The sequence below is a fragment of the Heterodontus francisci genome, chromosome 10 (assembly GCF_036365525.1).
Source record: "Heterodontus francisci isolate sHetFra1 chromosome 10, sHetFra1.hap1, whole genome shotgun sequence".
Classification (NCBI taxonomy): Eukaryota; Metazoa; Chordata; class Chondrichthyes; order Heterodontiformes; family Heterodontidae; genus Heterodontus; species Heterodontus francisci.
This window is the reverse complement of record NC_090380.1, coordinates 18,451,861-18,596,039: the sequence shown is the minus strand read 5'-3', so window position 1 is coordinate 18,596,039 and position 144,179 is coordinate 18,451,861. Positions and strand designations below refer to the sequence as shown.

Genomic DNA, 144,179 nt, shown 5'->3' with positions numbered 1-144,179 from the left:
AGAGAGCTACCATTGAGCCAAGGCTGATCCGCGTGAGAGAGCTACCATTGAGCCAAGGCTGACACAGGTGAGATAACTACCACTGAGCCAAGGCTGATCCAGGTGAGAGAACTACCACTGAGCCAAGGCTGATCCAGGTCAGAAATCTACCACCGAGCCAAGGCTGATCAAGATGACAGAGCGACCATTGAGCCGTGACTGATTCGGTGAGAGAGCTACCACTGAGCCAAGGCTGATCCAGGTGAGAGAGCGACCATTGAGCCGTGACTGATCCAGGTGAGAGAGCTACCACTGAGCCAAGGCTGACACAGGTGAGAGAACTACCACTGAGCCAAGGCTGATCCAGGTGAGAGAACTACCAATGAGCCAAGGCTGACACAGGTGAGAGAGCTACCACTGAGCCAAGGCTGATCCAGGTGTGAGAACTACCAATGAGCCAAGGCTGACACAGGTGAGAGAACTACCACTGAGCCAAGGCTGATCCAGGTGAGTGAGCTACCACTGAGCGAAGGCTGACGCAAGTGAGAGAACTACCACTGAGCCAAGGCTGACGCAGGTGAGAGAACTACCACTGAGCCAAGGCTGACACAGGTGAGAGAGCTACCACTGAGCCAAGGCTCATCGAGGTGAGAGAATTATCACTGAGCCAAGGCTGATCCAGGTAAGAGAGCTACCATTGAGCCAAGGCTGACGCAGGTGAGAGAGCTAGCACTGCGCCAAGGCTGATCCAGGTGAGAGAACAACCACTGAGCCAAGGCTGACGCAGGTGAGAGAACTACCACTGACCCAAGGCTGACGCAGGTGAGAGAACTATCACTGAGCCAAGGCTGTTCCAGGTGAGAGAACTACCACTGAGCCCAGGCTGATCCAGGTGAGAGAACTACCACTGAGCCAAGGCTGATCCAGGTGAGAGAACTACCACTGAGCCAAGGCTGATCCAGGTGAGAGAGCTACCACTGAGCCAAGGCTGATCCAGGTGGGAGAGTTACCATTGAGCCAAGGCTGATCCAGGTGAGAGAGCTACCATTGAGCCAAGGCTGATCCAGGTGAGAGAGCTACCATTGAGCCAAGGCTGATCCAGGTAAGAGAGCTACCATTGAGCCAAGGCTGATCCAGGTAAGAGAGCTACCATTGAGCCAAGGCTGATCCAGGTGAGAGAACTACTACTGAGCCAAGGCTGATCCAGGTGAGAGAGCTGCCACTGAGCCAAGGCTGACACAGATGAGAGAAGTACCACTGAGCCAAGGCTGATCCAGGTGAGAGAGCTACCACTGAGCCAAGGCTGATCCATTTGAGAGAGCTGCCACTGAGCCAAGGCTGACACAGATGAGAGAACTACCACTGAGCCAAGGCTGATCCAGGTGAGAGAACGACCACTGAGCCAAGGCTGATCCAGGTGAGAGAGCTACCATTGAGCCAAGGCTGATCCAGGTGAGAGAGCTACCATTGAGCCAAGGCTGATCCAGGTGAGAGAACTGCCACTGAGCCAAGGCTGATCGAGGTGAGAGAGCTACCATTGAGCCAAGGCTGATCCAGGTGAGAGAACTACCACTGAGCCAAAGCTGACACAGGTGAAAGAGCTACCACTGAGCCAAGGCTGACACAGGTGAGAGAACTACCACTGAGCCACGGCTGATACAGGTGAGAGAACTACCACTGAGCCAAGGCTGATCCAGGTGAGTGAGCTACCACTGAGCCAAGGCTGATCCAGGTGAGAGAACTACCACTGAGCCATGGCTGATCCAGGTGAGAGAGCTACCATTGAGCCAAGGCTGATCCAGGTGAGAGAACTGCCACTGAGCCAAGGTTGATCCAGGTGACAGAACTACCACTGAGCCAAGGCTGATCCAGGTGAGAAAACTACCACTGAGCCAAGGCTGATCGAGATGAGAGAGCTGCGACTGAGCCAAGGCTGATCCAGGTAAGAGAGCTACCATTGAGCCAAGGCTGATCCAGGTGAGAGAGCTACCACTGAGCCAAGGCTGATCCAGGTGGGAGAGTTACCATTGAGCCAAGGCTGATCCAGGTGAGAGAGCTACCACTGAGCCAAGGCTGATCCAGGTGAGAGAGCTACCATTGAGCCAAGGCTGATCCAGGTAAGAGAGCTACCATTGAGCCAAGGCTGATCCAGGTAAGAGAGCTACCATTGAGCCAAGGCTGATCCAGGTGAGAGAACTACCACTGAGCCAAGGCTGATCCAGGTGAGAGAGCTGCCACTGAGCCAAGGCTGACACAGATGAGAGAACTACCACTGAGCCAAGGCTGATCCACGTGAGAGAACTACCACTGAGCCAAGGCTGATCCAGGTGAGAGAGCTACCATTGAGCCAAGGCTGATCCAGGTGAGAGAGCTACCACTGAGCCAAGGCTGATCCAGGTGAGAGAGCTACCATTGAGCCAAGGCTGACACAGGTGAGATAACTACCACTGAGCCAAGGCTGATCCAGGTGAGAGAACTACCACTGAGCCAAGGCTGATCCAGGTCAGAAATCTACCACCGAGCCAAGGCTGATCAAGATGACAGAGCGACCATTGAGCCGTGACTGATTCGGTGAGAGAGCTACCACTGAGCCAAGGCTGATCCAGGTGAGAGAGCGACCATTGAGCCGTGACTGATCCAGGTGAGAGAGCTACCACTGAGCCAAGGCTGACACAGGTGAGAGAACTACCACTGAGCCAAGGCTGATCCAGGTGAGAGAACTACCAATGAGCCAAGGCTGACACAGGTGAGAGAGCTACCACTGAGCCAAGGCTGATCCAGGTGTGAGAACTACCAATGAGCCAAGGCTGACACAGGTGAGAGAACTACCACTGAGCCAAGGCTGATCCAGGTGAGTGAGCTACCACTGAGCGAAGGCTGACGCAAGTGAGAGAACTACCACTGAGCCAAGGCTGACGCAGGTGAGAGAACTACCACTGAGCCAAGGCTGACACAGGTGAGAGAGCTACCACTGAGCCAAGGCTCATCGAGGTGAGAGAATTATCACTGAGCCAAGGCTGATCCAGGTAAGAGAGCTACCATTGAGCCAAGGCTGACGCAGGTGAGAGAGCTAGCACTGCGCCAAGGCTGATCCAGGTGAGAGAACAACCACTGAGCCAAGGCTGACGCAGGTGAGAGAACTACCACTGACCCAAGGCTGACGCAGGTGAGAGAACTATCACTGAGCCAAGGCTGTTCCAGGTGAGAGAACTACCACTGAGCCCAGGCTGATCCAGGTGAGAGAACTACCACTGAGCCAAGGCTGATCCAGGTGAGAGAACTACCACTGAGCCAAGGCTGATCCAGGTGAGAGAACTACCACTGAGCCAAGGCTGATCCAGGTGAGAGAGCTACCACTGAGCCAAGGCTGATCCAGGTGGGAGAGTTACCATTGAGCCAAGGCTGATCCAGGTGAGAGAGCTACCATTGAGCCAAGGCTGATCCAGGTGAGAGAGCTACCATTGAGCCAAGGCTGATCCAGGTAAGAGAGCTACCATTGAGCCAAGGCTGATCCAGGTAAGAGAGCTACCATTGAGCCAAGGCTGATCCAGGTGAGAGAACTACTACTGAGCCAAGGCTGATCCAGGTGAGAGAGCTGCCACTGAGCCAAGGCTGACACAGATGAGAGAAGTACCACTGAGCCAAGGCTGATCCAGGTGAGAGAGCTACCACTGAGCCAAGGCTGATCCATTTGAGAGAGCTGCCACTGAGCCAAGGCTGACACAGATGAGAGAACTACCACTGAGCCAAGGCTGATCCAGGTGAGAGAACGACCACTGAGCCAAGGCTGATCCAGGTGAGAGAGCTACCATTGAGCCAAGGCTGATCCAGGTGAGAGAGCTACCATTGAGCCAAGGCTGATCCAGGTGAGAGAACTGCCACTGAGCCAAGGCTGATCGAGGTGAGAGAGCTACCATTGAGCCAAGGCTGATACAGGTGAGAGAACTACCACTGAGCCAAGGCTGATCCAGGTGAGAGAACTACCACTGAGCCAAGGCTGATCCAGGTGAGAGAACTACCACTGAGACAAGGCTGATCCAGGTGAGAGAACTACCATTGAGCCGTTACTGATCCAGGTGAGAGAGCTACCACTGAGCCAAAGCTGACACAGGTGAAAGAGCTACCACTGAGCCAAGGCTGACGCAAGTGAGAGAACTACCACTGAGCCAAGGCTGATCCAGGTGAGAGAACTACCACTGAGCCAAGGTTGATCCAGGTGAGAGAACTACCACTGAGCCAAGGCTGATCCCGGTGAGAGAACTACCACTGAGCCAAGGTTGATCCAGGTGACAGAACTACCACTGAGCCAAGGCTGATCCAGGTGAGAGAACGACCACTGAGCCAAGGTTGATCCATTTGAGAGAGCTGCCACTGAGCCAAGGCTGACACAGATGAGAGAACTACCACTGAGCCAAGGCTGATCCAGGTGAGAGAGCTGCCACTGAGCCAAGGCTGACACAGATGAGAGAACTGCCACTGAGCCAAGGCTGATCCAGGTGAGAGAACGACCACTGAGCCAAGGCTGATCCACGTGAGAGAGCTACCATTGAGCCAAGGCTGATCCAGGTGAGAGAGCTACCATTGAGCCAAGGCTGATCCAGGTGAGAGAGCTACCACTGAGCCAAGGCTGATCCAGGTGAGAGAGCTACCATTGAGCCAAGGCTGATCCGGGTGAGAGAGCTACCATTGAGCCAAGGCTGATCCAGGTGAGAGAGCTACCACTGAGCCAAGGCTGATCCAGGTGAGAGAGCTAACACTGAGCCAAGGCTGATCGAGGTGAGAGAACTACCACTGAGCCAAGGCTGATCCAGGTAAGAGAGCTACCATTAAGCCAAGGCTGACGCATGTGCGAGAGCTAGCACTGAGCCAAGGCTGATCCAGGTGAAAGAACTACCACTGAGCCAAGGCTGACGCAGGTGAGAGAACTACCACTGAGCCAAGGCTGACGCAGGTGAGAGAACTATCACTGAGCCAAGGCTGTTCCAGGTGAGAGAACTGCCACTGAGCCAAGGCTGATCCAGGTAAGAGAGCTACCATTGAGCCAAGGCTGATACAGGTGAGAGAACTACCACTGAGCCAAGGCTGATCCAGGTGAGAGAACTACCACTGAGACAAGGCTGATCCAGGTGAGAGAACTACCATTGAGCCGTTACTGATCCAGGTGAGAGAGCTACCACTGAGCCAAGGCTGACACAGGTGAGAGAACTACCACTGAGCCAAGGCTGATCCAGGTGAGAGAACTACCACTGAGCCAAAGGTGACACAGGTGAAAGAGCTACCACTGAGCCAAGGCTGACACAGGTGAGAGAACTACCACTGAGCCAAGGCTGACGCAAGTGAGAGAACTACCACTGAGCCAAGGCTGATCCAGGTGAGAGAACTACCACTGAGCCAAGGTTGATCCAGGTGAGAGAACTACCACTGAGCCAAGGCTGATCCCGGTGAGAGAACTACCACTGAGCCAAGGTTGATCCAGGTGACAGAACTACCACTGAGCCAAGGCTGATCCAGGCGAGAGAACTACCACTGAGCCAAGGTTGATCCAGGTGAGAGAACTACCGCTGAGCCAAGGCTGACACAGGTTAGAGAACTACCACTGAGCCAAGGCTGACACAGGTGAGAGAGCTACCACTGAGCCAAGGCCGACACAGGTGAGAGAGCTACCACTGAGCCAAGGCTGATCCAGGTGAGAGAACTACCACTGGGCCAAGGCTGATCCAGGTGAGAGAACTAGCACTGAGCCAAGGCTGATCCAGGTCAGAAATCTATCACCGAGCCAAGGCTGATCGAGCTGACAGAGCGACCATTGAGCCGTGACTGATCCAGGTGAGAGAGCTACCACTGAGCCAAGGCTGACACAGGTGAGAGAACTACCACTGAGCCAAGGCTGACGCAGGTGAGAGAACTACCACTGAACCAAGGCTCATCCAGGTGAGAGAACTACCACTGAGCCAAGGCTGACTCAGGTGAGAGAACTACCACTGAGCCAAGGCTGACACAGGTGAGAGAGCTACCACTGAGCCAAGGCTGACGCAGGTGAGAGAACTAACACTGAGCCAAATCTGCGCAGGTGAGAGAACTAACACTGAGCCAAGGCTGCGCAGGTGAGAGAACTAACACTGAGCCAAGGCTGATCCAGGTGAGAGAACTAACACTGAGCCAAGGCTGACACAGGTGAGTGAGCTACCACTGAGCCAAGGTTGATCCAGGTGAGAGAGCTGCCACTGAGCCAAGGCTGATCCAGGTGAGAGAACTACCAATGAGCCAAGGTTGATCCAGGTGAGAAATCTACCACTGAGCCAAGGCTGATACAGGTGAGAGAACTGCCACTGAGCCAAGGTTGATCCAGGTGAGAGAACTACCACTGAGCCAAGGCTGATCGAGATGAGAGAGCTGCGACTGAGCCAAGGCTGATCCAGGTAAGAGAGCTGCCATTGAGCCAAGGCTGATCCAGGTGAGAGAGCTACCACTGAGCCAAGGCTGATCCAGGTGGGAGAGTTACCATTGAGCCAAGGCTGATCCAGGTGAGAGAGCTACCACTGAGCCAAGGCTGATCCAGGTGAGAGAGCTGCCACTGAGCCAAGGCTGACACAGATGAGAGAACTACCACTGAGCCAAGGCTGATCCAGGTGAGAGAGCTGCCACTGAGCCAAGGCTGACACAGATGAGAGAACTACCACTGAGCCAAGGCTGATCCACGTGAGAGAACTACCACTGAGCCAAGGCTGATCCAGGTGAGAGAGCTACCATTGAGCCAAGGCTGATCCAGGTGAGAGAGCTACCACTGAGCCAAGGCTGATCCAGGTGAGAGAGCTACCATTGAGCCAAGGCTGATCGAGGTGAGAGAGCTACCATTGAGCCAAGGCTGATCCGGGTGAGAGAGCTACCATTGAGCCAAGGCTGATCCAGGTGAGAGAGCTACCACTGAGCCAAGGCTGATCGAGGTGAGAGAATTACCACTGAGCCAAGGCTGATCCAGGTAAGAGAGCTACCATTAAGCTAAGGCTGACGCAAGTGCGAGAGCTAGCACTGAGCCAAGGCTGATCCAGATGAGATAACTACCACTGAGCCAAGGCTGACGCAGGTGAGAGAACTACCACTGAGCCAAGGCTGACGCAGGTGAGAGAACTATCACTGAGCCAAGGCTGTTCCAGGTGAGAGAACTACCACTGAGCCAAGGCTGATCCAGGTAAGAGAGCTACCATTGAGCCAAGGCTGATACAGGTGAGAGAACTACCACTGAGCCAAGGCTGACGCAGGTGAGAGAACTACCACTGAGCCAAGGCTGATCCAGGTGAGAGAGCGACCATTGAGCCAAGGCTGATCCAGGTGAGAGAGCTACCATTGAGCCAAGGCTGAACCAGGTGAGAGAGCTACCACCGAGCCAAGGCTGATCGAGATGACAGAGCGAACATTAACCCGTGACTGATTCGGTGAGAGAGCTACCACTGAGCCAAGGCTGATCCAGGTGAGAGAGCGACCATTGAGCCGTGACTGATCCAGGTGAGAGAGCTACCACTGAGCCAAGGCTGACACAGGTGAGAGAACTACCACTGAGCCAAGGCAGCTCCAGGTGAGAGAACTACCACTGAGCCAAGGCTGACACAGGTGAGAGAGCTACCACTGAGCTAAGGCTGACGCAGGTGAGAGAACTACCACTGAGCCAAGGCTGATCGAGGTGAGTGAGCTACCACTGAGCCAAGGCTGACACAGATGAGAGAACTACCATTGAGCCAAGGCTGATCCAGGTGAGAGAACTACCATTGAGCCAAGGCTGAACCTGGTGAGAGAGCTACCACCGAGCAAAGGCTGATCGAGATGACAGAGCGACCATTGAGCCGTGACTGATTCGGTGAGAGAGCTACCACTGAGCCAAGGCTGATCCAGGTGAGAGAGCGACCATTGAGCCGTGACTGATTCGGTGAGAGAGCTACCACTGAGCCAAGGCTGACACAGGTGAGAGAGCTACCACTGAGCTAAGGCTGACGCAGGTGAGAGAACTACCACTGAGCCAAGACTGACACAGGTGAAAGAGCTACCACTGAGCCAAGGCTGACACAGGTGAGAGAACTACCACTGAGCCAAGGCTGACACAGGTGAGAGAGCTACCACTGAGCCAAGGCTGACGCAGGTGAGAGAACAACCACTGAGCCAAGGCTGACACAGGTGTGGGAACTACCACTGAGCCAAGGCAACGCAGGTGAGAGAACTACCACTGAGCCAAGGCTGATCCAGGTGAGAGAACTACCACTGAGCCAAGGCTGATCCAGGTAAGAGAGCTACCATTGAGCCAAGGCTGACGCAGGTGAGAGAGCTCGCACTGAGCCAAGGCTGATCCAGGTGAGAGAACAACCACTGAGCCAAGGCTGACGCAGGTGAGAGAACTACCACTGAGCCAAGGCTGACGCAGGTGAGAGAACTATCACTGAGCCAAGGCTGTTCCAGGTGAGAGAACTAACACTGCGCCAAGGCTGATCCAGGTAAGAGAGCTACCATTGAGCTAAGGCTGATGCAGGTGAGAGAACTACCACTGAGCCAAGGCTGATCCAGGCGAGAGAGCTGCCATTGAGCCAAGGCTGATCGAAGTGAGAGAACTACCACTGAGCCAAGGCTGATCGAGGTGAGAGAACTACCACTGAGCCAAGGCTGATCCAGGTGAGTGAGCTACCACTGAGCCAAGGCTGATCCAGGTGAGAGAACTACCACTGAGCCAAGGCTGATCCAGGTGCGTGAGCTACCACTGAGCCAAGGCTGATCCAGGTGAGAGACCTACCACTGAGCCATGGCTGATCCAGGTGAGAGAACTACCACCGAGCCAAGGCTGATCGAGATGACAGAGCGACCATTGAGCCATGACTGATCCAGGTGAGAGAGCTAGCACTGAGCCAAGGCTGATCCAGGTGAGAGACCTACCACTGAGCCAAGGCTGACACAGGTGAGAGAACTACCACTGAGCCAAGGCTGATCCAGGTGAGAGAACTACCACTGAGCCAAGACTGACACAGGTGAAAGAGCTACCACTGAGCCAAGGCTGACGCAGGTGAGAGAACTACCACTGAGCCAAGGCTGACACAGGTGAGAGAACTACCACTGAGCCAAGGCTGACACAGGTGAGAGAGCTACCACTGAGCCAAGGCTGACACAGGTGAGAGAGCTACCACTGAGCCAAGGCTGATCCAGGTGAGAGAACTACCACTGTGCCAAGGCTGATCCAGGTGAGAGAACGACCACTGAGCCAAGGCTGATCCAGGTGAGAGAACTACCACTGAACCAAGGCTGACGCAGGTGAGAGAACTACCACTGAGCCAAGGCTGACACAGGTGAGAGAGCTACCACTGAGCCAAGGCTGACGCAGGTGAGAGAACTAACACTGAGCCAAGGCTGCGCAGGTGAGAGAACTACCACTGAGCCAAGGCTGACGCAGGTGAGAGAACTACCACTGAGCCAAGGCTGATCCAGGTGAGAGAACGAACAATGAGCCAAGGCTGACACAGGTGAGAGAACTACCAATGAGCCAAGGTTGATCCAGGTGAGAAATCTACCACTGAGCCAAGGCTGATACAGGTGAGAGAACTGCCACTGAGCCAAGGCTGATCCAGGTGAGAGAACTGCCACTGAGCCAAGGCTGATCGAGATGAGAGAGCTGCGACTGAGCCAAGGCTGATCCAGGTAAGAGAGCTACCACTGAGCCAAGGCTGATCCAGGTGAGAGAGTTACCATTGAGCCAAGGCTGATCCAGGTGAGAGAGCTACCATTGAGCCAAGGCTGATCCAGGTGAGAGAGCTACCATTGAGCCAAGGCTGATCCAGGTAAGAGAGCTACCATTGAGCCAAGGCTGATCCAAGTAAGAGAGCTACCATTGAGCCAAGGCTGATCCAGGTGAGAGAACTACCACTGAGCCAAGGCTGATCCAGGTGAGAGAGCTGCCACTGAGCCAAGGCTGACACAGATGAGAGAAGTACCACTGAGCCAAGGCTGATCCAGGTGAGAGAGCTGCCACTGAGCCAAGGCTGACACAGATGAGAGAACTACCACTGAGCCAAGGCTGATCCAGGTGAGAGAGCTGCCACTGAGCCAAGGCTGACACAGATGAGAGAACTACCATTGAGCCAAGGCTGATCCAGGTGAGAGAACTACCACTGAGCCAAGGCTGATCCAGGTGAGAGAGCTACCATTGAGCCAAGGCTTATCCAGGTGAGAGAGCTACCATTGAGCCAAGGCTGATCCAGGTGAGAGAGCTACCACTGAGCCAAGGCTGATCCAGGTGAGAGAACTACCACTGAGCCAAGGCTGACGCAGGTGAGAGAACAACCACTGAGCCAAGGTTGATCCAGGTGAGAGAACTACCACTGAGCCAAGGCTGACGCAGGTGAGAGAACAACCACTGAGCCAAGGCTGATCCAGGTGAGAGAACTACCACTGAGCCAAGGCTGATCCAGGTGAGTGAGCTACCACTGAGCCAAGGCTGACACAGGTGAGAGAACTACCACTGAGCCAAGGCTGACGCAGGTGAGAGAACTACCACTGAGCCAAGGCTGATCCAGGTGAGATAGCTACCATTGAGCCAAGGCTGAACCAGGTGAGAGAGCTACCATCGAGCCAAGGCTGATCGAGATGACAGAGCGACCATTGAGCCGTGACTGATTCGGTGAGAGAGCCACCACTGAGCCAAGGCTGATCCAGGTGAGAGAGCGACCATTGAGCCGTGACTGATCCAGGTGAGAGAGCTACCACTGAGCCAAGGCTGACACAGGTGAGAGAACTACCACTGAGCCAAGGCTGATCCAGGTGAGAGAACTACCACTGAGCCAAGGCTGATCCAGGTGAGAGAGCTGCCACTGAGCCAAGGCTGACACAGATGAGAGAACTACCACTGAGCCAAGGCTGATCCAGGTGAGAGAACTACCGCTGAGCCAAGGCTGATCCAGGTGAGAGAGCTACCATTGAGCCAAGGCTGATCCGGGTGAGAGAGCTACCACTGAGCCAAGGCTGATCCGGGTGTGAGAGCTACCACTGAGCCACGGCTGATCCAGGTGAGAGAGCTACCACTGAGCCACGGCTGATCCAGGTGAGAGAGCTACCACTGAGCCAAGGCTGATCCAGGTGAGAGAACTACCACTGAGCCAAGGCTGACGCAGGTGAGAGAACTACCACTGAGCCACGGCTGATCCAGGTGAGAGAACTACCACTGAGCCAAGGCTGATCCAGGTGAGAGAACTACCACTGAGCCAAGGCTGATCCAGGTGAGAGAACTACCACTGAGCCAAGGCTGATCAAGGTGAGTGAGCTACCACTGAGCCAAGGCTGATACAGGTGAGAGAACTACCACTGAGCCAAGGCTGACGCACGTGAGAGAACTACCACTGAACCAAGGCTGATCCAGGTGAGAGAGCTACCATTGAGCCAAGGCTGATCCAGGTGAGAGAGCTCCCATTGAGCCAAGGCTGAACCTGGTGAGAGAGCTACCACCGAGCAAAGGCTGATCGAGATGACAGAGCGACCATTGAGCCGTGACTGATTCGGTGAGAGAGCTACCACTGAGCCAAGGCTGATCCAGGTGAGAGAGCGACCATTGAGCCGTGACTGATCCAGGTGAGAGAGCTACCACTGAGCCAAGGCTGACACAGGTGAGAGAGCTACCACTGAGCTAAGGCTGACGCAGGTGAGAGAACTACCACTCAGCCAAGGCTGACACAGGTGAGAGAACTACCACTGAGCCAAGGCTGACACAGGTGAGAGAGCTACCACTGAGCCAAGGCTGACGCAGGTGAGAGAACAACCACTGAGCCAAGGCTGACACAGGTGTGGGAACTACCACTGAGCCAAGGCAACGCAGGTGAGAGAGCTACCATTGAGCCAAGGCTGACGCAGGTGAGAGAGCTCGCACTGAGCCAAGGCTGATCCAGGTGAGAGAACAACCACTGAGCCAAGGCTGACGCAGGTGAGAGAACTACCACTGAGCCAAGGCTGACGCAGGTGAGAGAACTATCACTGAGCCAAGGCTGTTCCAGGTGAGAGAACTAACACTGCGCCAAGGCTGATCCAGGTAAGAGAGCTACCATTGAGCTAAGGCTGATGCAGGTGAGAGAACTACCACTGAGCCAAGGCTGATCCAGGCGAGAGAGCTGCCATTGAGCCAAGGCTGATCCAGGTGAGAGAGCTACCACTGAGCCAAGGCTGATCGAGGTGAGAGAACTACCACTGAGCCAAGGCTGATCCAGGTGAGTGAGCTACCACTGAGCCAAGGCTGATACAGGTGAGAGAACTACCACTGAGCCAAGGCTGATCCAGGTGAGAGAACTACCACTGAGCCATGGCTGATCCAGGTGAGAGAACTACCACCGAGCCAAGGCTGATCGAGATGACAGAGCTACCACTGAGCCAAGGCTGATACAGGTGAGAGAACTACCACTGAGCCAAGGCTGATCCAGGTGAGAGAGCTACCACTGAGCCAGGGCTGACACAGGTGAGAGAGCGACCACTGAGCCAAGGCTGACACAGGTGAGAGAACTACCACTGAGCCAAGGCTGACACAGGTGAGAGAGCTACCACTGAGCCAAGGCTGACACAGGTGAGAGAGCTACCACTGAGCCAAGGCTGATCCAGGTGAGAGAACTACCACTGGGCCAAGGCTGATCCAGGTGAGAGAACGACCACTGAGCCAAGGCTGATCCAGGTGAGAGAACTACCACTGAACCAAGGCTGACGCAGGTGAGAGAACTACCACTGAGCCAAGGCTGACACAGGTGAGAGAGCTACCACTGAGCCAAGGCTGACGCAGGTGAGAGAACTAACACTGAGCCAAGGCTGCGCAGGTGAGAGAACTACCACTGAGCCAAGGCTGACGCAGGTGAGAGAACTAACACTGAGCCAAGGCTGATCCAGGTGAGAGAACGAACAATGAGCCAAGGCTGACACAGGTGAGTGAGCTCCCACTGAGCCAAGGTTGATCCAGGTGAGAGAGCTACAACTGAGCCAAGGCTGATCCAGGTGAGAGAACTACCAATGAGCCAAGGTTGATCCAGGTGAGAAATCTACCACTGAGCCAAGGCTGATACAGGTGAGAGAACTGCCACTGAGCCAAGTTTGATCCAGGTGAGAGAACTACCACTGAGCCAAGGCTGATCCAGGTGAGAGAACTGCCACTGAGCCAAGGCTGATCGAGATGAGAGAGCTGCGACTGAGCCAAGGCTGATCCAGGTAAGAGAGCTACCATTGAGCCAAGGCTGATCCAGGTGAGTGAGCTACCACTGAGCCAAGGCTGATCCAGGTGAGAGAGTTACCATTGAGCCAAGGCTGATCCAGGTGAGAGAGCTACCATTGAGCCAAGGCTGATCCAGGTGAGAGAGCTACCATTGAGCCAAGGCTGATCCAGGTAAGAGAGCTACCATTGAGCCAAGGCTGATCCAGGTAAGAGAGCTACCATTGAGCCAAGGCTGATCCAGGTGAGAGAACTACCACTGAGCCAAGGCTGATCCAGGTGAGAGAGCTGCCACTGAGCCAAGGCTGACACAGATGAGAGAAGTACCACTGAGCCAAGGCTGATCCAGGTGAGAGAGCTACCACTGAGCCAAGGCTGATCCAGGTGAGAGAACTACCACTGAGCCAAGGCTGATCCAGGTGAGAGAGCTGCCACTGAGCCAAGGCTGACACAGATGAGAGAACTACCATTGAGCCAAGGCTGATCCAGGTGAGAGAACTACCACTGAGCCAAGGCTGATCCAGGTGAGAGAGCTGCCACTGAGCCAAGGCTGACACAGGTGAGAGAACTACCACTGAGCCAAGGCTGATCCAGGTGAGAGAGCTGCCACTGAGCCAAGGCTGACACAGATGAGAGAACTACCATTGAGCCAAGGCTGATCCAGGTGAGAGAACTACCACTGAGCCAAGGCTGATCCAGGTGAGAGAGCTGCCACTGAGCCAAGGCTGACACAGATGAGAGAACTACCATTGAGCCAAGGCTGATCCAGGTGAGAGAACTACCACTGAGCCAAGGCTGATCCAGGTGAGAGAGCTACCATTGAGCCAAGGCTTATCCAGGTGAGAGAGCTACCACTGAGCCAAGGCTGACACAGATGAGAGAACTACCATTGAGCCAAGGCTGATCCAGGTGAGAGAACTACCACTGAGCCAAGGCTGATCCAGGTGAGAGAGCTACCACTGAGCCAAGGCTGATCGAGGTGAGGGAGCTAACAGTGAGCCAAGGCTATTCGAGGTGAGAGAACTACCACTGAGCCAAGGCTGATCCAGGTTCGAGAGCTACCATTAAGCCAAGGCTGACGCAAGTGCGAGAGCTAGCACTGAGCCAAGGCTGATCCAGGTGAGAGAACTACCACTGAGCCAAGGCTGACGCAGGTGAGAGAACAACCACTGAGCCAAGGCTGACGCAGGTGAGAGAACAACCACTGAGCCAAGGCTGACACAGGTGAGAGAACTACCACTGAGCCAAGGCTGATCCAGGTGAGAGAGCTGCCACTGAGCCAAGGCTGACGCAGGTGAGAGAACAACCACTGAGCCAAGGCTGACACAGGTGAGAGAACTACCACTGAGCCAAGGCTGATCCAGGTGAGAGAACTACCACTGAGCCAAGGCTGACGCAGGTGAGAGAACAACCACTGAGCCAAGGCTGACACAGGTGAGAGAACTACCACTGAGCCAAGGCTGATCCAGGTGAGAGAGCTGCCACTGAGCCAAGGCTGACACAGATGAGAGAACTACCACTGAGCCAAGGCTGATCCAGGTGAGAGAACTACCGCTGAGCCAAGGCTGATCCAGGTGAGAGAGCTACCATTGAGCCAAGGCTGATCCAGGTGAGAGAGCTACCACTGAGCCAAGGCTGATCCGGGTGAGAGAGCTACCATTGAGCCAAGGCTGATCCGGGTGAGAGAGCTACCATTGAGCCAAGGCTGATCCAGGTGAGAGAGCTACCACTGAGCCAAGGCTGATCCAGGTGAGAGAGCTACCACTGAGCCAAGGCTGATCCAGGTGAGAGAGCTAACACTGAGCCAAGGCTGATCGAGGTGAGAGAACTACCACTGAGCCAAGGCTGATCCAGGTAAGAGAGCTACCATTAAGCCAAGGCTGACGCAAGTGCGAGAGCTAGCACTGAGCCAAGGCTGATCCAGGTGAGAGAACTACCACTGAGCCAAGGCTGACGCAGGTGAGAGAACTACCACTGAGCCAAGGCTGACGCAGGTGAGAGAATTATCACTGAGCCAAGGCTGTTCCAGGTGAGAGAACTACCACTGAGCCAAGGCTGATCCAGGTAAGAGAGCTACCATTGAGCCAAGGCTGATACAGGTGAGAGAACTACCACTGAGCCAAGGCTGATCCAGGTGAGAGAACTACCACTGAGCCAAGGCTGATCCAGGTGAGAGAGCTGCCACTGAGCCAAGGCTGACACAGATGAGAGAACTACCACTGAGCCAAGGCTGATCCAGGTGAGAGAACTACCGCTGAGCCAAGGCTGATCCAGGTGAGAGAGCTACCATTGAGCCAAGGCTGATCCAGGTGAGAGAGCTACCACTGAGCCAAGGCTGATCCGGGTGAGAGAGCTACCATTGAGCCAAGGCTGATCCGGGTGAGAGAGCTACCATTGAGCCAAGGCTGATCCAGGTGAGAGAGCTACCACTGAGCCAAGGCTGATCCAGGTGAGAGAGCTACCACTGAGCCAAGGCTGATCCAGGTGAGAGAGCTAACACTGAGCCAAGGCTGATCGAGGTGAGAGAACTACCACTGAGCCAAGGCTGATCCAGGTAAGAGAGCTACCATTAAGCCAAGGCTGACGCAAGTGCGAGAGCTAGCACTGAGCCAAGGCTGATCCAGGTGAGAGAACTACCACTGAGCCAAGGCTGACGCAGGTGAGAGAACTACCACTGAGCCAAGGCTGATCCAGGTAAGAGAGCTACCATTGAGCCAAGGCTGATACAGGTGAGAGAACTACCACTGAGCCAAGGCTGATCCAGGTGAGAGAACTACCACTGAGCCAAGGCTGATCCAGGTGAGAGAACTACCACTGAGCCAAGGCTGATCAAGGTGAGTGAGCTACCACTGAGCCAAGGCTGATACAGGTGAGAGAACTACCACTGAGCCAAGGCTGACGCAGGTGAGAGAATTATCACTGAGCCAAGGCTGTTCCAGGTGAGAGAACTACCACTGAGCCAAGGCTGATCCAGGTAAGAGAGCTACCATTGAGCCAAGGCTGATACAGGTGAGAGAACTACCACTGAGCCAAGGCTGATCCAGGTGAGAGAACTACCACTGAGCCAAGGCTGATCAAGGTGAGTGAGCTACCACTGAGCCAAGGCTGATACAGGTGAGAGAACTACCACTGAGCCAAGGCTGACGCAGGTGAGAGAATTATCACTGAGCCAAGGCTGTTCCAGGTGAGAGAACTACCACTGAGCCAAGGCTGATCCAGGTGAGAGAACTACCACTGAGCCAAGGCTGATCAAGGTGAGTGAGCTACCACTGAGCCAAGGCTGATACAGGTGAGAGAACTACCACTGAGCCAAGGCTGACGCACGTGAGAGAACTACCACTGAGCCAAGGCTGATCCAGGTAAGAGAGCTACCATTAAGCCAAGGCTGACGCAAGTGCGAGAGCTAGCACTGAGCCAAGGCTGATCCAGGTGAGAGAACTACCACTGAGCCAAGGCTGACGCAGGTGAGAGAACTACCACTGAGCCAAGGCTGATCCAGGTAAGAGAGCTACCATTGAGCCAAGGCTGATACAGGTGAGAGAACTACCACTGAGCCAAGGCTGATCCAGGTGAGAGAACTACCACTGAGCCAAGGCTGATCCAGGTGAGAGAACTACCACTGAGCCAAGGCTGATCAAGGTGAGTGAGCTACCACTGAGCCAAGGCTGATACAGGTGAGAGAACTACCACTGAGCCAAGGCTGACGCAGGTGAGAGAATTATCACTGAGCCAAGGCTGTTCCAGGTGAGAGAACTACCACTGAGCCAAGGCTGATCCAGGTAAGAGAGCTACCATTGAGCCAAGGCTGATACAGGTGAGAGAACTACCACTGAGCCAAGGCTGATCCAGGTGAGAGAACTACCACTGAGCCAAGGCTGATCAAGGTGAGTGAGCTACCACTGAGCCAAGGCTGATACAGGTGAGAGAACTACCACTGAGCCAAGGCTGACGCAGGTGAGAGAATTATCACTGAGCCAAGGCTGTTCCAGGTGAGAGAACTACCACTGAGCCAAGGCTGATCCAGGTGAGAGAACTACCACTGAGCCAAGGCTGATCAAGGTGAGTGAGCTACCACTGAGCCAAGGCTGATACAGGTGAGAGAACTACCACTGAGCCAAGGCTGACGCACGTGAGAGAACTACCACTGAGCCAAGGCTGATCCAGGTGAGAGAGCTACCATTGAGCCAAGGCTGATCCAGGTAAGAGAGCTACCATTGAGCCAAGGCTGATACAGGTGAGAGAACTACCACTGAGCCAAGGCTGATCCAGGTGAGAGAACTACCACTGAGCCAAGGCTGATCAAGGTGAGTGAGCTACCACTGAGCCAAGGCTGATACAGGTGAGAGAACTACCACTGAGCCAAGGCTGACGCACGTGAGAGAACTACCACTGAGCCAAGGCTGATCCAGGTGAGAGAGCTACCATTGAGCCAAGGCTGATCCAGGTGAGAGAGCTCCCATTGAGCCAAGGCTGAACCTGGTGAGAGAGCTACCACCGAGCAAAGGCTGATCGAGATGACAGAGCGACCATTGAGCCGTGACTGATTCGGTGAGAGAGCTACCACTGAGCCAAGGCTGATCCAGGTGAGAGAGCGACCATTGAGCCGTGACTGATCCAGGTGAGAGAGCTACCACTGAGCCAAGGCTGACACAGGTGAGAGAGCTACCACTGAGCTAAGGCTGACGCAGGTGAGAGAACTACCACTGAGCCAAGGCTGACGCAGGTGAGAGAACTACCACTGAGCCAAGGCTGACGCAGGTGAGAGAACTACCACAGAGCCAAGGCTGATCCAGGTGTGAGAACTACCATTGAGCCAAGGCTGACGCAGGTGAGAGAACTACCACTGAGCCAAGGCTGTCGCAGGTGAGAGAACTACCACAGAGCCAAGGCTGATCCAGGTTCGAGAGCTACCATTAAGCCAAGGCTGACGCAAGTGCGAGAGCTAGCACTGAGCCAAGGCTGATCCAGGTGAGAGAACTACCACTGAGCCAAGGCTGACGCAGGTGAGAGAACTACCACTGAGCCAAGGCTGACGCAGGTGAGAGAACTACCACTGAGCCAAGGCTGATCCAGGTGAGAGAGCTGCCACTGAGCCAAGGCTGACACAGATGAGAGAACTACCACTGAGCCAAGGCTGACGCAGGTGAGAGAACTACCACTGAGCCAAGGCTGACGCAGGTGAGAGAACTACCACTGAGCCAAGGCTGACGCAGGTGAGAGAACTACCACAGAGCCAAGGCTGATCCAGGTGTGAGAACTACCATTGAGCCAAGGCTGATCCAGGTGAGAGAGCTACCACTGAGCCAAGGCTGATCCGGGTGAGAGAGCTACCATTGAGCCAAGGCTGATCCGGGTGAGAGAGCTACCATTGAGCCAAGGCTGATCCAGGTGAGAGAGCTACCACTGAGCCAAGGCTGATCCAGGTGAGAGAGCTACCACTGAGCCAAGGCTGATCCAGGTGAGAGAACTACCACTGAGCCAAGGCTGATCCAGGTAAGAGAGCTACCATTAAGCCAAGGCTGACGCAAGTACGAGAGCTAGCACTGAGCCAAGGCTGATCCAGGTGAGAGAACTACCACTGAGCCAAGGCTGACGCAGGTGAGAGAACTACCACTGAGCCAAGGCTGACGCAGGTGAGAGAATTATCACTGAGCCAAGGCTGTTCCAGGTGAGAGAACTACCACTGAGCCAAGGCTGATCCAGGTAAGAGAGCTACCATTGAGCCAAGGCTGATACAGGTGAGAGAACTACCACTGAGCCAAGGCTGATCCAGGTGAGAGAACTACCACTGAGCCAAGGCTGATCGAGATGAGAGAGCTGCGACTGAGCCAAGGCTGATCCAGGTAAGATAGCTACCATTGAGCCAAGGCTGATCCAGGTGAGAGAGCTACCACTGAGCCAAGGCTGATCCGGGTCAGAGAGCTACCATTGAGCCAAGGCTGATCCAGGTAAGAGAGCTGCCACTGAGCCAAGGCTGACACAGATGAGAGAACTACCACTGAGCCAAGGCTGATCCAGGTGAGAGAGCTGGCACTGAGCCAAGGCTGACACAGATGAGAGAACTACCACTGAGCCAAGGCTGATCCAGGTGAGAGAGCTACCATTGAGCCAAGGCTGATCCAGGTGAGAGAGCTACCATTGAGCCAAGGCTGATCCAGGTGAGAGAGCTACCACTGAGCCAAGGCTGATCCAGGTGAGAGAGCTACCATTGAGCCAAGGCTGATCCGGGTGAGAGAGCTACCATTGAGCCAAGGCTGATCCAGGTGAGAGAGCTACCATTGAGCCAAGGCTGATCCAGGTGAGAGAGCTACCACTGAGCCAAAGCTGATCCAGGTGAGAGAGCTAACATTGAGCCAAGGCAGATCCGGGTGAGAGAGCTACCATTGAGCCAAGGCTGACGCAGGTGAGAGAGCTAGCACTGAGCCAAGGCTGATCCAGGTGAGAGAACTACCACTGAGCCAAGGCTGATCCAGGTGAGAGAACTACCACTGAGCCAAGACTGATCCAGGTGAGAGAACTACCACTGAGCCAAGGCTGATCCAGGTGAGAGAACTACCACTGAGCCAAGACTGATCCAGGTGAGAGAACTACCACTGAGCCAAGGCTGATCCAGGTGAGAGAACTACCACTGAGCCAAGGCTGACACAGGTGAGAGAACTACCACTGAGCCAAGGCTGATCCAGGTGAGAGAACTACCACTGAGCCAAGACTGATCCAGGTGAGAGAACTACCACTGAGCCAAGGCTGATCCAGGTGAGAGAACTACCACTGAGCCAAGGCTGATCCAGGTGAGAGAACTACCACTGAGCCAAGGCTGACACAGGTGAGAGAACTACCACTGAGCCAAGGCTGATCCAGGTGAGAGAACTACCACTGAGCCAAGACTGATCCAGGTGAGAGAACTACCACTGAGCCAAGGCTGATCCAGGTGAGAGAACTACCACTGAGCCAAGGCTGACGCGGGTGAGAGAACTACCACTGAGCCAAGGCTGATATGTGCTTAATTTTGCTGAGCACCTGATGCAGCACTAATTGAGCATGTCCCTGTTCTGGTAATCTGAGAACGTCGTATTGGAAAGCAATTAAGAGTAGGGCGGAAATTGTGAAGGATCTGAATATAATTGTCCAATATCGCGTGTAAAGAAAAGTTTATGCTGGGGAACTGGAGTATTGCATATATGACTCCCCTTTTCCCAAGTAAAAGACAGGGTGAAGTTAGGAAATTTAGGCCAGCTATTTTTATAGCATACTAACTAATCAGAGCAAGTCAGCACAGATTTCTCAAAGGGAGGATGTGATTTATCAACCTAATAACATTTTCTGGAGAAGTAATTGATGTGGTTTCTGTGCAATTAACAAAAGCATTTGATATGGTATCAAATAAGAGACATATGGGAAAATAATGGCACAGAAACTAAGGGGAATGTGCCCACCTGGGTTGGGAGGCAGTCAGAGAACAGAAAGCAAAGAGTAAAAGGAATTTATTCGACTGGCAAGATGAGGTGAGTGACATTCTGCATGAATATGTGTTGGAGGCACTCTTATTTAATTTGTACAGATAAATGATCTGGACTAGGGAATTGAGGAAACATTATTGAAATGATGGCACCACATGAGGGGTCTGGCAAATGAAGATGTATAGAATAGAAGAGAAGTAGAATTAACGTTTCAGGTCAGTGAACCTTCATCAGAACTGGCAAATGTTAGAAATGTAATCGGTTTTAAGCAAATAAAGCAGTGGTGGGGCAAGAGATAACAAAAGGCAAGGTGTTGATAGGACAAGGTCACAGAGCATAACTGACCAGAAGGTCATGGAGCAAAGGCAAACGGTATGTTAATGGTGTGGTGAAAGACAAAGCGTTAGTACAGAGAGGGTGTTAATTGACAGAAAAATGAACAGCTCTGGCCCCAAGCACAAACATGAAAAAAAACAGTGGGTCGGAACATGGTAAAAAAAAAGAATGATGAAACAAGCTAAACTAAAATAAACAAAGGAAAAATAATATATATAAAAAAGAAAAAATAACTGAAAATAAAAAGAGGGGCCTGTCATGCTCTGAAATGATTGAACTCAATGTTCAGTCCAGCAGGTTGTAGCGTGCCTAATCGGTAAATGAGATGCTGTTCCTTGAGCTGGTGTTGATGTTCACTGGAACACTGCAGCAATCCCAGGACAGAGATGTGGGCATGAGAGCAGGGGGGAGTGTTGAAATGGCAAGTAGCTGGAAGCTTGGGGCTGGATTTGACGTAGGTCAGATGGGAGCTGGGCCAAAAACGTAAAAGACAGTGGCGAACCCACTTCCACCCGGCCCAGGAATCTGTCCCGCATTTTACGGATCCCTGGGCTTTAAAGTCCCAAGGCGGGACTTCTACCCACTTGAGGGAGGAAGTCCCGCCTCACTGAGCTGCCGGCCAATCATCGGGCCAGCAGTGCCACTGGGAATGGTGGCCACTGCTGGGACTGCAGCCCAGCCGAGGACATGGAGCTGGGACTGAAGGTAAATTGGGGTTTGCCTCGCCGTGGGAATCGGTTGCGACCTGGCGAGGCAAGGGTGGTCATTTGGGGGGCAAGGGGGGTGTCTCACATCCTGGGGGTGGTTGGGGAAGCGAAGGCAGCCCTCAATTGGGCACCCTGTGGGCAGCCTTTCAAATCTACTGGACGCCCGCTTGCCACGGGTAAAATAACCGTGGAGGCAGGCAAAGGCCCTTAAGATGTTGTTTAGTGGCCACTTAAGGGCCTTGATTGGCCTGGGGCAGGCGGCCCGTTTCCCAACCCCCCCACACCACCCCACCCCTCCTCCCCCCACCCCCCCCCCACACCCCCGCAGCCCACATAAAGTGGGGCGGAGGAGGGAGCGGGCAGGGAAGACCTCCCGAAGCCTCCCGCTCAATTTTAGGAATGGAGTCCTTACAGGAGGCAGGGTGTGAAGAAGTGTAGTCAAGGTAGCTGTGGGAGTCAGTAGGCTTATAATGGATATCAGTAGACAGCCTATCACCAGAGATGGAGACAGAGAAGTCGAGGAAGGGAAGGGAAGGGAAGTATCGGAGATGGACCATGTAAAGGTGAGAGAAGGGTGGAAATTGGAAGCAAAGTTGATAAACGTTTTCCAGTTCGGGGTGGGAGCAGGAAACGGCACCAATACAGTCATCAATGTACCAAGAAAAGAGTTGGCGGAGGGGGCCTGAGTAGGACTGGAACAAAGAATGCTCGACATATCCCACAAAAAGACAGGCATAACTACAACCCAAGTGGGTACCCATAGCAACACCTTTTACTTGAAGGAACTGCGTGGAGTTGAAGGAGAAGTTGTTCAATGTGAGAACAAGTTCAGCCAGGCGGAGGAGGGTGGTTGTGGATGGGGACTGGTTGGGCCTCTGTTCAGGGAAGAAGCAGAGAGCCCTCAAACCGTCCTGGTGGGGGATGGCAGTGTAGAGAGATTGGACGTCCATAGTGAAGAGGAGGCGGTTAGGGCCAGGAAACTGGAAATTGTCAAAATGACGTAGGATTTTAGAAGGATGTAGGTGGGAAGAGACTGGACCAGGGAAGAAAAGACAGAGTCAAGATGCCATTCCATTCTCCCAGTTTCTCCGTCTCTGACGTATCTGCTCTGATGATGCTACCTTCCATGACGGTGCTTCTGATATGTCTTCGTTTTTCCACAACCGAGGATTCCCCCCCCACTGTGGTTGACAGGTCCCTCAACCGTGTCCGGCCCATTTCCCGCACCTCTACCCTCACCCCTTCCCCTCCCTCCCAGAACTGTGACAGGGTTCCCCTTGTCCTCATTTTCCACCCCATCAGCCTCCATATCCAAAGGATCATCCTCCGCCATTTCCACCATCTCCAGCGTGATGCCACTACCAAAAGCATCTTCCCCTCCCTTCCCCTGTCAGCATTCCGAAGGGATCATTCCCTCCGTGACACCATGGACCGCTCCTCCATTACCCCCACCACCTTGTCCCCTTCCCACAGCACCTTCCCATGCAATCGCAGGAAGTGTAATACCTGTCCTTTTACCTCCTTTCTCCTCACGATCCAAGGCCCCAAACACTCCTTTCAGGTGAAGCAGCGATTTACTTGTACTTCTTTCAATGTAGTATACTGTATTTGCTGCTCACAATGCGGTCTGCTCTACATTGGGGAGACCAAACACAGATTGGGTGACTGCTTTGCGGAACATGACTCCAAGCTTCCAGCTGCTTGCCATTTCAATACACACCCCCTGCTCTTATGCCCACATCTCTGTCCTGGGATTGCTGCAGTGTTCCAGTGAACATCAACACAAGCTCGAGGAACAGCATCTCATTTACCTATTCGGCACGCTACAGCCTGTTGGACTGAACATTGAGTTCAATAATTTCAGAGCATGATGGGGCCCCCCTTTTTATTTTCAGTTATTTTTTTCTTTTTATATATATTTTTCATTTGTTTATTTTAGTTTGTTTCATTCTCTTTTTTACCACGTGCCTACCCACTTTTTTCATGTTTGTGCTTTGGGCCAGGGCTGTTCATTTTTCAGTCAATTAACACCCTCTCTGCACTAACACTTTGTCTTTCAGCAAACCATTAACATACCGTTTGCCTTTGCTCCATGACCTTCTGGTCAGTAATTCTCTGTGACCCTCTGTCCTATCAATTATCTCTTGCTCCACCCCCGCTTTATTTGCTTAAAACCTATTACATTTCTAACAATTCTGATGAAGGGTCACTGACCTGAAACGTTAACTCTGCTCCTCTCTTCACAGATGCTGCCAGACCTGCTGAGTATTTCCAGCATTTCTTGTTTTTATTTCAGATTTCCAGCATCTGCAATATTTTGCTTTTAATATAATGGAAAACCTAGGTAAGCTAGTTGGCTGACCTGATGCAATGCAGCTTTGAAAAATGTGAAGTATGCATTTTGGAAGTAAGAATAGGAGAAAGAAAATCACTTTAAATGGTAAGATTTTAAATGGAGTTGAGCAGCAGAGGGACCTCAGTGTACAGACAAACAGGTCATTAACAATGGCATTACAAGCAGATAAAGTTAATGGAATCCTTAGTTTTGTATGCAGAAGTGTGGAATACAAAAGCAAGGAGGTATTGTAACCTTGTACAAGACTTCAATCAGGCTACAGTTAAAGTATTGTGTATAATTTTGAATGCCCTTTTATAGAAAGGATACAAAAGCATCACTAGGATGTACCAGGGATGAACGATTTCAGTTAGGAAGAAAAACATGAAAAGTCAGAGGTTGTTTCAGTGGAGTTGAGAAGGTTAAGAGGTAACCTGATGACGATTATGAAGGGCTATATTAAGTTAAATTGTAATAAATTGTTTCTCCTGGTTGGGAAACTACTAATAAAAGGGCACAAATTAAAGATAATCACAAAATTAGAAAATTAATTTAAGGTTTGCAATTTAAGGTGGTGACAATGTGGAATTTTGTGTGACAAATCTTTGTTGAATCAGAGCCCAGGAATTGTACCAAAAAGAACTTAAGATAGTTACTTGAAAAGGCTAAATATTAAAGGGCATGGTGATTGCACAGGGGAAGGAGATTAGACCAAATGGCTCATTTACTGGCACAGACTTGATGGGCTGAATAGCCTCTTTCTGTTGTAATATTCTATAATTGGTAGTTTGAGCCTGTAGAAATCTGGTCTAAGTTTAATATCTGTCATTCCAAAATGAACATGGTAGTACAGTCCAAATATGTATTTAATCCGCTGAGAAGATTGTTGCAAGGAAGATAATTGTTAATTCTTGGGTGATGCAACTCTCCAAGAGCAGATTATTGAACAGGTGCAACTTCCAGATCATGGTGAGGGGGGGACAAGTTCTTCTTATTTGAAATGCTGTTGAATCATTGAGAGAAAGAGAATGTTTTGTTTTCTTTGGGAAGTTTATTCTATGTCTTTAAGACAGCAAAGGATCAGTACTGCTTTAGGAACAAGCCAGCCTAAGAAGTTAGCAAGGAAAGTGCATCTTGGTTGCCTGGATATAGCCACTCATAGACTGCGAATCGATTATACAATGTTGCAATTACATTTTGAACTGGCTTTTAGTGGAGTCAGACTGTTCTAACAGACAGATAGCTGGACCATCATGAATGGAACAGAGATTTCTGATAATTTAAACTGAAGGAAGGGAAGTTAGACTGTGACAATCTTCTGTCCCTCAAAAAAATTCGAAAGCCAAATTGATTCATTGAAATGTGTTTGCGAGTGGTTGATCTACAGTGGTCATCGCTGGACGAACGACGAGTTGAAGCTTCGGATGTCGGACTTTTTTTTATTCTCATCGGACGGCTGCGAGGACTTCAAGCAACCACATTGCAGGATTCCACTTCGGCAGGAGCATAAATCTGCATGGATTTTATTGTATTTACTTTTTTTAAAAATGTTGTTTACATCTTAGTAGTGTTTAAGAATTTAGTTTTTCTAATTAAACAGTTAATTTGTTGATCTAAAGACCTGGTTTGATTAGCCTCATTTGGGGGTTAATAGTTGGTTCAATTTGGTAGTGGTTTTCTTTCATTGGGAAAGTTTAAAGTGATATGTTAGGCGATCTATGGAGGGACAGGAATGAATCGACAGTGCGTTTCTCCCACCGCAATCAGAATCATATATTTTGATTGGGGGCTTTGTCTTGAGCGGTTGTTTGTCACAATAGTTCTATAAAGACCTGAAATTAGAATACCAGCTCAATACTGAGTGAGCTGTTCTTAGCGAGGGAAGAAGTGAGGTGCTACACTTGACTAGATAACGCCAGGGAGGAAAGGGAAGATAGCCTTCTTTTGCTGAACAGTGTGTATGTATGGACTTCCAGTGAGGGTAAATCAAGTTGTCTGTGATGCCTGCCTTGGTTAAACAGCTGCTGAACAGTCGAGGCTGGTTACTGGGCAAGTTCTGCTGGGGTGGGACTTCTCCTCACTCCTCTGAATATTGAGTAGTTGGGGGGGGGGGGTCCTTTACTTTTCTCAGTAAGCTCCCCACCGGATTACACCACCAAAACAAAACCTGCAGTGCGAAGAGGACATTCACAACTGTGCTGCAGTAGACCTGTTGCTACAGCAGCAGAAGAGATGTGAGTATTATTTAAAGAGGTTAATGAGCCCCAAAGGTTGCATCAAAGCTCTCATTCAGTGCAAGGTTGAGTCCAAGGCTTTAAACAGGCAAGTGCTGGGCCTTGAATTGGAAGGAAGGTTGCTGTTATATATTGTCATATCATTTGTAAGGAGCTAGGAACTAATTAGCTCAGAACTAATTGTTATGTGTAGTGTGTTCTAGGATGCTACATTCACTGCTGCACTGGAGTCATGTGACACGTAACAACGCTGGTCAAAGGCAGTTCCTACCAAGTAGCGTGGTGGGCTATATGAAATCAACAAAGAGCTCCAGCCTTTCCAATTCTAAAATGTGATTATTTCTAACTTATGGGAACCAGAAGACCTCAGTTGCTAACCTGGACCTACGCAAATCTTCCACATAACCTGGGATGGAAGGGAGCGGTCTAGTCCCCACCACCTATTGCCATTTGTATATGAGGCAGGCAGGGAAGGGGCAGCCTGCAGTCATCTCAACAGAAGAGCATGAGGGAGATTGAGCCTCAGCAAGCCTAGGTGGTAGTAGGGTTCATTGCCCAGTTTTTCTTTCATTCTCCATCACTATCCTATCGCATTTCAGGTGGGATTGTGGAGGAGAACCCAACCCTCACTATCTGCCTCACATGAAAAAAATGCACTTGGGGAAGGGCATTTATTACATATAGAGCTCCTATTCCAGCACCAGTCAACAGCTTCACAAGAGGAGAGACAGAACTGGAGAATTTTTAGGTTTCATGAAAAACATGGACTTAAGGAAGAAATAATGAAATTATGACAGCAGGTGCCTGGCTGCAGATTCATGTAAATGGGTATAAAGGTCCCTTCTGTAGAAGTCGGAGGGCAAACTGGAAGACATAACTTACTGAGTAGCGGAAGAAGTGGGTATGAATCTGCAGTCTTATGGAACCAGAGGGGGAAGAAACACACAGTGTAAACAGGAACTGCAGTGGCTGGCCTTGTTGTAAACTGGCATCACTCCAATGTTTGATCATAAAACAAGCTTGCAACATTTTATGTTTTTCTTCGAATGTTTCATTGGGCTTCTTTTATATTATGATATACAAGGGTACATGTTAAAACTTTACACAGTATTACAAGCATCAAATATTATTAGTCTTAAATTGGAATAAAGGTAGACTGGCATGAAGAATAGGAAAGGAAATCAGAGAATTTAGACAGCAAATAATAATTAATTGGAAAATATCTGATCCAGTAAATCCTACATAGGGGAATCTAATAATACCTATATACAGTGATCTAGTAATACCTACACAGGGGGATCTAGTAATTCCCATATAGGGGAATCTAGTGACACCTAAATGGGATCGAGTAATGACTACATAGGGGGATCTAGCAATGCTTACAGTAATCTAGTAATGCCTACATGGGGGGGGGTTGAGTAACACCTACATAGGGGGATATCGTAACATCTACATAGAGGGATCTATGGTGATCTAGTAATGCCTACACAGGGGTATCTAGTAGCACCTACATAGGGGAATCGAGAGATGCCTACATAGGGGGTTCAAGGGGCATGTACATTTGATCTAGTGGTGCCTGCGTAGGGGGGATCTAGCTCTGCCTACATGGGGGGGGGGGGGGGTGGGGGGGGATCCAGTGGTGCTTACATTGGAGGGGAGGCAATCCAGTGAAGTCTACATAGGCTGTTCCAGCAGCAACAACATAGGATGATGTAGTGGCACTTATATAGAGTCAATGTCTACAAATGGTGGTAAAGTAACATCTTCTTGGGTTAGTACAGTAATAGAATGATATAGTAATTCCTTCAGAGTAGTATGGTGGAAACCTACACTGTGGTATAGAAATATCTACATATAGTATAGTCATACCTATGCCTAGAGGTTTAGTAAAACATATATAGGTATAGGTTTTGAGCTTATTTTCATTACCTCTCTTTACCTCTGATTCTTGATGCATGTATCTTTGTTTTTCTGAGAGTATGGAAACTTCTACTTCCATTCTCTCATTTTCTTACTGGAAACTAGTTCAGACTAAGTTCACTTTATTGCATTCCCAAACATATCTCTCATTATTTCAGACTCATAAACCAAATGTTCTTTTTTGATAATCCCCATTCTGGTGAAGTGACAGGTGAGTAAAAATGTTATCTCTTTTTAAAATGGAGCAGGTGTCGGTTTCTTGTTTGTTTGTTTTTCTGATTGTAACTTGTGCTCAATGTTTATTTGTAGTAATTAAATACAGGCAGCACCACTTGTTCAAAGCAGCACCTGAAAGTTTCAGTTTTGGGGCTGGTAGCCAACTCCAAACAACATAAAACTTCAGTGATTATCAGAATGGAGAAGAAAATGTAACAGAATACTGTTTGAGAGATTACTGCTGCAGCAGACGATGGGTGTGTAGGTCTGATTAATTCTGCACACATAATTAAAAATCCTGGGCACAGATCCAAAAAAAAAAGCGAGGTTCTGGATGTATAATTTTGTTTGCGTATATGTGTTTAACTATGTAAAAACATGAATCAATTCCTAATTGTACATTTTCAGTAGAAACTAATCCATGTTTAATGTAAGGAGTATGGTCTGGATTAGATCAGTAGTGAAGGTATTCCTGCAATCAATTCCACACATTTATAAGCACAGTGCTTAAGATGAAGAGACTTCTGAAAGCAGACATTTCCTGCTGTGGTTTGAATACAATGACTTGCAAAATGTTACAAACTTCATCAGCAACTGCCTTTTTTTTTTCAAATCATACAAGCTTCCTAATTTACAGCAGTGGCAAATATTAAAATAATCTTTTTCATTCAAACACACAAATGACAACTTCTGTGACTGTGACAGTGGTGCCCTATCCCTCCTTGCCCTCCTTGAGCTCTCTGCAGCCTTTGACATGGTCAATCAACCCCACCATCCACTTCCAACAATCCTCCTCCGTTGTGCAGCCCAGTGGGACTTCTCTCACTTGGTTCCACTCTTACCCATCAAATCACAGCCACAACATCTCCAGCAATGGCTTCCCTTCCTCCTGCCACAATGTTCCCTCCGGTCCTCCAAGGATCTATCCTTAGCCCCCTCCTTTTCCTCATTTACACACTGCCCCTCAGCAGCAATATTCAGCAATGTGGAGTCAGCTTCCACCTGTATGTTGACAACACTGATCTCTATCTCTCGAACGCCTGTCTCACCCCCTCCACTGCCTGTTTGTTGTCAGACTGCTTATCCAGCATCCAGTCTTTGATGAGTTACAGTTTCACTGGGAAGGCTGTAGACATTGGGCTGAATTTTAATAGCTCGCTGCCGCTCTCAGTAGCGAGCTTGAAAAAGTGCACAGCGCACGCACCAGACGTGTGCTGCGGAGCCGCCATGATATTTCGCGCAGCGGCTCATTAGCTTGGTGGGGGCGGAAGGCCTGTCCGCCCCCCCCCCCACCCCCCGATGACATAGAGGGGGCGGGCGCTCCATCCCCAGTAACGGTATCCTGTGTCACCGCACAGACGCTGACACCATTTTTAAAGGAATTCAGGCCCTTCAATTTCATTTACATTTTTAAAGGTCCCATTGTAACAAAAATTGCACTAAAATTTTAATTAAGCTTTGAGTCCCCTCTTCCACCCCCCCTCCCCCCCCCCCCCCCCACTGAGTCCTCATTTAATAAATTGATATATCCCCCCACTAAAAAAACACATTTTGCTAGTCTGAACTTTCCCCCCAGGACATCAGCACCTTTGACACTCAACCCCTTCCCATCATCCCCACAACCAATAGGAATAGTATTCCTTCTCCCCCCCTGAGAAGTTCACCCCCCCCCCCGAGAAGTTCACGCCTCCCCCCCTCCCCACCAGTGTCAGTCCTCGGATCTCCAAACGGAGATCCGAAGGCACAGGGGTTCCAGCCACTAGCTGGAATATCAGCGTGGGATGTCCATCGCTAACAGATCAGTGTTTATTCATTAATTTTAATGTCATTAGCATATTTATATTAAGGCTCCGCCGCCAAGTGGCAGGGGAGTCATCCTGAGGCCTCGCCGTCGCCAATAAAATGCGGCAGAGCCTTCCCAGTGTCGAGGCCCATGGCGAGCCTCTCCCGAAGGATTTTCCTGGCCCCCCCACCACGATCCCCGACATCGGCGGGCTGGTAAATTTCAGCTCACTGACTTTGGCAGCTGCCACAAACTCCCCTAATCTTGTCAACCCTTCTATCCCCAGCCCCATCCCTTGGCTCAGGTTGAAGCACAAAAATCAAGGGCAACACTCCAACACAGTACTGAGGGAGTGCTGCACTGTCAGAGGTGCCGTCTTTCAGATGAGACATTAAACCGAGGCCCCATCTGCTTGCTCAGGTGGATGTAAAATATCCATGGCACTATTTTGAAGAAGAGCAGGGGAGTTATCCCCAGCATCCTAGCCAATATCTATCACTCAATCAACATCACAAAAACAGATTATCTGGCCATTATCACATTGCTTTTTGTGGGGAGTTTGCTGTGTGCAAATTAGCTGCTGCGTTCCCTACATTACAAAAGTGCCAAAAAATACTTGCGAACATAAGGACATACGAATTAGGAGCAGGAGTAGGCCACTCGGCCCCTCGAGCCTGCTCAGCCATTCAATAAGATTGTGGTTGATCTGATTGTCGCTTCGACTCCACATTCCCGCCAACCCCCGATAACCTTCCACCCCCTTGTTTATCAAGAATCTATCTACCTCTGCCTTAAAAATATTCAAACACTCTGCTTCTACTGCCTTTTGAGGAAGAGAATTCCAAAGACTCACGACCCTCTGAGAGAAAATTGTCTCCTCATCTCCGTCTTAAATAGGTGACCCCTTATTTTTAAACAGTGACCCCTAGTTCTAGATTCTCCGACAAGAGGAAAGATCCTTTCCACATCCACCCTGTCAAGACCCCTCAGGATCATATATGTTTCAGTCAAGTCACCTCTCACTCTTCTAAACTCCAGCCGATACAAGCCTAGCCTGTCCAACCTTTCCTCATAAGACAACCCACCCATTCCAGGTATTAGTCTAATAAACCTTCTCTGAACTGCTTCCAACACACTTACATCCTTCCTTAAATAAGGAGAGCAGAACTGTAAAGTGTTGATTGTAAAGTGCTTAGAGACGTCTGGTGGTCATGAAAGTCGCTATATAAATGCAAGTCTTTTCTTTTGACTGTTTACAGCCTTGGCATTCTATTTGAACACAAAGCTGAGCTATCGACCCCATTTCCTCTGCATCACAAAGACAGCCCACTTCCACCTTTGTAATATTTCCCACCTTCACACCTACCTAAGCCCATCCTGAAATCCTTATCCATGCCCTTGCTCCCAAACTCAATTATTACAATGCTGTCATGGTCAGTCTTTCATTCTCCTCTCGCCATGAACTTCAGTTCTTCCATAACCCTGCTGCCTGTATTCTGTCTCACATCAAGTCCTGTTCCCCCCATCCCTATTTTTGTACACTCCTCCGGCTTCTGTGAGCCTTGAAAATGCACTCCTGCTCTTCCTGGCCCCATGAAGGAAAGTTTTTGATTTATCTTAAGAGGGCTTCTTCTAGGTTAAATTGAATGTCAGGGGCTCCAGTCAGTGGGCTATTAAAATGCCACTGGGGCCATAACAGCAGCACAAGGCCCGCGATCTGAATGCATTCAATTAAAGTGGCAGCGAGCGAGGATTGAGCAGGAACAGGATCAGTAACCCGAGCCATTTTAACTGTCCGTCCCATTCCTGCTGGGTGAGGTGAGTTAAAATTCTCCCTATGAAAATTGGCATCCGGAAGAGCTCAGAACAGTTGAAAATTGAATTTTGTTGTTACTATTTAGTGAAATGGGCATCTCACTATCTGTGCTCATTTAAAAAATCAACCTTTAAAAAGAAATGAACTCATGTTTAAAAAACCTCATAACTTTGTTTAAATTCTAGGTGCTAATAAACTAAGTTGAGAGCTACATAGGAGAATTTTGGGCCATACAAGGTTCACTAGATTGTCCAGTTCTGATGAAAGGTCACAGACCTGAAATGTTAACTCTCTTTCTCCCTCCACAGATGATGCCAGACCTGCTGAGTATTTCCAGCACTTTCTGTTTTTATTTCAGATTTCCAGCATCCGCGGTATTTTGCTTTTATTTCACTTGATTGGTTCCTGGGATGAGAGGGTTTTTTTTTAGAATTAGAATTAGAACATTACAGCGCAGTACAGGCCCTTCGGCCCTCGATGTTGCGCCGACCTGTGAAACCATCTGACCTACACTATTCCATTTTCATCCATATGTCTATCCAATGACCATTTAAATGCCCTTAAAGTTGGCGAGTCTACTACTGTTGCAGGCAGGGCGTTCCACGCCCCTACTACTCTCTGAGTAAAGAAACTACCTCTCACATCTGTCCTATATCTATCACCCCTCAACTTAAAGCTATGTCCCCTCGTGTTTGCCATCACCATCCGAGGAAAAAGACTCTCACTATCCACCCTATCTAACCCTCTGATTATCTTATATGTCTCTATTAAGTCACCTCTCCTCCTCCTTCTCTCCAACGAAAACAACCTCAAGTCCCTCAGCCTTTCCTCGTAAGACCTTCCCTCCATACCAAGCAACATCCTAGTAAATCTCCTCTGCACCCTTTCCAAAGCTTCCACATCCTTCCTATAATGCGGTGACCAGAACTGCACGCAATACTCCAGGTGCGGCCTCACCAGAGTTTTGTACAGCTGCAGCATGACCTCATGGCTCCGAAACTCGATCCCCCTACTAATAAAAGCTAACACACCATATGCCTTCTTAACAGCCCTATTAACCTGGGTAGCAACTTTCAGGGATTTATGTACCTGGACACCAAGATCTCTTTGTTCATCGACACTACCAAGAATCTTCCCATTAGCCCAGTACTCTGCATTCCTGTTACTACTTCCAAAGTGAATCACCTCACACTTTTCCGCATTAAACTCCATTTGCCATCTCTCAGCCCAGCTCTGCAGACTATCTATGTCCCTCTGTACCCTACAACATCCTTTGGCACTATCCACAACTCCACCGACCTTCGTGTCATCTGCAAATTTACTAACGCACCCTTCTACACCCTCTTACAGGTCATTTATAAAAATGACAAACAGCAGTGGCCCCAAAACAGATCCTTGCGGTACACCACTAGTAACTAAACTCCAGGATGAACATTTGCCATCAACCACCACCCTCTGTCTTCTTTCAGCTAGCCAATTTCTGATCCAAAGCTCTAAATCACCTTCAACCCCATACTTCCGTATTTTCTGCAATAGCCTACCGTGGGGAACCTTATCAAACGCCTTACTGAAATCCATATACACCACATCCACTGCTTTACCCTCATCCACCTGTTTGGTCACCTTCTCGAAAGACTCAATAAGGTTTGTGAGGCACGACCTACCCTTCACAAAACCGTGCTGACTATTGCTAATGAACTTATTCTTTTCAAGATGATTATAAATCCTGTCTCTTATAACCTTTTCCAACATTTTACCCACAACCGAAGTAAGGCTCACAGGTCTATAATTACCAGGGCTGTCTCTACTCCCCTTCTTGAACAAGGGGACAACATTTGCTATCCTCCAGTCTTCCGGCACTATTCCTGTCGACAATGACGACATAAAGATCAAGGACAAAGGCTCTGCAATCTCCTCCCTGGCTTCCCAGAGAATCCTAGGATAAATCCCATCTGGCCCAGGGGACTTATCTATTTTCACACTTTCCAAAATTGCTAACACCTCCTCCTTGTGAACCTCAATCCCATCTAGCCTAGTAGTCTGAATCTCAGTATTCTCCTCGACAACATTTTCTTTCTCTACTGTAAATACTGACGAAAAATATTCATTTAACGCTTCCCCTATCTCCTCTGATTCCACACACAACTTCCCACTACTATCCTTGATTGGCCCTAATCTAACTCTAGTCATTCTTTTATTCCTGATATACCTATAGAAAGCCTTAGGGTTTTCCTTGATCCTATCCGCCAATTACTTCTCGTGTCCTCTCCTTGCTCTTCTTAGCTCTCCCTTTAGATCCTTCCTGGCTAGCTTGTAACTCTCAAGCGCCCTAACTGAGCCTTCACGTCTCATCCTAACATAAGCCTCTTCTTCCTCTTGACAAGCGCTTCAACTTCTTGAGTAAACCACGGCTCCCTCGCTCGACAACTTCCTCCCTGCCTGACAGGTACATACTTATCAATGACACGCAGTAGCTACTCCTTGAATAAGCTCCACATTTCGATCGTGCCCATCCCCTGCAGTTTCCTTCCCCATCCTACGCATCCTAAATCTTGCCTAATCGCATCATAATTTCCTTTCCCCCAGCTATAATTCTTGCCCTGCGGTATATACCTGTCCCTGCCCATCGCTAAGGTAAACCTAACCGAATTGTGATCACTATCACCAAAGTGCTCACCTACATCTAAATCTAACACCTGGCCGGGTTCATTACCCAGTACCAAATCCAATGTGGCATCGCCCCTGGTTGGCCTGTCTACATACTGTGTCAGAAAACCCTCCTGCACACACTGGACAAAAACGGACCCATCTAAAGTACTCGAACTATAGTATTTCCAGTCGATATTTGGAAAGTTAAAGTCCCCCATAACAACTACCCTGTTACTCTCGCTCCTGTCGAGAATCATCTTCGCTATCCTTTCCTCTACATCTCTGGAACTATTCGGAGGTCTATAGAAAACTCCCAACAGGGTGACCTCTCCTCTCCTGTTTCTAACCTCGGCCCAGACTACCTCAGTAGACGAGTCCTCAAACGTCCTTTCTGCCGCCGTAATACTCTTCTTGATTAACAATGCCACACCCCCCCCTCTTTTACCATCTTCTCTGTTCTTACTGAAACATCTAAATCCCGGAACCTGCAACATCCATTCCTGTCCCTGCTCTACCCATGTCTCCGAAATGGCCACAACATCGAGATCCCAGGTACCAACCCATGCTGCAAGCTCACCCACCTTATTCCGGATGCTCCTGGCATTGAAGTAGTTGTCCTATGACGATAGACTGTGTAACTTGGGCCTAATTAATAATAATCAATAATGCAGGTGCAGCAAATAATTAAGAAAGCAAATGGAATTTTGGACTTTATTACTAAGGGGTTGGAGTTTAAAAATAGGGAAGTCTTGCTACAACTGTACAGGGTGTTGGTGAGGCTGCACCTGGAGTAATGTGTACAGTTTTGGTCCCCGTATTTAAAAAAAGATATACTGACATTGGAGGCAGTTCAAAAGAGATTCACTCGGCTGATTCCTGGGATGAAGGGGTTGACTTATCAAGAACAGCTAAACAGGTTAGCCTTTATTCATTAGAGTTTAGAAGAATGAGGGGTGAACTTATTGAAATGTACAAGATTCTGAGGGGGCTTGAGAGGATCGATATTGAGAAGATGTTTCCACTAGTGGGGGAATCTCGAACTAGGGGACACAGTTACAGAATGATGGGACATTCATTTAAAACTGAGATGCGAAGGAATTTCTTCTCCCAGAGAGTAGTAAATGTCTGAAATTCCCTACCTCAGAGAATTGTGGAGGCTAGATCACTGAAAGTATTTGAAGAGGAGGTAGATAGATTTTTGAAATATTGGGGAGTTGAGGGCTATGAGGTGCTGGCTTGAAAGAGGAGTTGAGGTCTGGGGCAGATCAGCCATGAACTTATTGAATGGTGGGGCAGGCTTGAGGGGCCGAATGGCCTACTCCTCCTATTTCTTATGTTCTTATACTCTCTGGAGTTTAGAAGAATGAGTGGTGATCTCTTTGAAACATACAAGTTTCTGAAGGGGCGGGAAGGAAACTGGAGTTGAGACAGAAGATTAACCATGATAGTATTGTAACGGTGCAGGCTTGAGGTCTACTCCTGCTCCCATTTCCTATGTTCTCTCTCTCTCTCTCACTATATATATCAATATAACTATTTAGAGTCAATGAGGTGTTGACTGCTGATGTACAATCGCCTGCTTCCGCCAGAAACTATCACTGTTGATGTCAGGTCAGTTCTGTCACTGCTGGACGTCCCACTCCTCTCAACCCATTCTCTCAATGGAGTGCTCAGACTTGCTGACCACACAGAAACACAAAACTGAACAAGAATAAAAGGGTGTAAAATCAAATTTTAGCTATTTTGATTTCTGAAAGAGATTCATTCTTTTTAAGTACAGCCTTCATTTATAATGCATTTTATAAAATATTACATGCTACTGAGAAATTGTGGCACAAATTTAGTTATTTTCTTTGAACTTTTAAAATTCCTTAACTGAAAATAGTTACCCTTTCTCTCCCCCTGTTCCGCCCCCCACCCCACTCCCCACCCCCACCCCCATTTGTTAGTCCTAGATCCATGAATGAATTGCAGCTATCTCATTACTGTAATGTAGATTGCAGTCTGCTTTGTGTAGGGAGGACTCTAAGCAGACTGCATCAGACGTGCCCTTGTGAAAACACAGATACACCATCTGGCTTGACTTCATGATATTTATTATTGCACAACACCAGAGGGTTTACTGGTTGAAATTACTAGGTCAAAATACTTGTTTTGGCAAAACTATCTGTATTTGAAATAACTTGTGCTGTAAATTGGAGAAAACCTTTCCTCTTTCTCCCTCCCATTGCCTCACTACCACCACTCAACAAAAGTAAACGGAATCTTTTCCTTTCCAGAACCCAGGTTCAGGTTTTTAAAAGTGTTCAGCTCCTACAAATAATCCATACATAAATTATTTAGGTGTATGATATGTTTTTAGATGACTTGTGAAATTAGAACAGCGAGTTTATGAGTGCACAGCATAACTTGGGATAGGTTGAAAACACATTACAGAGCAGTAAGAAGAAATAAGGGAATTTTAAAAGCAACAAAAGATCCAAATGTTTTCACCTGCTTGTCTGAACATATTCTTTCCCTTTCCTACTGCTTAAGCAACTTTACTGAACTTAATCCTACAGTACAACAGTGACTACACTTCAAAAGTACCTCATGGGCTGGGAAGTGCTTTGGGATGTCCTGAGTTTGCGCAAGGTGTTCCATAAATGTAAGTTCTTTTCTTTCTGTTTGAATTCCACTGTTAAATTAACAGGATAAAATTCTGAATTGGAGAGAAGCAAGGCTTCAGTTGAACGGTTTCACCTACATTGAAAAGGCACCCTGCCAATCTTAGCACTCAGGTTCATTGAGCATGTTGCAAACATTGGCTGACTCACTGGCATAGAATTTGGTATTCAGGACTGCAGATATCTGGGTGTGTCGTTTATACTGTGCATTGAATAGGTCCTTTGACCAAGAAACTGTTTAGTAGCGATTCCCATATTTTAATTCAAAAGTTCACTGAATAAACTAAATGGAATCTCAGTAAATCTCAAGATTTCTAAATATTCTTTTTTACGATATTGTTCAGCGGAACTTCTATTTACTCCAGTATCTCTGGATTGGTTTTGTACTCATCAAGGTGAGGGATGTCAGTGCTGTGGAATGGAGTACTTGCACTGAGTCAATATTGTGCACTTCCAGCCCCGGTTTAGCCTTGGTTAAACCCCCTCTACACAGCCCAAAACATGCATTAACCCCACCAAGAGCCACTGCACCAGTGTGACATTTCCATTTCCCATGCCATCTGTCTTTGCAGCCTGTCTGACTGAATCTGCCCATTTGTGCTGAATTGGTTTAATTTTATTCCAAAGCTCCAGAAACTCATTTCATGTAAGTATTTAGCCGAGACCGATGGGATGAAGGTAGTGGAAGGGAATTGTGCTGACTTGTCATACTGCCCAGTTTGTGATTGGAATTTTTTTTACAATTTCAATACCATGCCTTGTTCATTGGAGGCGAAGCTCTAAGTGCCACTGACATCTTTCGTTTCTGATGGTTCACTACTTAAAAGCAAAAGAAAGCTTGGGCGTACTTTTAGTCAGAAATCACTCCGGCAGAAACTTTGTTTAAGTTGACCCTTCCCCTCCCATGCGGACCTGTTTTCTGCGAAGTTGTAACTTTTCAGTATTCACTTAATAGTTCACACTAATGATATCATGCGGTACTGCACAATCTAGCGCTATAGTTTATAATGGAAGATCATTTGATACATTAAAAGTTTCACCCTGTTACCATTTCTAACATGTAATTTGGTAGCCAGTTGAAATAAGAGTTGTCCTGCAGGGACAGACCACTCTGATAACTGAGGTTAATTAAGTTAATAAAAACTGACTGTACTACGACTCACAGGCTTGTGATCCACTGAGTCGCATAGACCTGGAAGGTCCATTGTTTAATACCCAAACTGTGATATGTTGGTTGATTTCAACCAGGGCAGTAGTGGGGAGCTAGGATTAGCTTCTGTGTTCATAGGCGAAAAGGAAAATTGGCTCAAATACTCATTTCAAATCTATTCCCAGTGATCCCAGCTGGGAAATTCTGATAGGGTCAGGTTGGTAAGAATTTCTCATGATTAAATAACCTGCCAATAATTGTCATTCAGGTTTGTGTATTTGAAGAGGTCACACAGATGGGAAAATAATGGGCTACTAGCATCCAGGGAGCAATAATAAGCCACTGATTTCAGGCTGGTAACATGGGTAAACTTTGGAGACAGGGCAAATAAATTGATTTTAATTTTCTATCCACTTACATTCATTCTGTGTTAATTGTTGCGGCGATCTAGTCCCCTCCATCCCTCAGCCCTCCGCCTCATCTCCCTCAGTATTCCCACCCCTTCCCTGACTGCCCATTGGCTTCAGTTCCTCCACCAGTTCTTCCAGACCACTAACCATCTGAATCTTTCCAGTCTCCAGTCCTCCCTTTCTTAATGTTACTATTTCCCCAACCACCACATCCCCCTCCCCTCCGCGCGCCCCCCCGCCCCCCCCCTCACCATCCAACTGATAGGCACAGAGTTCCTTGAGGAAGATTTCTTTGGCAGGTAATTGATGTGAGATCCTGCATCTTCCAGCAGCCAGAACAAGGAGTTTGAACGGGACATTAGTGTGACCAGCTGTCATCCCAGAACAAACACGACAAACTCTCTGAAAGTTTGCAAGTGGGAGGACCTGGTTTAAAAAAGTGTTTTATCTGCAGCTGGCCTTGACAAACTCAGTAAGTTTACTCTCTGGGTGGCACTGATTGTGAGGTCTGTATTTTGGCACCGCATGTAACAAGCAACTTTGGTTTGTTTGGGGAGGTGTGCAAGGAGTTCTCTAATGTTTGCATTTTGTGTTAATGTTGCTAGAATGTGTCCCTAATGTTCCTGGAATAACAATTGATTGGTTGTTGTATTTCCAAAGGAATACAAAAACTGGAAAACTAGTGGATCATTGAGGATTTGACCTTTCTGGCTTCATGTCTGATGTACATTTAGATGAATCAAACTCTTACCTTTCTATGTCATTTCAAGAGTTCGCCAGAAGTTTCTGGGATAAGAACCAATTATTTGCAAACTACTGCTTGTGCTGTTTAGTATTTGCCTATGTCTGTTAGTCATTGGCCCCTTTATAAATAAACTGGATTGGATATTTTAGTCTATGCAGAGTGAGTTCTGAGGTTCACATTTTCTGCTTCGTTGATTGATAGATGTAGAAATCTAGGGAAATTCCAAAGTGCTGTATTGCTACAACCAGGATGCAATTGACGACGGAGTTTTTGTTGCAGCACCTGAGCAATTTATTTTGTCTTTTTGTTTTGGTCTTCCCTTTTTCCCTCCCTGTCAGGCAAACATTCAAATAATTCCGATATCGGAAGCATGCAAAACACAACAACTGAGCGTCTCTTCACCGCCTTGGACAGTGGATTCTTTGTGTTTCAATTTCCCAAGCATCAGAAGCCTCAGTTTGCTACTAACAATTTTAACAGTGCCAGTTCTAATTTATTCTTTCACATTTACGTGGTAAACGTTCCAGTTAATACAGAGTGTAACAGTAGGACTGAGATGTTAAACTTGTTGATAATGGTCCTTATTCTTTCATCAGCCGCAGTCCAGTTGATGAATGCTGTTATATCATTAGTCTATGGGGCAAGGGCTCACAGCAGGTAGCACATCCAATCAGACCATATCCACAGAGTGATAGAGCCCAGCAATTCACATTCTAGATCTCCCCTTTATCAGAGTTGGCCTCAACTGTGCTGGGTAGTGGTATATACAGCAGGATGTAGAAGCACTTGGCATCGCAATATGATTCTGTGCCGATTGTTTACTGAAACGGATAAATGATCTCTTAAGAACCTCTTCAGAACCTCTCGACACGCATGAATGAATGAGTGCCTTTTAACATGAGCTAAACTCTCTTTTATATGTATAGACTCGTGGTAATATCAATAAATAAAAGCAAAATGCTGCGGGTGCTGGAAATCTGAAACAGAAACAGAAAATGCTGGAAATACTCCGCAGGTCTGGCAGCATCTGTGGGGAGAGAAGCAGAGTTAACGTTTCAGTTCTGGTGAAAGGTCACTGACCTGAAACGTTAACACTGCTTCTCTCTCCACAGATGCTGCCAGACCTGCTGAGTATTTCCAGCACTTTCTGGTGGTATAAATAAATATTTGATGACTCCATTAATGTGTTCAGATTGATATATTTGCATTTATTAGGCAGCAGAGTAACCTCTGGTATCTGGGATTGCTGCAGCTTAGGTATGAAGGTTTAACACTGCTGTGCTATATTCCTGTCTGCGCTGTTACTACACCAGTGCTAACTTGTCTAAAGGATGCATTATGTGCAGAACCTTTACTACCTTTTAAAGTTTGCCAGTTCTATTATTAGGAACATGTTCTGTTGCTTATAAAATCATTTTTTATCATTCCATTGTGTTCATTTTGTCTCTTCCCATTTGATAGAATTATTTTTGGGTTGGTTAAGTTTTAATCTGTGAAAAGCTCTACCATAGTTTTTAAAGGATGTCGCTAATCGATTTTTCTTTCCAAAGAATAATCAACTTTTAACATTATTTCTGTTCTTTTTGAAGTGAATCTTTTCTTTGTTTAACACAGAGTGCTGGTGACTTCAGTAAGGAGATGGGTTTAAAAGAGTTTGAACTGTCAAAGCAAGGAGAAAGCTTCATGTATTAATTCAATCACTGATGTGTAGTAGGTTTAGTGAGTGTGGGTGCAGTCATCCTGCTGGTGGGATTGTTAGAATATTGATCGACAAATCGGAACAGGAGCCTTAAATGTACCATGTGAGGGTCTGGTTTTTGAATGCTCACAGTGGAAGGTGGGAGCCTTCACTGCTCATATTGGAAATCACTGGGCTCCAGGCCATAATTTCCCATTTATAAAAATTACTGGATAGAATTTGTCAGGTGGCTAAGCCAATAGTCTGTCAATTTGCACAATCGGCTGTGTGGAGTCATGGAAACTACAGACCGATTGTGTCTCTGCTAGCTCTTCAACTCATTGTCTACTCTAATCAGATTTCCTTTTACAATCATCCTCATCAAATACTTCTCCAATTCCCTTTTAAATTCTGTTAGTTCGAGTCCTTGCCTCAATGTCCTCTTGTAGTAAAGCATTCCATGTTATAATAACTTCCTGTGTGCAAAACATTTCTTTTAATTTCCCCTTTCATTCTGCCGCTGATAATCATCCTTAGTCTATGGGCCCCTGTTACTTACTTGCCAACCACTGCAAACTTTTATTGTTAACCATCTCAACACCCCTCATCGTTTAAAAATCCTGTTAGATTCCTCTTTCTCCTTCTTGGTTCCAGCTTCTTCTCATAACTTTAACATTTCATTCCCAGCATTATCCTAGTGAATTTTTACAATATCCTACCAGTGGATCTAATATATTTCCCTTACAGGGTGACAACAACAACACACAACATTTCAACTGTGGCCTAACCAATGTCTTTTAGAAATTCAACATCCCCCGATTGCTTTTAAATTGAATGTCCCAGAATCCGATTTTCTCTTTTTTATCACTTTTTCCATTTGCACTTTCACCTTTTGTGTGGTGCATCCTCGATCTCTCGCTCCCTTCTTGTTAAGAATGTTAACATTTAAGACTTACCTCCTTTTTTTTTTAGATACAACTGAGGATGACTTGTTCCTTTCTATAAACTTCTCATAGAGGATCTCCAAACTGAAGTGTCAGTCTTCAGACTTTCTATTCTATTGTGTGTATTCTGCTCTTCATTTCATGGTCCACCACTTCCTCTTCCACTTGATCCTGTCCCTCAGACATGACTGCAGAGAGATCAAATGAGAGATCAAATCTGTTTTCAGAGTAACAACTGTTGGCGTAGAGTCTTGTCCATCGTAGGTGCCCGCCATTTCATAATATGCTCTGCTGGCATGCAAGGCTCACCAGTGTTCTCAGAAAATCAATCCTATGTTTTCAGATGAGTGACCAGTGTAGATATGAAAACATGATTCAGGAGATTTTGTTTTCTGTAAAAACACCATTGTAAGGTATTTTCCTCCAGAATCTGGGATGTGGATGAAAGTAGATAGTGATCAGTATATCTGTGCTATACAGTTAGTATTTTTGCATAATACGTAACACATTAGTGTGAAGCCAGAGACAACAATAACAAGTACTACTACCACATAAAATAGACCTATTGATCACTGGGACTGCAGAAACATTTGAAGAAATTGTGCATACATTTTCCACAGCCTACTGGATGCACCAACAACCCTAAATTAGCACGTGATGCTTAAATATCAATCTTGGTTCCAGATTTCCAGGTAAAGACACTGGGAAAGAGTTCCACAGGCAGGAGTGTTGTGCGAAGCTTGAATTTTGACTGTCTGAATTTTTTTTTCAGCGAGGTACCATATTGAGATGCAGTTAAAGAAGCTCATGCATTATCTAAGTGTCAGCAAGTCCTGTGCCACTCCAGGTCATAATCTTGCTATGGTTAGTCAGCTCAGCCTCATCCCTTTAATATTGGAGGAAGCAGACTGCCTTCATCTGTCTGCTAGACAGTGTGGCTTTGAACTGTAATAAGTCTATGACTGTATTCAACACCCAAAATACTACTGGATGCTGGAAATCTAAAGCAAAAACAGAAAAGTGGTGAAAAGTGACAAGTCAGTGTTTCAGGAACAAACCTGAAATATCATTCTCTGTACAAATGCTGTGCCTGATTTGCTGAATGTTTACAGCATTTCTTGTTGTTGCATTTACATTTCAACCTGTAGTATTGGTGCACAGTGATATTGCTTTGAGTTAATGCAGTTAAATATAAATCTAAAAAAGAAATCTTTAAATCTTGCAGTGACAATGTGGCCTTTATCTAGAGAGGGGCAATGTCAGAACCTGACATTGGAAGGAAACAAAATGAAACTTCCTGGAAGACGGAGTCTCACTCTGCTTCAGTTAGTTAGTACCTTTGTGTCAAAACTAGACTCTCATGTTCAGCATCCGTGCAAAACCGTTTTAGCTTTCACCAACAGTAAAATCGTGGAGTGCGAATCAAGAGTAACAAATGGGTTATCACCAGAAGCAGTACAGCGGGAAAGAAGGAGACTGAGTGAGACCAGCAGTGTTTAAAAAGAGCAGCGAAAGCGGGAAAGAAGGAGACTGAGTGAGACCAGCAGTGTTTAAAAAGAGCAGCGAAAGCGGGAAAGAAGGAGACTGAGTGAGACCAGTGGTGTTTAAAAAGAGCAGCGACAGCAGGAAAGAAGGAGACTGAGTGAGACCAGCGGTGTTTAAAAAGAGCAGCGACAGTGGGAAAGAAGGAGACTGAGTGAGACCAGCGGTGTTTAAAAAGAGCTTCTTTAAAAAGGCAAACAGTGACATCAGAGGAGAGCTGCAAGGTGATTGGTTGGTGAGCAGCAGCTGTTAGAAGACCTTAAAAAAAGGGAAAAGTTATTTTTTTTGTTGGAAAAAAATCTCTGGTGATAAGGTGAGTAATACTAAAGTGTTTTTTTTTTAAGGACTTTGGATTGAAGTGGGTAGAACAAGGCCCCTAGTGTAATTAGTATTTTTTAATTCAGGGAGTAACTAATTAACCTAAGGGTAAGTCATGGCAGGAGAGCTCAGACCCGTGATATGCTCCTCCTGCGCTATGTGGGAAATCAGGGACGCTTCCAGTGTCCCTGATGACCATGTGTGCAGGAAGTGTATCCAACTGCAGCTACTGGCTACCCGCATTACGGAGCTGAAGTTGCGGGTGGATTCACTGTGGAGCATCCGCGATGCTGAGGAAGTTGTGGATAGCACGTTTAGTGAGGTGGTCACACCGCAGGTAATGGCTGCACAGGCAGAAAAGAGATGGGTGACCACCAGTCGGACTAGTAGGCGTAGGCAGGTAGTGCAGGAGTCCCCTGTGGCCATCCCCTCTCAAACAGATATACCGCTTTGGATACTGTTGGGGGGGGATGACCTCCCAGGGGAAAGCAGCAACAGCCAAGTTCGTGGCACCACGGAGGGCTCTGCTGCACAACAGGGGAGGAAGAGGGTTGGAAGAGCTATAGTGATAGGGGATTCTATTGTAAGGGGTGCAGATAGTCGTTTCTGTGGCCACAAACGAGACTCCTGGATGGTATGTTGCCTCCCTGGTGCTACGGTCAAGGATGTCTCGGAGCGGCTGCAGGACATTCTGAAAGGGGAGGGTGAGCAGCCAGAGGTCGTGGTCCATATTGGTACAAACAACATAGGCAGGAAGAGAGATGAGGTCCTGCAAAGTGAATATAGGGAGTTAGGCAGGAGGTTAAAAAGCAGGACCTCTAGGGTTGTAATCTTAGGATTACTCCCTGTGCCACGTGCTATTGAAGGTAGGAATAGGAGGATTAGACAAATGAATGCATGGCTGAAGAGCTGGTGTAGGCGGGAGGGCTTCAGCTACTTGGATCATTGGGATCTCTTCTGGTGCAGAGGTGACCTGTACAAGAAGGACGGGTTGCATCTAAACTGGAGGGGACCAATATCCTTGCGGGGAGGTTTGCTTGTACTACTCGGGAGGGTTTAAACTTGTCTTGCAGGGGGGTAAGACCCAAAGTAGTCGTCTCTCAGATGAGATAGTTGAGGCAAATGTAGAGGTTAAAGCAAACAGGTCCAGTAGGCAGGCCGGGCAGGGGCAGGACAGGGAGCATGGAAGGTCTGGTAGGCTAAACTGCATTTGCTTTAATGCAAGAAGCCTTACAGATAAGGCAGATAAACTCAGAGCATGGATCAGTACATGGGATTGTGATATTATTGCTATTACGGAAACGTGGTTGAGGGATGAGCAGGACTGGCAGCTCAATGTTCCGGCCTGACAGAGGTGGAGGTAAGAGAGGAAGAGGAGTTGCACTATTGATTAGGGAGGACATCAAGGCAGTACTTAGAGAGGATATCCCGGGGGGAATGTCCAGCGAGGCCATATGGGTAGAACTTAGAAATAAGAAAGGGGTGATCAATTTGATGGGATTATACTATAGGCCCCCCAATAGTCAGAGGGAAGTGGAGGAGCATACATGTAGGGAAATCACAGATAGGTGTAGGAATTACAGGGTTGTAATAGTAGATGATTTTAACTTCCCTAATATTGACTGGGACTGCCTTAGTGCTAAGGGATCAGATGGGGAAGAATTTGTAAATGTGTCCAGGATAGTTTTCTGAAGCAGTGTGTGGATGGCCCTACTAGAGAAGGGGCTACACTCGACCTCCTCTTAGGAAATGAGGATGGGTTGGTGGTTGATGTGTCAGTGGGGGAGCACTTTGGGACCAGTGACCATAACTCTATTAGCTTCAAGATAGTTATGGAAAAGGATAGGACTGGTCCTCAGGTTGAAGTCCTAAATTGGGGGAAGGCTAATTTCAATTACATCAGACAGGAACTCTCAATAGTTGAATGGGAGAGGCTGTTTACAGGTAAAGGGACATCTGGCAAGTGGGAGGCTTTTAAAAGTGAGATAGGAAGAGTTCAGGGCCGGCATGTTTCTGTTAGATGGAAGGGCAAGGCTGGCAAGTTTAGGGAACCTTGGTTGACGAGGGATATTGAGGGTCTGGTCAGGACAAAGAAGGAGGCATATGTCAGGTATAGGCAGCTGGGATCGAGCAAGTCCCGCGAGGAGTATAGGGGATGTAGAAATACACTTAAGAAGGAAATTAGGAGGGCGAAAAAGGGCCATGAGATTTCCCTGGCAGATAAGATAAAGGAGAATCCTAAAAGATTCTATAAGTATATTAAGAGTAAAAGGGTAGCTAGGGAGAGAGTAGGTCCCCTTAAGGATCAGTGTGGCAATCTATGTGTGGAGGCGCGGGAAATGGGCAAGGTCTTAAATGAATATTTCTCGTCCGTATTTACCGTGGAGAAGGTCATGGAAGCGAGTGAGTTCAAGGGAGGGAACAGTGATATCCTGGAGCATATCAACATTACAAAGGAGGAGGTGTTGGAGGTTTTGAAGCGCATTAAGGTGGATAAATCCCCAGGGCCTGTCCAGGTGTTTCCTAGGATGCTATGGGAAGCAAGGGAGGAGATTGCTGGGGCCCTGGCAGAGATTTTTGTATCATCATTAGCCACAGGTGAGGTACTGGAAGACTGGAGGATAGCTAATGTTGTGCCTTTATTTAAGAAGGGCAGCAGGGATAAGCCAGGGAATTACAGGTCGGTGAGCCTTACATCAGTGGTGGGAAAGTTATTGGAAGGGATCCTGAGAGACAGGATTTATATGCATTTGGAAAGGCAAGGTCTGATTCGGGATAGTCAGCATAGCTTTGTGCGTGGGAAATCATGTCTCACGAATTTGATTGAGTTTTTCGAGGAGGTGACCAAGAGGATTGACAAGGGCAGGGCAATGGACGTTGTCTACATGGACTTTAGCAAGGCCTTTGACAAGGTCCCACATGGTAGGCTGGTCCAGAAGGTTCGAACACATGGGATCCAGGATGAGCTAGCAAATTGGATTCAAAATTGGCTTGGTGATAGGAGGCAGAGGGTGGTAGTGGAGGGTTGTTTTTCAGATTGGAGGCCGGTGACCAGTGGTGTGCCGCAGGGATCGCTGTTGGGCCCTCTGTTGTTTGTCATATATATTAATGACTTGGATGTGAATGTAAGGGGCATGATTAGTAAGTTTGCATTTGACACCAAAATTGGTGGTATAGTGGACAGTTCAGAATGTTGTCTAAGGTTACAACAGGATAAACTGGGAAAGTGGGCAAGGGAGTGGCAAATGGAATTTAATGCAGACAAGTGTGAAGTGATGCATTTTGGGATGTTAAACCAGGGCAGGACATATACAGTGAATGGCGGGGCCCTGGGGAGTGTTGTTGAGCAGAGAGACCTTGGGGTGCAAGTACATAGTTCCCTCAAAGTGGCAACACAGGTAGACAGGGTGGTGAAGAAGGCTTATGGCATGCTTGCCTTCATTGGCCAAGGCATTGAGTACAAGATTTGGGAGGTCATGTTACAGTTGTACATAATGTTGGTTAGGCCGCATTTGGAGTACTGTGTGCAGTTCTGGTGGCCGCACTACAGGAAAGATGTGATTAAGCTAGAGAGGGTGCAGAAAAGATTCACAAGGATGTTGCCTGGTTTGGAGGGCTTGAGTTATAAAGAGAGATTGGATAGGCTGGGTCTGTTTTCCCTGGAGCAAAGGAGGCTGAGAGGGGACATGATTGAGGTATATAAAATTATGAGAGGCATAGATAGGGTAGATAGCCAGAGTCTGTTTCCCATGGTAGGGGTGACTAAAACTAGAGGGCATAGATTTAAGGTGAGAGGGAGGAGGTTTAAAGGGGATCAAAGGGGTTCATTTTTCACACAAAGAATAGTGGGTATCTGGAATGAGCTGCCTGAGGAGGTGGTGGAGGCAGGAACAGTAGCAACATTTAAGAGGCATCTGGACAGGTACTTGAATGAGCAAGACATAGAGGGATATGGAATTAATGCAGGCAGGTGGGATTAGTATAGATAGGCATTATGGTCGGCATGGACGCGGTGGGCCGAAGGGCCTGTTTCTATGCGACCCTATGACTTGTAGACACATTGGCCCAGATTTTGCTGTAGCAGGGCATCTCACAACATCTACCACTAGTTAGACTTGTTTGTGCATGTGTAGGTATTTAGTTTTTTTATGTCGTAAGTTGCTGAAAATGTGACCTGGTATCATTGCAAATGAGGGAAATAGTGCATCTGAACCTGAGTGAACAGGGCAAGCAACAGTGCATCTCCTTAACTGATCAGATTGAAGGATTAGAGAAATAATCAGTGGAAGGATTGAGAAAGAAAGTGAATTAGAGTGAATGAATTCAACATCAAATCAGTTACCAAAAGAGAACCAGAGAGGGAAAGAAAGATTGAGACACAAAAATAGACAAAGGAAATGTAAAAAAATTCAAATCTTTCTTCAGATTTGGCATCTTAAAATCTCCAACAATTTATACCTGAAGGAATGAGGATCTGTGTCAGAGGTTGATTGGCAATAATTAATAATTATCGTACTGTTAAAAGGGTATTTACGCTTGTAATGACAAGACATAATTTTCTGTGGCAAGTTTAGTTCATATCTACCATGCAGAGACAGCAACTTTACATCTTTCAATGCATTTCAATGGTGAGGCCAACAGTAAAATGAGGTTTTATGAAGCTAATGGTGGACTGGCATATCTCAGACAGAATCTTTTGGATATTAGCGTTTAACTACACGTCTGTCCCTTGCCCAAAGTAGTTTTACCATTTACGCATAAAGAAAGGCGAGTGTCATTAGCCTCGCTATTATTTTCACAGAAAATTATGGCCCAATATATATCTGATGTACTCACTGGGTGAATCTAGAGTTTGTTTAGGTTTTTGACACATTTCTTTTTGACTGATAGAACATAGAACAGTACAGCACAGTACAGGCCCTTCGGCCCACGATGTTGTGCCGAACCTTTAACCTACTCTAAGATCAAACTACCTACATACCCTTCAGTCTACTATCATCCATGTACCTATCCAAGAGTCGCTTAAATGCCCCTAATGTATCTGCTTCTACTACCACCGCTGGCAGTGCATTCCACGCACCCACCACTCTCTGTGTAAAGAACCTACCTCTGACATCTCCCTGAAACCTTCCTCCAATCACCTTAAAATTATGCCCCCTGGTGAAAGTCTCTGGCTATCCACTCTATCTATGCCTCTCATCATCTTGTACCCCTCTATCAAGTCACCTCTCATCCTTCTTCGTTCCAATGAGAAAAGCCCTAGCACCCTCAACCTTTCTTCGTAGGACATGCCCTCCAGTCCAGGCAGCATCCTGGTAAATCTCCTCTGCACCCTCTCTAAAGCTTCCACATCCTTCCTATAATGAGGCGACCAGAACTGAACACAATATTCCAAGTGTGCTCTAACCAGGGCCTTATAGAGCTGCAGCATAACCTCGCGACTCTTAAACTCAATCCGTCTGTTAATGAAAGCCAACACACCATACGCCTTCTTAACAACCCTATCAACTTGGGTGGCAACTTTGAGCGATCTATGGACATGGACCCCAAGATCCCTCTGTTCCTCCACACTACCAAGAATCCTGTCTTTAAGCCTGTATTCCGCATTCAAATTCGACCTTCCAAAATGAATCACTTCACACTTTTCCAGGTTGAACTCCATCTGCCACTTCTCAGCCCAGCTCTGCATCCTGTCAATGTCCCGTTGCAACCAACAACAGCCTTCCACACTATCCACAACTCCAGCAACCTTCGTGTCATCAGCAAACTTGCTAACCCAGCCTTCCACTTCCTCATCCAAGTCATTTATAAAAATCACAAAAAGCAGAGGTCCCAGAACAGATCCCTGCGGAATACCACTGGTCACCGAGCTCCAGGCTGAATACTTGCCATCTACTACCCTCTGTCTTCTATGGGCCAGCCAATTTTGTATCCAGACAGCCAACTTTCCCTGTATCCCATGCCTCCTTACTTTCTGAATGAGCCTACCATGGGGTACCTTATCAAACGCCTTGCTAAAATCCATATACACCACATCCACTGCTCTTCCTTCATCCATGTGTTTTGTCACATCTTCAAAGAATTCAATAAGACTTGTGAGGCATGACCTGTCCCTCACAAAGCCATGCTGACTGTCTCTAATCAAACCATGCTTTTCCAAATAATCATAAATCCTGTCTCTCAGAATCCTCTCCAATAATTTGCCCACTACCGACGTAAGACTGACTGGTCTATAATTCCCAGGGTTATCCCTATTCCCTTTCTTGAACAAGGGAATAACATTTGCCACTCTCCAATCATCTGGTACTACTCCAGTGGACAGTGGGGACGCAAAGATCATCGCCAAAGGCGCAGCAATCTCTTCCCTCTTCCCTGAAGGACCTACTTTTGTAATGTTGCACAATAAGGCATTTTGTACAGTTTCACCACAATGGGTGCCTGGCTATTAATGTTACATGTTCCGATCCACAGCATCTTAACTGCGGGTGTCTTATTGCACATGTAATCATCACCTCACCACAGTAGTCACAGGTAAAGACCGAGGCAGAAATAGTGACACTTGGCTCCTGTGGCCACATAGTAATCAGGCCAGAAGAGGTGAGCAGAAAAAACATACCAGAAATAGCCAGATTCACCAACTCTAACTTGGCATCACGAGGCATTGGCATAGAGGTTGCCCATATTCAGTGCCAGTTTAAATCCTCTAAACCCGTATAGCTGGAGGGAGCCTGGAATGAAATGGCACAAATAAATGCACATGCTGGTGGTTGCACAGTAGATTTAATGATGTAAGATAAACCCAGAAGATTGCACTCAACCACCAACCAACAACAAACTGAGAGAAAGAAAGGCTGACAACAGTAGGCTGTTGGCCTACTCAAGTGGGAAACTTTGGAAGAGCTTCAAAAGGCTCTGATTCGCTGTAGAGTGTGTATTTTTCATCGCAGGTGGTATTGGCCAACCAGTAATGTTTTAATCCAACTCGTCACAGTGGAAGATGGCAGGTGTTACTTTTCATTTCATACAGCATTACCTTAGCAAGAAATGAACGAGTGGAACTTACTGTTGATGTGGTGATCCTGGACCATCTGTAGTTTTGTCAGTAACAGTGCAGCACACCACACTGCAAAACCAGCCAAGCAACCACAAACCACAGCACGACCATAGCAGGCACCAACTCATAAACTGAGGTACCTGCACCCACAGGTGGTACTAGGACATGCCACGCTTGGGAGGATGTGTTAACTCTACTGCTCAAGGGCAAATTCAAGAGACTGCTTATGGGTGTGATAGAATTGAATCCTATTGGCCAAGTACATTGTATTGCAGATCAAAGATTGGGAAGTGTAGCTGACAATGTCTTGGAGATCCATAGTATGACTCTAGACCACTATGGAGAAATTACATCCAATGTGTTAAAATTTATTGACATAAATCTTGGATAGTCGTAGAGAGATACAGCCCCAAAACAGGCCCTTCGGCCCACCAAGTCTGTGCCAACCATCAACCACCCATTTATACTAATCCCACATTACTCCCATTCTTCCCTCTCACATCCCCACCTTCCTTCAATTCTCCTACCACCTACCTACACTAGGGACAATTTTTTTACAATGGCCAATTAACCTATCAACCCACAAGTCTTTGGCTGTGGGAGGAAACCGGAGCACCCGGAGGAAACCCACACAGTCACAGAGAGAACTTGCAAACTCCACACAGGCAGTACCCAGAACCGAACCTGGGTCCCTGGAGCTGTGAGGCTGCGCCACTGTGCCACCCGATAGCAACCCCTTAATTTCCTGATATTCATGGGCAATGGGTAAGTCTCCCTGCCAGCAATACAAACTCAGAAAGTTACCCCTACAGTGTTCCATTGAGCATGACAATTTGTCAAAGGTATCTATAAACTAGCAGATCTCCCTTGGCATTACTCATGCAAGTCATACAAAGCCCTGTTTGCTATCCCATGAAAGGTACAGTGGATTATTCTGCTGCTAAAGTGGAGCTATGTCTCTTTAAGGCTGCAAAATCTAATTGTTGGTAAGCAAACGCAGCCTCAGGTCAATAGGAAATTGGTGAGGGAGCTGTGAATCACCAACCAGAGTTTAAGTACTCTTCAGGTTAGTACCAAGATGAAATGGGGCTGCCTTTTCTTCTCTTTTTCAGTGTGATAACTCCGCTTATTTTTAAGGCATGATTTACAGACTCTGACTGCTGCGCTGACAAGGTATTTTTCAGTTGGGGACTTTCATTGCATGTTCAAAATTATTGACTTTCATTTTTAGGAAGATTGTTAAACATAATTTGCATTTGTGTCAACCAACTACTAGAAATTTGCTGAGAACAAATTTGACTAGAATGAAACATGACAAAGCAATGTGACATGCCTGGCAGAATGACCACTGACTAGCACTGTGTTATGTCACCAGTAGTTCTCTTGTGGCATTGCTTTGCCTTTTCATTAATTGGTAGTTGTTGCTGGTTTCTTGTTTTTCATCTTTAGTTTTTTAAATTTCCTGATTATTCCTGCTTGTTCCTTATTCCCTACTTGCTCACTTGTGATTTTCTGTGGTTTCATTGAGATGAATTTTGGTGTAAGTGTGACACAAAAACAAATTCGCATCTAGACAGAACAAAGGTCAAGGTGTGGCAGACAGACATGTGTTGGATGTACTGTGGCATATGCATTGTCTGTATTCTAGGGGGATATTTCATGACCCAACAATTCTCACTTCAATCACATTTATTTACCTTCGATTTCACCAAAACTGAACTGATGTCATGGGCCCAGCTTTCAAGCCTTTCTGCACACCTTGTTTAAGACAGCTGCTCCCATTCCTGCCTGTTTTTGCAGATACCAAACTTGTATGTTTCAGGTAGAAATATGCTCTACCTAAAGCTTCTTGGCAAGTATCCTGAGGTGACTTGATGGATCTGCTTTCCAGAGAGAAAATCGTAAAGCGTTGCTTGAATTTCAATGTTTTAGTTGCTTGTGAGTTTCCATAACCAGTTTTGAAATATTGCTCTGTTTGAAGCTGTTCTGGGGTCCTAATAACTGGGGTGTTTATCCTCACAAAATCACAGAATTGGTACAGCACAAAAGGAGGCCATTCGGCCCATCATTTCTACACCGGCTCTCTGAAGAAGCAATTTACTGAGTGCAGCACCCGTCTTCTCCTTGTAGCTCTGCACATTCTTCCTTTTCAGATAACAATCCAATTCCGTCTTGAATGCCTCAACTGAACCTGCCTCCACCACACTCTCAGGCAGTGCATTCCAGATCTGAACCACTCACTGCGTGAAAAAGTTGTTCCTCATGTCGCTATTGCTTCTTTTGCCAAGTACGTTAAATCTGTGCCCTCTTATTCACGATCCCTCCACCAATGGGAAAAGTTTCTTTCTATCTACTCTGTCCAGACCCCTCATGATTTTGAATACCTCTATCAAATCACCTTTCAACTTTCTCCTCCAAAGAAAATAGTCTCAACTTTTCCAATCTGTTCACATAACTGAAGTTCCTCATCCCTGGAACCATTCTCGTGAATCTTTTCTGTACTCTCTCCAACGCCCTCACGTCTTTCCTAAAGTGTGGTGCCCAGAATTGGACACAATACTCCAGCTGAGGCCAAGCTAGTGTCTTATACAAGTTCAACATAACTTCCTTGCTCTTGTACTTTATGCCTCTATTAATAAAGCCCAGGATACTGTATTCTTCATTAACAACTCTCTCAACCTGTCCTGCTACCTTCAAAGATTTATGAACATATACACCCAGGTTCCTCTGCTCCTACACCTTCTTTAGAATTGCACCCTTTATTCTATATTGTCTCTCTGTGTTCTTCCTGCCAAAATGAATCACTTCACTATTCTCTGCATTAAATTTCATCTGCCACTTTTCTGGCCATTCCACCAACCTGTCTATGGCCTTTTGAAGTTCTACACTATCCTCCTCACAGTTCACAATGCTTCCAAGTTTTGTATCATCCCCAAATTTTGAAATTGTGCCCTGTACACCAAGGTCTAGTCATCAATATACATCCGAACACTGATCCCTGGGGACCTCCACTACAAACCTTCCACCAATCCGAAAAACATCCATTAACCACTAAACTCTCTTTCCTGTCACTCAGCCAATTTCGTATCCATGCTGCTACTGTCCCTTTTATTCCATCAGCTATAACTTTGCTCACGATACATTGTGTGGCACTACATCAAATGCTTTTTGAAAGTCCATGTACACCACAGCAACAGTATTGCCCTCATCAACCATCTCTGTTACCACTTCAAAAAACTTCAGCATGTTAGTTAAACACAATTTGTCCTTCACAAATCTGTGCTGGCTTTCCCTAATTAACCCGCATTTGCCGAAGTGACTATTAATTTTGTCCCAAATTATCATTTCTAGAAGCTTCCCCACCACCGAGGTTAAACTGACTGGCCTGTAGTTGCTGGGCTTATCTTTACATTCTATTTTCAACAAAGATGTAACAGTTGCAATTCTCCAGTCTTCTTGCACCACCCCTGAGTCTGAGGAAGACTGGAAAATTATGACCAGTGCTTCTGCAATTTCCACTCTCACTTCCCTCAATATCTTAGATGCATCTCATCTGATCCTGGTGCCTTATCAACTTTAAGTTCAGACAGCCTATCCAAAACATCCTCATCAATTTTAAGCCCTTCAAGTGTCTGAATTACCTCCTCTTTCACCATGACCTGTGTAGTATCTTCTTCCTCTGTAAATTCAGATGCAAAGTATTCATTTAATACTTCAGCTATGCCTCCTACCTCCATGCGTAAATTCCCTTTTTGGTCCCTAATCAGTCCCACTCCTCCTTTTACCAACCTTTTACTATTAAAATGCCCATAGAAGACATTTGGATTCCCTTTTATATTAACTATCAGTGTCATTGCATACTCTCTCTTTGCTTCTCTTATTTGATTTTTCACTTCCCCTCTGAATGTTTTATATTCAGCCTGCTTCTCGGCCGTATTATCCACCTGACATCTGTCATAAGCACACTTTTTCATCTTCATCTTAATCTCTATCACTTTCGTCATCCAGGGAGCTCTGGATTTTTTTTGCCCAACATTCCCCTTCGTGGAAATGTACCTTGGCTGTGCCCGACTCTCTCGTTTACAGGCAGCCGATTGTTCTGTTACCATTTTACCTGCCAACCTTTGATTCCAATTTATCTGTCCCAGCTCCATTCTTACCCCATTGAAGTTGGCTTACCCCAGTTCATTATTCTTACTCTGGATTATTCCTTGTCCTTTTCCATAGTTAGCCTAAACCTTATGCTACAATGATCACTATCCCCTATATGTTACCTTACTGACTTTAGATCCGCTTGGTCCACCTCATTGCCAAGAACCAGGTCTAGCAAAGTCTTCTTTCTCATTGGACTAGAAACATACTGCTGTAGAAAATTCTCCTGAACACACCCTAGAAACTCTTGCCCCTCTCTGCCCTTTACACTACTCCTATCCTAGTCTACATTCGGATAATTAAAGCCCCCCATTATAACTGCTTTATAATTCTTGCACCTCTCTGTAAATTCCTAAAGCTTGTAGGGCCAGGAAAGGGTGTTTTAGTGGCATATTGGTAGTCGGGCAGTCAGATTTTGGAGCACAACCCAGATTAGGCAGTGTTCAGTTCCTTTCTGGCACCATCAGAAGTCCCGTCACTATTGGAGGACAGCCCATAATACACCTTCCCACAAACAGAACAGCAATTACAGTGCAGTACACTTTATATGATAGAAATAGGTCACACAATATATTACATTGAGCATGAACATAAAACCCTATTATGAAATAGTCAATATAAAAGAGGGAGTGAAATGGTTACACGGCATGGTGAAATACTTGACTTGATTACAAGCACACTGAACTACTGGCCAAAGACATTGCTTAGCTCTTGTCTAGCTGGAAATTTAATGACCCTATTTAGCACAGAGATCTGTGCATGCCTCAATACACATGCGTGCAGAGATCTCGATAACTATTAATATACTGACAAAGGAGTGAATTTTCCCAGCCCCAAGGAGCGGGTTTGGGGAGGGGGGGCGGTTGCAGAGAAAATAGTGGAAACCTTGTCGGAACAGCTCCGCGACATGGTCCCGCTTCTGAGCAAGATTCCCAGGGGCGGGCTGCCATGGAGGTGGGTAGGCAATCAAGATAATTAAGGCCTCAAATAAGGGTCATTTTCTGAGAGTGATACGAGCTTGTTGAGGTTGCACAGGCCCCCCTGTGGTGTTGGGAGCCCGGCAACACTTCGGAGGCGGTGTTTCCTGAGAGGTTGGAGGCTGCTGCAAATGCGAATACCAGAGAGATGCACGGCGTAAAGGGGTGCAATTGTGACTGAAAGCATTCTTGTGGAAGGGTTCCTCCTCCACACTGAGGACACTCACAGTTCTGGGCCTTGTTTTATATTACTCCCATTGGACCTTTTCATGAATGCCTTCATTTTGAAGTGCTCCTTAGGTCTCCCTCTTCCTCAGCAATGCCCACCTCTCCCACTGGGACTGCTGGCCAGCCATTCCTTCAGGCCTCCTCCCATGGCCCTGCTCCGTATGACATCCTTATTTGGACTGAGAAGTGGAGGGGGCCAATTAAATTTGGAAATATATCGCCGTTTCTTCACTGTCGCTGGCTCAAACTCCTGGAACTTGCTCCCTCACAGCACTGTGGATGTACCTACACCATATGGACTGCAGCAGTTCAAGAAGGCCCTTCTCACCACCACCTTCTCGAGGACAATTCGGGATTAGGAATGAAGAGTGGCCTTGCCAGTGATGCCCACATCCCATGAACAAATAGAAATTAAAAAGTAGGCCACCTCCTGTAAACCTACGCCAGCGTGTACGCTGCCGAGAACCAGGGGCTTGGCACCCTGACGTTGGGTTCCTGATACCAGCGGAAAAATTCAGCCCCAAGAATCCGAGCTTTCTGAATGGGTAAAGGACAATGAAGTCCAGTGGACCCCTTGAATGTTTTGTAAACCAAGTTTGATAGCACACTGGATGCATTGTCAAACCAAAACCATGTGGAACTAGTTTCTCCAGAGTGTTCCCGTCTGCCAGAGGTAGCTCGAGCACTGGCTCATGAATTTACGCTGCAAGCTCAGTGTTGGTGTAAAGTGGGGACTGTTTCACATCAACACTAAACTTGCAGTGTAAACATGCAGTAGCTTTGCACAGGCCTTACACTGTAACATCTTGGGTAATAAAAACAAGAAATGCTGGAACCACTCAGCAGGTCTGGCAGCATCTGTGGAAAGAGAAGCAGAGTTAACGTTTCGGGTCAGTGACCCTTCTTCGGAACTAACATCTTGGGGGTCAGTTTCAAAGTGAATGGAAAAGAAATCAGCCGGGTCCATAATGGGCCACTGCTCCACATCTGCCAGTTTGCCACTCCCGGCAAAGTTGAACATGGACCACCCCTTGCTGTGTCCTCCCCACCAGTACATTGCCCATTTTTGCTCCCTGAAGTCAGAGGGTTGTTGAGCAAACCTGGTGCACAAACAGGTCCAGCATTGCCAGATCTAGCTTGTATAGACCGTGTACTAATGTGCCTCGATCTTCCACAGGATTATCCTGGAGGATAAGGATCATCTAATATCTGCTTTTCCTCATGACCGAACACCTCCTCATATTCCTTTCCTTCATCCTTACTTCAAATGTAAAGAGCTTGTGCACTCCCTTATCTCCGAGCTTGCCGTTGCCTCCTCTACTCTACCTGCAACAGCCCTGCCATTCTGAAATTTCTCTCCCATCATCCCACTGCCAAGAAAATCTTTTCCATGAAACCCACCTGCTGCTTAATTAATTTCCTCACCATGTAACTCCTGCCTCTCAACTATTCCTTTTGGCCTATGCTAGCTGGTATTATTAATGGATCTCTTTCCTCAAACACCTTCCTTTCCCTTTTAAAACTGCCATCATTCACTTTCAAAGAAAGTGCTGTGACTTCATTCAGTCCTGCCTAAGTACCGCCCAATCCCTATCCTCCCTTTCCTCTCTAATGTCCTTGAATGTGTAGTTGCCCACCAACCCCCCTCAACCCCCATGCCAAGCTCCATGCTCATTGCTCCTTAAATTCCCTGTTCAAATTCATGCAGTGTGCTTTCCTACTAACGCCGAAACTGGCTAAGGACATGAATATCATCCTCTGTGGCTGTTGCATCATCCCTCTGTTTCCTCCTTCACATTTCCATAGCATTTGATACAGCTGCCCATGCTATTCTCCTCTTACTGCTGTCCTTCATGGTGCAGTTATATGCAGCCCTTGCATGATTCCTGCGAATGTGAACAGCCAGCGTGCCCCAGCAATACCTTTTCTTGTTGCCCCTCTGCAGCCCCTCCATGCATCTACTCTAGGTGCCATCTTCTTCCTCTTGCTTCTGCTTGGTGACATCTCCTGCACGCGCAGAGTCAGCGCTTCAATCTCTTCACTCAACTACCTCCATGCTGTCAGACTGCCTATGTGATACCAAGGTACAAGTGGCTCAAAACTTATTCCAACTAAACATTGGGAAGACTGAAGCCATTGTCTTTGTGGCCCATGCATTGAACTTCCCTTAATATTGGTTTCATCCCTAACTCCCTGGCTAAGTCAGACCGTGTAAAACTGTGACATCCTGCACAACTGAGAACTCCATAATCATGCCCATTAACAAGACTGCCATCTTGCACCTCCTTAACAGTGCCTACTTTGCTGCTGAAATTTAGATGAATGCTTCTGTCACCTCCAGACTCCATTTCTCTGATGTTCTGCTGTCAATATCCACTCACCATTGACTCACAACTTCTGTAAAGTTCATATCCTGCCCCAACTAGGCTCTGCTCTCCTATAACCCTGTTCCCACTGACCTGTACTGTCCTGCTGTCACTGAAGCACTCAATTTAAAGTCTTTGTGCTCATCTACAAATCTTTCTGTGGCCTCACTCTATCTCAACTATGCAGTTTCAGCCAACTTTGCATCAGTCTTCTGATTATATCCCTCCCTGTGCCCCACTCTCCTGAATATCCTCTCCAACCCCCTCTCCCTATGCTCCACCATTGGTGATGAGTATTCACCCTAACTGTCTGGAGCTCTGTCTAAAACATGCCCCCCCGCCCCCCACTCGGCCCTCCCACCTTTCTCTCCTGCTTTAAAAACCTGATCAAAACCCAACTTTTTGACCTAGCCTTCAGCTTCCCCTCCTAAATTATGTGTCACCATTAATTCCTTCTAACCATATTTTTCTAAAATGCTTTGGGGTGTTTACTATATTAAAGTCGCTATTTAAAGATGGGCTGTTGCTCCCACAGTCTAGCAATGCCTTAAAGAAACAGGCCAAGTCGACATTGACGTCACAGAGCCTCTCTAGACTAATAGTGAGCAATGTCACAGGACATCTACAAAGCAAAAATTCACATTGTTTCTGTAACTGTGCATCAAAATCTGAAATTGTTCCAATAGCTATTTACAGAGAGCTGAATTTCTGCCTATAGAATCATGCAGCACAGAAGGAGGCCATTCGGTCCATCGTGCCTGTGCCACCTCCCCCAGTTAGACCCATTTCCCTGCTATTTCCCCATAATTAAAATTTTTCCCTTTCAAGGGTATATCAAATTATCTTTTGAAAGTTCTTTTTAAATTTGCTACCATCACCCTTTCAGGCAGTGCATTCCACTGTGTTAAAAAAGTCCTTCTCATCCTCCCCCTCCCAATTACCTTTAATCTGCGTCCTCCAGTTACTCCAGTCCTCCATCCTGCTACTGTAAACAGTTTTGCCCTATCTACTCTATCAAAACACGTCACAATTTTGAACACCTCTTTTAAATCTCCCCATAACCTTCTCTGCTCTAAGTAGAACAATCCAGCTTCTCCAGTCTCTCCACGTAACTGAATTCCCTCATCCCTGGTGCCATTCGAGTAAATCTCTTCTGCACACTCTCCAAATCCATGCTGTTGACGTTGTGAGCTCATTAGGCAACACTCAGCTCTGGTTGAAAATAGTGAAAAGCAAATTTTTAATATCCAACACAAAACTCTTTATAAGTTTGTTGCTATCATTTCTGTTCCACATTTATTGTTAGTTCAGAGGTGTGAGCTGCTCATAAAACAGTGATGTGCGAGAGTCCATTTAGCTACTTGTTGACTATATTTTGTATCATTTCTGTTAGAGTGTCATGGAATGATACAGCACAGCAGCAGGCCATTCAGCCCATTGTGCTTGTTCTGGCTTTGGCAGAATGCTGGTCTTTCCCTTTTAGAAGTTACTATTGAATCTACTTCCACCACCCTCAGGCAATGCATTCCAGATCATCATGACTTGGTGTGTAAAAGAAATTCACCTCATGTTGCCTCCAGTTCTTTTATCAATCACCTTAAATCTGTATCCTCTGGTTACCGACCCTTCTGCTACGCCTTCACCTTCTTTAGTATATCAAAACCATTCATTATTTTGAACACCTATGAAATCTCCTCTTAACCTTCTCTGAATTAAAGAAAACCATGCCAGCTTCTCCAGTCTCTCCACATAACTGAGGTTCCTCATCCCTGGTACCATTCTCAAAAATATCTTCTGTACCTTCACCAAGGATACAATGGGAAAGGAGGGAATGTTGAAACGACTGCAACAAAAGAGCTGGGATAGAACACTGTAAAATTAGAAGGCTTAGTTAGTTATAGTAACTGTGGACAGCGAGGCCATATTATTACAATAATTCATGTTTAGCTGGAAGTGTGTACAACAGAGTTGGATTACATAGCGACCAAGTGGGAAGTGAAAGCCAATGGTTACGGTAACTGGATGCACGAGCTTGTAACCATTAATCAGTCAGCTCAAACAACCACAGTAGCTGCATAAAGTGAAAGCTGGGAAACTTACAGTAAATAGTGGCTTATTTACTGTAAATGTGTAAAAACTATATTTAACAGTTGCAGTAACAGGTGGAACTAATAAGATACTATGTATAGCAAGAACTGTAAGAGTAACTCAGTGGGAAATAATTTGATATAGTCAGTACCATCAGTGGAATGAGGAGGTGTGCGCCAATGGATAAGACCACATTTATTACCAATCCCTAGTTTCCTTGAGAAGGTAGTTATCGTCCTCTTAATCTGCAGCAGTTTTATAAAATGCAGTGGCTTGCCAAGCCACTTTGGAGGGCAGTTAAACAATCAACCACAACGGTGTGAGACTGGAGTCACATATAGGCAGGACTAAGTAGCTTTCCCGAAAGGAAATACAGTTATCAAAGAGACTTATTGATGAAAATGGGGCATGAACTAAACATAGACAACATTCTTAGAAGTAATCACTAGAAATGACAGCTATGACAGCAGGTTCCACAGATGCACTAAATGACTATCAATTGCAGGAAGATCCTGTTACAAGTTGAAAGGACCCTATACGAAGGAACTCCCAGGACTGTCAAGTTTACAACATTTACAAAGGTGTTAATGGTCATCAGTGAAAACAGGGAGGGCCCATTGGATTGGAAAGAAGCCATAGTAATAGCCATTTTCAAAAGAAATGATACAACATACCTCAATAAGTACAGAACCATTAATTTTTTTTGATAACTGAAATAATACTGGAACAGATTAGGTCATCGGCTATCCCTTGATTCAAGGATGACTGACTCACGGTTGTGGTTTTCTGCCACGGGTCTTCACATGACAAAGCAGGCCAGTTTTTGACCTGTAGATCTTTGGGCACATGAGGCAGGTCATCCCACGAGGTAGTGGGATCTGGAGTGCAGGATTTGCTTCCTTTTCTGTTGCTCTGCCTCATCATTAAAGGTGTTGGGATTCGAAATGTGATGCAGTTTGGTGGACAAGTTGTCACCTTCCAGGAGAGTTTCAGAGTGTCTTTGAAGCTTTTACTTTGTCCTCCCCTGGAACGTTGGTCATTTGAGAGTTGTGAGAACAGGACCTGGTGGGGGAGACAATTTGCAGCCATTTACGGTGTCCAGTTCATCTGAGTTTTTTTTGCAGGAGTTTTGCCTGATTGCTTGTGGAGCTGGCTTCAAGGACACTAGCATTTGTTTGATGGTCCTCTAATTGAATCCGGAGAATGAAGCGGAGGTATTGCTGATGGAATTTCTCTAGCGCTCTTATGTGTCGCTGATACGCTGTCCAACTCTCAATGCAGCACAGGAGTGTGGCGACAACAACTGCTGTGTTCACTAAGACTTTTGTTGATTTGCAGAGGTCTTTGTTGTCAAACACTCACTGCTGTAGTTTGTAGAAGGCTGAACTGGCGCAGCTGATGTGGTATTGGTTCTTGTCACTGGTGGTCTTTTGAGAGGTAACTGCCAAGGTATGAGAAGTGCTCGCCTTCAACATATATCGGAGGTGGAAGTTTTGCCTGACTAGGTGTGGAGTGATTATGGGTTTTGTTTTGGCAACATTCATGGACCAGCCAAGTTTCTTAGATACAGAATTGAAGAGATCAGGAGTGGCTTGCAAATCTGGTGCAGAGTGGGCAATGACACTGCAGTCATCCACAAATTGTAGCTCGTGTATGTCTATAGTGGTCAGTTTAGTTTTGGTATGGAGGAAACCGATGTTAAAGAGCTTTCTATTGAGAGTTGTGAGAACAGGACCTGGCGGGGGAGACAATTTTCAGCCACGTGGACACAGTGGCTAGTCCATCGGAGTTGATTTTGCAGAGGTTTTGCCTGCATGCTTGTGGAGTTGACTTCAAGAAGGACACCAGAGGGCTGCTGATCTTTGATGAGGTGAATAGTCACTGTTAGGTATATTACACATAGCATGGGGACTATCACATAGCCTTGCTTGACCCCAATCCAGATTTTGAAGGGGTCTGGCAGATTAGATATACTAATGAGGATTATCTATATAAATAGAAACCAGTAGATAGATGGCAGCCAGCCTGATTTAAGAAAGGGAAAATTATGCCTCAACAACCTTTTCGGGAAGTGACACCTGAAGTAGATGCTGTGAACCCCCATACTGTTGTGTACCTGGATTTTCACAAAATTGTCAATAGTGTCTAAGTGCAAATCTCCTAACATGAGCTTGAGTCACTGGGGATGCTAGGTACAGCTTGGGAGTGGGTAAGTTTTAGAGAGGAAATAGACGTTTTAGTTAGGGAAGTGATGTTAGCTGGGAGATGTGCTGAGTAGGAACCTCCCAGGGACTGGTGTTGAGTCACCAGTCTCTGATCTACCCAAATGGTCTGGATTCACAAATTCAATGCAAAATGGCATTGGTATCTTGGTATACTAAATTGAGGGTGGGGGCTGTTGAGTCTAATGAAGCACCCACAGAGCTGCAGAAAGATGCAAATAAAATTTGACATGGCTGGAAGTTTGTTTGCAAAATTCAATAGAGTGTAAAATGTAATACATTGGAAAAAAAGAGGGGGGCATAGTTGGTGAATGGTGTCAGATTAGATAGTGGTGAGGATGAGAGATCCAGAAGTGATAACAGATTCTATAATAATCACAGCCAATGTTCACCATTATTTGAGTGGCCATAGCTGAGGCTATGGTCAGCAGCAGGGCTCAGACCATTGAAGATGACGGTATCCTCATACCTAATCCTCCTCCTCACATCCCATCTTCTCCTCAGCTTACAATTGCTTCTGATTTACAAGTTGCAAATGGTCCAAGAATGTACCTCCTGCTTCCCCACCCCTCCCCTCCCCACAACCCTATCCTTGTGCCTTTTCACTTTCATATACCGAGGAACTGCTACCTGGTCAGGAAGTGGTGGAATTGCAACAGAAGGAAAAGCAAAATGACAGCAAAGGTGAACACATACCAGCACTCGCTCTCACACTCAAAGCCACCAGCATTTAGTTTTCCCAATATAGAGGGGACTGCATTGTGAGCAGTGAATACAGTATACTAAATTGAAAGTTTATGTAAATTGCTGTTCCACTTCAGTGTTTAGAACCTTGGACAGTGAAAAGAGAGGAGGTAAAAAGGCAGGTGCTGCATCACCTGCACTTGAATGAAGTGCCACTGTGGGACTTACACCAGCCATGCTACAACTAATGGGATAACACTGTGTAGGAACACTTTGGCAGGCAAAGGCACAAGGTTGATCAGTTAACATTTATTTGGAAAAAAAATCTATAATTTTTTATTATCCTTTCATAGGATATGAGCATAACTGGTCAGGCCAGCATTTGTTGCCCATCCCTAATTGCCCTTGGGAAGGTGATGAGCAGCTGCCTTGAACTGCTGCAGTCCATCTGTGTAGGTACACCCACAGTGCTGTTAGGAAGGGATCTTGCTGCATTTGGACAGGGACTGCTTCAGTCTCTGAACATTATGCAATCGTCAGTGAACATCCCCACTTCTGACCTTATGATGGAGGGTAGGTTCCTCCAGATCAGTCCAGGCAGAAGTGTTGTTTCAACATGCCAATGGTCTGCTTCATCACATTTTGTGTTGCAGCATGGCTTTCATTGTATGCATGATGCCCACGTGTGCATAGGTTGTGCACTGGAGTCATTAGCCATGTCGCCACACTTTGGTTTGTTATGGTGGCTCAAATGCAGATGGCACAGCAGACTCTCAGATTGAAGGCATTGTCACCTACACAGCCACTGATAATGTGGTCCTCACCCTGCTCTGATGTTGCAGTTGTGGTTAGAACGGCTGGCATATTTCAGTGAGGACGTCCTTATTGAAGCATTAACGTTTCACACACGGTTGCTCAGAGGTTGAGGTAGGAGACATGCTCCCTGAAGACTCTGGGTGAATGTGGCCTCATTCTGAGAGCCTTTCTTCCGCTTTCAACAACTTACCCTGCTCTGCATGCCTTCTGCTCCTTCTCCTAGTCATGCTATATTCCTAGGGGAATACCTATTACAACACTCATGGCTGGAGGCAACTGGTTAGTGCAGAAGCCTCGAGGTCAGGACCAAGTTCTTCAGTACCTGCTACCCAATTCCTGTAGACAACTGAAGAAAATACAGAACACTTCTACAATCGTAGCAACAGCCAGTAGAAACGCATCAGCAACTAACCTAAAAGTCATTGATGATCCCTTTAAATAGCACTAATGAAGGTGATTCTTCCAAATGCTGAATAGGTGTTCAACAGTATGAGATTAAAGAGAGCTTAGCTGAAGCTCCAAAATGGCAGCGCTGGTGTTAAACCAGCACCGTACTGATTGGCATCATGATCTGCCTATTCTGCTTACTTCTGGTGGATGCTCACTGCATGTGCGCTAACCCTCTCACCAATATGGCATCCAGCGTATCTTGCACCATAAGTGTGTGCATATGTGCTGCTGTTGCCGTTTGACCTCTAAGATCACTGATAGCGTCCATATAAACAGGCACTATGTATTTAAATATTGCGCCAAAAGTGTGGAGTGCTGCTTTCATCTCAAAAACTGAAGGAACTCAGTGGTTTTCTTCCATCTTTAGTCCAACTTTGACCTTTCCGCACCCATAGTGCATGTCTGAGCAGCCACGTCCTGTATCAACGGACAGATAGATCTCCTGTGGAAAAAGCAACTTGAAATCTTTTATCATCCCCAGGTTTGGGATTTGGTTTCCTTTCTGTAATTTATCCTCTTCGGCCACCTCATAAGATGCCTCTGTAACCAGAAGGATGGCCACAGTCTTACGTTGAATCTGCTCTGTTGTCAGCTACTAGGACCTGCTCAGGCTCGACTCTTCTCCCTTAACCTTCACTCTAGTAGTCAATGGAAAATGATGTGGTGGTGCCACCCAAATTAATGACAAATGCAGGTGTGAGTGCATTTTATCAGTTGCAAGAGAAAGTTTTTGCTTAAAGCATAAAGAGATAGTTGAAACTGGCTGATTCTACCAGCATAGATTTAGGAAGGTCTACAGACATATGTAGCCCGAAATATTTAAAAACTTTTCTAAAAAATGAATACAAACATATAAAAAGCACACAAATTCAGTTACAAAAAATGCTCCTCTAAAACACGGATATGACTTTTTGTGGTTGTAATTGATAATAAAGCCACTGTTAGCTAATTTTAACAGACTATCTCCACCAAACTTGGATTCAGCAGAATTTGCACTTTCCAATGTTTAAACTGAAGGTCTGGGTTTGTGTTTCATCCTACATACAGGCTAGCAAGTTGTTAATCCTAAACTTTGGTCACTGCTGCTGTTTGACATAATCAGCAGTCAATTCACTGTTCATGTTGTGGTCTGCTCTACATTGGGGAGACCAAGTGCAGATTGGGTGAGTGCTACACGGAACACTTCTGTTCAGTCCACAAGTGTGACCCCCGACCTTCTGGTCACCTGTCCTTTTAATTCTCCACCTTGTTCTCAGCCTCCTACAGTGTTTCAGTGAAGCTCAAAACAAGCTTGAGGAACAACACCTCATCTTTCGATTAGGCACTTTATAGCCTTCCCGACTCAACAATGAATTCAACAATTTCAGACTGTAATATCTGCTCCTATTTTGTTTCCTCCTTCTTTGCAGGTTTCAGTTTTACTCTAGTTTTGTTTTTACTTTTGGACAGCAGCTGTTCAACATTCTGCCATTCACACCTCCTCTCGACGCATCTTTTGTTTCTTTACTTGTCCCATTACCACTCCCTTTGGCCTTGCACAACTAACCCTTTTATCATTTAATTTCTGTTGTCTTCCACCCAATCATAGACCTTCCCTTTTGTTCTTTTTCCCACCCTCCTTTCACCTGCTTGAATCTTATTACATTTTCTAATATTTTTCAAGTTCGAATGAAAGGTCATCAACCTGAAACGTTAACTCTCTCCACAGATGCTGCCAGATCTGAGTATTTCCAACAATTTGTTTTTATTTCAGATTTCTACCATCCGCAGTATTTTGCTTCTGCAGCAGTCAACTAGATTTCTGTTCAAAATCGTTTTAGAACTTTTTTCCTCTCCTAATCTTAAATGTCACAAGTAAAATATTATATTGGGCTGCACAAGCACCTTGTTTCATAAAAGAGAAAGCTGATTTGGTAGAGATGTAACTAAGCAACAGCAGCAATAAAGTACATGTTCAACATGGTGATCTGAAAAAAGTAGCCTCCAAAAAAAAAAATCAGATTCTGTTGTGAATGACAGTAAGACTGCAAACACTGCAGTGTAATTCTTTACAGCTCCACAGCAGTATGTTCTCAACAGCAACTGCACTGTACACGCATATATCGAGATAAAATGTTTTTGATGGTATGCATCATTCAAGTCAAATCCTGCCCAACCTACAACTTGAGAACAAAGTAGATTGGGGGGTGGGGGGGGGGTTGCATATAGTCATCAGATCAAAAGCTGGAGCAACTGCAGAACCCATTTACTGGCTTAACACATTCAACTGAGCACAACACCTTAAGTCCATCTCATGTCAATGGACAGTCTGTGAAAAGCCAAGCCTGCAAAAAGGTTGAGCACAAAACTACAATCATCTTAGCTCCACCCATGAAAAACTAGCAGCCTTGTGAGGGCATCAAAAGTGCTGCTACTCTTTAAATGAAAACAACTTATTGATGACAGGATTACAATAACAGCAATTCTACCAGCATTCAGCAATTTAGCTCCTTTTAATTTGCCTTCATTGAAGAAACTATGCCAGCCTGCACAATTTTGGCCTCAAGTTTTTTTCCTTTCAGCAATAAAACAAAATTTTATTTGCCAGTTGGTGGTACCCTGAAGAGTACCAGCCACCACACTAGGTACCCTATCACAATTGTCTAGATTCAGATGTATGGATGGTGATGAATGTCAAAAATATGTTCCTGCAAATAACATTTCCTGCAAATAACATTTCTTTCAAACAATATTAACTCATATTTTACTGCCGTTCCTAATAAAAATCACTGTGGAGACATAGACAATTCAATTAACAGCCTATTATTTACCAACATGAGTTTATTGAAAGTTTCGAAGTTGTGCAGCAGTTGTGTATAACTGAATGTGTTACAACTGTTTCAGAACATGCACCAGAACATAAGCAACACTATTACTGTTAATGTGAAATCCATAGCAGAAATCAGAGCTTCTAACAGAAGTTTTCAGGTCTGGAGTGCTTAATTGTCAAACCACACTCTTTGTTGGTGTTACCAATACTGTACTACTGGTGAGTACAATTTTGTTGTAGGTATTCAACAGCTAGCTAGAAGCAGCAAATATACCCAAGCTGGATGAATCCATTGGTCCTGGATCCTACAGCAATCTAACCAGACCATTACAGTATAGATTTGACAGACCAATGGGCTACTGAACCAACAGCTAAGGTCTATGAAGCAATGAGAATCAATTCCACTGGAACCCAAAGATTCTCATCTCTCAGTACTTCCTCTGACCGAGAGACCACTTTCTATCAGTGCATCTAATGTGTAGCATCTGCCGTTGCTTAGCTTTGATAGATACAAGAAATGGGACCAGTGGACCACTTACTTTCTATTACCACCAGTCATGTACCATTAACTTACAAAAAAAAATCTTCCAGCCCTGCCATGTCTTAGGACAGCATAATTGTTCATGAATGCCATTTCTGTTCAACAGCATAAAAAATGTCCAAATGCAATTGGATCAGTGAAACAGCAAGATTTCAATCTGTACAACCTAATAGTTACAGCTCTATATTACACAATACTTACACTACGTACACAATATACATTAGATGAACAACCTTTTGGATTGCCCTATATCTTTAGAGTCACATCTAACTTGAAAAAAATCTACATCTCTCCACCTCCTGGAAAAGCAGTGTAAACAAAGCAAACATCAATTTAAGGTCCAAGGTGACAGTTCTATAGTTCAAGTTAAATACTGTTCAGCTTTGCCTTCATATTCCCGTTTTGTCTTCATAACTCATTTATAAATCAAAGTGGTCTTTAGCAGTTTAAAGGAGGGCACGGACCTGTCAGACCCTCCAGTCAGTATCTGATTGCCTTTGATCCACTTCTTCCTCAACCTTGTCAGGAAGCAGTCATAGTGGTGCACACATACATAGACACGCATGCACACACAGACATAGGCGTGCTGAATGAAATAAAACTGTGCACGCATTTTCACAGCATGAGCAATGATCGGTAACCAGCACTCAGATCTGCATGGCTGCTTTTCTTCTTTTGTGCATACAACCACTCTCTTTGAGAGAACAAGGTTTCTTTCCACACCCTCAAAGCAAACTCCTTTAGCCAAAGACGACTGTCTTAACACTGAAGAGAGTTTCTTTCTGAATTTATACAACTCTAGTTCCCATAACCAATTTGGAATTGTTGGTGTGCGATGAAATATTACATGATGATTGATATGACAGTTTATTTCTCTTCTCTGCAAAGCCTGATGACCCCAATGGATTGTACAGCCGGGATTTTAAGCTGATGATCCCCCGTTAGGTGGTGTGGGTTGAGTAGTTTGTCCTGATTGAGACACTGGTGGGGAACAGCCAGTTGTCTGGAGCTGTGCCTGGAACTGTGCTAACTGCTCAGGGCTAGCTAGAGTCTTCAGTAGGTTGTTTTCCTGTTCCAACTGAGAGTTTCTCTCTACCAGTTCTTTGATCTGTTCCTTAAGGACCTCTACCTCCTCTCTCACTGCATACATCAAGTGACTCTTCACCAGATCCTGCAAAACAATGAACCACATTAAAGATACTCACATCTCACAACACTGAACCACATCTTAAAAAACTTTTTTGTTAATTTAAACAAAAGCACAGTTTATTAAAGTATTCCGCTGGCCCTTTCCTCTTCATCAGATATTTTGTTCAGATTTTGTTAAATTAATATAACCCCACTGTATAAAAGCCATCTCTGTGGGGTACCACAGATCTTATGTTTTTTCCATTCGTACTGGACCCTCCATGAAAGGCAGCAAAGTTAATTCTCTCTTGCTTTGTGCACCTTCACTTTGCATAATTCAGCAACAAAAAAATATCTTACCAATTGAACAGTTACTGTTGCATAAAGTGAAGGAGAGACAGGTGAACTTAGGAGGCGCAAGTCTGTTCTACACTTTTGTTATTTAAAAGTGGGTGCAGTCTGATTCCAGGTTTGACCTTGGATTCCAAAATAGTCATGACACTGGAATGAGTGCCATCTGTATAGGAAAATATTGGTAGTACATTCTACATCCCTCATTTAACCACTGTTGTTAATGAATTCAAATTTCTCAATCATTAATTGTAATGGTTTTAAGTCAATCTCTGATATGATGCAATGTGATATACCTGCCTAAATGAAAGCCTGAATGTGAAGAGACTTTAAAGCTTTATAAGTTTACCACCTATACTCTTTGGCAACCTGCAATTCGTGCAAAGTACTTTGAAACAAATCTCTGTAGAGTACCTTATACACTGTGCTAGCCCTGAACTTGAATCTTTTGGTTTCTCTATTTCCCCTCATGCCCTCTCCAAGCTCAACCAAGATGCATCTCCTGCTCCCTCAACCTTATTTCCACAAAACTGGTGGCCACCCAATTTCCTTTCCTGACCCAAGCTAATGTTAACTGTCCCCTTCCTTGGGTCAGTTCCCCCTCCACTACAAATCTGCTACTATTACTCCCTTCACAAAACCCACCCTTGATCACTACTATCCTTGCAAACTACTGCCCCATTCCAACCTGCCTTCCCTCTCAAGTCCTTCAGCGTGTTGACACCTCTCAAATCTGTGCCAATCTTTCCTGCAACTTTGTGTCTGAACCCATCCAGTCAGGTTGGGGCCCCACCAGTGAAACAGCTCTCATCAAAGCCACAAATTACATCCTATGTGACTATGGTGACTGTAAACTTCTCAACCTGTCTGTAGCCTTTGACACAGCTGACCTCCAACACCTCTCAATCGTCATCCAGGTGAGTGGGACTGCACTCAGCTGGTTCCTTTTCTTATCTATCTAATCGTAGCCACAGAATCATCCACAATGGCTTCTCTTCCTGCTCCTGCACTGATAATTCTGCAGTGCTCCAGGGATCTATCCTCAGTCCCCTCCCATTTCTTATCCACATGCTGCCTGTTGGTGACAGGTTCCATATATATGCTGTTGACATTGGAGCTCTACCTCACCAGCACCTCACTCGATGCCTCCCCTGCCTCTGATCTGTCACACTGCTTGGCCAAGATCCATTATTGGATGAGCAGAAATTTCCGCCAATTCAGTCCCTGCCACAATCTCTGTCCTTTAGCCACCAACTCCATCCCATTCCCTGGCAATCTGAGGCTGAACCAGACCGTTCACAACCGAAGATGAGCTTCCGAATCCATATTCTCTCCATCACCAAGACCCCCTATTTCTACCTCTATCACCCATCACTTAGTGCCTCAGCTCACCTGCTGCTGAAACCTACCTCTAGACCTGACTACTCCAAATCGCCCCTGGCTGGTCTCCCACATTTCACACTTGGTAAACTGTAGCTCATCCAAAATTATGCTCAGTTTCTAACTCGCACACCCATCACCCCTCTACTTAGCAGACTTACACTGGCTCCCGATTCAGAAATGTCTCAATTTTAATATTCTCATTCTTGTTTTCAAATCCCTCATGGCTTCGTCCCCTCTGTGTCTTTGTAACCTCTTCTAGCCCCATAACCCTCTGGGATCCCTATGCTCCTCCAATTTTAGCTTTGTGCTGGATTGTTATCACTCCAGCAGCTAGGTTCTGGAATTAGAACCATAGAAAAATTACGGCACAGAAGGAGGCCAATCAGCCCATCATGTATGGGCCAGCCAAAAAATTTAGCCACCCAATCTAATCTCCCCTTCCAGCACCTGGTCCGTAGCCTTGCAGGTTACAGCACTTCAGGTGAATGTCCAGGTACCATTTAAATGAGTTGAGGGTTTCTGCCTCTACCACCATTCCTGGCAGTGAATTCCAGAAACCCACCACCCTCTGGGTGAAAAAGTTTTTCCTTCTGTCCTCTCCAATCCTTCAACCAATCACCTTGAATCTGTGCCCCCTGGTAATTAACTTCTCTGCCAGGGGAAACAGGTCCTTCCTGTCTACTCTGTCTAGGCCCCGCAAAATGTTGTACACCTCAATTAAGTCACCCCTCAGCCTCCTCTGTTTTAAGGAAAACAACCCTAGCTTATCCAATCTTTCCTCATAGATGCAACTTTCAAGCTCTGGCAACATTCTTGTAAATCTCCTCTGTACCATTGTTTTTTTTTTTAATACAGTTCCAGCATTACATCCCTGCTTTTGTATTCTATGCCTCGGCCAATAAAGGAAAGCATTCCATATGCCTTTTTCACCATTCTATCTACCTGTCCTGCCACCTTCAGGGACCTGTGGACGTGCACTTCAAGGTGTCTCACTTCTTCTACCCCTCTCAATATCCTCCCGTTTATTGTGTATTCCCTCGCTTTGTTTGCCCTCCCCAAATGCATTACCTCACACTTCTCCGGATTGAATTCCCTTTGCTACTTTTCTGCCCACTCAACCAAACCATTGATAGCATTCTGGAGTGTACAGCTATCCTCTTCATTAATTACATGACCAATCTTTGTGTTATCAGCAAATTTCCCAATTATGCCTCCCACATTTAAGTCCAATTCATTAATATATATCACATATATAAAGCAAGGGTCCCAACACTGAGCCCTGGAAACCGCTTTCCATTTGGAAAAACATCTGTTGACTAATACCCTTTGTTTCCTGTCACTGAGCCAATTTTGGATCCACCTTGCCACATTCCCCTGTATCCCATGGGTTTTCATTTTACTGACCAGTCTGCCATGCGGGTCCTTGTCAAATGCCTTACTAAACTCCATGTAGACATTATCCACTGCACTACCCTCATCAATTTTCCTTGTTACTTCCTCAAAAAACTCAATCAAGTTAGTAAGACATGACCTTCCCTTAACAAATCCATGCTGACTATCCCTGATTAATCTGTGCCTTTCTAAGTGGCAGTTTATCCTGTCCAGCAGAATAGATTCTAATAATTTACCCACCACTGAGGTCAGACTGAACAGCCTATAATTATTTGGCCTAACCCTCGCACCCTTTTCAAACAATGGTATAACGTTCGCAGACCTCCAATCCACTGGCACTTCCCCCGTATCCACTGAGGATTTGAAGATGATCCTCAGCGCACCCGCTATTTCCTTCCTGGCTTCCTTTAACAACCTGGGATGCAATCCATCCGACCCTGACGATTTATCCACTTTCAAGGATGTCAGAGATCCTCCAGTACTTAATCTCCCATTAAGCTTATCGTATCTAAATATTTCACACTCCTCTTTAACTACAATGTCTACATCATCCCTCTTCTTTGTGAAGGCAGAAACAAAAAACTCATTAAGAACCCTACCCACATCTTCTGCATTATGCACAGGTTTCCTTGTACATCTCTGATAGGCCCTTCCCTTTCCTTAGTTATCCTCTTACTCTTAATGTACTAAGAAAACATCTTCGGGTTTTCCTTGATTTTACCTGCCAATAATTTTTCATGTCCTCTCTTTGCTTTTCTGGTTTCCTTTTTTACTTCACCCCTGAAGTTTCTATACTCCTCTAGGCTTTCTAAAGTATTAAGTTTTATGTGATTGTGGAATTCCCTCCCTAAACCTCTACTACCACTCTCTCCTACTTTAAGAAATTGCTTCAAACCGACCTCTTTAATCAAGATTTAGTCATCTTCTAATATCTCACGAGGCACAGTGTAAAATTTTGTTTGCTATCACTCCTGTTGAGTACCTAGGGTGCGTTGCACTATGTTAAAAATACAAGTTATTGTTGGAGAAACACTCGGTTATTCACTTTACTGGTCAACCAGCGTTAAACGCTCCAGAAACAAAGCAATACGATTTTCATGTGAGCATTACCATAATTTTAAAGACACTAGAAGCCTGAGACCCACAGCTCCCAGTCATTGCCTTTCAATTCCTGTAATGTGATGTCAAATGTGCGAACTACCTGTTTCCCCCTCAGCAGGGCGATGCTGCCTGATTGCCACTGCTGACCATGGTCAGTGAGACAGGCTGGAAACTGCTTCCTATTTCACTCTGTACACTCGCTCCCTCCAATGCTGACCATGGTCAGTGAGACAGGCTGGAAACTGCTTCCTATTTCACTCTGTACACTCGCTCCCTCCAATGCTGACCATGGTCAGTGAGACAGGCTGGAAACTGCTTCCTATTTCACTCTGTACACTCGCTCCCTCCACTGCTGACCATGGTCAGTGAGACAGGCTGGAAACTGCTTCCTATTTCACTCTGTACACTCGCTCCCTCCACTGCTGACCATGGTCAGTGAGACAGGCTGGAAACTGCTTCCTATTTCACTCTGTACACTCGCTCCCTCCAATGCTGACCATGGTCAGTGAGATAGGCTGGAAACTGCTTCCTATTTCACTCTGTACACTCGCTCCCTCCACTGCTGACCATGGTCAGTGAGACAGGCTGGAAACTGCTTCCTATTTCACTCTGTACACTCGCTCCCTCCACTGCTGACCATGGTCAGTGAGACAGGCTGGAAACTGCTTCCTATTTCACTCTGTACACTCGCTCCTCCACTGCTGACCATGGTCAGTGAGACAGGCTGGAAACTGCTTCCTATTTCACTCTGTACACTCGCTCCCTCCACTGCTGACCATGGTCAGTGAGACAGGCTGGAAACTGCTTCCTATTTCACTCTGTACACTCGCTCCCTCCAATGCTGACCATGGTCAGTGAGACAGGCTGGAAACTGCTTCCTATTTCACTCTGTACACTCGCTCCCTCCACTGCTGACCATGGTCAGTGAGACAGGCTGGAAACTGCTTCCTATTTCACTCTGTACACTCGCTCCTCCACTGCTGACCATGGTCAGTGAGACAGGCTGGAAACTGCTTCCTATTTCACTCTGTACACTCGCTCCTCCACTGCTGACCATGGTCAGTGAGACAGGCTGGAAACTGCTTCCTATTTCACTCTGTACACTCGCTCCTCCACTGCTGACCATGGTCAGTGAGACAGGCTGGAAACTGCTTCCTATTTCACTCTGTACACTCGCTCCCTCCACTGCTGACCATGGTCAGTGAGACAGGCTGGAAACTGCTTCCTATTTCACTCTGTACACTCGCTCCTCCACTGCTGACCATGGTCAGTGAGACAGGCTGGAAACTGCTTCCTATTTCACTCTGTACACTCGCTCCCTCCAATGCTGATCATGGTCAGTGAGACAGGCTGGAAACTGCTTCCTATTTCACTCTGTACACTCGCTCCCTCCAATGCTGATCATGGTCAGTGAGACAGGCTGGAAACTGCTTCCTATTTCACTCTGTACACTCGCTCCCTCCACTGCTGACCATGGTCAGTGAGACAGGCTGGAAACTGCTTCCTATTTCACTCTGTACACTCGCTCCCTCCAATGCTGATCATGGTCAGTGAGACAGGCTGGAAACTGCTTCCTATTTCACTCTGTACACTCGCTCCCTCCACTGCTGACCATGGTCAGTGAGACAGGCTGGAAACTGCTTCCTATTTCACTCTGTACACTCGCTCCCTCCAATGCTGATCATGGTCAGTGAGACAGGCTGGAAACTGCTTCCTATTTCACTCTGTACACTCGCTCCCTCCAATGCTGATCATGGTCAGTGAGACAGGCTGGAAACTGCTTCCTATTTCACTCTGTACACTCGCTCCCTCCACTGCTGACCATGGTCAGTGAGACAGGCTGGAAACTGCTTCCTATTTCACTCTGTACACTCGCTCCCTCCACTGCTGACCATGGTCAGTGAGACAGTCTGGAAACTGCTTCCTATTTCACTCTGTACACTCGCTCCCTCCACTGCTGACCATGGTCAGTGAGACAGGCTGGAAACTGCTTCCTATTTCACTCTGTACACTCGCTCCCTCCACTGCTGACCATGGTCAGTGAGACAGGCTGGAAACTGCTTCCTATTTCACTCTGTACACTCGCTCCCTCCACTGCTGACCATGGTCAGTGAGACAGGCTGGAAACTGCTTCCTATTTCACTCTGTACACTCGCTCCCTCCAATGCTGACCATGGTCAGTGAGACAGGCTAGAAACTGCTTCCTATTTCACTCTGTACACTCGCTCCCTCCACTGCTGACCATGGTCAGTGAGACAGGCTGGAAACTGCTTCCTATTTCACTCTGTACACTCGCTCCCTCCAATGCTGATCATGGTCAGTGAGACAGGCTGGAAACTGCTTCCTATTTCACTCTGTACACTCGCTCCCTCCACTGCTGACCATGGTCAGTGAGACAGGCTGGAAACTGCTTCCTATTTCACTCTGTACACTCGCTCCCTCCAATGCTGATCATGGTCAGTGAGACAGGCTGGAAACTGCTTCCTATTTCACTCTGTACACTCGCTCCCTCCAATGCTGATCATGGTCAGTGAGACAGGCTGGAAACTGCTTCCTATTTCACTCTGTACACTCGCTCCCTCCACTGCTGACCATGGTCAGTGAGACAGGCTGGAAACTGCTTCCTATTTCACTCTGTACACTCGCTCCCTCCACTGCTGACCATGGTCAGTGAGACAGTCTGGAAACTGCTTCCTATTTCACTCTGTACACTCGCTCCCTCCACTGCTGACCATGGTCAGTGAGACAGGCTGGAAACTGCTTCCTATTTCACTCTGTACACTCGCTCCCTCCACTGCTGACCATGGTCAGTGAGACAGGCTGGAAACTGCTTCCTATTTCACTCTGTACACTCGCTCCCTCCAATGCTGATCATGGTCAGTGAGACAGGCTGGAAACTGCTTCCTATTTCACTCTGTACACTCGCTCCCTCCACTGCTGACCATGGTCAGTGAGACAGGCTGGAAACTGCTTCCTATTTCACTCTGTACACTCGCTCCCTCCAATGCTGATCATGGTCAGTGAGACAGGCTGGAAACTGCTTCCTATTTCACTCTGTACACTCGCTCCCTCCACTGCTGACCATGGTCAGTGAGACAGGCTGGAAACTGCTTCCTATTTCACTCTGTACACTCGCTCCCTCCACTGCTGACCATGGTCAGTGAGACAGGCTGGAAACTGCTTCCTATTTCACTCTGTACACTCGCTCCCTCCACTGCTGACCATGGTCAGTGAGACAGGCTGGAAACTGCTTCCTATTTCACTCTGTACACTCGCTCCCTCCAATGCTGACCATGGTCAGTGAGACAGGCTGGAAACTGCTTCCTATTTCACTCTGTACACTCGCTCCCTCCACTGCTGACCATGGTCAGTGAGACAGGCTGGAAACTGCTTCCTATTTCACTCTGTACACTCGCTCCCTCCACTGCTGACCATGGTCAGTGAGACAGGCTGGAAACTGCTTCCTATTTCACTCTGTACACTCGCTCCCTCCACTGCTGACCATGGTCAGTGAGACAGGCTGGAAACTGCTTCCTATTTCACTCTGTACACTCGCTCCCTCCAATGCTGATCATGGTCAGTGAGACAGGCTGGAAACTGCTTCCTATTTCACTCTGTACACTCGCTCCCTCCAATGCTGACCATGGACAGTGAGACAGGCTGGAAACTGCTTCCTATTTCACTCTGTTCACTCGCCCCCGCCCTGCCCTAACAACTGCTGACGTCACCTAAACCGCAGGCCGCGCCACGTCACCGGCAGCCAACCAATCGGTGCCCGAGTTATTTATAGCCCACGGTTTAAGGTTCTGAGCTCCCCTGGCAACAGCCGGAAGATGCTGCGAAGCCGCTGCCGAGAGCAGCCGCAGCGGAGCGGAGCCCGGGCAGACGGGCACCGCGGCTGCAGCTCCCACACCCGAGTGCCAAACAACTGCATCACCACAGGAGGGGTGGGGGCCACAGTGAGTCCACCGGGGGGGCCACGGTGAGTCCACCGGGTGGGCACGGGGGGGGGGGGGGGCACGGAGAGTCCACCGGGGGGGGAGGTGGGCACGGAGAGTCCACCGGGGGGGGGAGGTGGGCACGGAGAGTCCACCGGGGGGGGGAGGTGGGCACGGAGAGTCCACCGGGGGGGGGAGGTGGGCACGGAGAGTCCACCGGGGGGGGGAGGTGGGCACGGAGAGTCCACCGGGGGGGGGAGGTGGGCACGGAGAGTCCACCGGGGGGGGGAGGTGGGCACGGAGAGTCCACCGGGGGGGAGGTGGGCACGGAGAGTCCACCGGGGGGGGGGGGGGGGGGGAGAGGAGGTGGGCACGGAGAGTCCACCGGGGGGGGAGGTGGGCACGGAGAGTCCACCGGGGGGGAGGTGGGCACGGAGAGTCCACCGGGGGGGGGGGGGGGGGGGGGAGAGGAGGTGGGCACGGAGAGTCCACCGGGGGGGGAGGTGGGCACGGAGAGTCCACCGGGGGGGGAGGTGGGCACGGAGAGTCCACGGGGGGAGGGGGAGGGGGGTGTGGGCAGGGGGCACGGAGATGCTATACACTGAGCACATGGCGGGGGAGCGGGGTGTACATTGAGCACTTGGCGGGGGGGGCAGGGGCACGGTGTACATTGAGCACTTGGCGGGGGGCAGGGGCACGGTGTACATTGAGCACTTGGCGGGGGGCAGGGGCACGGTGTGCATTGAGCACTTGGCTTGGGGCAGGTTGTACACAGTACTTGGCGGGTGAGAGGGGTGTACATTGAGCACGGCGGGGAGCAGGGGCTGGGTGTACATTGAGCACTTGACCGTGGGGGGCAGGGGCACGGTGTACATTGAGCACTTGATGGGGGGGCAGGGGCATGGTGTACATTGAGCACTTGGCGGGGGGCAGGGGCACGGTGTACATTGAGCACTTGGCGGGGGGCAGGGGCACGGTGTACATTGAGCACTTGGCGGGGGAGCGGGGGCAGGGTGTACATTGAGCACTGGGGGAGGGGGGTCTGGGTGTACATTGAGCACTGGGGGAGGGGGGTCTGGGTGTACATTGAGCATTGGGGGCTGAGGTCCATGTATTAAGTCTTAAAGTGACAGGTTGGACTTTAATCAATCTGCGCACACACCTGTTCTTAAATGGGAAAGGCGAGTATTCAGCCTGCACCCAAGAGATAATAGACACAGGAAGTCTCCTTACAGCAGGCTTGAATTAAAATCCAACACATACATTTTACTTGAAAAGGCTATGATTCAGCCCAAACATATAGAAAATATTACCATGTAAGGCTCAGACACCCTCCCTTCTCGTACAGCAAGAATATAGAAGGCCTCAAAACAATTCCTCACCTCAGCTCTATCCTGACAGCCATAAACAGATAGACTCCCCCAGAGATATGGGAAGGGTTTACTGCACAACACATCTCTCTGATCAACAATATTCAAGCCAAAAAATAGCTGGTCAGTCTATATCCTATGCCATAAGCAACTACATCAGCGTTAACATAAATGAACTGCCTACTTTGGGGCTAGCACTGCAAAAAGGTTTATTGTGAGAGATGAGTGCAAGGTATTGCACAAGCAAGAAAAACAACATTCAATCTATTAGTGTCCCAGCAGCATGACCATTGCATCAAATAAGATTAAGTTACTTCAAATTACAGACACAAAAATGTATCTTTGTTTTTCATAAGTGGATAAGGATTCACAGCAGTGGGCTAGTGACTAGGTCAGGACGTAGAAGTCTGATGCACACGAAAAGGTGTCCCAGATTCACCTTGAGCATCCATGCAATGATTTCCCAGTGTATGAACAATAAGTAACTGCCCCTCTACAGAGGGCGAGCACTGGAATACTAGCACACACTGTACAGTGGATGTCCAAGCTGCATTGTTACACCTGTGATTTCTCAATCATTTTTCTTTCCAGTCCTGCTTCCTTGGCAAGATCCCACATAAGTGCCTCCCCTCTCTTTCCTCCTCCCCTTCAACCCCCAAGAGGCTTTTGAAATCCTCTGAATTGGTTTCTCCTCCCTGATATTACAGCACGATCAATATCCTTTTTCTTCATCACCATTCTCTACACAAATACTTGACTCGACTTACCATGGCTTGCTCGATTTTGTTGTCTATGGCTACCACACTGGCACCAGAAGAACTGTAAAGAAACAAACAAAAACAAGATTAAAGCAACAATCCTGATTGAAAATGAAAAAAGCGAATGGAAGGCAAATCAAGCAGTCCCTCCTGCCAAGATCCAATGTACACTTGTAACCCGATAATAGCCTTGTTTTTGTGTTAACTGATGCATTTTATTTACCCCCGGGCGCAGCAAACAGCGAGCAGCTTGCAGGCGATGCAACATGCAGCATATTTTGCTGCAATATTATTTACATTTTACTCAATGTTTGCATTTTGGTCAATGTGTAGGATTGAGGCTTAAACAAAAAAGCCATATCTTCACTTTTTGCTGACTGTAGGGTAGATGCCCCCGCTGTAATGCGGCAAAATAACAAGGCTGAGACACGACGCCAGCCATTTTTCCCTGCATTGATCTCCACCAATATTTCCATAGGCACACATCGAGCAGGAGCTCCGGGATCCATACACACTTGAAAATTCATTTCCAAATATGTATGATCCCCACAAAGAGCCGTAGATTTAGAAGAAGCTGTCACCGCTTTTAGCACCGTAGACTGTTGTAATGCAAGTGGCATTTGCTATACTGTATATGTCTACCTCAAATCCAGAAACATAACCGACCTTAACACTGCAAAAAATACAACAACCGACATTTACCTACTGTCTAATTTTACGGAGGCGTTTTCTGTTCCAAGCAAAGATGAGAGGAATGAAATCGAGAAATTTCTCAGCTGGTAAACCCCAAGCTCCATCGCCAGTGACTTATAATATTCAGCATTCATGCTATTCCAAAGGAAAATTAATTGAGAAACGGAGCTTTGCTGCCTTTAACTACCCGTTCGTCGCAAAGGGAGCGATAAGGGTGACGGTTAGAGATTGGGATTTTGACTGAAATTGCATGTAAACGGGGAAAGCCACCTCCACGGCTCCACAAAGAAACCCTCTGATGGTAACTAACAGCTCCTTGCCGCTGCTTCTCTTCACAAAACCCTCCAGCACCCTCATCAACATAATACATGCAAAGATCGGCACCAAGTGCACCGCAATAGGCTCAGCTGATCCTTATTAGCATAATATATACAAACTGAAAGCCACAGTCGCCGAAACTCAGAAGGTCTCATTTTCATAATTTCCACGCATAAATTATAGATTCAGGAACGCCCACCAATGCAATGTCCAAGCTCAGGTAGGGCACAGGTTGTATTTACGTTAAAGACACCGCCTTCTTCATTTGTCAGAACGCATTTCCATATACTTATATGACGTGGCATTTACGTACATATTTCTCTCACAAGCCCAGCAGATAATCGCTTTCTAAAGACAAACAACCATGGCAGGAATATTTGTTCACAGTGTTATTTTTTTATATCCTATTTACTAGAGCTGTATTTATTCTAACAGACTGAATCTATTTCTGAGAGCCATAAAGTGAGGAATGGTGAACTTCTCAGTCCTTTGAGAATATTTTAATTTGCTCACTTAATATTTTGATTGATTTCACAGATCTAGGTTGAGGGGAAATGCTGACAGGTTAGGCGAATTTCTGGTAACAGCAAGCCTGTGTGGAAATAAGAAACAAACTCCTGCAAAAATTGATGCATTTTGTGGAGTTAGATTTTCATTTTACACAAAGAATATTGAAATAAATGGCAAGGTATGCAAGAATAGGCAATTCAACCCATGGTCTATTTTGCCATTTCACCAGCTCTGTTTAACCTCAACTCCCTAACTAGTTCCAACTTCATTATGTTTTGCTGTTCTGAATTTCCCTACCATAGTGAAGAGTCATTCCCCTACCTAACTTGTCAAGTCCCCTTTATTATTGTAAACAATGAAACTAGATCATTCTTAAATCTTATCTTCAGGGCATTTAACATACAAGTTTACCAAGTCTCTCCATGTAACTAAGACCTATCATTACCACCATCCAGCATGTGAGTGGACTTTTCCAAGACCAATACATCCAGCCAAAAGGTATGCCCGAGACTTCCATGATAAGTCAGATCACTATATAACAATCAGCACTTACATAACTTGCATTTATAGAGCAACTTTAATGTAGTTAAGCGTCCCAAGGCACTTCACAGAAGCGTTCTCAAACGAAACTTGACAGCCACCTACATAAGGAGATATAAGGATAGGTGACCAAAAGTTTGGTCAGAGATAGGTTTTAATGAGTGTCTTAAAAGGGGAAAGGTAGCTGAAAGCACAGCCACTAATGGTGGTGCAATGAAAGTTGGGGATGCACAAGAGGCCAGAATTGGAGGAGCGCAGAGGTATTATGCTTTAACAAAATATAAATGTCCCAAGGAGCTGAGATGGGTGACTGTATTAGAGGAGCCACAAGGTGAAAAAAGGCATGGCTCAACAGACAGGTCACACAGTCCTCAATATATAATGAGTACATTTGCTTGCAATTAAAACCATTAACCATAAAGTATGGAAATTGGACCTAAAGGAATCCACTTCACCAAAAATAAAATCTGTAATGGACCATTTCAAAAAATAACCTGAGCCCTGGCTTAAGATGATCGGGTTTTCTACTGGAAACTTGATTTGTCATATAGCCAACCTCCACTTTTTGCCAAACAGAAAAATAAACTGCGGGATCATTACAAGTCTATGGCTATACACACGACTCAAATACGACTTGTGTACCTATCTTAACATGGGAGATTCTCAATATGCTATGGCCTTAGTGCATATTTTCTGTATATTATTGGGTTTAACATTAATCGCTGCCAAATTCAATCACCAGTCCCTATAGTATAGACATACTGCCACCTACAGTTCAGCTTTGGAAATAATAGGCACCAAATGTTACATAACTGGCGCTACCAGAACAAATGACCATTAAATCTGAAAACACTGGTGAAGGCTATTAACAGTCTAATTCTCTGCAACCCATGTCTCACCGTGCATAGTTACAATGACACACAGTGATGGAATCCAGTTTCAGAATTTCAGATCTGAAGGAATGAATGGTCTTTACACTCCCAGCAGGGAGAAAGGCAGAAATCAACTCTCTTTGTGTATTCACAACAGCCTGCATTTATATAGTGTTTTTAATGTAACAAAACATTCCAAGGCACTTAAGAGCGTTATCAACGAAAACATTTTTGACACTAAGCCACAGGAGGAGATATCAGGACAGATGATCAAAAATTTGGTCAAAGAGGTAGATTTTAAGGAGCATCTTAAAGGAAGAGAGGTAGGGAATTCCGAGCTGAGGGTCTAGGTAGCTGAAAGCAAGGCCGCCAATGGTGGTGTGATTAAAGTCAGGGATGTGAATTCACATATCTGCAAGAGCAGTTCATTAATTTAGAAAATGGAAACCAAAGCAGATGGCACTGGCAGAGAATGTAGTAAGTGCTGGGAATTTGGTTACAAATCTGTAATCGGCTTACACTTGAAATTCATTCTCGAGACCTCAGCGTTTCTGGCAAGGTATTGCCCATCCCTAGTTGCCTTAAGGAGGTAGTGGTGAGATTTCTTCTTGAACCACTGCAGTACACAAGGGGAAGATGCTCCCACAATGCTGTTAGGTAGGGAGTTTCAGGATTTTGACCAAACGACAAAGTTGTTCTTCATCATGGTTTGATGCAACTGAGTGGCTTGCTACTGAGAGGGCTGCTAAGAGTTGACATTTGGCCAGATTGAGTCAGGATGACAGGTATCCTTCCCATTAATGAACCAGTTAAGTTTTTATGACAATCTGACTGCTTCATGGACACTTTTACTGATATTTTAAATTTCCAACTTTTTAAAAAAACTGAATTGAAATTCTTACCTGCCATTTTGCTAGCCACATTAGCATCATAGAGTTTTACAGCACAGAAACAGGCCCTTCGGCCCAACGCGCCTGCACTAACCATCAAGCACCCATCCTAACTAATCCCATTTCCCCGCACTTGGCCCGTAGCCTTGTATATTATGGCGTTTCAAGTGTTCAGCTAAATACTTCTTGAATGTCGTGAGTGTTCCTGCCTCTACCACTTCTTCAGGCAGTGTGTTCCAGATTCCAACCACCCTCTGGGTGAAAATAATTCTCAACTCCCCTCTAAACCTTTTGCCTCTTACCTTAAATCTATTCCTTGTAGTTACTGACCTCTCCGCGAAGGGAAAAAGTTTCTTCTTATCTATCCTATCACTGGCCCTCATAAATTTGTATACCTCAATCAGGTCCCCCCTCAGCCCTCTCCTCTCCAAGGAAAACAACCGCAGCCTATCCAGTCTGCCTTCATAACTGAAATGCTCCAGCCCAGGCAACATCCTGGTGAATCTCCTCTGCATCCTCTCCATTGCAATCACATCCTTCCTATAGTGTGGTGACCAGAACTGTACATTCTCTGGATTAATACTAGCTTAGTAACAACCATTGCACTGCTGTACCACCATTTAGATTAATCAAATCAATCGGAATGTATGACATTTGGAATTGTCATTTTGTGCTTTTTGTGACTTCAGATAGAAAATAATCATTGGATTCGTTTCCAATACAAAAAACTGCACATTCAACTTTCTACCAGTCCATAAGCACAGCTATACCATTCAGCCCCAGGAAGAGACTGGAAATTATTACATTACTGCAAACAAACGTTGGGTAATAATTCCAGAAATGTATGGATTTTTCCATCAAATGTTGTTGCTATTGTTAAATTTTGGATTAAAATGAAACAGATATGCATGATTTAAACAAAAATACAAATACTGAAGATCTGAAACAAAAGCAGAAAATGGACAGCCCATTTGTCAGTATCGGAGAAAAAGATGGATGAATAGCAATCACATTGGTGCAGCTAGAGCTTTCCGTCTTTATTCAAGCTACGAGAGACTGGCATCTACACTGGCAGACAGACATTCAAAATGACATCCGACTGCTTTCGAAAGGACTTGCCCATGAAGTTGCATTTTTTAAAAATTAATTCATGGGATGTTGGCGTCGCTGGCTAGGCCAGCATTTATTGCTCATCACCACTTGAGAAAGTGGTGGTGAGCTGTCTTCTTTAACCGCTGCAGTCCTTGGGGTGTAGGTACACCCACAGTGCTGTTAGGAAGGGAGTTCCAGAATTTTGACCCAGCGAGTGAAGGAACGGTGATATAGTTCCAAGTCGGAATGGTGTGTGGCTTGGAGGGGAACTTGCAGGTGGTGGTATTCCCCTGCATCTGCTGCCCTTGCCCTTCTAGGTGGTAGAGGTCGTGGGTTTGGAAGGTGCTGTCAAAGGAGTCTTGGTGAGTTGCTGCAGTGCATCTTGTAGATGGTTAGACACTGTTGCCACTGTGCGTCGGTGAATGGGGTACCAAACAAGCGGGTTGCTTTGTCCTGGATGGTGTCGAATTGTTCACAATCTATATAAATGATTTGGATGTGGGGACCAAATGTAATATTTCCAAACTTGCTGATGACACAAAACTAGGTGGGAATGTAAGTTGTGAGGAGGATGCAAGGAGGCTTCAAGCGGATTTGGACAGACTAAGTGAATGGGCAAGAACATGGCAGATGGACTATGTGAATAGGTGTGAGTGATCCACTTTGGTAGAAAAAACAGAAAGACAGAGTATTTCTTAAATGGTGAGAGATTGAGAAGTGTTGATGTCCAAAGGGACCTGGGTACCCTTGTTCATGAGTCATTAAAAGCTAGTATACAGGTGCAGCAAGCAATTTGGAAGGCAAATAGTATGCTGGCCTTCACTGCAAGGGGATTTGAGCATCGGAGTAAAGATGTATTGCTTCAATTGTATAAAGCATTGGTGAGACCGCACCTGGAGTATTGTGTAGAGTTTTGGTCTCCTTATCTAAGGAAGGATATACTTGACATCGAGGGAGTGCAAAAGAGGTTCTCCAGACTAATCTCTAGGATAGTGGGATTGTCTTACGAGTAGAGATTGGGGAAACTAGGCCTCTATTCTCTAGAGTTTCGAAGAATGAGAGGTGATCTCATTGAAACTTACAAAATTCTTACAGGGCATGACAGGGTGGTTGTAGATAGGATGTTTCCCCTGGCTGGTGAGTCTAGAGCCGGGGACATGGTCTCAGAATAAGGGGTAGGCCATTTAAGACTGATATAAGGAGGAATTTCTTTATTCAGAGGATGGTGAAACGGTGAATCTTTGGAATTCTCTACCCCAGAGGGCTGTGGAAGCTCAATCATTGAGCATGTTCAAGACAGAAGTCGACAGATTTCTGGATACTAATGACATCAAGGGAAATGGGGATATAACGGGAAAGTGGCATTGAGGTAGATGTTTAGCCATGATCTAATAGAATGGCAGAGCAGGCCTGATGGGCTGAATGGTCTACTCTTGCTCCTATGTTCCTTATGAGATGATCAATTTTGACAGCTTGGCAGTCAAAGTGCGTCAGTGAGGACATGGGTGACGGGCAAGTGGGAATTGGTGCAGAGTAGAAATGGGCAGTTTTGATGAGCTGAAGTTTATAGAGGGTGGGGAAATGGGAGCTTGGCCAGGAGATCACAGAGTAAATCTGGTCTGGCTGTGGCAGAAGCATGGATGAAGGGTTTCAGCTGCAGATGGGCTGAACTAGGGCAGAAATGGATGATGCTATAAAGGTGAACTAGGTAGGCTTAATGAAGAAGTGGATGTGTGAGTCGAAGCACAACTTGGGGTTAATCAGAACAGTTGAGGTTGCTAACAGTTTTGTCCAGCCTGAGGTAATAGCTGGCGAAGGGGACAAAGTTGATGGTTTAAGAAAATGGCCTGAGTCTTCCCCCTGCTTATGATGTATAATGTGTTGGGCATGTCGCCTTCATCAGAACTGAAACAAAAAGATAAGGAAGCATTTTACTAAGGTTCAAAAAAGACAGCATAGAGGGAGAAAGAAAAGAATGCTCCAATGACAGATAGGAAATTGAGTAACCTACAAGCCGGTGAATAGAAAACAGTTCCATGATAGAAACGATCATTTCAGTAATGCAATGGAAAGACAGTTTGAAAAAACAAAAGATTGTTGCATCAAGAAGGGAGAGGCCCATTCAAATGAAATCGGAGAAAACAGAAAACTGTTAATGCAGCAGGTCTGAGATGGAAGCTGAAAAAGCTGGTAAAACAGTGTGAAGAGGAGGAGGAAGGCCAATATCAAGGGTACAGGAGCCTCCCATCCCACCCCTGCCAGCACTGTGTTCTGACAAAACATCAACTTGCTTCCCCTTCCCCTCGAGATTGACAGATGCACCTCACATTGCCAGCACCCTCCTGTTGGACGGTTAACTTAGGTTAGAAAGTACTAACGTCAGTGTTCAGGCGAAGGGGCTGCAGCATATCCAAGAAAAATGGTAAGATACTTTTACTGAAGCTTGTCCCAAGTCTGGTTGTAAAAGTGTAGGTCAAAGTGGAAATAGGAGAGGACTCCACAGCAATCTACAAAGAAGGAACACTACTACTGTCTTTAATGTACTAAAATATCACATCCCAAGGTGGAGGCAGCATTAAACAATATTTGACACCAAGTCACATGAACTTTTAAGACACATAACCAAAAGCTCGGTCAAAGGGATAGGTTTAAGGAGCGTTCAAGAGGAGGAGAGAGGGGTAAAGAGCCAGGGCGGTCTAGGGAGGAAATTTCAGAGCTTAGGTGGAGCGATTAAAATCAGGGATGCTCAAGAGGCCAGAATTAGATAAGCACAGCGTGTTGTGGGCCAGGAGGAGATTGCAGAGATATGGAGGGGCCAGGCTGTGGAGGGATTTGAAAACAAAGATGAGAATTTTAAAATTGAGGCATTGCTTAAACAGAAGTCAATGTAGGTCAGCAAGAACAGGGTGAGAGGTAAACAGGACTTGGAGCGAGTTCAGACACAGGCAGTAAGAGTTTAGGATGACTTCAAGTTTACAGAGGGTAGAACATGGGAGGTCGGCCAGGAGTGCAATAGTCAAATCTAGAAGTAATAAAAGCGTGGATGTGGGTTTCAGCAGATAAGCTTAGACGGGGCAGAGTTGGATGATATTATGGAGATGGAAATAGGCGGTCTTAGTGATGGCGTGGATATGTGATCAGAAGTCATCTTGGGGTCAAATATAGGACAGGGATGCAGTCAGTGGCTAGCGAACAGAAGTAGTGGCAGGGACTGAAGACAATGGCTTCAGCCTTCCCAATATTTAGTTGGAGGAAATTTCTGCTCACCCAGTACTGGATGTCAGACAAGCAGTTTAACAATTCAGAGACAGTGGAGGGGCTGAAAGAGGTGGTGATGAGGAACAGCTGGATGCCATCAGAATACATGTCAAAACTGAATGTTGAGGGGCAGCATGTAGATGAGAAATAAGAGGACAAAGATAGATCCCTGGGGGACACCAGAGGTAACAGGACAGGAGTGGGGAGAGAAGCCATTGCAGTAATGGATTAGAGTGAATACATGCCAATTGCTGTCTCACATGCAATGAATGTGTGCAACCTTGGGCAATGGCATTAGAGGAAATAAATGGACAGACATTGTACAGGAAGGTGGCAGGGAAAGGACTGCTGGAAATAGGTATGATGGCACAATGAACAGGAAAACAAATGATATGATGTGTTTTGACAGTGGAAAATGCTGTTCCTGGCAGGAACAATGGAAGACAATCTGGTGATTCCAGAGGCTGGTGAGGTTGGTGGGGTAGGGGGTGGGGTTGTGGATGGCGCTGAGAAAAGACCTAGGAAATGGGGCAAGTAGAGTCAAGGAATCTAACAACCAGTGTAATAGGGAAATCTTGCTCGAGGGAAAAGGTCTTTCAGAACCTTGGGCATGGAAATTGGGAGTCATCAATACAAATGAACCGGAGATACTGAGAAAGGGAGGGAGGTGGGAAAAGGTATAATTAGGGTCACTGTGGGAATCTTTAGGCTTGAATAAATATTTGTAGAAATTGATAAAGAGAAATCCAGGAAGAAAAGGAAAGGATCAGAGATTGACGAGATAAAGGTGAAGGATGGGTGGAAATTGGAAGCATAGTTAATGAAGTGCTCAAGATCAGAACCACAGAAGAAAACAGCACCAACACAGTCATCAATGTAACAGAGGAAGAGATCAGGGAGGGGCCAGAGTAAGATTGGAACAACTGGAGCAAAACTGGTCGACACATTCTGCGAAAGGACAGACAAAGCTGGGATCTATGCAGAATCCCATAGTCACATCTTTAATCTGGAAGAAGTGAGTAGAATTAAAATAGAAGTTACTTGAAGTGAGACAAGCTAAACTAGGTGAAAGATGGGGACTGGTTAGGCAGCTGTTGAAGGATAAAGTAGAGGTCTAGGAAACTATTTGGTGATTCAGGAAGGAACATGGACTGTATACCCATGTTGAAAAGGAGACAGTGGAGGCCACAGAATCTGAAATTGTTAAAGGAGTCTCAGACGTAGGTGGGTAGAGACTGGACAAGGGGAAAAAAGAATCAAGATGATAGGAAACAATTTCAGTGTGAGAAAAGACAACTAAAACAATTGGTATTCCGTGACAGTGCAGTCTGTGTACCTTAGTAGAAGGTAGAAATGGACAGACCCCAGGCTTGGGAATAATAATGTTTGATGTTGGGGAAAGAGAGAAGTAATTGTTCCAGAACAGATGAACTCAGTAACAGCATGGAAACGCTGACTTGATGTTAAGAAGTGGGGTCACAGTCTACAGGTAGACAGCTGTAGTCAGACAGTTTGCATTCACAGCCACTGCCAGGTAGAGGTGATATGTGTCAGAATGGAGAGCTACAAGTGCTTCGGAAGATAGATTGGAGTCGGTGAGGGGAATGCAGAAACTGAGACAGCCAATATCATGACAGAAGTTTTCAATGAAAAGATAGAGTACACAAGAGGCAAAAGAGGAGAGTTCCAGATGTGTTGCCCCTCTCCCTCTTCCTTATTGCAACCTTACTAAAATGCTAGTTTAGGTTCAATTCTAATTAACTGAAACCAAACTTTTCTTTTTTACAGATGCTGACTGACCTGCTGTATTTTTTCTGTTTTTATTTAAAGGGTGTTAACCATTGAGAAGTTAAAGATTTGCAAATGGTATTGAGCAACTCAATAGTGGCTTTATAAGATCCATACATTTGCAAATGCTTCCAGTGAATAAATGCTTTGCAAGAGTAAATAACCATCTTCATTGGCATTAAACAGTTACTGGAAATGTCACTGCAAGATGAGATGATAACAGCTCCTTGTCTGTTGGTGTTAAATTGTTTAAAAAAAAAGTTAAGATAGGAAGGGGTCTATATTCAGTGCGCACGTGCACACACACACACAAAAAAAAATCTATAAGTATTGCTTACCAGACAGCTCACAGAATAATTCGCCCTGTTAATACAAAGCTAATTTTACACTAAAGCACATTTCGTTTGGATTCTGGTAGACCAGTGCTCATGAGCAGCTCCCAGAGTTAGCACTATTAATTTTCGGCCCTCTTCCCAGCATGAGAATTGTAGACCCACAAAAGACTGGAGCAGTTTTCTGTAAGTGCCTACACCATTGGTGCTTAGTTTACTCAGTTTACATTTCAGGGCAGATTTGGCAACAGAACTAGTTATTGCAATGTTGGATTTTCATCATTCTGGTGGTAGACCTCCCCTGATCTATACAGGGAAGATCTATACAATCCAGCAATGTCAAATACTGTTTTAAGTACTTAGTCTGGAACTAAAATGGTGGACACAACACAAGCTCCTTTGCCATGAGAAGCAGTTGGTGAAACTACCTCATGCGACTGCACCACCTACTTCATGCTGAAGGGGTTATTTATTGAATGCTAACTTTTGTTGACAGCTCCAATTTCAAGGCAAATGAGTGGTCTCTACGTTACTGCTCAGCTGTTAAGGTTTAATGAGGGAACTCTACTATGCTGCTCTGGTAGTTCTCCATCCTGCCTGGAGGTACCTATGTGGCCAATCACTTTGCCTGGTCCCAGGAAGCCAACTGCTTGATTTTCCCATAAAGCCGAACCATGCAGTTTTTTTACCCTCTGCACTGGGTAAGGTCCACAATCAAATGAAAGTTGCAATTGGGATTTTCAAACAACTGGATGTGCATTACAGGAGGTAATGCTGGACTCTGGTACTGAGATATTCTGATAACACTGATATCAGCCGCAGGAGTTTAAGGTAAATAAGGGCAAGGTATTCCATGGAAAGAGAGAGAAAAATGAAGCAGAAATTACCCTTGTCCACCCACAGACTCCTCTTGGATGATCCAAGTGGGATTGTAAAGACCTGGTGTTACGTTGTAACAATACATTTCTCAAAGTTGCACAGTTTGATGGAGGTTTTGTTTTTAAAAAGCACAAAGTATACATTTATATAAAAAGTACGGCCAGTTTTCAAACAGCATAAGCCAGTACTTATCAGTCAAACCACTGAGACACAGTGACTGAGTTTGAAAAGACAAGTGACAACTATTAACTAAGCAGCAGCATAATCTGTCACTTGTTTCTCTGGTTGAGGGGATGAAAGTTGGACAGCGAGCCCAGCTTTTGGCTCCGTTCATTGTGATTGAGCATTTCCGCGCGTCCTTTTTAAAACTGCTGATGGCCAAGGAGGGGCTTCAAACATTCAGCTCCAAATTAAATAGGTTTTGCATCCTTTCACCTCTAGAATATGTGCTTGGTTAAGTTTAGTTTGGACTGAAAGTCACCTCTCGACCGGGTGTGAGAATCCTGCTCAAAATGAATTTATGCAGAACCAAGCTCCCAGTTGGAACAGCTCCACAGGTGGGGGAAATAAAGCTAACCACAATTTGGCACTAAATTAGTAATCTTACTCAGAGAGGTTAGGAGAAGGGCTGGAATGGGAAATGGCAAAACAAATCATAGTGGTTGCTATGGTTCAGCTTTTCGAAAAGTTCTGTTTTACTGTCCAACAGTTTCACAGAGCTTCCTGCAGGAGAACCTGGTCCCTCAACACAGAAGCTTTGCACTGGTTCAGCAGTTATTGTGTGATCTCTCCGCTACATTAAAAACTAAACCAACTCCTTACTGCATTATACAACTCGCATTTATATAGCAGAGTTAGAGAGATTGAGAGAGGTGACTGAGATCTTCATTGTAAAACTGGACTTTAAGCAAGCTTTTAAAGCAGAAAAAAGAATAAGAGGGGAAGAGGGGTTTAGTGAGGTAATTCCAGACAGTAGGGCTGACGTAGCTGCAGATTCGGTTACCAATGCTGGGTGGGATACACAGAGGCCAGAGTCAGAAAGAAGGACGTGGGAATGGATGTAAGATTGGAGGTGGTTATGGAGGCACAGTGAGGCAAGGTCATGAGGAATTTGGAAAAGGAGAATGAAAATTTTGAATTAAATGTATTGAGGAACAAAGACATTGCACGTAGGTCGATGGAGAGGAACGAGGAACAAACGGTAAATATGCAGGTGGCTGTATTCTGGACAAATTAGAATATATGGAGATGGAGGATAGAAGGCTAGCATGGAGAAGAGTGTTTAGTCAATGGCAATTAGCAAACACAACCAAAGGCATGCAAACTAAAATTAGAAGTTAGATTAATAAATAGCTAAAGCACAACTGTAAATAACCTTTATCACAAGTGTTAGGGTTACCCTCACATTCTATTGACATAGAACTTGGGAAACAAATTTTTGCTGGTTGAAGAGTGTAACAAGCACTCCTCCAGAAATATCTTTCAGCTTGAGATTTTCCCTTGTGCTGCTACACTAGTGGACCTGCAGTTTATTGCCAGATTTAAATTCAATCTCTCTACCAAGCGGATTTCCACATGAACCTTAATGCCATTGTTTACACTGGTTGCACTGAAAGCTAATTTTTGAGGTTGTTTATCAGACAAAGCTCATACAATGTCATTACAAATATTTAATACAAAAGAGCAAATTCAAAAGACAATGACTTGAAAAGGTTGAATTAAATTAATCTTTTGCAATACAAAAATACCTGGAGCAATAAAAGATAATTGCTGGAAGACAGATGTCACACGTTGCTGACATTGATCACCTTGAGGATGATACAAGTTCACCAAAATATAAAAGGGGAGGGGAGGGGAAGAGGCAAAATTATGTATTTTTTCCTCAAACAAGCTTCCAAGACATGGGATGGGATTTAATGTGGTCCCACCTACTGGCTGGAAAGTTGGGTACGAGCCCGCCTCCGCCAGCCCTGGAAGCCAATGCAATTTTGCGTGGCTCTAGAAATTGGTTGCATGAAGTCGTGGCTGTCGCCCTCTGAGGCATGATGGTCCCCCCACAAGAGCTGCCGCCCAATCAGACGGCTGGTAACCCATCAGTCCCAGCAGCACCATCGGGAGCAGTGGCCACTGCTGGAATTGCACCCGGCCCTGGACCCAGTTAGCAATGTGCATCCAGTGTTCAGTACAGTGGAGTCGGCTTGCTGGGGCCAATCAGGCAGGCCTCGGCGAAAGCGGGGCTGTGGGCGGGGCCTCCATGGGGCACAGGGTGCATGAGTAGAAGCGACCCCTCCCCTGTCGCCCGAGCCCACAGTCAGGCCATCAGAGTATACCTGGCGGTCTCAACACATGATGTGGGCAACCCCGCTGCTGATAAAATACCAACGGTGGCAGGAAGAAGCCCTTAAGTAGCCATTAATCACCAGCCTGTTCCTGGGGGGGGGGGGGGGGGGGGGGTGGGTGGGTGGCGTAGTAAAATTCCAGCCATGGGCTGGGCACAATTTAACTGAAGTAAAATCCTGATGCTCTGGAACAATCAACTAGATTGGAAAATTATGAGCAGCAGCTCTCAGATTTCTGAGGCTTGCTGTTAAGGACAGATGGAGTATTATCCCTCAGGTAAGTGGCTCTAGTTTAAACTAGTGTAAACCTTAACACAAAAAATATAGTGCATTCAAAAAGTGATAAGCAGCATTTCTTTACTTTTACTCAATCTCTTTTTTTCTAATGTAACAAGAATATTTGGTAATACAGGATTCACCTTATCTATGACTGAATAATCCTCCCTGCTAAAACTGTACTGCATAATTCATATACTGGGGTTCTCAATCAAAATTCCTTCAGCCCCTTTGTTCTCTGCTTATTCCACTGAATAGTTGCCACTTGATATCGGGCTGTCTCACCTGATTTTCCACCTAACCAATTGAGACAGCTCGGTATTCAGTGATAGCTTTATGTTTAGTAATGTAATGATTCAGTGACTGATCAGAATAAAACAAATTTAAAAGCTGTCATCCAGTTAAGACATAAAAGCATAAGGTTTTCATTGTACTGTAAAATATCCCATACACTTAACTATTTCAAATGTTGAGAGTGGGGGTTGTTTAGTATACTATAATGAACCACCATTGTTAACTCCACCTTGGGATACAACTATAATTCTAATTCACACTTTCTGATGGGAATTAACTGTGTGAAGGAGGGGCACAGGAAGATATTGGGACATGTCATGACCATCCACACTGATATGTTCCAAAAAAAATTCAAGTGCAAAATTAGGTTCCGGGGGAAAGTAAGGCCAATGTTTTCTGCTACTTTGCTCTTTATAGGGTATAATGCAACACAAATGGAAAACAGGCATGTAGTACTAAAATAGTTTTCGCTAACATTCCCACAAGGTGCAATTCTGAAGCCGGTGCCGGAACAGAGAGATCTGATGGGATAAGTGCACAAATCATTGAAAGTAGTAAGGCAGGTTGAAAAAGTGGTTAAAAAGGCATATGGCATTCTGGGCTTTATAAACAGAGGCAGAGAATACAAAGCAAGGAAGTTATAAACATTTATAAAATACTGGTTTGGCCTCAACTGGAGAATTTTGTCCAATTCAGGGCACCACATTTTAGGGAGGATGTGAAAGCTTTAGAGAGGGTGCAGAAGAGTAGACAGGGAGAAATTGTTCCCACTGACGGAACGGTCGAGAATCAGAGGACACAGATATATGGCGAACGGCCAAAGGAACGGTGACATGAGGAAAAATTTTTTTTTTTTTTTACACTGAGAGTGGTTAGGATCTGGAATGTATTGCCTGAATGTGTGGTCAAGGAAGATTCAATCGTGGCTTTCAAAAGGAAATTGGTAAGCACCTGAAAAGAAAACAAATGCAGGGCTACAGGGAAAGTGCAGGGGAGTGGGACTAGCTGAGTTGCTCGCAGAGAGCCGGCACAGACACCAGTCTGAATGACCTCCTGCTATGCTGTAATCACTCTACAATTCCTTAAAAAAAAACCCAGGTGACTCAAGGTCATTAAAAAAGTCATTTGGGAGACAATGTAACAGATCTTAGATCCTGTTTATTCCTGGAAGCCGACAATAAGCTATTTTACAAGCCAATTAAATAATTGGACTAAAGAGTACTAAAGCAGGAGCCTTAAAAGTATAGTCATCAGCCTTCCTAAAGCGCTTACTTCCTTTACCCTGATCCCATGCCCTTTTTAATGCCCAATATTTAGCCTGAATGAATGGCTAATTTTACAAAATTCTTAGCTCACTGAGCAATACATAAAGCTGTACAGTTTTTGTACAGTGCTGTGATTCCACTATCATCCTGCATTAGGGCACTATTCATTCCCAGAACTATCGAGTAATATTAGCAATTTCATAACATTTAATAGCTTTTGTTTAAAAAATGTTTTAACTTGATTACTGAGAATTCCATACCCACTATTCTGTTCAGATGTAGTGCCACACTGTTGGAATTCAAGAAGTTTCATAACATGTGGATTCACACCAGCTACATTGCTGATAATAATGCATCCACTGTTGCAATCACAAATTAATTCAGTAGATAGATCCAAGAGAAGGCAACTATTGGCCCACTGCAACTCATCCCTCCACAAAGAACCTGCAGCTGTATTAAACAATTACAGGCTATTTGCCTCCACAATCCTACCCAGCACATAATTATCACTTCTTGTGATAACACTTCCCAAAATGTTGTTTCAAATCAATTTATTAGATTAGATTTTTCAGAGAACTGTAGGTGTTCCTTAAAACCATGGTATACTTCTTTTGAAGTTGCTGGTTGTCAAAATCCTTTCACCAATCTGCAGCATTGGGAATTCAGACTGATTTTTACATCATGAAGTAATGTTGTGCTGAATGGAGAGTAACAGTGAAAGGCTTTGAACTACACCACCATGCCAGTATGGAGACAAGATGTGAGACACGGAAAAAATGGCAACATCAGGGAGATCAACAGGAGGACCCCCTCCTCCCGCTCCAACGTGGCTGTGAAGTTTGTGGTAGACGATGTTGAGGCCTGCAGAGTTATCAATGCTCCCATCTATCATGAACTTATACTCCCTTTTTTGTTGGAAGTCATCATTTACAAGGGACGTACACTACTATTATAATGAATACTTACTTAGTCTTCACATGTGTAATATGTTGATCATGTATCCAAATGATAATCTCTTAGCACACTGACCATTAGACTGTATTTAATCATAATAGATTCCACCCAACCCCGTCAGTATTTTGATTCAAGTTTTATGATATCAAAACTGTTATTTTAACCCACATCCTACACCTAAGATTTTGAAACAGTTCTTCCATTTTCTTTCAATGCCATTCTCACTCCCTTTCTTAATCAGACAGACCGATATCCACTCAAGCCAGTTAATAAGAAACACATGCAGAAAGCAAACAGAAATACAACAGAATGAGAAATGACTGAGGTGCCAATAGCATTACTCTAGGAAACTCCTTACAATGTGCACAAGTGACATTTCCAGGGTTCCAACTGGATGGAAACTGGTGCTTCTTCTATAATTTATTCTTAAACATTTCCAATCACAGAATTGCCTGCACATTAGTAAAGTTCCTTCTTATAAGGTATTGATGAACAAAGCTGTTGCAATTTGGGTCCTTCCACGCGAGTTTTTACTCTTTTTATTCACTTCAAGGGATATAGGTGTTGCTGGCAAGGCCAGCATTTATTGCCCATCCCTAATTGCCTTTGAGAAGGTGGTGGTGAGCTGTGCTACGACCAAGGCAGGAGGAGTACACGGTCTTTCTCTAGTGCCACTTCACCACAGGTCACAACATATATTTAAATGTTTACCCAGTTACCGATACGGCCAATTATATACTCTTATTTTTATTTCAGAATAAAATCCACCAACCAGGTTTCTTTAATAAACAAAAGTATCAAATTATAAAACAAAACTTAGTCAATAAAGATGCAAGGCTTTAACACACAGTTTGAAATAGGTCAGTAAATATATATATTCCCTTCTAAATACCCAACACACACACTGGTTAAAGAAAAAATAAAGATGCTTTGGCCAAAGTACTTGTTGATTCTTGAAAAAGGATAAGATGTGTTATGTTCCACATGGCCTATAATCTGGCATCCGAGTACACATAGATGGGTCACTGGGATCTTTTCAGAAGCATTTCGTTAGAGAACGTCGAGAGGAAGTCTTCCGAAAGCTTCTCAGGAGAAATGCGGGCTCAGGCGTTACAGCTATCACACACTTATTACACACAGGATTTTTTGCAGCGTTTCTCGGAGGCGGAGAAAAGACGAGCTGGATTTTTCTTTCAGCGGGCTACAAACTCAACTGACTCAAAACAGTATTCAAAAATGAAACTCACTCTTGAGCACCATAAATCTTGACAAATCACTTCCCTTGTAAACAACTCCCATAGTCAGAAGGCAACTGTTGTTTACTTAGCTGAAGACATGTGACCTCCAGTAAATGTTAAACAAAGTCCTTCCAGTGACCCTTTAAAAACACATCCATGGAATCCCTTCAGTCTCAAATGAATCCATCTCAACAATTCTAAAACACAAGTCCTCAAACAATATTAAAAAATGGAAGCACTTTCATAACAGCTGCAGTCCATCCGGTGTGGGTACACCCACAATGCTGTTGTGCAGGGAGTTCCAGGATTTTGACCCAGTGACAGTGAAGGAACGGCGACATATTTCCAAGTCGAGATGGGGGGTGTGTGACTTGGAGGGGAACTTGCAGGTGGTGGTGTTCCCATGCATCAGCTGTCCTTGTCCTTCTAGGTGGAAGAGGTTGCAGGTTTGGAAGGTGCTGTCGAAGGAGGTGTGATGAGTTGCTGCAGTGCATTTTGTAGAAGGTACACACTGCTGCCACTGTGCATCGATGGCGGAGGGAGTGAATGTTTAAGGTGGTGGACGGGGTGAAAATCAAGCGTGCTGCTTTGTCCTGGATGGTGTTGAGCTTCTTGAGTGTTGTTGGAGCTGCACTCATCCAGGCAAGTGCAGAGTATTCCATCACACTCCTGACTTGTGCCTTGTGGATTGGCTTTGGCGAGTCAGAAGATGGGTTACTCGCTGTAGAATTCCCAGTCTCTGACCTGCTCTTGCAGCCACAGTGTTTATGTGGTGGCTCCAGTTCAGTTTCTGGTCAATGGTGACCCCCAGGCTGTTGACAGTGGGAGATTAAGCGATAGTAATGCCATTCAATGCCATGGGGAGATGGCTAGATTCTCTTTTATTAGAGTTCATCATTCCCTGGCACTTAAGTGGCAAGTAACATTTAGGCCACAAAGCAACCCAAACCTGAATGTTGTCCCAGTCTTGCTGCATATTGACACGGACTGCTTCAGTATCTGGGGAGTTGTGAATGTACGATGTTCAGTACCAATCATCAGTGAACATCCACACTTCTGACGTTATGATGGAGGGAAGGTCATTGATGAAGCAGCTGAAGATGGTTGGGCCCAACTCACTAGCCTGAGGAACTCCTGCAGCCATGTCCTGGAGCTGAGATGATTGGAAGCCAACAACCACAACCATCTTCCTTTGTGCTAGGGATGACTCCAACCAGTGGAGAGTTTTCTCCTCGATTCCTATTGACTTCAGTTTGGCTAGGGCTTCTTGAAGCCACACTCAGTCAAATGCTGCCTTAATATCTAAGGCAATCACTCTCACTCATCTCGAGTCCATGTTTGGACCAAGGCTGTAATGAGGTCAAGAGCCGAGTGGCCCTGGCAGAACCCAAACTGAACATCGATGAGCAGGTTACTACTGTTTAAGTGGCGCTTGCTAGCACCATTGACGACACCTTTCATCACTTTGCTGATGATTGAGAGTAGCTTGATGGGGTGGTAATTGGTCAGATTGGATTTGTCCTGCTTTTTGTGGATAGGACATGCCTGGGCAATTTGGAATCTGGAATGCACTGTCTGAGTGTGTGGTGGAGGCAGGTTCAATTGAAGCATTCAAAAGGGAATTAGACTCTTCTATGAAAAGGAAGAATGTACAGGGTTATAGGGAGAAGGCAAGGCATTGCCACCAGGTGAAATGCTCATTAGAAGAGCCGGTGCAGACACGATGGGCCGAATGGCCTCCTTCTGTGCTGTATCAATTCTGTGATTTTCCACATTGTTAGGTAGATGCCAGTGTTGTAGTGATACCACAATAGCTTGGCGAGGGGCACGGCTAGTTCTGCAGCACAATTCATCAGAACTACAGCCAGGATGTTGTCAGGACCCATAGCCTTTGCAGTATTCAGTGCCTTCAGCCATTTCCGATATCATGTGGAGTGAATCGGATTGGCTGAAGACTGGCATCTGTGATGCTGGGGACCTCAGGCGGAGAATGAGATGGATCATCCACTTAGCATTTCTGGCTGAAGATGGTTGCGAATGTTAATGAAAGGGCTTTCATTAGCAGAGCAAATTTCCTATAAACCAAAACCTGCAACCTTTATATGAGTGGGAAAACATGTTTCAGGATGAAGGATCCTGTGGTTATGTTTCACCAGATACCCGGGATGCCCATCATCTCCTGTCTACTCGAAGGCAATAAAGACCACACTGTCAGTCTATGTCGTTTAGGTTAAAACTAAACTTTTTTTTAGTAATTATAGGGCAGCCAAAAGACAGACAAAGATTCTCATGCTGCAAAAACTGATGGATTTAATTTGTTCACAAGAGTTAACATATTTCAAGGGCTTATTTCTTGCACAGTACGATAATGTGAGAGTGTTCACTGAAAATGGTCTTTAATAAACTTGCTTATGCAATGGCTGTATGTGGTTGAGGTGATGCTTTTGCCTGATGCATGGAGTCTAGTTGTTAATTTAGATACAACTAAAACTGAACTAAATACACTGAATAATGTTTGCAGCAAATATCCCAGACGAAAATGGCTTTCAAATCAGAGCTATCAATCATGTTCAAATGCATAAACTTAGCGCAGCATGTAAATAGAAATGGATGAAAAACAAAATGTTGCAGATGCTGGAAATCTAAAACAAAAAAAGTGCTGGAAATACTCTACATGTCAAGTAGCATTTGCACAGGAGACAGCTGGTGTTTCAGGTCTAAAACTTTCCCTCAGAACCAAAGGATATTACAGGTAAACAGCATTTAGGAAGAAACAGAACAAGGGAAATGGGGGAAAAGCACACAGTTACAAACACTACAGACAGGCAAGCTGCTCAGGTGGCAATCAGGAAATGGTTACAGGACAGAAGTGATGCACACAGGAGACATGAAAGAAATCAAAAGAGAAAAGACATTTACAAGACGAGAGCATGTGAAGAGCTAAAGAGGGAATGGTAAGCAGAGTGGTAAGTGTGAAAAGCTGGCTAAGTGGCCCAAGAATCTGGTGGAAGAAAAAAAGTCAAGGGTTCAGACCACCCTGCCAGCATTGTTCCAACTGAGAAAGGAGTGCGAGCTGGGAGACCCCAACCCAACCAGCACCAACCTGTTAGCCACCCCATTCTTGGAAAGAGCTGGAGTGAAAATGGAAACTATAGTTAAGGTCTGAAGTCGTTAAAGACAATATTAAGTCCACTGGGTTGCAAAATGCCCAGCAAAAAGATGAGATGCTGTTTCTTAAGCTTCATTGAAACAGTGCAGTGGGTCAAAGACAGGGAGCTCAGAGTGGGTATGGAATGCAGAATCTTTAGTTCTCTTGTCTTGTGCACATCTTTTGTTTCCTCTTATTATGCTTCTTTTATCTGTGTATATTACATCTGCCTTTTAATCACTTCCTGATCCCCACCGTAGCATTTTATAGGCCAGTCTATGTCTGCAAGCGTGTGTTCACAACCAACCCCATCTTCCCTAGATTCGTTCCTTCTTAAATACTGTTTATCTTTAATATCTTTCATTTCTGAGGGAAGGTTTGATACCTGAAATGCCAACTGCTTTCCCTGTATACCTGTCATGTAAAAAGAAAAATATGATGCAGAAATGTTTCTAGATTTAATCCCTAAGCTTTGGAATTCCCCCTCTGTTCTAATATCTCTGTGGCTTGGTGCCAAATTTTGTTTGACAATGCTCAAGTGAAGCACTTCGGGTCATTTTACTCTGTCAACTTTGCTATATAAATTCATGTTGTTGTTAATCCACCATGAAAACTGCACTTTATTGATACAAGTATTAACCACTCTTCATATTGTTATGAAAGTACTTCCATTTTTTAATATTTTGTGAGGACTCGTGATTTAAAATTGTGGAAATGGATTCTTTTGGAGGACTGAAGTGATTATAGAGATGCTGGACTTTGTTTTTAAAAAAAAAATCACAAAGGACTTTGAGACTAGGTTTAGAAACACACTTATGGAAGTCACATGCCTTCAGCTAGGTAAACAGCAGGAGCCTTGATTGACTATGGGGGAGTTGTTTACACAGAAGTGACATGTCAAGATTTATGGTTGGTTTCGTTTTGTATATTGTTTTGAGTTAGTTGGAGGTCAGCCTGCAAAAAAAAAAGACACCAGTTCATTCTTTCTCCACTTCTCTGAGAAACCCTGAGAATCCAGTGTGATAGCTGAAACCCCCGATGCCGCATTTCTCCTGGAAAGCCTGCAATACTAATCCGCGATGTTGCTTGAACAGAACTGCTCCAAAAGATCCCAGTGATAGCTGTCTACGCGTATTTGGGGCACCAAAACAAAAGGACAACTGATATTATTCCATATCCTCTCCTTTTTCTTCAACAATTAACAGGTATTTGGCCAAAGTTTTTTTATTGTCTTTTTTTTGTAAAGAGATCACTGCAAAGAAAACTTTTATTTTTTCTATAACCGGGGTGTGCGCGCGCGTTGGGCTAATTTAGAAGGGAATTTTCATATTTCAGTCTGTGTGTTAATGCTTTGCATCTTTATTGAATATGTCTTGTTTTATAATAAATTTGTTGTTTATTAAAGAAACCTGGTTGGTGGATTTTATTCTGAAACTAAAATAGATATAAGTACATCATTGGCTGTATCAGTAACAGGGTAAACATTTAAATATATGTTGCGACCCGTGGAGGAGCGGAACTAGAGAAAGACAGTGCACTCCTCCTGCCTCGGTAGTAACAATATTTACTCCTCTGTTGGGGGCAGGGAGAGAAAGAAGGTTCTATTTCGTGATTCATTTACCTATCAGTAGTCCTATGCAACACGCTAATCACAATTTATTTTGAACAAAATGTTAGAACAGATGATCCTGTTTGCAACAAATCTCCCACGCCCAGCTATAATGCCTAAATTTGAACTAACGGACAGTGCAACATAACTATGGAAATATTGCATTCATATAAAAATGACCCACTTACAATGATCAAATTATCTTTGCGATCCTGGAACTTCCCCATTGCACAACCAGAATGTGATTTTTCTGGTCTAATACAACAGATTTGTGAAGTTTCACCTTTAACAGGCACAGTGATATTGGTGCCTTGATCGGTATCTCCTCTGCCAGTTTAGTTTGCAGTATTCAGAAATGGGGGAAGGTAGCATCTTCAGGGACAACAAAAGTGAGTGGTAAATATTTGCATTTAATACAATCAATCTACATTGTACAAATATCTACATACAAAGAAAATGTTGTGTTGCTAAACAGTGTTTGTTATTTGTGGGTTTGATTAGTCAGCTTGGCTCAGTTGGTGGCACTCTTACTTCCGAAATACTTTGCTTGTTCAAATCCCATTCCCGGACTTGAGCACACAATCTAGGCTGACATCTCAGTGCAGTACTGAGGGAGTGCTCTTCTTTGGTGTGATGTTCAGTCATTGCCCCATCTGCCTATTCAAGTGATGTGAAAGATGTTGGGCCATAGTTCTAGTACATAGATCTTCAGCACTACAGACAGGATATTGCCAGGGTCCACAACTTTTGCTGTGTACTTAGTTGTTTCTTGATGTAACTCAACAGTGTAATGCGCTTAGCGGCTATGACAGGTTCCAGCTCTTCAAAGTGAGATTGAAACCAGTCTGCATTCTGCTTCTCACGTTTGCCATAGGTGGTCATTGTTCAGCCATAGATGGCATCTCTGATGTGGGCCCACTTGGTCTCTGCATCCCCTGTAGAAATGTTTTAAAGGGCTTTTTCAAGTGAATTTAGAAACTTATGTAACAGCTGTGGATACGAAATTCTATTAGTGTTGATGCGCGGGCAGCCCTTCTGCTTGGAGTGATGTAACTTCTTTGGTTTGAGTCTAACTTTGCTGCACACCAGGGAGTGGTCGGTGTCGCAGTCCGCACTGTGGAAGCTGTGTGAGATTTGGACACTCTTTATAGAGGCTCGCCTTGTGATGATGAGGTCCAGCTGATGCCAACGACGTGATCTTGGGTGCCTCCATGAAACCTGGTGACAGGGTTTAGTATGAAAGAACGAGTTGGTGATGCAGAGGTTGTGATAGGTATACAACGCCAGCAGTCTCTGCCCATTCTCATTCATCCTTCCAATGCCATAGCACCCAAGGCAGGAGGGCCATGAGTCATGGTCGGCCCCAGCCCTGGCATTAAAGTCCCCCAGCAGGAACAAATGTTCGGTATTGGGAATGCTACTAATGATATTATGCAGTTCTTCGTAGAACTGGTCTTTAACTTCAGGTGGGGAGCAGAGTGGTGGAGCATTGATGCTGAGTAGGCGCACTGGACCAGAGGTGGTGAGCAGTCAGATGGACAGTATGCATTCCGAGCCATCTGAGGGTGGCTCTATCATGCTGAGCAAAGAGTCTCTGATGGCGAAGCCCACTCCATGCTGTCTTGGTTCTTCAGGATCCCTACCCTGCCAGAAGGTGGTGTAGTCTTGCTCTCTTAGAGATCCGCTGGCAGGGAGGCGTGTCTCCTGAAGTGCTGCAATGTCCACATCGAGTCTACTGAGCTCGTTGTTGATGGTGGTCTTCCGAGAATCGTTGATTTGTGCAAGGTCTTCCGACAGGCTTCTTTCCTTTTTTTGTCGTGCTGTTTGGTGCGGTGTTCTCGTACCCACACTGTTTGGGATCTTCTTCCTGCTGCTCTCACATGTGTTCAAGTCTTCAGAAGAAGGAATTTTCCTCCACACAAGATCAGATGGCAGGTTGTTCAACCTTGCCCATCTAAGAGCAAAGACCAAAGTACAGAAGGTCCTCATCAGGGAACTCCTCTTTGCTGACGATGCTGCATTAACATCCTACACAGAGGAGACTCATCGACAGGATTGCGGCTGCCTGCAACGAATTTGACCTAACCATCAGCCTCAAGAAAACGAACATCATGGGACAGGATGTCAGAAATGCTCCATCCATCAATATCGGCGACCACACTCTGGAAGTGGTTCAAGAGTTCACCTACCTAGGCTCAACTATCACCAGTAACCTGTCTCTAGATGCAGAAATCAACAAGCACATGGGAAAGGCTTCCAACTGCTATGTCCAGACTGGCCAAGAGAGTGTGGGAAATTGGCACACTGACATGGAACACAAAAGTCCGAGTGTATCAAGCCTGTGTCCTCAGTACCTGGCTCTACGGCAGCAAGGCCTGGACAACGTATGTCAGCCAAGAGCGATGTCTCAATTCATTCCATCTTCGCTGCCTCCGGAGAATCCTTGGCATCAGGTGGCAGGACCGTATCTCCAATGCAGAAGTCCTTGAGGCGGCCAACATCCCTAGCATATACACCCTACTGAGCCAGCTTGAGATGGCTTGGCCATGTGAGCCGCATGGAAGATGGCAAGATCCCCCAAGGGCACATTATACAGCGAGCTTGTCACTGGTATCAGACCCACCGGTCGTCCATGTCACCGCTTTAAGGACGTCTGCAAATGCGACATGAAGTCCTGTGACATTGATCACAAGTCGTGGGAGTCAGTTGCCAGTGATTGCCAGAGCTGGCGGACAGCCATAAAGGCGGGACTAAAGAGTGGCGCGTCGAAGAGACTTAGCTGTTGGCAGGAAAAAAGACAGAAGTGCAAGGAGAGATCCAACTGTTTAACAGCCCCGACAACCAATTTTATCTGCAGCGCCTGCGGAAGAGTCACTCCAGAATTGGCCTTTATAGCCACTCCAGGCGCTGCTTCACAAACCACTTACCACCTCTAGGCACTTACCCATTGTCTCTCGAGACAAGGAGGTCAAAGAAGATGATGATGATGTAACTCAGTAGTTAGAGATAAGTATTTCGCACAATGGTCTCATCCTTTATTTCCACTACTGGACCCTCACTTATTATGTGTATATTTCACACACAAACAATTCATTGAAGCCGTGAAGTTAACAAGACAGAAATGAGGCTATTTAGCCCATCGTGTTTGTGTGAGTTCTTTGTCTAAGTAATCCACTGTCACTCTCTTCCCCCTGTATCCTCCTCTGATTTTCCATAGCTATGTTGCACTCAATGGATTAAGTTCAAATTTATGCATTACAGCTGGAAAGGATGGGAGATTTGTTGTAAACAGGGTCATTTCTAACATTTTATTGAATGTAAATTGTGACTGAAGTGCTGATTGGCAAGTAAATCAAACAAGTAGAAAGTAAATGAGGTAGAGACCATTCTACTTTTTACTAAATGTTGCAATGGTATCTGCTCAACTACTTCTCATGGCAAAGCATTTCACAGAACCATAAACGTTCACCGTACAGTAGAAGCCATTCCTTCTGCCATGTGGGAGTTTATGACTTGGGAAGAAAGCAAACTCAGATATTCAAAAATTGTTCCATATTGCTCAGATTTATATGTGGTGTGTTTTCTAATATTCTTCTAGTCTTTGGTACAGGTGAAGACGCATATCTAGAATTATAGAAGCTAATGAACAATTGGCCAATTCACTAGATAATAAGGAAAGCCATTTGTCTCATCTTACTTCAATCGCCCAGAAAGACTTTACACTCCATCCCCCCATTTAACTCTAACTGATTCTGGGTTATGACTTTATCTCTGAGGACATGCCATGTATTTATTATTGGGTGCAAAGAAGAACTTGTTGATTGCAATGTAAAATTTACCTTTGACAAGTTTGAACCTGTATCCCTTTATCATACCCCCACAATTTAAAGTAACAGTTAGGAATAATATTTTCCATACCATTACAAGATCACTTCTTCAGTTTTTCTTCAAAACTTAAGTCCATTAAACTCAGGATCAACCACATGGTTCATATTTGCAGCAAACAACGGAGACATTCAAACACTAGAGGCAGAGCAACAAGAATCGGACACAATGCTTACTATGATTTGACGAGAACATTTTAATTTTGGAAATCTAAGTACACCATATTGTAGCATTTTCAAGTGCGTTTGGGTTGTCACTTCTTCAAAGTAGTTAAGCAGGTTGATCAAGCAAGGACCGCCCTTTCAGAATCCACATGCACTGTTAAATTACTGTTGTACAAATAATTCTTCAACTAGCCACGGCTTCTTTGACAGCACCTCCCAAACCAGTGCCCTCTACCGTCTAGAAGGCCTAGGGCAGCAGATGCATGGAAACACCACTACCTTCAAGCTCCCCTCCAAGTCACACTATCCCAATTGGGGCACATATCACAGTCCCTTCATCGTCGTGGGGTCAAAATCCTGGAAGTCCCCACCAAACCATCATTGTGCGAGTACCTTCACCCACACAGACTGCAATGGTTCAGAAAGGCGGCACACCACCATCTTCTCAAGACCAACTAGTACTGGAAAATAAATGCCAGCCTTGACAGTGACATGCTGAAAATGATTTTTTTTTTGATAGAGCAATTTATGTTGGCTTCATAGATAATTGGGATTGTTGTGGGGTTAGGGAGGAATTAAGATGGGTTCGAAAGGATAGGTTTCTGCAGAATAGGATAGAATCTGAAAAAGTAACTATGAACAAAATAGAAGGAATTGAGACTGGATATCTGAACTATGAAACAGAATGGTTTGCTAATCATAGCAAATAATCACTTTCGCTTTTCAGTATATTTGAACCATTTTTTCACAAAGGATTGAGAGAGTTACATTTAAGAGCTGTGCTCCAAAGAACAGTACATTCACTTTTTTAAAAAAAGGCATTAAGGTGGCTAAAATGACTTTCTCTAAATACTGTAAATATGAAATTTGTTAGCTCGTCTCAGTAATCCATAAACATTCACACCTGCTGTTTTGGGAGGTTCCTGGTTTTGTGAGCTGACCAGAGGTTGTTTGACAGAACTTTCTCTCAGCTTGCCAACACAGATAAGAGACACACACAGGCAGTCAGATGTAAACAAAAATCTGCAAGGGCAAACTTTCAGTAGGATCTGAAGAAGAATGCAGTAAGATAGTTAAGTTATTTTGTTTTTACCAAGCAATGCACTGATGAGGAAAATGTGTCTGATTATTAACAGTTGCTCAGTATGTTCATGGGCTGTGAAATAAAACAGCTCAAATGATTTTTTTTATCTGGCCACACCTTATCAGGTGTTGTCCACCTTCCAAAAGATTAGAGGATGAGCAAAAGGCACAAATATCTGGTTCAAATCATGGGGGCAGGGGTACTATTATATATCCCAAGGGTGGGACAACATAAGAGGATATTTGCAAATCTGTGCCAGCATGTTAGGATTGTAGGATCGACTACACTAGCAACTGACGCCACTGAAATTGAGAACGTGTCTAAGGTAAACTTACAATCCAAGACTAGACATTGTAATGAGGCAACAAAAATAAAGCTAACATAATTCTAGGATATATATCTGGAACAGTGACTATGACAAGGTTATGTAAGTCCCAACTTGGGAGTACAGTATGCACTTCTGGCACCAAGCCACAATGAGGAACGTCCAAAAATCAGATAGGTATAAAGAATTACAATAGATTTCACAAATAGAAGATCTATTATTCCTATGCAAATAAAATGCTAGATTACTAACTTATAGACAGTGTACACCATAAGCTTGAATATAAAAATTTAACAAGCAAGGCCCCACATGAAGATTGGTTCAGACTCCAAATTAGTTATCTCAGATATTGTAGATGCAGTAGATTTTGTTCAGTATAATTTAAACACAAGTTTACTAGCTTCCACTCCTCCCCACCCCCATTCTATCCATCACAACCTCTCATTGTGCCAGCTACACTTGCCCCATTTTATCATTGAGTAAACAAAGGAAATTCTATAAACATGTCCAAGCACATAAAAAGTGCACTAATGTTGCTGCCCTACCGAAAGCCATTTGAGCAGTGATCTGGGAATAATGCATAGGTCTCCGATACCTGTGCCCCAGTGCCTCAAGCAAACATGGGGCCCCAGTAAATCTCCGCATAATGCAGAAAAATTACAGATGAAGGTTGGACCAGTTTCACAGAAGTGCAGTATATTGTGATATCATTTGCTTTATTAATACAGTCTACAACTATGTTACGGGCCAATTTCTTTACACAGTTTCATTTTAATGCATTGGGGACGTGGGAGGAGCATTATGACGGGGCTGTGGAGGGACCCCAAATGCAGTTGGTGCCCAGGGCCTCAAATATTCTTAATGTGGCTCAGACTGAGTTTCTGTGATGAGCCAGGAAGTTTGCAGAAAGAAACTGAGGTGATAAAGTACCTTCCTGTGGGGGAGGAACCTGAAGGAGGAAAAAATATTCCTTTAACTAACAGAGAACAAATCAAGCGACAGCATTCCAGCATGCCATTTAGTGGCTGATGAGAGTAGGGAGCTTCTTATACTGTCAGTTTTGGAATGACATCCAGGGAACCTCAAATTGGGCAAAGAAAAACTACTACAAATTGGGGGAGGGGAGAAAGAGAGAAGAGGGAAGAACTTTGAGATGGTGTGTTTTGGGAGTTGCCACTTTAAGACATGATTAACCATAGGCTAAGTAACTCCTACATTATATCAAAAGAAAATAATGCACAAGACTTTCTTTATGCTTACAAGTGTGACATTTACGCCCTTTTATGTGAATCAGTTCAAAAATACCCAATTCATGAAATTCCTAGGAATTTGCTGAACTGGCTGCCTAAAGACTAAATAAACTATATTGTACTGAAACAAGTTATTGTAGTCAGATTATTTTTCCCCCAAGGTAACATTACACAAAACAGAAATATCAAAAGCAAATTGGTGTATACGGGTGTATCAGCTACATGCAGGCACTGCTTATGCAATTAGTCAAATATTTTCCCGAAAAACAGTGTACTTTATGATAAAGATAGATTTCAAGTTCACATCTTATTATGTACAGTCTGTTGTCCTTGTAAATACATCTTATCTCTGTAAGCGCACACACACACACACAGACACACACTTTGTCACGCATGGACAAAGTACACTATGCTGAACATTCAGGCTTAATGATTTGTGAAAATAATGCTTGTGACCTTTTCTATTCGGAGACAGTCACGCACAAAAACACACAGATCATACTTAGACCTGATCTGTTGCTACTGCAAATTCCCTGATCTCTGTACAAAAGGATACAGACATTTTATGAAATCCAAAGGGAAACTAGAGAGCATCCAAACTTAGAGAAAGTGCAACTGAATGCATGGATTGCAATGATGCACTTCCTTTTGACAAGACCAGTATGGCAGCTGTATGAGATAACCAACCTGATATCTCAACAAATCATCCTTAATTGGGAGGAAGTGTCACAGTACCATTTTGTTCTGAAAATATGTTGAGTATGTGCAAAACTCAACAGCAAGAATCATGCATTTTTATTGCATGTTTAACATAGTAAAACATCCCAAGGCACTTCACAGGAGTGTTATCAAACAAAATTTGACACCAAGCCACATAAGGAGATATTAGGACAGGTGACCAAAGGTTTGATCAAAGAGGTAGATTTTAAGAAGCGTCTTAAAGGAGGAGAGCATGGTGGAGGGGTTTAGGGAAGGAATTCCAGAGTCTAGGCCCTGGGCACTTGCAGCATGGCCAACAGTGGGGCGGCACAGTGGCGCAGTGGTTAGCACCGCAGCCTCACAGCTCCAGCGACCCGGGTTCAATTCTGGGTACTGCCTGTGTGGAGTTTGCAAGTTCTCCCTGTGTCTGCGTGGGTTTCCTCCGGGTACTCCGGTTTCCTCCCACATGCCAAAGACTTGCAGGTTGATAGGTAAAGTGGCCATTATAAATTGCCCCTAGTATAGGTAGGTGGTAGGGAAATATAGGGACAGGTGGGGATGTGGTAGGAATATGGAATTAATGTAGGATTAGTACAAATGGGTGGTTGATGGTCGGCACAGACTCGGTGGGCCGAAGGGCCTGTTTCAGTGCTGTATCTCTAAATAAATAAAAAAAAAATTAGAATCAGAGATATGCGAGAGGCCAGAATTGGAGAAATGCAAAGAGTTGTAGGGCTGGAGGAGATTTCAGAGATCGGGAGGGGTTAGACCATGGAGGGATTTGAAAACGAGGTCGAAAACTTTAGTATCAAGGTGCTGTTGGACTGGGAGCCAATGTAAGTTAGTGTGCATAGGGGTGGTGGCTGAGTGGGTCTTAGTGCATCAGCATCCAGGAAGTAGAGTTTTAGATGAGATCAAGTATACTGAGAGTGGAAGATGGGAGATTGACCAGGAGAGCATAGCAATTGTCAACTCTAGAGGTAAGAAAGGCATGGATGAAGCTTTTAAGCAGATGAGCTGAGGCAAGAATGGAGATGGGCGACATTATGGATGTGGAAGTAGGCAGTCATGGTGATGGAGCTGATAGGTAGTCGGAAGCTCATCTCAGGGTCAAGCAGGATGTCATGGTTGTGAATAGTCTGGTTCAGCCATAGACAGTGACTAGGGAGAGGAATGGAGACAGTGGCTTGGGAACAGAGCTTATGGCGGGGACCAAAAATAATGGCTTCTGTCTTCCCAATATTTAGTTGGAGGAAATTTCTGCTCATCCAGGATTGGTTGTCAGATGGCAGAAATGGAATGTCTGTAGATGCGTGCATTTCTGTGATTGGGTTGAAGAATATTATGATCACACTATAGGCAGTTTTATTCTGCATCCAACCACACTATATCTGAGCTGGAAGCACTTGGTGCCAATACTGAATGCCAAGATGTTCCATTATCCCGCACGAATATCCTTCATCTTAATGTGCAACAAAAACTCACCAATTAGAATACACTGCTTGTGGCTCATTTTCAAACAAGAGATGCCAGTTACATAGAAGGTAGCCTGTGCATTTTTAAAAAGTATATTGTATTGCTTTCATTGCAAATCATACAGGGAAAAGAATTAAACTAAACTCTTGCAGACAATGGATTGCCAGACGAGTATTGATCTACTACTGTTGTTACAGGCTCTGTTCCACTGTTTTGGCATTCACATATCACCATTATAGTACGACTCGAATAATGATTACATATGATAAACATCCACATTCAGAAAACCAAGTATCATTTTAAAATTCAGGATATAGATTGCAAAAACATGAACAAAACAACATAATGTGGTCATTTTGACAAATCAAAAATTTATACAGGAAAGATGAAAGCAGTGGCATATCAAAACTTGGTGGTAAAATTTAGGATCAGAACAATCCACGAGGGTGGATTCAGAGTACTTGCCCACAGTGAAAGATTCCATAGTGCAGCCTATTACAGTTATCCACAAGCACGAACCTTTTGGAAAACTAAAATCTTAGCAAAAGCAATGTTAAAATGAGGATGTCATGGTGCCCGAGTGGAGGAGATAGCTGGCAGTCAAAATATGAAGTGCTTCATTGGAATGTGTCTGCCAACAGTAAACCACCACCTTGCATTTATAAGCACCTTTAACTTGGCAAAATGTCCCAATGTGTTTCACAGGAGTGAAAGAAGATAAAAACAGACAACCAGCCAATAAAAAGATACATTAGGACAGTGACTACTACTTGATCAAAGAGACAGGTTTTTAAAAAGCGCCTTTAAAGATTGGAAGCAGTAGCAAGGAAAGAGAGTTTGTGGAGGGGGCTAAATACAATGGCTGCAGCCTTCCCAATGTTTAATTGGGGGAAATTTCTCTTCATCCAGAATTGGATGCCGGACGAGCAGTCTAGCAATGCAGAGGCAATGGGAGGATCTGGAAGTGGTGAAGGTGAGGTCGACCTAGGTGTCATTAACATACATGTGGAATCTGATGTAATGCTTTCAGATAATGATGCCGAGGGCAGCATGTCACTGAGAAATAGGAGGGGCCAAGGGCTAGATCCTTGGGAGACTCCAGAAGTAACAGTGTCACAGCAAGAAGAGAAGCCATTGCAGGAGACTCTTTGGCTATGATTCGATAGGTAAGAATGGAACCAGACTAGGGCAGTCCTACTTAGGTGGACAATGGAGGAGAGATGTTGAAGGATGACGGCGTGATCAACAGTATCAAAGGCTGCAGACAGGTTGAGAAGAATGAGGAGGAATAGTTTACCATAGCCTCAGTCACACAGGATGTCAATTGCGATTTTGATTTGATTGACAAAAATGTCTCATCAGTGGCAGTGTGCAAATTGAGATTAGTTTGTGTTTTCACTGGCATGGATTTGGAATGCCTCAGCTCATTTGAACATACTGCATTGTGAACGTTGGATTTTAGCCTATTTCCAGCACAATCCAGACTATTCTGATAAATATTTGAGGCATGAAAGCAGGCAGAAAATCTGTACTAACGTATTTTAATATGTTGAGACACAGGTATAATAAAGATAATTTGTAAATCTTGGTTTTTGTTCTGCATGTACACTAAGCTTTCACAAGATATTCTTGCTGGCTTGTTTGGGACTGACAGCTTTTTCCTGTTATAAAAACTTCTTTTCATGCCTATTCATTAAACAGCAAGAAAGCAAACTCGGTTCGCCATTTTTCTTTTACAGAAACTGGGGAGTCGTTCATCATCAGCTAGCTCCAGACTAAGTTACTAAACTTTAAGCAGTCAAGTACAACCTGGCTCAAAATTGAACCACTGGATAGCTCTTTTATGCTCTTTTTCATTAACATTTTTGACTAACACAATTGCATCAGCAGCACTTTCCAACATAAATATTGGAGGGGGTTTCACTTGGTGCCTCTGGTCAAAAGCATCACTGGTCGCAAATTAAAATCTCAGCAGTAGTCAATGGCTCCCATTAGTTGCATGTGGTTTGGGGCCCACCATTTTGGCTTTGCTCATGTGCAGCTGCCCTACTGTTTAAAGGGCTGTTAATCATTCACAAATGAAAGTACTGCCCCCAACAGCGAAGAGATTTTTTAACAGCAGCAAGATTAGGGGAAGTCCAAAGGTACCAAAATATTGCACAGGTTGGTAGAATTCAGGCTCATATTCGTAATCACATTTCAGTCAGATCAGTCCAGTGTGAGGGTGGGGATTCTAGCCCAGGAGTGTGCTTTAGGTGAGAAGAGTTTAGTTGTTACCTATTGAGTCCAGATTTTGCATGGGGATTTTTAGAAATCCCTAAAATTGTATGAAGAACAGAGAATATCTGCCTTTTCTCCTTTTCCCACACTTACTCTTGTGTCTCATAATGTGAAGGTGCTGGGTTACAAGGCTTTAAATTAATTTTAAGTGGCAAAGCAAACTGCAGAACTTAAGCCATGGTCCCAAGCCTTCCCAGCTCTGTCCCATTCTGGCCGTGGCAAAAGAAAGCAACCCCAAGGAAAGTGGAAAAACATCTCAGCAGCAAATCATCTCAAACCAAGCAGATACACCTCTCATCAGCCTTTGGCAGAAAGCCAAACAGCCTCCATGCCCCTTCTCTTGGCATAATGATGTGTGGAAATTAACAAAAAGGGGAAAATGCCAATTTACCTTTGCTCTGCTGTAAAAACTGCCTCCTCGACATATTTTAAACATCTAAAGCCTGAAACAGACAGCACTACATGACTTATTTTGCTAATCAACATGACCTACACAGCAAACTGAACTGCCCGGAGGCAACCACCTAACGTCAATGTCAGAATCTTGAAGCAGCATGAGGACTTTATCCATCTCGGTGCTTTTAGAAGACAGATTCACTATTGTATTTTTATATCTACATTAAGCTGACTTTTTTTCCATGATACCAAACCGCATTCCACAAATTAGGGTTGGGTCACATTGCCATAATTTTCAAACTTCAATTCGCAGCACTGGGTTCCTCTGTGTCACTTACTTGTTTTAAAGTGTTAATCAATATTCCGCATTTCATGTGTTACATAGGTGAACAAAATTCTGCACTGCTATCTATATTTATTTTGCCATCTATTTGCATCTGTAACTAACATCTTCTAAACATTTAGAAAAATAGGGAACAAAACAGAAAAATGAAATAAAGGTTTGCACAGAAAAAGGCCGCTCATGGTTAAAGACAACTTTCATTGTTAACTGAACTAATTACATCACATGGCTTTTTATTTGACTAGTCTGGTTCCTCACAAAGGGAATCATTTTGGAATTTGTGCCTATGTCAGGTTGAAATACAAATATTTTGAGATTGGTGTTTGGAACTTTGCTGTGGGATTGGATTTTAGCTCAAATGACTTGTGGAAAAAAGAAGCAGGTTGTTTTGTTGACAGCTAGTTTCCCTGAAACTGAATTTGACAGCACAAAAGTCATGCCCCTCCTACTCTATCAGAATGGCAAAGGAGGAGTTGTCAACAAGCCTTTGTAGCTTGTTCTGCATGCCTAACATCTTAACCCTTTAGGGGTATGTTAGACAGCTGAGCAGAGCTGCAAGATCTTCAGCTGATAGGACTGTTATGGGCTAGGGATCTAGCCATAAATTGGTCAATCAATTGGTGGAGAAATATTATAGAACATAGAAACAGTGGGCTGAATTTTACTAGTCCTCTGCCATCAGGGATCGTGTCGGAGTAGGGGTGGGGGGCCCGGAAAAAGGAAAGACCCGCCACCATCCCCGCTGCCGAGAAGGCCCTGCCGCATTTAACCAGCGGCAGCAGGGCCTTCATTTCAATATGCTAATAAAGGTTGATGCGTGCAAATAAACTTACCTGGTGCCGACGGCTGTCCCAAGCCGATACTCTGGCATTGGCTGGAACTCTCACGCCTTTGGATGTCCACACAGACAAAGGGAGAGGGAAGTAATTATATTGTTTGATCATGGGGGGGGAGGGGGTTTGAAAGAAGGGCTTTGATGTTCAATTTACTGTTTTTATTGAAATTTAACGTGCTGGTCTCTTTAAAATTTCACATCAGCTGTCGGGGCTTGAAGCCCTTTAAAAATGGCACCGCCGTCTGTGCGGTGGTGCCAGACGCCATTCCCAAGACTGAGCTGCCACCCTCGATGTAGCGGGGGGGGGGGGGGGTCTGGCTGTTCCGCCCCCTCCATTTAAATGAGCCCCCGCGCAAAACATCACGTCAGTGGATTCCCCCGAGCAATTTGCAGCGCACTCAAAATTCAGCCCCCTGCAACAAGCAGACCATGTTTAATGCAATTAAAAATTGCAAATATACTCTAGTTTAAATATTAACAGGGGTGAATTACTCTAAATAATACCAAAGGTACAGCCAAAGTACATACCGAGTTTATTGCCACCTTCAGGAGGAATGAAGTGACAAAAGATTCTAAAAGGTACATGCATACACTGATTGCTTCAGCACTGGCCAAACAGAGGGATTCTGATGCAGATAACAATTCACCGAGTATGCCCTGTCTCCTGTTGTCTGGTTTACTAATGGGGGAGAAATATTTGTAACGGAGCCAGGAAAACATGGTAGAATCTACTCCCATAATTTGAATCAAGTGGTTTTAAATTAATAATCCAACCTTTTCCCCTTTAAAGTTCAATTTGCCTTCTTATTTGCATTGCTAAATTCAAGCAGGAGTAACTGTACATCCATTCACGAAAGTTATGGGGGGAAGCATGCCTATGAATGACCAGCTTCTCTGTTCTGGTGGCTATATACTTCAAGATGGTCATTTTATTTCTGGGGGGTGAGTGCTGGGTGAAGGGGGAAAGAAAGAAAGAATGAACCTTTGGCCAATTTATTCCCTATGATCACTGCATAAGTAACTGATTCAGATAGCTTAATTCTCTTACTTCGTAGTAGACTTTAAACCCATCTCTCTCATTCTTTCTGCCCCACCCCTAACACCCGTCACCCCTTCCTGAAACTTGCCTTTCAGCATTTGGGCACAATGTCATCAGAACCTGAGAACTGGTGGATGTTTGGATATTTGTAGTTTGCACCATCAGAAACATTTAACAAAAACTAACGTCAAACTCGATTAATGTGAATACTTTTTGCAATCTCAGTAGACACTTCAAAAGGACTAGAGCAGCTTCTGACAATCTCAGTGTCAAGTTTCCTAACAAAATCACGTACTTTTATTTCTTCAACTTGTGTACTGAATATTTCCTCTATATGCAAAGGGAAGAAAAGAGTGAAGCAATTATATTCACACGTATCCCAATTATATTTGTAAAGGAGAATGTTAATTTGCTTAGAGTGTGCAAATTTTGTAGTATCAGTTAAGTGTCTCTAATCAACTAAGAATCTGAAGTGAGCTTCAAAATCCATCCCGGATGCATCACCATGACTGTTTAATTCCACCTTCAGGACTTTACTTGTCTTCCTCCTGTCCACCCACCACTGAAATCCTCCTCATCCACACTTTCACCTTAAGGCTTGCCTTCTCCAAGATTTTCCTTGCCAACCTCCTAAGCTCCATTCAACATTAACTTCAACTCAACCAGAACTGGATCAGAGAAGGCAACTGTTCTGGCCCACAAACCTATCACCCCGATCCTTATCAACCTTCATTGACTCCTTCCCCAGTGCAAAATGCTCATCATAGTCTTAAAATTGATCCACAAGTGCTAATGACAAGAATGTACAAAATCCTTGGTTTTGAAGAAGCACAAAATATAAAACCAATGAGGCAATGTTGGGTCACTGACCCGAAACATTAACTCTGCTTCTCTTTCCACAGATGCTGCCAGACCTGCTGAGTGAATCCAGCATTTCTTGTTTTTGTTTCAGATTTCCAGCATCCGCAGTATTTTGCTTTTATTATTAAGGCAATGTTGAACTTGTGCAAGAACTTAGGCTGTAGTTGCTTACAGATTTGGGTCCTTCATTATAGAGAGGGTACGAAAGCAATGAAAAAGGTGCCACAAAAGTTCACTAGAATGTAATTGCCAGGAAAAAGAAAAAAAGGCAGACTTGCATTTATATAGCATCTTTCACAACCACCAGATGTCCCAAAGCTCTCTACAGAAGTATTTTTTGAATTGTAGTCACAGATGTAGGAAACACGGCAGCCAGTTTGCACACAGTAAACTCCCACAAACAGCAATGTGATAATGACCACATAATCTGTTTTTGTGATGTTGACTGAGGGATAAATATTGGCCAAGACACCAGGAATAACTCCCTGCTCTTTTTCAAAATAGTGCCATGGGACCTGACGGGGCCTCAGTTTAACTTCTCATCTCAAACCTCAGTACTGCACTGGAGTAACAGCTGACGTTCTGCAGTGCGACTTGAACCCACAACCTTGCGACTCAGATCCTAGTATTTTCCCACCTGAGCCACGGCTGACACAGGAAGGCAAAAAGGCAAGGTTAGAAAGAAATTAATTCTCATAGTGGGTGGTTAGAATGTGGAATTCTCTGCCACAAACCACTATTAAAGCAGAGCCTATGAATTCTTATCAAAGGTAATTAGATAGCAGTGTGAAAAGAAAAGTATTAAAAGGTGTATGGAGCGAGGAGAGTAGCTGGTGTAATATGGTGGGCTAAAAGGCCTGTTTTTGTTCTGTAACATTCTACGATTCTTCAATTCTACGTCTCAGCACACCGTGTTCTTTGAAATCTCTGCTCGCCCAACCCTCCTCTATCAATTAATAGCATGGCTATCAGCTATCACACTCTTGCAGTCTGGAACTCCCTAAACTTTGCGACCATTCTCCCCATCTTCAAAAGTCTCCTCAAAAACTTCAGTCACCTTGTTTAATTTCTCTCCTACTCGCTGCTGAGCATCTATCACTTTCCCTATAAAGTGCCACAGGACTCGTCTTATTTGAAATGTACAAAATATGCAGTCGTGGTTGTTGAACTTGCCTTTAAGTATTTTACAGAGGAGAAAATTTGGAAAAAGCTCATGTGTGTTTTAGCAGGGATTTCAGAAGTAAAGCTAATACCCAGCTAGTTGTTGTTACCATTTACCTATGGACTCTGCAAGAGTATTTAATGTACAAGACAGTCAAATTAAGTTAGGACAGATTCAGATGCATTGCATAACAAGCAGGGTGGGTAGACTTGAAAAGCAGGAACTGAATAAAAAATTCCGGAGCCCAGAAGCAATGCTCATTATCAAACCAATGTCCGTAAAATAACAGAGAAAAGTACACAGACGAAGCTGCACATATATGAACAGGCTTGCACAGTGGGAGGGTGAAGGCTGTAAGGTTATGACTTCAGGTACTCTGTAAAAGGTGAAATGAAAATTAGTCACAAAAGGATACGGGCATGCTGCTGCACATAGGCAACTCACTACTGACCTTCATATTAATTGTTTACTGATATTATATTTGTTCAAATATGCTACATACTTAAACAAATTTAACTGCCTGTACTTGGAATATAGGAACCATGTCTGGTCCAAAACAACGACCAGCACTGATCAATGTTTTAGGCTACACATGCCTTGACTGCAACACGCTTGCAATGGGGCAACTGAGAGCCAGAAGAAGCTGATTATTCTTTACATATACTGCAACTGGAATGCACGGTGACATCCATTTAGTTTACAGTAAATCCAATGCACGTAAATGTCTTGCAACCAGAAACATAAGTTGTAAGGTACAAATATAAAATGTCCCCTTATGAGAAGCTCATATCAATTGTTAAGTTATTTTGTGACAAAGTACTGGAACAAAACAAGGAGCTTTTTTTAAAAACACAGAAGGAAACTGACAAACCAACTCCAGTTTTCCCCATTTTATAACAGCCAAGTTCCCTTAGAATCGCTTGTAACACACTGGACTAGCAATTAATGACAGAGGGCACTGCAAGCATTCTTGAAAGAAGAGGAGCTTCCACTTCCACTCAGGAAAACATTTAACAATTAACGAATACAATGTGCTGACATTCACTAACCGACTGTAGTGGAGTAATGCATTTCCAGAAATACTGGCATTGTACAGAACAAATGTCAAAGATAGGTTAAAGGCAAATTACAATGTCGAGTAGTAAAACACTTCAAATTACCAAGATATGAAATCTACATTAAAATATTACAACTTTTGATCTACGTGCTGATTCATCTAAAAGGAATTGCACTGAGATCGTTCAAAGTTTATTCTTTTTTTAATAAAATGTATTTGTATTTTTAGGCAGGTTTTAAAGACAGTATTTCAGAAATACCTCTTCAAATGTTGCTCCAACTCCCAAAATAGCACTTTGATGGCCATTCTGTCTCGGCCCCGAGCACGAAGAACTGTATTTTTCATTGATAAACTCTTACGTTGCATGCTCCAAACGACAAATCAACACACCACACTCCAATGGACCTAATTCTGAGAGACAAGTCATCACATTCTCTAAGGTACAGCACTGTGCATTTCACAAAATGACCAGAAAACAAATGCAGGTTGTAATGTCCAGAACACACATGCACATTGCAAGGCCTGCGGGTTTTCACTGTACAGATGACTCATTTGCTTCTTACACGCAAGATTGTTCCACACTCTTTCCCAGCTGAATACTAGCTGAAAAGAGAAAGCCAGGCAGCGACGTCACTGGACTTGGATCACCTGACACACTGTTACATAAACCATCACCAGAGATTAGAATCTTTATGAAGAGTGATTATACAACCCAGTGAGCACAGACCCACTAACCAAGACATAGTGAGTCCTGTAAGTCAAGGTGATTTTTGATGTGAATGAAATTTATTCATATTTCTGTACAACAACAAAAAAACACCATCAGCTCAGGTACATTTTCTGTTAACAGTGCTTGCTCAAGAGCACCCAGTAAATTACTGCAAAGAGAGAGAGATTATTTTTCAAATGTACGATGCATTGTGCCAGAAACGTAGGATGTGGTTCAGTCATGATCCTTTCTCACCAGTGATCTCAACATACAACATACATTTTTATAGCACCTTTAATGTAGTAAAATGCCCCAAGGAGCTTTACTGGATTGTCAAACAAAATTTGACACCGAGCCACATAAGGAGTTATTAGACCAGGTGACTAAAAGCTTGGTCAGAGGTAGGTTTTAAACAGCAGCTGAAAGGAGGAGAGAGGAGGGTGATGGGGAGCGAATTCCAGAGCTTAGGGCCTCGGCAGCTGAGGGCACTGCTGCCAATGGTGGAAGGATGAAAACTGGAGATACACAAGAGACCAGATTTGAAGGAGTGAGGAAATCTGAGTTATGGGGCTAGAGTTAGGGAGGGACGAGGCCATGGAACGATTTGAAAACTGGGATGAATTTCTTTTTTTTAAAAATCGAGGTGCCAATGTAGGTCAGTGAGCACAGGGGTGATGAGTGAGCGGAAGTTGGTGAGAGTCAGGATATGGACAGCAAATGTTTGGACAAAGGGTGCAGGGTGAGGTGCTGCCCCATGGGGAAGTTTGGGGGGGATGGGGGGGGGGGGGAAGAGAAGATCCACTTCCAATTTTGCCATGTCTGGTCCTAAAGGTTCCACCTCACGTATCCCTCTCCAAGCGTTAGCCCAGTCAAATTAATGTTGGAAGTTATTGATTTTATACAAACACAGGAAAGAGATGGGAGTGGAGAGGAGAAAATTCAAGTCCAATTCTGTCTATGCACATGTTTCCCAGCACATCACTGGACACTGAAGCAGGAATCCCAGCTGATATCCCCTCTCTACACTCGGGAAATTGGGACCAATGATAATTCTCCCACTGCCAGTCAAGTTAACAGCCTAGATTAAATGTGAACTGCCCGAGTCTTTATGACTTAGCAGTATGCCACTCAATATATTTATCTACTTAACTACTTAAGGTCAGCATGGAAAACAAAATCTAATGGAGTGTCAATCAACTTGCCATTTATTTATTCTAGTTCACTGGTAAAGCCTTGTAAGGACTGCCTTTTGAGGAGGGGAGGAAAGCAACAGATAACCCAAAGCTCGAGAAAAAGATAATCATTAGTTCATGGTGTAAAAACAATCTAAATACAAAACTATCAGAATCTGTTCACACCGAGTTCTAAACGAACATTTGGGAGTTAACTGGAAATCTGAATAATTTGGCAAAGTGAGTCACTGTGTAAAATAACTACTTCCAGCCACTAACTGTAAAAGGCCCCCACAGTGCACAGCATTGCTTTCTTACCTGACAAATTCTAAGAATTCAGCACCAGGCTGTGCTTTCCTCCTTTGTCCCAAACCATCCAGGGACTTATGTAAAGTGACAGATTGCAGAGAGACAACTTACAACTGCCTATACAATAGGATGTCAAATCGGTCAGTCAAAAACTATAGAGAACAGCAGGAAAGATAGGAGATATCAGACATTAATTATTCCAAATTTAATCCACAGATAATCAGATTTTAAAATTTATCTCAATGGCATAGTTTTGTTTTGCCATCCTTGTCCCTGCCAAAAAACAGATCCAGCTTTTAAAATGTTACTGGACTAAGGAAAAGATTTGCATTTGACAAGACTAGTGAAACCCGTGAAACAAGACACTATCCATTCATACAACGTGGTTTAATGTGAGAGGTTAAAACAAATACTATATGAGCTTGTTACCATTATTAGTTGTACTTCAGTCCAGAAATACAATCCACAGCAACCAAATTCTCTAAGGGTACCCGATCAAGCCATTAAAACTAGCCTTGCACTACCTAATCTGGAGCAGTATGCGGATTTTGTGTAGCCACTGCAGGGAAAATCTACCATCCAGCAGACCTCCAACATATTGTACTGCATTTATTAAAATTAGTCATTTTGAGCGTCGAATTTACTTTCAAAAGCAATATTTCTGCCAACACAAGAGTTGTTATTCTGGTTGAAGTGTTGACCAAGTAATAAATTCAAGGTAATGCTGCGTGCACAGCCACCCTCTATTACGCACCAATTACTTCAAAGGAACTAAATTTGAGTTATAAATTCATATTAAGCACAATGACCATGGTGCTTAGTGACAGAGCAGGTTGCTGTACCAACATGTTGTGCCACAGAGCAATGAGGCTCGAGTCTGTACACAATGTTTTCAATTTTGTCTGGCCATTTCAGAGAGAGGTGCAGAAGGAAGGGAAAGATGATTATCAACCCAGACCATTCTTGCACAGCACTACCAGAGCCTCGGAGCGGGTTCACCTACCCAGCATTTTATCCAGGACTGCTCAATATTTGGAGGGTAGCAGTTTTTGGGGCGGGGGGGGGGGGGGGGGGTGACGAAAGCTTCAAAAAGCAGAAACAAATTACAAAAAAGTGCAACATGATTGTACTCTTGTTGACACTGCCCAGTTGATCATGTGGAAAATTAACAACTTGAGATCAGACATGTTCTGTCGAACTTCCTCCCTATAGAACATTATTTTTTCTTATTCATTCATGGGATGTGGGCGTCGCTGGCCAGGCCAGCATTTATTGCCCATCCGTAATTGCCCTCGAGAAGGTGGTGGTGAGCTGCCTTCTTGAACCGCTGCAGTCCTCGTGAGGTAGGTATACCCACAGTGCTTTAGGAAGGGAGTTCCAGGATTTTGACCTAGCGACAGTGAAGGAACGGCAATATAGTTCCAAGTCAGGATGGTATGTGACTTGGAGGAAAACATACAGGTGGTCATGTTCCCATGCATCTGCTGCTCTTGTCCTTCGAGGTGGTAGAGGTCACGGGTTTGGAAGGTGCTGTCTAAGGAACCTTGGTGTGTTGCTGCAGTGCATCTTGTTGATGGTACACACTGCTGCCACTGTGCATTGGTGGTGGAGGGAGTGAATGTTAGTGGATGGTGTGCCAATCAAGCGGGCTGCTTTGTCCTGGATGGTGTCGAGCTTCTTGAGTGTTGTTGGAGCTGCACCCATCCAGGCATGTGGAGAGTATTCCATCACACTCCTGACTTGTGCCTTGTAGATGGTGGACAGGCTTTGGGGAGTCAGGAGTTGAGTTACTCGCTGCAGGATTCCCAGCCTCTGACCTGTTCTTGTAGCCACGGTATTTATATGGCTGCTCCAGTTCAGTTTCTGGTCAATGGTAGCCCCTAGGATGTTGATAGTGGGGGATTCAGCGATGGTAATGCCATTGAATGTCAAGGGGAGATGGTTAGATTCTCTTGTTGGAGATGGTCATTGCCTGGCACTTGTGTTGCGCAAATGTTACTTGCCACTTAGCAGCCCAAGCCTGGTTATTGTTCAGATCTTGCTGCATTTTTACCCGGACTGCTTCAGTATCTGAGGAGATGCGAATGGTGCTGAACATTGTGCAATCATCAGCGAACATCCCCACTTCTGACCTTATGATTGAAGGAAGGTCATTGATGAAGCAGCTGAAGATGGTTGGGCCTAGGACACCACCCTGAGCAACTCCTGCAGTGATGTCCTGGAGTTCAGATGATTGACATCCAACAACCACAGCCATCTTCCTTTGCACTAGGTATGACTCCAACCAGCAGAGGGTTTTCCCCGATTCCCATTGACCTCATTTTTGCTAGGGCTCCTTGATGCCATACTCGGTCAAATACTGCCTTGATGTCAAGGGCAGTCACTCTCACCTCACCTCTTGAGTTCAGCTCTTTTGTCCATGTTTGAACCAAGGCTGTAATGAAGTCAGGAGCTGAGTGGCCCTGTCGGAACCCAAACTGAGTGTCACTGAGCAGGTTGTTGCTAAGCAAGTGCCGCTTGATGGCACTGTTGATGACACCTTCCATCACTTTACTGATGATTGAGAGTAGACTGATGGGGCGGTAGTTGGCCAGGTTGGACTTCTCCTGCTTTTTGTGTACAGGACAATCTGGGCAATTTTCCACATTGCCGGGTAGATGCCAGTGTCATAGCTATACTACAACAGCTTGGCTAGGGGTGCAGCAAGTTCTGGAGCACAGGTCTTCAGTACTATTGCCGGAATATTGTCAGGACCCATAGCCTTTGCCGTATCCAGTGCCTTCAGTCGTTTCTTGATATCATGCGGAGTGAATCGAACTGGCTGAAGTCTGGCATCTGTAATGCTGGGGACTTCAAGAGGGGGCCGAGATGGATCATCAACTCGGCACTTCTGGCTGAAGATTGTTGCAAATGCTTCTGCCTTATCTTTCGCACTGATGTGCTGAGCTCCCTCATCATTGAGGATGGGGATGTTTGTGGAGCCACCTCCTCCAGTTAGTTGTTTAATTGTCCACCACCATTCACAACTGGATGTGGCAGGACTGCAGAGCTTAGATCTGATCCGTTGGTTATGGGATCGTTTAGCTCTGTCTATCGCATGCTGCTTATGCAGTTTGGCATGCAAGTAGTCCTGGGTTGTAGCTTCATCAGGTTGACACCTCATTTTGAGGTACGCCTGGTGCTGCTCCTGGCATGCCCTCCTGCACTCTTCATTGAACCAGGGTTGGTCTCCTGGCTTGATGGTAATGGTAGAGCGGAGGATATGCCGGGCCATGAGGTTACAGATTGTGATTGAGTACAATTCTGCTGCTGCTGATGGCCCACAGTGCCTCATGGATGCCCAGTTTTGTATTGCTAGATCTGTTCGAAATCTATCCCATTTAACACGGTGATAGTGCCACACAGCACAATGGATGGTATCCTCAATGTGAAGGCGGGACGTCGTCTCCACAAGGACTGTGCGGTGGTCAGTCCTACCAATACAATCATGGACAGAAGCATCTACGGCAGGCAGATTGGTGAGGACAAGGTCAAGTATGTTTTTCCCTCGTGTCGACCCAGTCTGGCAGCTATGTCCTTTAGTACTCAGCCAGCTCGGTCAGCAGAGGTGCTATTGAGCCACTCTTGGTGATGGACATTGAAGTCCCCCACCCAGAGTACATTTTGTGCCCTTGCCACACTCAGTGCTTCCTCCAAGTGGTGTTCAACATGGAGGAGTACTGACTCATCAGCTGAGGGAGGGCAGTCGGTCGTAATCAGTAGGAGGTTACCTTGCCCATGTTTGACCTGATGCCATGAGACTTCATGGGGTCTGGAGTCGATGTTGAGAACTCCCAAGGCAACTCCCTCCCTACTGTAGACCACTGTGCTGCCACCTCTGCTGGGTCTGTCCTGCCGGTGGGGCAGGACATACCCAGGGATAGTGATTGCAGTGTCTGGGACATTGTCTGTAAGGTACGATTCTTTGAGTATGACTAGGTCAGGCTGTTGCTCGACTAGTCTGTGGGACAGCTCTCCCAACTTTGCACAAGCCTCCAGATGTTAGTAAGGAGAACATTGCAGGGTCGACAGGGCTGGGTTTGCCGTTGTCGTTTCCGGTGCCTAGGTCGATGCCGGGTGGTCCGTCTGGTTTCATTCCGTTTTTATTGACTTCATAGCGGTTAGGTACAACCGAGTGGCTTGCTAGGCCATTTCAGAGGGCATGTAAGAGTTAACCACATTGCTGTGGGTCTGGAGTCACATGTGGGCCAGACCAGGTAGGGACAGCAGATTTCCTTCCCTAAAGGACATTAGTGAACCAAATGGGTTTTTACAACAAACGACAATAGTTTTATGGCCATCATTAGACTAGCTTTTAATTCCAGATTTTTATTAATTAAATTCAAATTCCACCTTCTGCTGTGGTGGGATTCGAATCCATATCCCCAGAGAAATACCCTGGGTCTCTGGGTTATTAGTCCAGTGATAATACCATTATGCCACCGCCTCCCCTCCAGGGGCATTAATAGAAAACTGGTGCAGCACTTACCATTCATATCCTCAATGAATCTCTGCACAAAATATACATAAAATCCAATATCTTGGCCTCTTTGTGCTCAGAAACTGGCAATTCTGATGCACTAAAAATGAAATTTGTACTTTGGGTCATTTGCACCACTTCCACAATTTCAAGCCTCATTCCATAAAATTTTAAGGCTCTGACTTAAATACCTAAATAACTATTGTCTGTTAACATCAGACCTGTCATTTCTAGATGCATCCTAGGATGTGGAGCATAGAGCCTTAGCTGGCTTGAAGTTATACCGCAGCTAGATCTGTCAAATCACAATAGCTAACTAAAGCAGAAATGGCAACATCTTGTAAAAATAAACTAAGTATGTAATAAGGAAAAATATTAAAAGGGACACAACAAATGAGATTACAGCAAGCACCTGCCAAATGGCCTCTTTCTCTCTTTAATAGAACAACTTGCATTTATATAGTACCTACAATGTAATAAAATACCCCAAGGTGCTTCACAGGTGCATTAACAAAATTTGACACCAAGTCACATAAGGAGATATTAAATATGATTAGTACAGGCGACCTAATACTTAGTCAAAGAGGTTGGTTTTAAGGAATATCTTGAAAGAGGAGAGACTGAGAGGTTTATGCAATGATTTACTCTGGTACAGAATTTAGGAAACCTGGGGGTTATTTCTGTTCCAAAAGCTCTGCATAATCACCAACAGGTGCATACATCTCCCTATATAAAACAATTCAATTCAGTATAATTGAAGGGAATGGCAGGTTGGTGTGAATCCTTTGCCATAACAGAGAGTCCATAACTGAAATGCTAATCTAGCTCTCGCCATTACAGATGCTCCCAAATCTGCAACTTCAACTGCCCAGAAGGACAAGAGCAGCAGGAACATGGGGTGAAAGGTTATTGGGGTAGGCAGGAATGTGGAATTTAGGGTACAATCAGATCAGCCATGATGTTGTTGAATGGCGGAGCAGGCTCGAAAGGCCAAGTGGCCTACCCCTGCTCCTAATTCGTATGTTTGTACATAACATAGGAACACCGCCACCTCCAAACCCCCCTCCAAGTCTCACACTACCCTGACTTGGAACCATATTGCCATTCCTTCATCGTCGCCTTGTCAAAATCCTGGAACTCCTCACCTAAAGCCGAGTGTACCTTCACCACAGGTACTGCAGCGGTTGAAGACCAAGGTTCACCACGACCTTCTCAAGAGCAATTAGAGATGGGCAATAACTGCTAGCCTTGCCAGAGACACCTATATCATAAATGATTTTCCTCTGCAGTTCATTCACTTGTATAATTATATCCTATATTCTAATTCTAATAATAATTCTAATTCTAATAAGGGCATTTAAGTGGTCATTGGATAGACATATGGATGAAAATGGAATAGTGTAGGTCAGATGGTTTCACAGGTCGGCGCAACATCGAGGGCCGAAGGGCCTGTACTGCGCTGTAATGTTCTAATTCTAATATTAAATTTAAAGCAAAGCTCCAATACGGAGATCAGGATTCAAGCCTCAATCAGATCCCTATATTTGTTTGGGTATCTTATCCACTTTCCCTCAGTTGCCACTGGTGCCTGCATTTTCCATCATCAGAACTAAAATACTAGCGTTGCTATAAACTTAACAACCAAAACAGAAAAAACAAACTAATTCAAAGTCCCTTAGAATGCAAGAGGAATCCTTATCCTCCCCAGCAGCACCCTTGCCGACAGCACAACCTTACTGGGTCAGTTTCTGTAGGAAAGAAAGTGTCCACCCAGCTTTCTGGTCTGTGACGTTACATATTGTCTGTCAACAGTGCCATTCAGCTGCGCAGAAATGAAGTTAAAATGAAGATTACATTGAATGAAGCAGCATTTGGAGTCACCTGACGTGAAGTTAGATGGGGAGAAGAATTTGGAAGAGTAAATACTTTGAATATAAAGGTGCTCCTTCTCTCATATCTCTTACCAGAGGTTTTCTCAGCTGTGCCCTCAATACCCACCATAGGATTCAGAAAATACATCCGATTAAATTCAATATCCACCAACTCCGACCAGCTAGCATGGTCGTGGCTGAGGACTGATCTTTCTCAGTGCTAGTAGGGTTATCAACTCTGATTGAACATATTTCTGGAGGTTTGATTATGTAACAGATAATTATTTGCAAATACTACTGTAGTTACCTTCTAAAGGCTTAGTCCATGTCTCCGTTATAAAGACGTCTGCAAACGCGACATGAAATCGTGTGACATTGATCACAAGTCGTGGGAGTCAGTTGCCAGCATTCGCCAGAGCTGGCGGGCAGCCATAAAGACAGGGCTAAACAGAATTGGCCTTTATAGCCACTCCAGGCGCTGCTTCACAAACCACTGACCACCTCCAGGCGCATATCCATTGTCTCTCGAGATAAGGAGGCCCAAAAGAAAAGAAAAGAAAGAAGTCCTGTAATGAAGTGTCTTTGCTTGGGGTTTTGCGTTAGGCCTAGCCAATTTTTTCCCTGAAAGAGCCACGTGTTTTTTGTTGGTTGTTTTCCTGCACTTTTATTTCTTGATTCGGCTAAACTTTAGCAGACCTCACTGCGCAAGAAGTACTGTGTCACATGTACCGCCATGAAGTACTTTTCACCCAGGTTGCCAGCAACTGTGCCTGGGAGATCACTCTTCCATTCTGGGAAGGGATGGCAACCCAAAGTGTATATCTTGTACAAAATTGAGAGTTAAAAGGTTGAACATATCTTCTCAAGCTTGTTTATGGACTGACTGAGCTGAGAATCTCTCCTTTGGCAGTGCAGAATGATTTTTTTTAAATAAGTGTTTTTCTGGGGAAACACAAAGTATCCCTCCACTGGCAAATGTGCACCTGGTTTTGACCTTGGGGCAGCAAACCAACTGTTTGTATGAACCAGCCCAAGTGCTAACTGGCCAGAACACATTTAGCAGTTAGTTTGGTCACAAACAGGTTGGTGTATGCAATGTATAAACTGAGTCTCTTTCGCACAGGTCTCTGGATTAAAGAAGTGCAGCTAGGTTTAAGACATGTAGGAGTTTGGCAATACAGTATTTACAGCACGGAGGTAGGCTGGGGACTGCTGTATTTGCATGATAAACTACAAAGGCGTTCTCATTTCTAATTCCAAGTTTGTTTCGTTTGTGGGCAGGACCTATAGGAGCTGAAGATTCTCTCCTAATTGGAGGAAGAGACTTGATCTGGTTTTACATTGCAGCCTAAGCCTCAGCACAGCGAGCCAATGAGCAACTCTCGCACATTTGTTTTTAACATGCGGCTGGTTTTTTTACTCTATGTGTGCAGTAATGACATCAAGCACAATGATGTCCCGATTAGCTCCAATAAAATCAGTGGCACAGGCAGACCTAGTGAAAAGGGGTCTTCCTCACCACTGATCTAAACAAATCTGACAGGTCTGTATCAAGGTAGCTACCAGCTGTGCAAGACCCACAATGCAGAAGCCAGTGGCCAAAAAGCAAAATAATGGCTAAAAGGTGAGCAGTACTTTTTGCAGTACAGCAATAGGAACATCACCTGATGACCTGTGGCTGATTGAGGTGCTAGAGACTCGGACCTTCAGCCTGAGCAACAAAGGGAGATGGGCAATCAGACAATGGACCTTGAGAAACTCTAAAGCCAGGCTGTCTCCCTGCTCCACGTACCAGTGTTTAAGCTCAGATGGGAAGAAAGCCTTTTTGCTGCTGTGGGAAACTGCTGGTTGGAGCATAAGCCATGCAGAGAGAAAATGAGGAGCAACAAAAGTGGGAGGGGGAAAAAAGGAAGGAAAACATGGAGATGAAACAAGAAACTGGTTCTGCAATCCATCTTCTGGTTTAATTATAAATTTAATCTTACATTTGGCTAATGTTGGCAGCTGAAAGACTCACAGACAAGAGTAGGAATGGTTTGGACAGAGAGAGCAAGGGAGGAGGGGGAGGGTGAAGGAAAAACATTGAAAGGAACAGTGAGGTGGGAAAAGAAAGGACAGTTGCAGACACAGGATGTCTTGAAAATTTGTCAGCCTCTTTCTTGGGTAGCAATCCTGGCTGCCAGTAGTGATCCTGAGAGTTTAGGACTCAATTGTGCAAGATGTCGAGTATATCGTTATTAGGAATTCACAGCCTTTGCCTTTTCATGTTTACAAGCTTCATGTTTCATTACCATACAGAAGTGCCATACATCCAGCCAATACACTCTGACAGGTTTTTAAATCAGTTGCTCCAACATGCATTCTTTCACAAAAATATAAGACTGCCTTGGCTCCAACTCACATTTACTCATGGGCAGACTTCTAAACTTCACTTCAACCCTTTCCTTGCTTGCCAACAGTTCCTTCTAAGGTGTCCTTTACATTTCCCCAATTCTGATTCTTTCTTGCCAAGTTTTCTTTCTCTCACCTGTCACTCTCAATAGTTGTTCTTTTTCTCAGCTGTCTGGCCCAGGCATTTCTTCATCCACTCTCAACAGCATGAGCAGCAGTGTTCCTGCTGATTAGATGAACTTTGTTATTGCCGTTACCTATTTATGCTCTCCCCATATTGTTAGTCAGTGATTCCTAGGATTTTGGGGTCATTAATATGGCCAGTCTTTGGGAGAGAGGATTTTAGGATTGCAAATCCTAACTGCTTCCAGTTAATGGCAAAAAAGTTGAGAGAGTCACAATTCCTAGTTACACCTCATTTCAAACGAGTATTTCTTTCTTGTTGCACCATTGGAGACTTAATACCTTTCATAGGTTACATGTGACTTTTTTTCATATGTTCAGAACCGCTGATGTGTGCAGTAAGCTTATTAATCAAATTAACTAAAGACTTAATTATCAAATGGCCAAATGCTGTGTTTTAAGAGGCTGGGACAGGTGGTTTATGATGGCAAGGGATCCTGCCCATCCTTAAAACTGTACTGAAGCATGGAGGTGGTGCTGTGCCTGGTAGAGGTGTCACCACTGGCTTGGCCCCAGGCAGGCAGTGGGAGTTCAAAAACCCTGTGCCATAGCTGAGGCAATGTCAGTCATGCTCCATGATTATTATCAATAGCAGCATTGGACAATGCAGATCCTTCATTTGTTTACGCTGAAATCCTTTAGTACTTAAAAGAGCTGGGAAATGTAGAGACAGCACCTACATCATTACAGCAGCTAGGGGTTATTTTTCTCCCAGTTAGGACATCAAAGAACACTACAGGTGCACCATCGAGGTCACATCTTTTCACTCAGTATTGATTTCATAGTTAAAACAAGAGTTCACAGCTGATAACAGTGCATGAATTAATTTGCAACAATTAGATGCACTTAAATCATGCAACTGCATATTAATTGTGTTTATAGTATATCCTATGCTGACAAAGGTGTCAATTACGTGAACATCTGATTCAAGATACCGTAGTGGAGTGTGCAGAAAGTTTATTAACCAAATAAACTAAAGACCTAGTTGTCAAATGGCCAAATAATGTGTACATAAATTGGCACAATATAAATATTTCATCTTTAAAAAAGTTGAGGCAAAAATATTTCCTGAAATTAATCAGAATGCACCTTTATTTTAGAATTCAGTGTGTTCAGCAAAGAAGTCTGCAACAAAGAAGCCAACGACAACAAAATCATTGAAAGAGGCAAGTTACACACATCATGTCTGGGAAGTGAAAAATATACAATTGGTGCACTAAATCATGAAAAGGAGCTAAAACAACTAAGAGAGGCTGTTGCAGGAAACAACAGATGTTGGTGTCAAATGGAACTTTGAATTATAGATCATGGTTACAAAACTGCAAATGGGTGTGAGTGGGTTTAATATTTTAAATTTGAAGTGGAACTGCTGGGTCAAGTGTTCAAAATACAACTGGGCCAGCTCCACATAATCTGCCTCCTCAAATACTGTAACAAATCTACTAGGTATTTTGCTCACATTTAATGATTAAACTGAAATAACGACAGGGCAGAGGTTGGAGGAGGGGATATGGGAAAGGTGGGGGGGGGGGGTCTGGAGGAGGGGGGCAGGGTTCTGTACAATCGAGGGAGGGAGGGAATTTACGCTATTTTTTCAGTCATCATGATGTTCAAAAGGCAGCACCACTATGAAAATGATCCAAAACTGGCATTTGTACACTCCACTCTGGATTAAAAATATACATAAACACAAAAATAAAGTATTTCAGATCAGGTCTGAGATCTGATCTAGCCTGCAAAGCACAATGTAACCAGTTGGAAATTCTATTGTGTCAGACTATAATACACCTAGTATGCCTAGTGTCACTCACCAACTCAAGAGAGAGTTGACACCATGGTGTCCACATATAAATTACTCAACAATTTTCAAGTTGCTGGCCTACATTTTTACTCCTGGTTGAAACATTGTTCCTTTTCAGTAGAGAGACTACTTTTCCATTCAAAATTACTCAATTCAAAATGTTGAAGCTCTAGATTCTTGCTTCAATATGCTATTTACATTGCATAATTCAATTACTTCTTTAGTACAAATAGTCAAGAGCAGATTGAATTAGGTGGAATAGCAGAGAAGTACAGCTGGAGCCAATGCCAGCAAAGGGAAAAGCAAAACACTGTAGATGCTGGAAATCTGAAATAAAAACAGAAAATGCTGCTAATACTATTTCAAACATGGGCTGTTGTCTCAAGAATGATCCTGGCAGTTTCTGGAGTGCATAAAACAAGGTGCTGAGAGACAAGTCACAGATTCCCAACAGCTGGAGGCTAAACAATTTCCAAAGGCTGCATTTGAAGAGTCGATGAAGTTCTGAAAAGCAGTGGAATTAGTCAGTTTCCTGAAATGTTTGATAGCGGGATTCCCAGCTACACAAGTTGTACACAATTGCAGCCCAGGAAAAATGTACAATTCTACCCATAGCCAAAGCTTGCTCAGTCTGCATTTAACAGAATACCAGGGAGATGCTTGTAGGCAGTGGTTTAACGAAGCCTGGAGCAAGCCATGGGCTTTTTCTACAGCCAGTCAGGCACAGCTGCAACATTCCAGCACAAAGCAGGCCACAGTTCAGCAGAATATTGAACTGTGATTGCAGCAAATAACCCGAACGTTTTGCCGAGTTCACCACTCGAGCATCAACTGTGGTGCACCACAAGATCTTAATAAAGCTGGTCATGAGACTTTTGGACAGCAGCAAGCATTCTATTGAGGACTTCATCTTGCTGTTACAAATAAATCATCTGTTGACCCACTCTTTCTATGATCTCAGTGGATAAAGGCACCACTTACTTTGTCACAGGCACATTCAGGGAGATGATAGGTTTGAGGTCTGGTTTCAGCCAGCTGGGCTGCAGTGTGTGCTAATACAACTGGTCTCCAAACCATCTCTTTCTTGAAAGACACACTGTATTAATGTCAGGTGAGGATTTTGTCAGACAGCGGATTGACTAAAGGGTAAGAGAGACCCTGGTGCAGGAACACTCCAGCTACTGACTCTGCCTGGGTTCATACAAGAAGAATGGCCAGTTGAGTAACTACAGGAGATTTTCTGTCCCCTGTGGAAACATAGGCCAGCATAAAGAGGGGGGAGAAATCAAGTCACCTGCATTTCAAAAAAAAAAATTTCAACAAAACAGGATGAAACTGCATAAATCTTCTTTTCCTTCTTTGGCCTCCTTATCTCGAGAGACAATGGATAAGCGCCTGGAGGTGGTCAGTGGTTTGTGAAGCAGCGCCTGGAGTGGCTATAAAGGCCAATTCTAGAGTGACAGGCTCTTCCACAGGTGCTGCAGAGAAATTTGTTTGTCGGGGCTGTTACACAGTTGGCTCTCCCCTTGCGCCTCTGTCTTTTTTCCTGCCAACTACTAAGTCTCTTCGACTCGCCACACTTTAGCCCCGTCTTTATGGCTGCCCGCCAGCTCTGGTGAACGCTGGCAACTGACTCCCACAACTTATGATCAATGTCACAGGATTTCATGTCGCATTTGCAGACGTCTTTAAAGCGGAGACATGGACGGCCGGTGGGTCTGATACCAGTGGCGAGCTCGCTGTACAATGTGTCTTTGGGGATCCTGCCATCTTCCATGCGGCTCACATGGCCAAGCCATCTCAAGCGCCGCTGACTCAGTAGTGTGTATAAGCTGGGGATGTTGGCCGCCTCGAGGACTTCTGTGTTGGAGATATGGTCCTGCCACCTGATGCCAAGTATTCTCCTGAGGCAGCGAAGATGGAATGAATTGAGACGTCGCTCTTGGCTGACATACGTTGTCCAGGCCTCGCTGCCATAGAGCAAGGTTCTGAGGACACAGGCCTGATACATTCGGACTTTTGTGTTCCGTGTCAGTGCGCCATTTTCCCACACTCTCTTGGCCAGTCTGGACATAGCAGTGGAAGCCTTTCCCATGCGCTTGTTGATTTCTGCATCTAGAGACAGGTTACTGGTGATAGTTGAGCCTAGGTAGGTGAACTCTTGAACCACTTCCAGAGCGTGGTTGCCAATATTGATGGATGGAGCATTTCTGATGTCCTGCCCCATGATGTTCATTTTCTTGAGGCTGACGGTTAGGCAAAATTCATTGCAGGCAGCCGCAAACCTGTCGATGAGACTCTGCAGGCACTCTTCAGTGTGAGATGTTAAAGCAGGATTGTCAGCAAAGAGGAGTTCCCTGATGAGGACTTTCCGTACTTTGGACTTCGCTCTTAGATGGGCAAGGTTGAACAACCTGCCCCCTGATCTTGTGTGGAGGAAAATTCCTTCGTCAGAGGACTTGAACGCATGTGAAAGCAGCAGGGAGAAGAAAATCCCAAAAATACATGTTAGTTAATCCAATAAAAATGTACCCTAGAAATACCAACTTGCATTTATAAAGTGCCTTTAAAATGTCCCAATGTGCTTCAGAAATATAATCAGACAAAACAGGCTGAGCGAGATGTGATCTGCAGTTCATCCAAATTACAGGGCTACGGTTTGAAGGAAACATTGGGGATGCTGTATTCTATGGAAAAATTTGACAACACAACAATCAACATGCTGTGTCATGTCACTGCCTTCCAGTCTCCTGCAATTTTCTCTCCATTTGGAAAAGTGTAGGAGAGAAGCATTTTGCCTTTGATATCCCTTTTCAGATGGAATTTTACTTTTCACTTACAAGTCTGTATGTTATCCTGCTTTTGAGGTCCTATATTTGAATAAATTTTCACAACAGAAACATGAGATGGTCCATGTTTATCTCTTTCCTTTTTGCTCTTCCTCTAGATTCGTAGTAGGAAGATTACAACCATTTTCATTTTCTTGAGCTTCAGACTCAAATTGGTACTGTTCTATTTTGCTGGTTTCCATCCAACAGATTTTGAAGTTTCTTCTGCATCCTGCTGTACAATATTTTTCTGCAGCTTACTTGTATACACACTTGATATTTGACTGTTTAATTTATTTACTAACTACAGCCTGAGACCTTCCAGAACATGCATAGAATTGTTTGGCAGAATATGCTGAACTTGTTGGAAGACTAATTAAGCTATCTTGTGAATCATCTTATTTTCATTCTTTATCTGGGTTGTCCCTATACTTTTCTTTTAAACATTAAAGATTATATTAAATTATGGAAATTACAATTTCTCATTTCCTAAACTCCACTGGAACATAATTTACAGCAGATTTTGAAATTGAGCACATTGACAACAAAACTCAGCATATGGGCCCCAACAAAAATGAGAAACTGGGGCCGCCAAATTACGCTTGACAGGCCTGACTAAATCAGTGCCCAGCTCAGTCTCCAATACCACTGCCAGTTACGAGTTATGTGCATATCATCTGGAGTTATACTGTGGTCTGGCAGGTTACTTGATGTGGGTTTCTGTAGGATGGTTGAAGCTGGGCAATTTGGGCACCATGTGTGTAAACCATAGACATAAGTGTGAATCCTAGTCTAATAAAATATGCATTTTAATTTGGCAGACCAGCCATGGCAATGCTGCGATTAGTCAGAGGACATGCTGTACTATGTCATGTAATGTACAACATAATCAAGCCACTGCTTTAGGGTAATTGAATAACTGAAATTGCATTTTTATTGCACAGTATTGAAGTGATAGTGGTATTTTATGAGCCTAAATTATGCCCATATTTGTGGGGAAATTCTAAGTCAGTGGCCTTGATTCTTGTAAATTACAGTATGAACGCACAATGCATTTTAAGAATTTCCTAGCCCAGTTCTGGGGAAGCCAGTTGTGGCCTCCTGCTCACATTCCAATTAAAACACCAAATTGCTGCATTCTTGACCATGATACAGCAGCTAATTTAAGTTTTTTTTTTTAAGTATGTGCTTAGCGGACTTTTTCTATCAGGCAGGATCATGACAACATAACCTTTGTGGTTGGAGGCTGGATTGTGAATTGAATTGGATTGGACTGGATTGAAAACCAGACCAGCAAGGAAGAGGAAAAGGCCACCAGCACTTGGGGTTGGACAAAACAGCAGAAAGGAGGGCACTAATTCACAGGGAAAGGTTGCACATAAACTGGCATTGGAAAAACTAATACTGTATACATATAGCAAGTGCATGCTATAAGCAAGTGAGAGCTAAAATAAATGGGCAGTGGAGAGGGGGGGTGGAGAGGGTTTATCTTTAACACTGCACTCACACATGTATTGGGATTGTGAATTCACTTTTCCTACATCTTAGAGTTGTAACGGCACAAAGGGAGGTCATTGGGCTCATTGAGTCCATGCTGGCTCTCTGCAGAGCAATCCAATCAATCCCATTCCCCAGCTCTATCCCCATAGCCCTGTAAGTTTATTTCCCTCAAGTGTCCATCTTTTGACTGCTCATATGATACAGTTCCCCTCCAAGCCACACGCCATCCCGACTTGGAACTATATCGCCATTCCTTCACTGTCGCTGGGTCAAAATCCTGGAACTTCCTTCCTAACAGGATGGTGTGTGTACCTACACTCCAAGGACTACAGCGGTTCAAGAAGGCAGCTCACCACCTTCTCAAGACCAACAGGGATGGCCAATAAATGCAGGCCTAGCCAGCAATGCCCACATCCCACAAATGAAAAAATCTATGATTAGAATATACCTATGCTGCATTTAGGGCAGGTGGGGGGGGGGGACTCTATGCCAAGATTTAGCCATCCCGACATAATAGGGTATTCTGAAGCTGGAATTTTAATTTATTAAAGGCAAGAATTTCATAATACCATAAAAGAGACAATTAAGTGCAATCACTATCGGAATCTGAACTCAAGGAATGAAATCAAGCGCAATCAAGCAAAGTGTAAAATGAGTACTTGCAGTTTATGAATGTACTCCATCAAACTGTAGCTCATCAACATTGTGATGTTCCAATTAAAGTGATCCAATTTTCAAAACCTCTTTTTATATATTAAAAGGTTAAGCTATGTATGTCTATGATGCACTAAGCAGAGCTTAACAACTTCCAAAGGGTTACAAATACTGGTGGACTTGGGACAGAGGTACAGTTAACACAAATTATTCACAAACAAGTTAAAAAATTATCATTTGTTGATCTTTACCAGACAAATTTGACTCCAAGCTTCAAAAAAAACCCTAAATCACTGTTACATCAGTTGACTTGATACTGTTGATCATGGCTGATAAAGGATTTTAAAGGAAGTGGCTGCAGAGATAGTGGAGGCATTGGTCAAAATATTCCAGATCTCACTGGAGGGTCCCAGTGGATTGGAAAACCGTTAATGTGATGCCCCTGTTCAAGAAGGGAGATGACAAAAAGCAGGAAACTATAGGCCAGTTAGCCTAACATCGGTCATTGGGAGAATGCTAGAGTTCATTATTAAGGAAAAAACAGCAGGACATTTAGAAAAGCTTAATGCAATCAAACAAGAGTCAACATGGTTTTGTGAAAGGGAAATCATGTTTGACAAATTTGCCAGAGTTCTTTGAGGATATAACAAGCAGAGTTGATAAAGGGGAACCGGTAGATGTAGTGTATTTAGATTTCCAGAAGGAGTTTGATAAGGCGCCACATAAGATTATTGCACAAGGTAGGAGCTCACGGTATTGGGGGTAATGTATTAGCATGGATTGAGGATTGGTTAACTCACAGAAGACAGAGAGTCGGGATTAATGGGTCTTTTTCAGGTTGGAAAGATGTAACCAGTGGAGTTCCACAAGGATCAGTCCTAGGGTTTACTATCTATATTAATGATCTGAAGGAGGGGCAGAGTGCAATATATCCAAATTTGCTGACAATACAAAAATAGGTGGGAGGGCATGTTGTGATGAGGACATAAGGAATCTGCAAGGGGATATAGATAGTTTGAGTGAGTGGGCAAATGGAATTTAATGTAGGAAAGTGTGAGGTCATGCACTGGTAGGAAGAGTCAAAAGACAGACTATTATTTAAATGGAGAGAGACTTCAAAAAAGTGCAGAGGGATCTGGGTGTTCTGGTGCATGAAACACAAAAAGTTAGCATGCAGATGCAGCAAGTAATTAAGGAGGCAAATGGAATTTTGGTCTTTATTGCTAAGGGGTTGGAGTTTAAAAATAGGGAAGTCTTGCTACAACTATACAGGGTGTTGGTGAGGCTGCACCTGGAGTAATGTGTACAGTTTTGGTCCCTGTATTTAAGAAAAGATATACTGGCATTGGAGGCAGTTCAAAAGAGATTCACTCAGCTGATTCCTGGGATGAAGGGGTTGACTTATCAAGAACAGCTAAACAGGTTAGCCTTTATTCATTAGAGTTTAGAAGAATGAGGGGTGAACCTATTGAAATGTACAAGATTCTGAGGGGGCTTGAGAGGATAGACACTGAGAAGATGTTTCCACTAGTGGGTGAATCTTGAACTAGGGGACACAGTTACAGAATGATGGGACATTCATTTAAAACTGAGATGTGAAGGAATTATTTCTCTCAGAGAGTAGTAAATGTCTGGAATTCTCTACCCCAGAGAGTGGTGGAGGCTGAATCACTAAGTATTTACAGAGGAGGTAGACAGATTTTTGAAATATCGGGGAGTTGAGGGCTATGGGGAGCTGGCATGAAAGAGGAGTTGAGGTCTGGGGCGGTTCAGCAATCATCTTATTGAATGGCGGGGCAGGCTTGAGGGGCCGAATGGCCTACTCCTGCTCCTACTTCTTATGTTCTATCCCAACTCGAGATTTTATCTCCTGAAATCTACTGCTTGCAAAGACATGAGTAATCCATAGAACTGGTAGTAGAGAAATATGTCCTTTTAAAAATTTGAAAATGCAAAGACTAAGCAATCTATCACTTCCATATTGTCCCTTCTCATGGCTTTGTAATTATAAATCCAGAAGTTAAGCAGAGTTTGGCTACAGGAAACAATGCAAAGAAATGAATCAATTAGTGCAAGGGGACAAGGAACTCCATCAGAATTAAAGGAAAAAGACGAGCAATGAGCACGATGCAAAAAGAAACTAAGGGAGTAGTTTTCACACAGGCACAGAATATGCAAATATGATCCAAAGGCTGACAGTAACATTACGCAACAATTAGCATGTAGTGAAACAGAACTGGAACCGTTGACAAATGTACAGAATGGATGAAGGACTTCAGTTACATGAAGAGGCTAGAAAAGCTGGAATTGTTTTCCTTAGAGCAGAGAAACTTTCCGGGGGTGGTTGTACTTAATAGAGGTGTTCAAAATTATGAGGATTTTGATACAATAAAGAGGAACTATTTCCACTGACAGATGGGTCAGTAACTAGAAGAGACCGATTTAAAATAATTGGCAAAAGAATCCGAGGGGAGGAATTTAAAAAAAAATATGTTATGATCCTTCAAACTGATGAAAGCAGATTCAGTAGCTATTTTCATATATACTTGAAAAGTAAAAAAAAAATTTCCATCTCTCACCTTGATAGCCATTGGATGTATGAAGATAGCCATGACAATGCTGACATATGCAAAGCTGCATGAGTTATTGAAAAGAGAATATAGGAGGTTTAAAAATATAAATGAAGCAATTGTAATAGCATGCAATAGAAGACATAGGACCAAACATCATAAATGCTTTTTACTGGAAACAATGTTACATACACTTGGACAGTACAGTGGCGCAGTGGTTAGCACCACAGCCTCACAGCTCCAGGGACCCGGGTTCGATTCTGGGTACTACTTGTGCGGAGTTTGCAAATTCCCCCTGTCACCGCGTGGGTTTTCGCCGGGTGTTCCGGTTTCCTCCCACAGCCAAAGACTTGCAGGTTGATAGGTAAATTGGTCATTATAAATTGCCCCTAGTATAGGTAGGTGGTAGGGGAATTGAAGGAAGGTGGGGATGGGGTAGGAATATGGGATTACTGTAGGATTAGTATAAATGGGTGGTTGATGGTTGGCACAGACTCGGTGGGCCGAAGGGCCTGTTTCAGTGCTGTATCTCTAAATAAATAAAAATAAATAAATACTTTGTAGTCATGGAGGCAATTGAATCAATGTCTTTGCTGGAATATTTCAGAATTATAGGTTTTTGAATTTTCAGTAAAGAATGCTCTTCCAAATCAACTGAAAATTCCAGTAGAAAGTACAAGCATGGAGGATGTTCTAAAGATTCAGAAAGTACAATCTTCCAACTAATGATATGACCATTAATGGAGTTCTCTCAGAATGAAACACGAAGGAACAGTCTCACTACAAAAATAACAGAATTAACCAGAACTATGGTAAAGTAATCTCAATTACCAGTCACAAAACCAAGGAGCAATCCAAGTCAGCAAGAGAAATCAATCGGATTGCAACAGAAAGCAAGACTCCAAATCAATAATGCACACCACAGCTACATAACTCCCAAATGTATAAGGTTGGAGACTATATCAGAATCAGAGCCAACAAGTTCAATTAAGCAACAGTAATCAGGATGTGATGTGGCAAATGGAAGAATAAAAAAGTTGCCGACACATTACAACAAAACCAAAACACTCATATTGCCAGACCACAGAGCAGGGTCAATGCTTGTGACAAGATCCTCCCTGTACACACAGAGCCCAAACAGCAATGCATGAACAAACCCAGATGGCCCAGCTCAAGCAGAGTGGCCTGCTGAGCTGAGAGATTATCAAGAATTAAGGACAAGAGATTTCAGCAACAGGCGATAATGGCCAGATAAGCAACATGCATTACTATTCTTAGAAATGATCCACATCTTTGAACAAGCAATCAAACTGAGAATAGCCATTCAGGTCCAATTATATTTCCAACAGAAGAGGCCCAATTACAACAAAAATCAGGAAGCCATGCATTAGGAAACAAAGCTGGTCCACCTTTAAATTCAGCTCTTCTCTCAGACAGGATTACCATTTTTTACCATTTAGTACCATTTGCGACTCCTCAGGTAACGAAACAGTCTGTGCCAGCATGCAGCAAGGCCTCAACAACATTCAGGCTTGGGGTGAAGAGTGGCAAACAACATCCGTGCCACACAAGTGCCGGGCAATGATCATCTCCAACAAGGGAGAATCTAACCAACTCCCCGTGACATTCAACAACATTACCACTGCTGAATCCCAAACATCAACATCCTGGGGGTTATCATTGACCAGAAACTTAACAGGACCAGCCATATAAACACCGTAGCTTTAAAAACAGGGCAGAGGCTGAGAATTCTGTGTTGAGTAACTCACCTCCAGGCTCCCTAAAGCCGACCACAAGTCAGGAGTGTAATGGAATACTCCCCATCGCCTGGATGACTGCAATTCCATCAACAATCAAGAAGCTCGACGCTATCCAGAACAAAGCAGCCTACTTGACCGGGAGGTGAAGGCGGGGGAGGTGGAGGCGGGGGAGGTGGAGGCGGGGGAGGTGGAGGCGGGGGAGGTGGAGGCGGGGGAGGTGGAGGCGGGGGCGGTGGAGGCGGGGGCGGTGGAGGCGGGGGCGGTGGAGGCGGGGGCGGTGGAGGCGGGGGCGGTGGAGGCGGGGGCGGTGGAGGCGGGGGCGGTGGAGGCGGGGGCGGTGGAGGCGGGGGCGGTGGAGGCAGGGGCGGTGGAGGCGGGGGCGGTGGGGGCGGGGGAGGCGGGGGCGGTGGAGGCGGGGGGGAAGGGGCAAGGCGCGGGGGGGGAAGGGGCAAGGCGCGGGGGGGGAAGGGGCAAGGCGCGGGGGGGGAAGGGGCAAGGCGCGGGGGGGGAAGGGGCAAGGCGCGGGGGGGGAAGGGGCAAGGCGCGGGGGGGGGAAGGGGCAAGGCGCGGGGGGGGAAGGGGCAAGGCGCGGGGGGGGAAGGGGCAAGGCGCGGGGGGGGAAGGGGCAAGGCGCGGGGGGGGAAGGGGCAAGGCGCGGGGGGGGAAGGGGCAAGGCGCGGGGGGGGAAGGGGCAAGGCGCGGGGGGGGAAGGGGCAAGGCGCGGGGGGGGAAGGGGCAAGGCGCGGGGGGGGAAGGGGCAAGGCGCGGGGGGGAAGGGGCAAGGCGCGGGGGGGAAGGGGCAAGGCGCGGGGGGGAAGGGGCAAGGCGCGGGGGGGAAGGGGAGGGGCAAGGCGCGGAAGGGAGGGGGAGGGGCAAGGCGCGGGAGGGAGGGGGAGGGGCAAGGCGCGGGAGGGAGGGGGAGGGGCAAGGCGCGGGAGGGAGGGGGAGGGGCAAGGCGCGGGAGGGAGGGGGAGGGGCAAGGCGCGGGAGGGAGGGGGAGGGGCAAGGCGCGGGAGGGAGGGGGAGGGGCAAGGCGCGGGAGGGAGGGGGAGGGGCAAGGCGCGGGAGGGAGGGGGAGGGGCAAGGCGCGGGAGGGAGGGGGAGGGGCAAGGCGCGGGAGGGAGGGGGAGGGGCAAGGCGCGGGAGGGAGGGGGAGGGGCAAGGCGCGGGAGGGAGGGGGAGGGGCAAGGCGCGGGAGGGAGGGGGAGGGGCAAGGCGCGGGAGGGAGGGGGAGGGGCAAGGCGCGGGAGGGAGGGGGAGGGGCAAGGCGCGGGAGGGAGGGGGAGGGGCAAGGCGCGGGAGGGAGGGGGAGGGGCAAGGCGCGGGAGGGAGGGGGAGGGGCAAGGCGCGGGAGGGAGGGGGAGGGGCAAGGCGCGGGAGGGAGGGGGAGGGGCAAGGCGCGGGAGGGAGGGGGAGGGGCAAGGCGCGGGAGGGAGGGGGAGGGGCAAGGCGCGGGAGGGAGGGGGAGGGGCAAGGCGCGGGAGGGAGGGGGAGGGGCAAGGCGCGGGAGGGAGGGGGAGGGGCAAGGCGCGGGAGGGAGGGGGAGGGGCAAGGCGCGGGAGGGAGGGGGAGGGGCAAGGCGCGGGAGGGAGGGGGAGGGGCAAGGCGCGGGAGGGAGGGGGAGGGGCAAGGCGCGGGAGGGAGGGGGAGGGGCAAGGCGCGGGAGGGAGGGGGAGGGGCAAGGCGCGGGAGGGAGGGGGAGGGGCAAGGCGCGGGAGGGAGGGGGAGGGGCAAGGCGCGGGAGGGAGGGCAGGGGCAAGGCGCGGGAGGGAGGGGGAGGGGCAAGGCGCGGGAGGGAGGGGGAGGGGCAAGGCGCGGGAGGGAGGGGGAGGGGCAAGGCGCGGGAGGGAGGGGAGGGGCAAGGCGCGGGAGGGAGGGGGAGGGGCAAGGCGCGGGAGGGAGGGGGAGGGGCAAGGCGCGGGAGGGAGGGGGAGGGGCAAGGCGCGGGAGGGAGGGGGAGGGGCAAGGCGCGGGAGGGAGGGGGAGGGGCAAGGCGCGGGAGGGAGGGGGAGGGGCAAGGCGCGGGAGGGAGGGGGAGGGGCAAGGCGCGGGAGGGAGGGGGAGGGGCAAGGCGCGGGAGGGAGGGGGAGGGGCAAGGCGCGGGAGGGAGGGGGAGGGGCAAGGCGCGGGAGGGAGGGGGAGGGGCAAGGCGCGGGAGGGAGGGGGAGGGGCAAGGCGCGGGAGGGAGGGGGAGGGGCAAGGCGCGGGAGGGAGGGGGAGGGGCAAGGCGCGGGAGGGAGGGGCAAGGCGCGGGAGGGAGGGGGGAGGGGCAAGGCGCGGGAGAGAGGGGGGAGGGGCAAGGCGCGGGAGAGAGGGGGGAGGGGCAAGGCGCGGGAGAGAGGGGGGAGGGGCAAGGCGCGGGAGAGAGGGGGGAGGGGCAAGGCGCGGGAGAGAGGGGGAGGGGCAAGGCGCGGGAGGGAGGGGGGAGGGGCAAGCCGCGGGAGGGAGGGGGAGGGGCAAGGCGCGGGAGGGAGGGGGGAGGGGCAAGGCGCGGGAGGGAGGGGGGAGGGGCAAGGCGAGAGAGATAGAAGGGGAAGGCGAGAAAGAGAGGGACATACACACGGAGAGGGGGGGACGGGGGGAGGGCCACGGAGAGAGGGGGACGGGGGGAGGGCCACGGAGAGAGGGGGACGGGGGAGGCGGGCCACAGAGAGAGGGGGATGGGGGGAGGGCCACGGAGAGAGGGGGACGGGGTGGGGTGGGGGGCCACGGAGAGAGGGGGACGGTGGGACGGCCACAGAGAGAGAGGGGGACGGGGGGGGGGGGGGGGCACTGAAAGGGGGAGAGGGACACACCGAGAGGGGGAGAGGGACACAGAGACGGCAGGGTGGGGGGGAAGGTGAGAGAGTGAGTGTGGGGAAGGAAGT

The 144,179-nt window shown here is 45.6% G+C and overlaps 1 protein-coding gene across 3 annotated transcripts; it reads right to left on the bottom strand.

The window, feature by feature from the left end:
* Positions 1–67,925: 67,925 nt before the first annotated feature.
* Positions 67,926–119,642, bottom strand: zgc:65895 (uncharacterized protein LOC393546 homolog). Of its 3 annotated transcripts, none has more exons than XM_068040192.1 (3): positions 119,305–119,642; positions 79,904–79,955; positions 67,926–69,644 (listed from the first exon to the last, which is right to left on the bottom strand). In XM_068040192.1, the coding sequence occupies exons 1-3, from the start codon at positions 119,409–119,411 to the stop codon at positions 69,396–69,398; spliced, it is 408 nt and encodes a 135-aa protein (XP_067896293.1). In that variant the 5' UTR covers positions 119,412–119,642; the 3' UTR covers positions 67,926–69,395. The 3 variants fall into 3 exon arrangements, with proteins under 3 accessions (XP_067896293.1, XP_067896292.1, XP_067896295.1); XM_068040191.1 differs by lacking the exon at positions 119,305–119,642 and adding an exon at positions 80,597–80,946; XM_068040194.1 differs by lacking the exon at positions 119,305–119,642 and adding an exon at positions 80,601–80,684.
* Positions 119,643–144,179: the final 24,537 nt, after the last annotated feature.

Bases quoted from the DNA above. Each gene is read 5' to 3' on its own strand.
- zgc:65895 (XM_068040191.1), bottom strand. From the start codon at position 80,721: ATGAATGCTGAATATTATAAGTCACTGGCGATGGAGCTTGGGGTTTAC. The intron at 79,956-80,596 runs GTAAATGTCGGT...GTTTCTTTACAG, and splicing joins TCCGTAAAATTAGACAGTAG to TTCTTCTGGTGCCAGTGTGG. The intron at 69,645-79,903 runs GTAAGTCGAGTC...ATTGTTTTGCAG, and splicing joins ACAAAATCGAGCAAGCCATG to GATCTGGTGAAGAGTCACTT.